Source organism: Balaenoptera acutorostrata, chromosome 13 (assembly GCF_949987535.1).
Source record: "Balaenoptera acutorostrata chromosome 13, mBalAcu1.1, whole genome shotgun sequence".
Classification (NCBI taxonomy): Eukaryota; Metazoa; Chordata; class Mammalia; order Artiodactyla; family Balaenopteridae; genus Balaenoptera; species Balaenoptera acutorostrata.
The window spans coordinates 74165759-74300648 of NC_080076.1; the positions used below are offsets into that span (position 1 = coordinate 74165759).

Consider the following 134890-nt stretch of genomic DNA (forward strand, 5'->3'; position numbering starts at 1 on the left):
GTTTACCAAACATTTACTGAGTGTCTGTGCTCTCCCGGGCCCCGAGCTGGGCCCTGGGAGACTTCGGTGAACAAGGCAGAGCCCACCCTAAAACAAGGCCACAGGGGGAGGCGAGGGAGGGCGGGACGGGGGTCACTCTATCATCAGATGGAAGCTCATTGGTCCACAAAGTCCCAAAGAAGCCTGTAGCCTTGGGCTTTCCAAGCCTGCCCAGCCCTCACATACCCAGCCCTCACCCTGGGCTCCTGGGAGAGATACCCCAAATGGGGAGTGACAGGAAATGAACTCAGGAATGCCGTATTCCCCCCCAAAAGTGCCCCCTTCCTGTGCGGTGACCATGGCCACCAGAAGAAAGTGGCAGTGGGGGTGTGGGCAGGGAACCCTGAGTCCTCCTGGGCACATGGGGATGGGATTCCAGCAGCTGTGGGAGGCGTTAGAGGGGGCCAAGAACACATGGGAGGCAGGGAGGTGGGGGGGCCTCTCCAGCCTCCACTGGAGGTTCCGTTGGCCAGGCCTGCTTTGGTGCCTGGACCTTGGCTGCTCTCAGTCCTGTGTAGGGTGGCCAGGGTTCCCACCCTGAACATTCCCATCCCCAGGGGGCTCCAAGGAAGCCCGGACCCATGGCATAGAGCCTGGGTATGGGTGGTGGCCCAGCAGGCTGTGGAGGCCGCTTGGGGGGCTGGTCCTGCTCAGGCAGCCGGGCCGGGAGCTAAGGGAGGAAGCTGTGCAGGGTGAGGTCATCCCCCTCGCGGTCCTCCCCGGGCCCCGCCTTCAGGCCCTGGCTCTTGGCCTTGGGCAGGCGCCCGTTGGCCATGGCAGCTGGCCCCTCACCCCCCTCGGGCAGCAGGGACGAGATGCAGACCATCTCAGTGGGGGAGTAATTGCGCACGGGGTACAGGTGGTTCTTGCGGGACAGGCGGATGGCCAGCACCACGGTGCACACGAGGAAGACGGTGGCCACCAGGGCCAGGATGAGGATGGCCAGCAGGCACTGCTTCACTGAGCTGGGGTCAAGCAGGCCCTCTGTGGGGCTTGGGGCCACTGAGCTCCGGGGGAAAAGACTCTGACCATTTTTCCATTTGTGGATCAAGTCATCAGATGAATTGCCAACTGCCACAATGGTGCTCTTGGGAGGATCAGAGGGCACAGGAAGGGCTGTGGTTAGGCCCCTTGTGGTAGCAGGTCTTGTGGGCAGGGTCTTCACAGTGGCTGGATCTGTGGGCAGGGCCCCTGTGGTAGTGGGCTCCATGGAAAGAACTGCTGTGGTGGCCAGTTCCGTGGACAGAACCTCTGTGACTGTGGGTTCCATGAACAGGGCCTCTGTGGCAGTGGATTCTGTGGACAGGGCCTCCGTGGCAGTGGGTTCTGTGGACAGGGCCTCCGTGGCAGTGGATTCTGTGAACATGGCCCCTGTGGACAGGGTCTCCATGGCTGTGCGTTCTGTGGCCGGCGCCATTGTGCTTGCTGGCTCCGTGGGCAGGGTCTCTGTGGACAGAGCCTCTGTGGCTGCAGGCTCTGTGGCCAGTGCCATTCTGCCTGCTGGCCCTGTGGACAGGGCCTCCACTGCAGCTGATTCTGTGGATGGATCCTCCGTGATGGGAGGGATTACAGTGACTGGTTCTTTGGTCAGAGTGACCAGTAGGACCAGTTCCATGCTCAGATTCCCAGTGGCTGCCCCTCCTGCATCCAGGACAGCAGGGTCCCTTGTGGCCACCTCCAGAGTGGTTGGCTCAGGTGTTAAAGGCCCTGCAGATGCTCTCTGCTCCAATGTTCCCATCACAGGCAGAAGCTTGGGGGCCTCGGTGCTATAGTTAAGCATTTCTGGAGGGTCCGTCTGTATGTCATAGTCATATATGTCGGAGTCGTCCTCATCCACTTCTCTCCGGCCACGGACACGCAGGGGGCCTGGGGCCTCCTCGGCTCCATCCTCCAAGGTCTCCCACAGCTGGAGGCTGCTGCCAGGGCCCAGCAGGGCCAGGAGCAGTAGGAGTTTCAGAAACATGGCACCTGGAGGGGGATACGGACAGAGGGATGTCAGGATAGCTGTACCCCTGGACCTGCCAAGCACCCTCAACGGCCACAGCTGGGAGCACATCTGGCCTGGGGCATCCTTGTGATCCAGCACATGCCTGGTGCACAGAAGACCCTCAGCAAATAGCAGCTATTATTACTTAATAACATCAATGAATCCATCTCGGGGGTAGCCCTTCAACTCCCTCCACATGGTGCATAGAAATGTATTTGCCTCCTTATTCTTTTTTATTAAAACTTTTTATTTGTGGGCAAGACAATCTACTGGGGTGCGGAAAGATAATATTAGATCTTCTAGTTATATTAACTTTTATGTCACTTCTTAATTTCTATTTTTGTATACATTTATAATATATTATGAGTGCAGTGGTACTTGTATACAATTAATAAATAGATCAATGTTCCTATATCATCCACTGATGGGGTCCATGAGCAAGAGTTTGGTGGCTTCAGGTTTGCAGGATAAAGCTGTTCATTTGGCCCTTTGAGGCCTCTCAGAGTCCGATCCTGACTCCTCTCTCCACATCACTCTGTTCCACTTTCCCTTATCTTGGCTCCCATCCCACACAGCCCTGTCCTGTCCCTCAGATTCTCAGTTTTCTCATCCTTTCTTGGTGTCTTGGCTTGGCCCAGTTCCCTTTGGCCTGGTCCTCACTTACATGATGGGGATGACAGCACCTATCCGGAGACTGTTGTGAGGATAAGATGAGGTGATACCTGCAAAGCCCTTAGCACTTTGCTCCCATCTCCAGCTCCCACAAAGGGCAGCTACTTCAGTTCTTTCAGTAAATCTATCCCATAAGTACTCAAGGGCCCAGAGCCATCAACTGCTCTATCTGGGGCCAGGAGATAAACTCAAATCTTTTCTGAAGAGGCTGTCCTCAGCGAGTTGACATCCATCTCATTTGCCTGTGAGTAGGGAGGGCCACTGTCCATCCTGGTATCACCCCTCAGCCTCCTGAACAGGTAGCCAGAAAGGGCAGTGCCTTTCCCTTTGGACATCTCATTGATCTTTCTACTTGGCCTTGTGAACGCTCATGCCTTCTGGATTTCCCTCTCTCCCCTTACGCTCCCCCTGGCACTGGCTGGTGTCTGTGGGATTCAAAATCTTGCAGCTGAGACTCCTGTGGTGACCAATAGCTGTGTTCTGGGGCAGGATTCATATATCACTCGATTCCCTGACATAGCACCCTTCAGCAATATGCAGTCCCAGGCACAGTGTCTGGGGCAGAGCCTGGATAATTTCCAGTACCTTTCCTTGTTTGTTTTTTTAATTGGAGTATAGTTGATTTAAATGTTGTGTTAATTTCAGGTGTACAGCAAGGTGATTCAGGTATACATATATTGATACATATATCTATTCTTTTTCAAATTCTTTTCCATTTATTCAATACCTTTCCTTGCACTTCATGTAATTCAGGGCAGAGAGCAATTGTTCATCATTCTTTGAGTGACTGTAACTCACTCATGGATCCCTCAGCTTCTAGGCTCAATCCAACCTCTCACATGTTAGTTAGAATTATGATGGTTTCTAAAATGCCAGTCTGATTTTATCTTAAAATAATTTCTTAAACCAAACTTGATGACATTTGCACCAGACACATCTGGCTCTCACAGTTGTCCTCACTTTACTGAGGAGGGATGAGGCTCAGAGAGGTAGAGCAACTTGCCCAAAGCCACACAGCTGCCGAGTGGCAGAGATCAGATTCGAAGCCAGCGAGGACTCAGGAAGGCTTTGTGGAGAGACCTGATCTAGTTGGAGGGGCAGAAGGAGCAAAGGCTTGGAAAACAGCTTAGCTTGATGGGTTTGTGGCTGCTATTGGGGATCCAGCTGGGGAATGGGGGGCAAAGTAAGAATAAGGAGGACCTTGAAGGCCATATCACCCAGAAAGGTCAGCCCCCTCTGTACTGGGTGCTATGAAGGGCACAAGATTGAGGGCACAGATTGTGGGGTCTAACAAAATGATGTTCAAGTCCCAGCTCTGTCCATTACAAGAGGAATGACCTTGACCCAGATCTTTGCCTTTCTGAGCCTCAGTTTTATCTGTAAAATGGGAACAACAAACACTACCCATCTCACAGGGCTGTTGGGAGAATGCAATGAGATGAGGGATTCAAAAGTTCCAGGCTCACAGTAGGTGCTTAATAAGTGTATTATAAACACACGCACACACACACACACACACACACACGCACACACACTCTTTGCCTCTGAACTTGCCTTTGGGAGGCAGACTGTTTTGCACAGGGGGTCGAGTTCCTTCTTGGGGGAAGAGAATATGGCTTAACCTTGGCCCCACCTTCCTGCGGGTGGGGGACTTTAGGAATAAGCCAGCAGCTCTAGGACATATTTCATAACTATGAAGACTCTCACCCACCACCCCCACTTGGGCAGTTCTCAGTTCCTGGAAGGCAGAGCCCTCAGTCACTTCCTGGAAGCAGAGAGGGAGAAACAAAAACAGAAGACCCAACCCACCAGTTCCTGGGTCGGGGAGGCAACTGGGCGAGTCAGGGAGGCTGGGAGGGTATATGGAAGGGACCAGGTTGTGTTCCCCAATGTGGGCTCTCCCCCTGCACCCATCCCCACAGTCCCCTGCGCACAGAGGCAGCCTGGGGTGGAGGAGAGACCACTTAGCCGCTGTGTAACCTGAGCAGATCGCTTCATGGAGTCTGAGCCTCAGTTTCCTCATCTGTAAAATGGGCGATACTGTCTCAAAGATGAGAATGGAATGAGATGCTGCAGGGAAGATTCCCTGATGCTGGCATCCAGCAGGGGGCGCTGTGGACAGAGGAGCAGAGGAGAGGGGGCCCTCCAACTCAGGGAGAGTACAGAGATGGCAACCTCCCTACCTCCCTACATTAGGGAAGCAGTTAGGGAAGCTGCAAAGACCTGTGTGAGAGCAGAGACCTCCCCGCCTGTTTGGGATGCAACCGTGAGCACTAGGAAAACCAGCATCTCCCTGCCTGGGCCTGTCTAAGGCGACCAGCTCATCCCAGACATCCGCAGTGTTAGCACTGAAAATCCCTCGTCCCAGTCAGTCTCAGGCAATCCAGGTGCCTAGTACCTGCCATACTGTGGGCTTCAAGGGGAAGGGACCAGGGACACAGCAGCCTCTAGCCAGGCCGTGGCTGGGCAGGCTTCAGCCCATGTGACTGAAACCCACATGGCTCCCAGAGGCTCTGTGGTTCCAAAGAGCCACGCAGTTAACAAGGAGAGGAGCAGAGCATAAGTGCTGTGTACGGCAGGTAGGATGATAACTTTAATCTTCGCTAAAACACATTTATGATGCATTATAAAACCCCCAGTGCGGATGGATCATTTCATTATCTCATCATCTGGGGGCCTCATTCATCTTCACCTCCAGCACTGGCTGCTATGGTTCCTGTTACACAGATTAGGGAAGCAAGGCTCAGGGCAGTGAAGTCACTTCCTTCAGGCCCCACCTTTCACCTCTTCTCTCCTCTGATGGCAGGAAAACAGTCACTTACCACAGGAGTGGGGTGGGCAGGGCTCAGAGAGAGGGGCAAGGAGATGCCACATCCTATTTTTCTTGTTGCTTGCTTAACGGAGGAGGTCAGACACTGCCCGTTTCCTGTCTTCACCCGAAACTAGGGTGCTTCTTCCCCAAGCCCCACCCAGGCTGTGTGGAGGAGCGAGCTGCCAGGGGCCACACCCCAGCTCTGGAGACTGCGCCACATGGCTGCCCTGGACCACTCAGGAAAGATGCTTGTAGGACTCAAGAAGCTTGGGACCTCCCATTTGGAATCCTGAATCCCAGGAGTCCCGGCGTTCAAGAACTTGAAATCTCAGGATCCAAGACTGAGCATCTCAGGGTGTGGGTTGAGCAGCCTCGAGAGAGGGGATCCAGCGGAGGCCCAGGTGTCCCCCGAGATCGCAGCACAGGTCTGAGTCCTGCTGCACTGGACATGTAACCCAGCAGGACCCTGTGGGGCCTTCCCAGGACAGACCCCTCCCCCATATCCTCTGCTTTAGCTCCTCCCTGAAGTACCTAGATAATAGTATCTGATGCACATTTCCTGAGTTGTTTTACAGATGCTAAAACCCCCACCAGATGGAAGAAATTAACTACTTGATGACCCCAGACCTGGCGTGTGAGGATTGATAATGTTAACCCCTGTGATGCCACCCTGTTACCTCACCATCGACCAATCAGAGAATTGTGCACGAGCTGATCACAGCCCCTGGAACTCCCCTCCCTCACCTGGCGTTTAAAACTGCTTTGCTAAAACTCATCGGGGAGTTTGGGCTTTTTGAGCACTAGCTGTCCTGGACTCCTTGTCTGGCGCCCTGCAATAAACGCCGCACTTTCCTTCACCACAACATGGTGTCAGCAGATTGGCTTTACTGCACACAAGCGAGCAGACCCCAGTTTGGGTTTGGTAACAGAGAGGATCTGGCCCAGCTCAGGATCAAATCCAGTAACAAACCAGATCCAGTCCCAGTTCTGTCGCTTACAAGCTGTGTGATCTTGGGCAACTGAACGCACCTCTCTGAGCCACAGGTTCTTCACTTGGAACACAAGATACCAGTAGCGCCTACACTTTGTGGGGTTGTTATGTGTTGAAGTGAGCTGATCCAGGTTGAGCGTTTAGCACATAGTAAGTGCTCAATAAAGGCCAGCTGTTGTCATTGTCATTCTGCATGTAAGGCCACATCCCTGAAAAATCTACAGCCCTGGGACAGCTTTGACACACTTCTGACCTTGTCAGTCAGAGAGAGCTGGGGCCAGGAGCCCCAGAAACCTGTCTCCACAGCAAGTCCTGGGTGCCATACACAGCCTTGGTCTCCTCTGGTTTGTGTACCAAGTGTAGACAATGTGCTGGACACTGTTCTAAGAGCTATGCATGAACTATTAACTCGCTCGGGCCCCACAACCTCCTCGTATTAACCCCACATGAAACATGGGGAAACTGAGACCCACTTGGTGCTTAAAGTCACATGGCCAGTAAGAGAAGGAGCAGGAACTTAAACCTGGTTGGTCTTGCTCCAGAGCCCACCTCACAGTCACAGCTCTGTACCACTTGTGAACATGACCTGGCCATTCTCCGGAGCCGAAGCAAATGCTCCCTCCTCCAAGAAGCCTTCCCAGATTGCCCAGGCATCATTAGTCCGGTTGTTTAAACCTTTTTAAAAAAAATGTTTGTTTACTTTCAGAACATTCATTCCCATCAGCTCATAAACACTAAGAGGACAGGAACCACAGACATCTTCTGGCTCGCGCTACACGCCCAGGGCTTAGCAGACGGGCAGGTGCTTGGCGGACGCTGTGACATTGGTCCACTGGAGCACAGGCACTGTGGCTGCCCTGCTGCCCCCACCAGACCACAAGTCTCCACAGGATCCCTGGTCCCCACAGGCCTGGCATCCTGGGGGCTCCTTAAAGGCGTGTTGCAGGAGTGGACACAGGAGTGAGGCAGGGCAACAGGCATACAGCTGCACAGGACATGCCATCTGCAGGATTTTGGCCTCACGTTTGTCATCCTGCACTGCCCAGCCTTTTCTAATCAAGTACCCCAGCCCTATCAAGGAGCCTTTCCGACATTACTTTTCCTAATTACCACCCGCGCCCATGAAATTTTAATACTGCAGATATATCTGTTGAATGTTCTGTGACCCTTTACAGGGACACAAACCATAGTGATAGCTAAGATTTTTTTTTGCCTTCCCTCCCACCCTCCAAAAAACCCAACTCTCAACTGTCGTACCCAAATTTGCTGGCCTGGTACAGAGGAAGCGAGGTCCTTTCACAAATGACTTCATTGAGACTTACACCTGGTTTTAGTTTAACAACTGACAATTTTCAGAGGATATCTGTCTGTCTGTAGACAGATGGACCAGCACACAGACACACGCACAGATACACACCAGCCATCTGTAACAGAGAAGAACAAGCCTGACTCCATCTTGTATTTCTGTCTTTAAAAGATGGGGAATGTTTCAACTATCCCTAAAGAAAGTCCTCTGGGGTGCATGTTGGATAAGTGGTCTGATTACAGCTATGAACCCATGAGTAAGAGGAAGATGATATTTTATTTTAACAGTGTGTGGCCACAGTACCTGTTAGGATCTAAGGAATGGTGGCCTTTGAATGGCTCTCTAAATTACAATACAATCCTGAAATTAGAGCTATTCTGTGAAGAAGCAGGGAAGAATGATAAAATCCCCTACATGCAAGCATTTGTGCTATTACATCAGGATGAGAAAAAGTCAGACAGTTGTCGCCTTACGGTATAAAGGCTTGAAAAGAAACCCAAGGCAAGAGCTGTCACACAGGAAGACAAGGAAGGGAACAAGAATGAGGATACATTGCTCCAAACCTTAAACACTCCCCTGGCTGAGCTGGGTCCCAGCCACTCCAGCCACTATGCCAGTACATCTACCTCTTCCACTGCCTCCCATTCTTCTTGCTCCAGCCCCAATTCCCAACACCGGGGCTCAGGTAGTGGCCAGACTGGCTTCCTCTCCTTATAGGGATCAATTATTTTCCTGGGCACAGGGACCTCGTCTGGTATCACCATCTAAGACCCAACAGGGCACCCAATTTGGACTGGGAGCCACTCCCAGAGCAGGGCAATTATCCAGTAGGGTGCATAAATGAAAATGGCCAGCTGGCTGGGTTTCTATGGACGCACAGTCCCTTGTCAACCCTGGACTTGTTTAATTGGACAATCCTCCTTATAGGGAGGATCCTTTCCGAATGACAGAATTGTTTGCTTCCATTTTTGCCACCCATCACCCTTCCTGGACAGACATACACATTCTTCTCAACATGATCCTTACAGGAGATGAAAGGAGAATGGTCACTGATAAGGCCAGGGAAGAAGCGTACCAGCTCCACCTAATGGACCCAAATGGTACACCCAAAGCCCACCTAGCAGCACCCACAGTTGAACCAAATTGGGATCCTCAGTGAGGCAGCAATGCCCTTATTAGAACACTGCCCTAAGTGCATCTTGGCAGGACTTCGAAAAGGGGTCCCAAAACAAAAGAGTTTGAAAATATTCAAGAAATTCAGCACAAATCAAATGAAGACCACTCGGAATTTTTGGAAAGGATTTATCAGACCTACAGACATTATACTGATGCCAATCCCAAGGGCCCTAAAAATACTAGAAAGGTAAACATGAACTTTATCAGGCAAAGTGCCCCAGATATCAGGAGAAAGTTACAAAAATTAGATGGTGCATTTGGAATGAATCTTTCTCAGTTGGTAGACATTGCTTTTAAGGTATTCAACAGCAGAGAACACAAACAGAAAAAGAAGGCACAAGGTGAAATGTACTTTTCTAACTGTTGCATTGGATTCCTGGAAGACAGGAGGCTCTGAGAAAGATAAGCCACCACTAGGTAAAGAACAATGCACTTATTGTAAAGAGAAAGGACATTGAGAAAGAGAATGCCTGAAATTAAAGAACAAGAGGGCTAAAGACATGGAAGCAACGTAAATGTCCAACAACAGATGAATGGATAAAGAAGATGTGGTATATATATACAATGGAATACTACTCAACCATAAAAAAGAACCAAATAATGCCATTTGCAGCAACATGGATGGAACTATAGATTATCATACTAAGTGAAGTAAGCCGGAGAAAGACAAATATCATATATCATTTATTTGTGGAATCTCAAAAAAAAGATACAAAATAACTTACAAAACAGAAATAGACCCACAGACATAGAAAACAAATTTATGGTTACCAAAGGGGAAAGGGGTGGGGAAGGGATAAATTAAGAGTTTGGGATTAACATATACACACTACTATATATAAAATAGATAAACAACAAGAACCTATTGTATAGCACAGGGAACTATACTCACTATTTTGTAATAACATATATAACAATATAAGGGAAAAGAATCTGAAAAAGAATAGATATAAATATATGTATAACTGAATCACTGTGTTGTATACCTGAAACTAACACAACATTGTAAATCAACTATACTTCAATTAAAAAAAAATTTTTTTTTTAAAAGGAGGGCTAAAAGAGGAAAGGAGTGAGGCCTCTCAGATGGTAGAGAGGGAAGAATGTTTAGATGATGAATGAAGAGGCCCAGGGGCTCCTCTGGATTTATGACACTCAATTCAAATATCCCCACAGGAGCCCCGGGTAAAATTGACAGTGGGAAGCAAACTGATTGACTTTCTGGTAGACACAGGGGCAACGTATTCCATGCTAAACACTAAGTTGAGAACATCCCAGTCTACCCCAGTCACTGGGGTATCAGGGGAAGTACAGAGCGATCATTTTCAAACCATTGGAGTGTCAATTAGGAAATCTGATATTAAAATGTAGTTTCTTGTACATGCCTGAACGCCCTATCCCCCTCCTGGGCCAAGATTGTCTCTGTAAACTAAATGCTCAAGTGACTTTTTCACCAGGACACCTTGATATCAGAGTCCCATCAGAACATGCTTTAACACCTACAGAGGGCTCTCCTAGAAAACTCAGAAAAGCAGACAGAACTTGATCCCCCTGAGGTCTACAGAAAGGTAAGATGAGAAGTTTGGGCTGATGGTGCCCCAGGAAAGGCAAATTATTCCTCGATTTGGATTGCCTAACACCAAAGTGACAATGGGTTTGCTTTTGTCTACAAGTATAACCCAACAGGTATCATATTGATTGGAAACTACTCATTTACCTTGGGATAAGGCTTTGCTAGTTGCCCGGCGACAGATTACAGTGGCTCCCAGAAGCAAGCTTAAATTAAGCCCTTTTGAAATATGTGATGGTAGGCCATTACAGGTGTCTGCCCAGGCAGGAGAATCTGTAGCCAATAGGTCTGCAGACTTGGACTTGCAAGCCATCAGAAGATCTTAAGTTGTTGTTAAGAGCCTACCAGCCTCCTATCAGATAAGTAACGATGACTTTACTCTCCCATTTCACTTGTACTTGTTGGAAAGGAAATGCTTTAATAAAGTTATCTGTGTGGCCAACAGGGGAAATATGCAAAGACAGCTCAGGGCAGAGCAGCCTAGGTGCCCTCATCCCAAGTGCTGGAGTTTATATATATGTTCAAGTGCTTGTCTAAGTGTTATGACAGGGCCATGAAAAGGGGGAGCAGTGTCCTCATGATGCAAACTGCTTATACCCAGCCTAGGACTCGGGAATACTTCCAGTTCCAAGATGATAAATTCCATTCCACCATCACCCCCTCCTTGCCCCCGTTCAGCAGGAAGTAGCCAGAGTGGTCATCATCCCTTATCCCGCAAGATTGTGGAATGGACATGGACAGTAGGGAATTGTAACAGAGAAGAACAAGCCTGACTCCATGTTGGATCTATTCCTTTAGCTCTAACCTTTGTGCTCTGTTGCCTCTGCTTAGTCCTACTGGCTCTGCACCTTTGTAAAGGAATGTCACCTACAGCTTGAAATATACATAATATCCTTTCTCAAGGCTCTGCGTCCAGGGCTTGACCTTTAAAGGTATAACACTTTTCCATTCACATAGAGATTAAAAAGTTGCAGAACAGAAAATAACAATTGTCTTGTTGGAGGTTTACAGGAACATTGTGACCAGAACTATGTGGACAGCTGCAAGAAAAAAGGATTCCAGCACCAAGAAGTTTGCAACAACCAGCCACACCCCCTCCCCTTTTAGTACACAAGAAGCCTGAATTCTAACTCAGGTAAGAAGGTTCTTTGGGACACTAGTGGGCCATCTTCTCGGTCTGCTGGCTTTCCAAATAAAGTTGCTATTCCTTGCCCCAACACCTTGTCTCTCGATTTAGTGGCCTGTCCTGCAACAAGAAGTACAACAGGTAACAATCCTACTTCCTTCTAGCCAGAGGCCACCCCCACTGTCTTCCTGCTCCAGCTCAGCAAAGGAGACTGAGAGACAGAGGCCTTGGGTCTTTGTGGGCTCCATGAGGGTCCTGTGGCCAGAGGGGGCCACCACAAGTCCAAGCTCGGCCACCTCCCAGCAATGCTGCCGTGGGCTGCTGCTTCTCCCCTCTGAGCCTTGGTTTTCTCATTTGTAAAAAGGGGGCAGGGTTCTCAGATGATTCCCTGGCCCCTCTGAAGGCCTAGGTTCCCAGGAAGTGCTCAGCCTGGCATCCCAGCCCATTCCATTGAGTTTCAATCCCCCCTGTCTGCCGGCCAAGCCCAGCGAGGGCGGCATCTACCACGTAGGGTGTGGCCTGCCCGGGGCTAGGGTCCAGACCAGAGCCTGCCTGCCCTGATCCTTGTCTATGGGCGTGTGTGTGTGTGTGTGTGTGTGTGTGTGTGTGTAAGGGGATACTGCTTTAGCCACCAGCCCCCCACCATTCTCTTTTATGCTCCTAAAGCACCCCAGATACAAAAGTAATAAGAGTATTCTAATAATTATTATTTTCTCCTTTGCTAGCAGTAGTATCTTAATACTAATATTTTAATAATTTGCTGTGGACAAGCATCACTTTCTCAATCCTATAAGAATGTGAAAAACACAGTTTGGAAACACTATTTTTATGGATCCATAGCCTGAGCAAATCCTTTCACCTCTCTGGGCCTTGGTTTCCCAACCATGAAAGAAGGAGTAGGATGATTTTTAGGGAAATGCTCCTGATTTCTCCAGTTTTTTGAATTCAGAGTAGCCCCCAAGCTGGAAGCTGCTGGCAAACCTGACAGGAAAGGCAGGATGGAAGGGAGCAGGATCCGGAAGAGACAGCAGAATAAGGCTACAAACTCCAGGCAGACCTCAATCCCGAGTGGCCAGGGATTTGGGGTGTCCTTTCCAGGGGCTGCAGCTCAGGCTCTGCCCAGGGCTGCCCCCCAGCCTGCCCTTGGCTGTCAGGCAGGCCCGCTGGTCCCTGGAGACCCTGCCACCCAGCCACTCCCTGTGGTTTTTGCAAGCTGGCACTTACCGTGCTCAGCAGAGCATGAGATGGCTGCGTCGTGGGCCCAGGAGAAGCGGCTTCTCTGCTTGAGCGACAAGGACCCAGCCTGTGCTGCCAAGCACGGCTGCGGCACCTCTGCCGTGGTCTCAGACCGCTCCAACCCCCAACGGCCGTGTGTAAAAGAAGGAAGCAAAAGTGTGGTTACTCAAGGCCACGTGACGGCCCACACCTCCTTGTTTGTTGCAGCTTTGGGGACGTTGATCAAGCTTGGGTGGGTAGTAGGAGACAGGGCCCTGCTGAGCCCGAGGTTACTCTTAGGTTCCTGTAACCACGAAAACACCTAGAACCACATGGAAGCTTGCAGGGGAGGGGTAGTTGGTGGGGGAGGGGGGCGGCCCAAGCTGAGAAATGCCACAGCACTACTCCACGGGGATGGAGTGTGGAGGTGAGAGGGCACCCGTCCTGGAAGGGAGGGAGTGACCAGATGCAAAGGAGGACGGTGGGGAAGACAGCAAGTAAACAAGTAAACAGACCGTTAGGACACAGTGTGGTCATGTCACCCCAGGGTGAGCCAGGGAGGGGCCCCTAACCCACCCTGGGTCCGGGGGGAGTTGTCAGGAGACTCTTCCAAGGAGAAGTGGCCCTTGAGATGACAAGTAGGGGTGGGCTAGGGGTGGGCTGGGCGGGCAGGCCAGGGGGAAAGCAGCAGCCCAAGGAGAGCGCAGAGCAAGAGCCAAGGCTGAGAGGCCTGAGAACGCACAGACTCTCAAGGAAGCCAAGGAGGAAGGGCTGTCTCTCAAGGTCTGGCCAGCGGTTTTGTACGTGGTGGGGCTCAGGACACATGCAGAGAGGTTCACATCCTGCCTTGCACACAGGTTGTTTTAAACTGAAAATCAGAGCCCCAGTGGGTTGTTCACATGACAGAACCTTGATCACTTTAGGAAGCTACAGAGGGAAGGGGCCCCAAACTCAGTCTGTACAGACAGGGAAACTGAAGTCCCCAGAGAGGAAGGGAGACCCTCAGAGCTTCCTGCTCCTCCCCAGAAGGTGGGGGAATAGCCAGCCCTCAGGGGCAGGGGCTGAGAAACTCTGAAAGCCTTACGCAGGAGAGGAAGGCCACTTCCCCGATCATAAGCATTCCAGGTACGTCTCTTCTAGCCTGGGTTCACAAGCACTTTGGGGGCGGGACAGTCTCTCTGCTAGGATCTGCCCTGGATGTCCACCCCGAATCCCAGCGCATCCTGAACCACGGCCCATCACCAGACCCACAGGTGTGAAGCCGGTGGCAAGATCCCTAAGATGCAGCGGTCAAGGAGAGAGAGCGGACCAGGAGTCAGGGACCTGTGTGCCCCTGGGGTGACTTCCCCCCATCCAGGTCCCAGTCCCACCCCACCCCCAGTTCTCTATCTATAAAATAGGAAACCTCCAAAGATGGAAGGTTCTCCAAGAACTGGGGAGGATGCTGATGGCCAAGTCAGAGGGGCACGAGGGTGGCTCTGACAGAAACTTCCAGCGGGCCAATCGCCCACCTGTCAGGGTGGAGAGGGGAACAGCCATGACTTTGCAGCAGGCAAGACCCAGTGAGAGTCCAGCTCTGGGCCAACAGTCTACACCGAGAGTGACTGACCATCCCCGCCTGCCTGGGACTGAGCGGGCTCCTGGGATACGGGACTTGCAGTGCTAAAACTGGGTCAGCTCCAGGCAAACTGGGATGAGTTGGTTGTCCTAGAGCAGGGACCAGCCCCTCCCAGACCATAGGGCCAGGGGACCTGGTCATTTGTTCTATTCTGAATGGGGTATCAGAGGCTGTTAGCTGCACCTGCGGCACTGGGGTGGGGTACTGGCCAGGGGGTCCAGAGCTAGCAGGTGCAGAGCCCCGCATCTCCCAGATGCCTCCTTCCCTCCGTGACCCTCGTGCAGCTACAAGCTGCTTCTCAGATTTGGGCACAGCCTGGGGAAAAGTTAATTCTGCCACTGTCCAGCCCCCCGGTCCCTTATGCCCCTATGAGCTTTGAGAACCATCCAGGGGCAGTGCCCTGGAAGGGACCACTCTCAAGACCAGGGGCCTCGTAACTGGCCTTTCACAAGCTGCGTGACCTAGGCAAGTCACTCCTCTGGAGCCTCAGTTTCCTCACCTGCAAAGCCTCGTAATACAAACGCCTAACGTTTCCTTGGCCTCTGCCTTGTGCCAGACGCTGTGCATCTATCCGCTCGCAGGATCCCAGCAGCCCTTGGAGGTCAGGATGCTGAGGCTCAGAGCGAGGCTGTGCCTTGCTCAAGGTCACACAGAGTCGGCGGCAGAGGCCAGGGAGCCAGAAAAAAGCCCCCAACCTCCACCCCTGGCCTGGGATCATGCTGGCTGAGTATTTGAGTGCTGGTGAATCTTCTCTATACCAGCAAGTGCTCTATGTAAGGGGGAAGGTAATAACTTAGCAGCAGGTAAAGCTATGTCAAGGGAAGACTTGTGCCGCTAAATCTGCCTTGTAGAGGAGGAAATATTGCTAAGAGGATGCTGGTTCTTGGCGCCTGTGCGAAGACCATAAAAGCACAGCACACCTCGTGGCCCATAAACACCTGTAAGATGCAAGCATTCAAAGTGAGCAGGTATCCACTTCCACAAACGGAACCCAGAAAAGTACTCCAGAATGCCTTCAAAGATTGAAGCGATGATATTTCACTTAAGAAATATTGGGAAGAAACATTCAAGTCCCATACAATGGAAACCTGTCCCTTAATGGGATAAGACGCAGAGGTTAAAGTCACATTTATGCTGAATGTTTGTAAAGCACTCACACCTCGCTAGGTGTAAAAGCAGGGTATAAAAATGTATAAACAGCATACTTTCAACGGGGTGTGGGTGCTTAGAGGATGGACTGAAAAAAAAGCTTACAGTGCCCTGTAAGCATGACAGTGGCCCTTTCTATTTTCCTTTTCTATAATTTTAAATAGAAAAATGTATATAATGATGTATATGTCAGCTTTATTATCAGGAAACAGATTTTAAATTGTACGAGGACTTTACAGACACCCTACATTTCAGAATGACTAGACAATCTGCTGCTTTTGTCTGTTTCTATCCTTATGGGGTCTTTGGGGGCAGCTCCTCCCCCCCCACAACCTTGTGTTTTTCGGGGCTGCCAACCATGGTTTCCCAATGCCCCCTGGCCACAGCAATGGGACCAATGATATCACTTCTCCAAATGCTCCTCAGCCTGACTATGGAAGATCTCCATGGAAGATTCTCTGGAGGGGTTTAAGAACCTGCTCATATCATAGACTTAAACTCACAGAGAACAACGCATTCCCTAGAATAGAATCAGGGAGCTTTTTCTATAAAGGGCCAGAGAGCAAATCTTTTCAGCTTTGTGGATCTGTCAGTAACTATTCAACTCTGCAGTTGTAACATGGAAACAGCCATGGTCCATATGTAAATGAATGAGCATGGCTGTGTCCCAACAAAATTTTATTTATAAAAACAGGTGGAATTTATTTACAAAAACAGGTGAATTTGTCCCACAGTCTGCAGTTTGCTGACCCCTGACCTAGAAAAATGGAAGTCACTGGCTATGAGGAGAACCAGACTGGAAAAGGGACCCACCTGGTCCCCATTGATGGGCAGAAAGAAACACTGGTCCCCTTAAGACTACACTGCTGGCTTTCTCAGGGCAGGGCACATTTATTGAGCCCTGACAAGTGCCGGGCACTGGGATGAGCCACAAGCAGGACACACACTGTCCTTGTCCTCTTGGGGCCTTCCGGTTAGTGGTCAGGCCAAAAGCTACCAGGTAGGGCCACTGAATGCAGCCGGGTAGAAAACACAGGCCTAAGAATCAGGAGAATTGGGTCCTTGCTTCACATTTTCTGTGTGGCTTTAGGGAATTCACTTGAGCTCTCTGAGGTTGGATCATCTGGAAAACGGAGATTTGAATGCTTAGTGCAAAACAATGGAACGACTCAGTTAAGGCCTGAGAGTAAATAGGTAGGGCTGCTGATATAGGCAGAGGCCAACTGCCTCACCTCTTTGACTCCCTGAGTCCATTTACCCTAAAACTCAAGAGCAAAACCTGCCATAGGTTTCAGGATGCCATTCCTCAATGAATAAGAGCAGAAGCCCCTTCTTTGCTCCAAGTGCAGGAACTCTCTCCCTATGCAGGATTCAATGGCTCCCCATTGTTTTTAGAATAAAGATTCAAATCACCAGCATGGCTGGCAATGTCTAACCACCCCCCTCACCCCTGGCCTCATGTCATTCACATGCCCCCTTGTTCTCTGCTCCAGCTCCTTTTTTTAAAGCTCCTTTTGTATTTCCCCCTGACACAGGGTCTTTGCATGCACAGTTCCTTCTGCCTGGAGCAGTCTTTACTGGTCATCACCTGGGTAACCCCTCCTCACTCTTCAGACCCAGTTCACGTGCCCCCTCCTCAGGAAAAGCCTGTCCTGCCCACCCTGCCCCATTCTGCGATCTCAGAACCCTGTGCCCCTCTCCAATGTACATGGGATTATCTAATAAATGTGTATTTCCCCGGAAGCCCCAGGAGAAAACCATGTCTGTTTTGTTCACTGTGGCATCTCCTGGGCCAAGCACAGAGCCTGGCACATAGGAATAAAAACGGCTAACATTTGGCAGGTGCTTCTCTGTGCCAGACAGTGTCCTAGGCTCTTGATATATGCTAATTTGTTTCATCGTCACAATTGCCCCATGAGGTAGGTACTATTAGTATTCCCATTTTATAGATGAGAAAAACCAAGGCCCAGAGAGATTAAGTTAACTTGCCTAAGGTCACACAGCTAGTTAGTGGCAGAACCAGGGTTTGAACCCAGGCTGTCTGATTACAGAGCCTGCGTTCAATCAGATAAAAGCCTGTTGAATAAATATGTAAGTAATTCCAGCTTTTCCTGGCTGGCCCTGCCTGCGATGATTGGCCCAAGGGGATGCAATGCTCCCCACCACCCTCTAACCTGAAGTGAGCAGCTGGGGTGTGGAGCAGGAATTACAATCAGCAAAGCCAATGGGTGTTAAGTTCCCTTCTCTATCAGAGTCCAGTGGTGGGCCTTTTGGGAAGGGAACAAAGAGCCATTTATGGGCCTTTTGGGAAAATGTGGTCCTGGGCATGAACTAAAGCCTGTTACTGCTGGAGCAGCCCCTTCTTAAAGGGAACGGCGTGGCTCCTTGGGCCGCCAACTGGACGACTAAGGATTTGATATCCAAACAGTCCACAACCTCCTTATGCTCGTACCCTCCTAGACGATCATTTGTGCGCTAAATGCGGTCGTGCTTCCGTCAGCTGATGGGTGAAAGTGCTGCAGCTGCCACATGGTGACGGTCACAGCCTCACGGTGGGCACCCAGACCCCACGGCCTCACCACTGCCTGTACAGCTCTGCTTGTGCAGAGGCCTATTTGGTTGTTGCTCCTTAGTCGTTTCTGGTTGTGGAGTGCGGTGGGAAACTGTTCTTATGAAACTTAATACCATAGAGACAAAGAGAGGAAGCATTAGGTGGCCAAAGCCAGCAGAGCTTAGCTTCAACGTGGTATTCACCAGACATAAGCTGGTCAGTTATTGAGGAAAACGAGAAAAAACAAACAAAAAAACACTTGTGGACTTCTGGAAATATGTGGATGGGCAAGGACTGTATCTGACAGGCCAGGAGTAGCTGAGATCTGATCATCTTTGTAATTTGCTGGGGACCCACGGGGCCCCTCCCTCACAAGATGTCCACTTCCTGTAGGACCCTATGCCCATTTCCCTGAAAATGGAAAAAAACTGCAGGAAAACGGGGGTGGCATCCCATAGAATCATGCCTGCCTTCCTAAGTGGCCATCATGCCTCCTAGGAAGCTGGGGCTCAGGGAAGGGTCCAGGTGGGCCAGACCGCAAAGCCTGTGGCTTCCTCTCAGACAAACAGGAGTCCAGCTGGCAGCGCAGCAGTTTTCAAATACACCCACAGGACCCTTTGTTCAAGTGAAAGCAAAGGTCTCATGAAACAGAGAACAGAGATATTCTAATAAAAGGCCCAGCCCTGGAGAGGCAGAGGGGAACCAAACCCAAATGCCTGCCCTTCCCTTCCTCCTCCCCACACATCCTCTTTGACCCAAGGGATGGCTCACAGGCTGCCATTGGTTGATTTGAATGTCCGAAGGGGAAACGGCCACTTTGGGGGCCACCACAGCCAGGACGTCATTCTGTTAGGGGAACCAATGAACAAAACCGCCCTCCCTGGCAAGGCTCAATAGTAACCACTTGCATGAGTTACCTGACAACAGGACCTCCTGGTAAGGAATGCAGAACTGACAAGCTACCACCAACCAGAAGAATTCGGGAAAGGTCAGGAGATGCCGGTCCATATGTCCTACCAACCTCCCAGAATCCTTCTCACAGGAATCTATCTTGGCTGAGTGATGCGCGTGCCACCGGGAAGGACCATGAGTCAGAATGATTGGCCAGAGGCAACCCGGAAACTAACCCCATCACCATTAAACCCGAGACTGCGAGCCACGTGGCAGAGCAGTTCTCCTGGGTTCCCTCACCCTCCTGCTGTCTGCCAGGACGCCCCTTCCCAATAAAGTCTCTTGCTTTGTCAGCACGTGTGTCTCCTCAGACAATTCATTTCTGAGTGTTAGACAAGAGTCCACTCTTGGGCCCTGGAAGGTGTCCCTCTTCCTGCAACAATTCCCCTCTCAAATGGGAACAGAACTTTGAGGAGTTCACATTCAGCCCGATTCTGGCTGCCTCTCAGGAGCGGGCTGCTGGGATGGGAGCCTGCAAAGTAAGCCAGTCCTCCAGAGCGAATAGGGACTCTCCAGGGCTCACTGGGTCAGCTTAGCGTGGACAGTGGCCAGCGCAGGGGCTGGTCCCAGACCTAGACGGCCAGATGGCAATCAAATCTAAAAAAGTGCTCCAGACTCCATGATTTCTCCAAGGAGCACAGCAGCTGAAGAAATCAATGCCTCCAAGGAGCCACCCCAAGCACTGGGCCTGGGCTTGGCCCTAAAGGTACAAAGATGAAGAACTCTGGGCCTCGGAACTCAAGGGCCTCTGATGAGGGAGACAGAGCTGCATGAGGCAGGAGTTTTGGTTGCAGACAAACAACTCAAACGAGCTTAGGTGGCAGTAGGATTCCTGGGGTAACTCGTGCAGCAGGATCTCGGGCATGGACTTGGGGAGCACAAGGGACCCAGAGCGTTTTCTCCATCACTGTGTACCTGTCCTGCCTGCCTGCTAGCTCCCTGCACCCCCAAATCCCAGGCCTTTGTAAAGGAGACCTCAGATTTGCCAGCACTGAAGGTGGCGGGCTCGCTGGTCCAGCCTGGGGTGGACTGGGGACGGGGGAGGGTCATAATCTGGAAGCAAAGCACTGTTGCCCAGATAATCCAATACGTACCCCCATCTCAGATAATAATGTCTATACTTTCAATTCACTCATTCAACAGTATTTATTAACACCATATGCCAGAATCTAGGGATACCACAGTCAAGTTCCTGTCCTGTTCTCATTCAATTTGGGAGAGACAGAAACTCAATGAGTTGATAGAGCTGGTGGTGATAGGTGTTATGAGCCCTGCAGACACTGGGGGTGGGGGGAAGGATGGGTGGTCCAGAGAGAACAGCACATGTGAAAGCTCAGAGGTAGGAGGCCTTGTGACAAGGGGACATCAGAAGAGGTCAGGGGGCTTCCCTGGTGGCGTGGTGGTTGAGAGTCTGCCTGCCGGTGCAGGGGACGCGGGTTCGAGCCCTGGTCTGGGAAGATCCCACATGCCGGGGAGCAACCGGGCCCGTGAGCCACAACTACTGAGCCTGCGCGTCTGGAGCCTGTGCTCCGCAACAGGAGAGGCCACGATAGTGAGAGGCCCGCGCACCGCAATGAAGAGTGACCCCCGCTTGCCGCAACTGGAGAAAGCCCTCGCACAGAAATGAAGACCCAACACAGCTAAAATAAATAAATAAATAAATTTATAAAAAAAAAAAAAGAAGAGGTCAGGAAATCGAGGGCCAGCTTCAACTTATTGTGAGGATCTTATAGCTCTTATTCTGAGTGGGATGAAAAGCCAATGGAGGGTTCTGGGCCTAAAAACAAGAGTCAGCCAACTTTTTCCTAAAGGGCCAGATTGTAAATATTTCAGGCTTTGTGACCATTGGGTCTCATTGTAAATACTCAACTCTGAGGGTGTAGAGTGAAAGCAGCCATAGATGCTGCTCAAACAAATGGGTGTGGCTATGTTCCAATAAAATTTATGGACACTAAAACTTGAATTTGACGTAATTTTTACTTGTCACTGGGTTTTTTCCAGCCATTTCAAAATGTAAAAAAGCTCTTCTTAGCTTGTGGGCTGTACAGAAACTTTCAGTGGGCTGGATTTGGCCTGTGGGCCTTTGTTTACCCAACCCTGCCTTCATACCTTAAGAGGTTACTCTGGCTGCTGTGTTGAGAACAGACTAAAGCAGGGGACAACAGGAAGCTTGGTTTGGAAGATGTGATGGTTAACTTTTATGTGTCAGCTTGACTGGGCCACAGGGTACCTAGAAATTTGGTCAAGTATTATTCTGGGTGTGTCTGGGAAGATGTTTCTGGGGGAGATGAACATTTGAATTGGTGGACTGAGGAAAGCAGACTGCCCTGCCCAGTGTGAGTGGGTGGGCCTCATCCAATCAGTTGAAGACCAGACTGGAACAGAAAGCCTCAGTAAGCAGAAACTCCTTGTCTGACTGCCTCTGAGCTTGGTTTTTTGCTGCCTTTGGACTCAAACTGAAACACTGGGTCTCCAGTTGGCTGACTGGAGATATGGGAACTTGGCCTCCATAATCATGTGAGCCCATTCTTATAATGAATCTCTCACTATGTATACGGACACATCTTATTAGTTCCATTTCTCTGGAGAACACAGTACAGAAACTCAGCTCATTTCAGAGATGATGGGGGCATGAACTATCAGGGTTACAGCAGCGGTGGGAGAAGTAGCTGGAACATGGATGTATTTTGAAGCTGGAGCCAACATGAGTAGCTGAGAGGAGACAGGAACCAGGTGGGAGGAAGGCAGGGGCCAAGTCAAGGGGGCTCTCCTAGGGGAAGCTGAAGAGCTGAAGAGGGGAACCACTTATGTCTCTCTCAGAGATCTTGACAGATTCTGTTCTAGAAAACATCACTCTGGAAGCAAAAAAGGGAACAGGCGGGCAGAGGTAGAGGAACCAGTTACAAGGCTGTTCAAACAATGGACTGGTCACTCTACAAGGGGGGGTTTCTGGCAGGTGCCCAGATGCCCATATGGGAATCTCCTCCACCTTGCCGTCTTTTGTGACATTTGAATCCACTGCCCTGGTGGAAACTGGCCAGGGTGGTAAGAACTCGCTTGTCACTTTGGGAGCTGCAGTTGAGAATGGCAGTACGTTAACCAGGAGGTGCTTTGTCTACCTTCTACAATCCAAATAGCATCTTGGCACAGAAATGAACCTGCAACAACGTCCTATTATATATGGGGCAACTTCCCAGTTCTCAGACCTCGTCGCTTAGAGCTCCAAAGCTTGGATTTTGTTGCTGAAACCCTGAAGGTTGATTTCTCTACCTTCAGGGAACTGAGCTTCAGTCCAAACAATGTTTCCTGGCTGGGCCACTTGGTCACTGGCTCCACTCCAATTTTCTGCAGGCCCCTTAAAATCTCGTATTTCCTCAGTGAATGCCAAGATGAATGGAACCATGGTGGGGAGGGGTGGTTTAGAAATGAGTAATGAGAAGAGAGCAGGGCTGTGAAGAAGGTGAAGGCTGCCCTGCCCCCTCAGCTGCTGCAGCACCTCAGGGGCCCCGGGACGCTGTGCGTGACCCGTTCACACTGTGATCGGTCCGCATCACCTGGACTAATGGGCCGTGAACGTGGGGAAGGTACTTACTTTGTGTTCGAAGCCCTCAGGCAGAGCACCCGACATCAGGCCAGCTCCTTGCTCTTCCCCTTTCAGACACTGATGACTGTCCGTTTCTTTCAACCCAAAGCTTTCCCTATACCCACAACTGTCTGCCGGGCCTTTGTCTGAATCATTTTTCTCCAGTGCTGCTCCAAACCCACCACATCATCCTTTCCAAAAACATTCATTGAGTCTTTCAGATCAGCATGAGGAAGCCTCCATTAAAAAAACAACAACAAAAAACTCAGCACCTAGTGATTCTGGTAACAGAAGAGATCCGTCCACTTGCTCTTCAACTGCTTCCCAACCTCCTGAGCTGAGTGCTTCAGTGGATTAACTTCCGGTCTGACCCGGCTCCCCAGGAATCGGGACCAGCACTGCTCTCCCCTCACGGGAGCTGGGTTCCTCCCCCCAACACTCCCTGCCCCCCATTCATGAACTCAGGCTCTGAAAATCAGCTTTCTCACCCAGTTTCATTTCCACGCAGTAACGTGAAACTACACTGAACCTCAAAGAGCCCACCAGCCGCTCTCAGCTCACCTTCCTCAAGGTTGCAACCCGTCTACCAAACTTGGCAGCCACCTGACCCCTGAGGATCTTTGGACCAGGGGTAATTTCTCTCTCTCCACTTTTCCATTCCAGGAACTTGCCCCAAGCACACTATGACTAGCGTCTCCTAGCAAACCCCTTCCACTTCTAAGTTTGTGTTAAACCGGTTGCTGGTGGACTAAATTCCTGGGGGCGGGACGAAGAACACTGCTATCTGCATGTCAAGACCCTCTCAGACTTAAAATTGGACACACGCCACCAGGGAGGTGAAACCATCCCATTCAAACAGAGGCGGCAGCTGGGACTCGGATTAAGCATACTAAAAGATATTATCCCATACTGTATTGGTTGGAAACACATTTCCTGGTTTCCATGGCCTTCCTTCGCTTTTTGGATATATTGAATATGTAATTTGATTTTTCCGCAGCCAACCTATCTTTTCTCTTGTGATTTATTCTATTGCCAGTCTGAAGTCTAGATAAAAAGGGACTTATTTTTACTTCTAAATTTGAAAACAAAACTACTGACCCCATTAAGCACGGACACTGGTGTTGCTGGGAGGTGCTAAGGAGTCCCTGCCCCCAGAGCGACTTCAATGTCCCACCACTTCCTTCCCCACCTCTGACTTATGATGCCTGCTTTAAGGTACTATTAATTCATCACTCATACATTACTTTTAATAACTTCTTTCTGGGAATAAAGACATTTATAGGAAATTTAGAAATTCAGAAAAAATCCAATTAATGAAAAATTACCCACAACTGCTACCCTACATAGCAACATTTGTGGTCTTCACCCTACACAGAAATATTCATTATATCAATATAGGCACATACCCCTAAAATGGTTTGTCAAAAACAATCTGTTCTGGGGTGGTTAATAATCGAGCCACCCTGCTGGACTAATTTTCACTCTTCCAGTTCCCAAACATGCCTCCCGCTAGCGTCCTTGGGACAAAATTCCCAGAGGTGAAAATCCTGGGCTAACAGGTAAGAACGTCGAAAACTCCTATCTACCCTGTCAACCTGCCCTCGGCAACAGTACCAATTTAACACAATCCCTCCAGCAGTGGAGGAAAAAACGTTTTTCATCTGAAAAAGGAACAAAGGGCACTGTGCAGCTGCCCACCTGCAGAAGGAGAGGTGTGTGTCCTTGACCGTCTCGGGTCTGTGACCCAATGATGGCTTTAGGACGTGGGAATGTGTTATCAGCAGAAAGGGAAGGGCCGCTTCGAGTTAAGTGATTCTGAAGAGCCAACCAGAATTCTTCTGGACACAGAACATCGAGTACAGCAAGGGAAGGAAGCTTTAAAAAATGGAAGTTCTCCCTCGACGGGGCCTGGCTGGCTGCTGTCTGGGGCCAACGTGGTAACCCTGGGTCTTCTGGAAAAGGAGCAAGGCGGCCAAGGTGAGAAACCAGTCGGTCGTAAACGTCCCGCACCACGCATCTGCCCCCTGACGGGGGGCACCGAGGGGCTGCAGACGGAAGCAGCCGACTTCCACTTCCTGCAACCGCAGACGGGCTGACCACGACCCTGGCCGCCGTTGCCGCACAGACTACAGCAACTTCAGGAGAGGGTGTTCGAGGACGGGAGGCTTCGTGCCAACTAGTCATCATAGTGGCATTTAGAAAAACCAAATGGAGGGAAGTTCTTTGCTACCATCACTGAGATGTCATGGGTCAATGTTTCAGTACAAATAGGGAAGCGGAGAGAGGGCCAAGAAATTCAAGTGACCTTGAAAACCTTCTGCTGGAATAAAAAGCACAGCTAAGCCAAGAGTACTGGACTCCCTACCGAAGAAAGAGCTGCTTTCCAAGGCCCCGATTCCCAGGGAATCAGCTTGTCGTAGGACCCATGGTGGCCGTGCAGTGGGCTCCTTGGGTGGCCAGACGCGGCTATTCCTCTCACCTGAACTCTACGCAAGTCTCGTCCCGCCTTCACAATTTGGGGCTCATCCAGACTAGGCTATCTGCCCCAGATCCGCCCCTGGAAGAGGCTGGAGGCAGGACAGACCCCACTCCACCTGCGGAACCCGGGGCCCACCCACATGTGCCCCGTACTTACCCCCCGAGAGGGTGGTTCCACCGGGTCAGAGACGCTGGGTCAGGCAGCGAGCTGCGTGCTGCCTCAAAGACAGTGGGCGTGCGAAATAAACACGGACACCGTTTGGTAACCAATGATTTTTTTTTTTTTATCTTTGAAAATGGAAGCAAGTGTTTTGACAGAATACGATGGCCGCTCTATAAGAGCCGATCTAGGAGTAATTCACTGGTTTTCCTCTGGGATAGCACGGATTTAAAAAAAAAGGCAAAACAGGAAAAATAATCCACAGAGCTTGAGGCACCAACTGAGACTGGCGGGGAATCCGTTCATTAAATAAGCCATACACTACACACTAAGATCAGGATAACTCGCCCTTGCCCTCCTCTTCTCTCTGAACCACATTCCCTACGGTGTTTCACCACCATCAACAATTTTGTTCACTTAATTGGGTGTCAGAACCTTAGAACACTTCTGAATCTTAAAAATGAAGGTCCTCAGCAGATTATGTTGATAAAGAAACACATACAGGTTTGAATATAAATCACTGTAATTATTGTTTTCTTAACACCTCATTATCCACTTTAATATTTAAAACACACACGCACGCACACACAAAACCACACCAAACATTCAGATGCCCTGAAACCATGGAGACAGCAATCCCAGGACTGGTAAAGAACACGGTACCTTCTTTTCTACTCAGACACGAGGACAGCTCGACCATGCAGCCCAACCCACCGACGCCACACTCTGCCTCAGCCTGGGTCCCTGCACACAGACGCTTCCAGGCGGTCCCGAACCGTCCCCACGCCAGCAAGAGCACGTGCAAGCGCCCCCACCGTGGTCCTAATGCATGACACGATTCCCGTTCCACCACAGACACTCAGCCCTTCCAAAGCAGAGGCTCCTTAAATCTTGTTTCTCAAGCACACACTCTGAGAAAATGGAAATGGAGAGAAGTCCCAGCTAACCCGGGAGTGGGGCAGGCCATGGGAGCTCAGTGTCTGGCCGGGGGCTGCGTAGTCTCTGTGCTCGGACCCAGCCACGGTGCAGCTGCAGCGGGGCACGGGGGAGTTTGTGAAGAGGGTGCGCAGGGACCAGCTGCACCATCAAAGCTACAGCAGATGTCTGCTTCCTTCTCGACCCTCCTCCCCAGTCTCAATATTCAACAGCACCCTCTGGCCTCAGCTTAGCAGAATGCAGTTAGCACCGAAAGGCAGGAGGAGGGAGGGACGGCCGGGGGAGCCCGGAGGGAGGGACGGCCGGGGGAGCCCTGAGAGAGGGGGCTGCATACAGGAGGGAGAAGAAAGGGCAGGAGCTCCAGGGGTGTAGGGGACCCGTCTAGCACAGCGAGGGGGCAGCACGGGACACGCAGGAAAGCAGAGGATCACGCGGGGCGAACGCTTCCCTCCAGGTCCCCTAGTCTGTCTCACCCCATCCCAGGGTACTCGGGAGCCAGGCAAGCTGCTGAAAGGGACAAGAAGGAACACCCCACAGCACGTGTGGCTCCTCGTCCTGGACACCCTTGTCAAGTACTGACCAAAACTTGGAACATGACGTTAAAGTGATGAAGCTAATAGATTCTATGTGTGTAACAAAACCGCAGAAACACATGCTAGTTTAGGTTCGATTATAATCATCTGAAGCACAGGATAACCAAGAAGCAAAATTCCATTCTGGTACAACCACCCAATTTCTAGAAAAGAGAAAGGAAACGATTTGATATGAGCTTTTTTTTTGATCAGAAGACTCAATGGAAAGGGAGGGGTGGGAATATGAATCCACATGATTTTTCAAGTCTTCCTTTTGTACAGTCATTAAGATGACCAGGTTTGTGCTGCAAAGAAGCCAGCACAGTGCGGCTACTGCTCTGATTGTTCTCAGATGAACGTTTATACAAAATAATATCTTCATTTAGTTTATAAACATACACAGTGCTGTCCCTTTCAAATTAAGGAGAAAAAAAACCCCCCCACACAAATACTGCAAAGTAGCAAAATACAAAGAAAAAAAAGCTACTTTTGGTTTTGGCAACATTAAAAAAAAAAAGAAATATAAAAAGCAATGTGGCATTGGTCCCTGTTTGTAAAAAAAAAAAAAAAACAAAGGTACTTGGGCAGGACACTGAATCAGAATTGGTTGGTTTTCTAAAATTCAGAATATCTGGGATTTTCAAAGTAGCACTTTTGTCTTTTAGAAGTTCACAAGTCACATAACACTTAAAACATCAAAAAAAGCTTTCTGGTAAAAAGCTCAGCTTTTAAATCACATTTTGTTTCTGCAAATTTGGGAGACGAGTTGAGTCCTTACTGGAATGTGGCCTATCGCTGGTCGACAGATCTGAAATGTCTCCAAGTGGCAGTGCCTCCCTTTCGCCCTCCCTGGGACCACACCAACTACCAGCCACGAGCGCGCCTTCTTGCTCCGTCTGCGGGGTGGGGGGTGGACCTTCAGGCTGCTATCTTCGCCATCTGCTGTTCTAACTTGGAAATACGCTCATCTTGATTGCAGATTGTGTCTTTTATAGATTTGATCTCTTTCAAAATCTCATCCAATTTGGCTTCATTTTGCTAAGGAAACAAAAAAAGAGGGGAGGGAAGAGGGTGACTAAAAAGCAGCAATGTTCAGCACAGGTAGGATGTACGGGGTATAACTGTGACCTTCCATTTTGGAAGTGGCAGGCTGCAGCAGCCAGGCCGAGCCTTTTAGGAATGCCAGGAATGCTGGCTGGGCCAACTGGCACCCACAGCAAAGCAACAGTGTTTCACGGCTCCTGGCCCCACCTGTGCGCCGAGCTGGATGGAGACTCCTGGGACACAACTAAACTGCAGGAAGAGACTGATCCCTGCAAGGCTGCCCCGTATCCCAACCACCCCGATCAGCCAACTCCACCAGGAGTATCTTCTATGTGACCAGGGTGACAGGTGACCCTCCAGAGGCTACTGAGCTCCTATCAGCTCCTAGAAAGGTCCTCGGGAACTACATCACTTGCCCTGCCTGCTCCTCTAAAGAGCCTGAGCTTCTCCCTCGTGGAGCTGATTCTTCTGCAGGAAACCCTGCAGTCCCCAGAGCTGTGGTGCCTCGTGTAGCTTGCTCGGTCCCAGCCAAAACACTAGCTCCTGAGGGCACTTTGCCTCTTGTTTCTGCCACCTCCACATCGACAATTCCCGGCCCCTCCTGGCCCCCAGAACTCCATTCTACAGCCTGCCGACGCCAGCCCCCTCTCCTCCCTGGCTCAACCCTGCTCTCCCGTGGCCACAGGGGTCTTCACTGTCAGCCTCTGGTCTCCATCACTCCCCTGAAACAATTCTTGCCAAGATGCCCAAGATCATCTCTGCCTCTAAGTTCCACTCACTCCAGATCCTTCTGTCACTCAGACACTTAGCAACTTCTAAAATCTCTCACCACTCCCTCCTTCCTGGGACCTCATCTTCCCGGCATCGGTAACAGACTGACTTCTATCCTGGTCATCATAAAAAAGAGAGCTAAAGGAGTCAAACTCATAAATGTCACGTGATCAAGGTGGTTCCTACAAACAGTGCCTGTTACCATTACTGAACCCCATCCGTGCAGCGGGGACAGTGCTCGCAGACGCCCAGGCTGGCAGGCGTGTTCGGGAGGGCCAGGCCGAGCCAGCCCAGCACGCCCCAGGCCCTGCGGTCCTTACCACGCCGGCCGCATCTGCGGTCTTCCTGGGGACGCTGATCAGGTCGCACTTCTTGTTTGCCGTGGGCTTGCTGTCCAGAATGTTCTTCTTGACCACCTTGAGGTCCCTGTTTTTGCCGGGAATGTATCCGTGCTTCAGGGAGATGAGGAGCGGATCTGCATTCCTCCCCTCGAACCACTCTTCTGCCTCCAGCGCCGCTTCGGGCCCCGCCGTGTCAGGGTACAAGTCATCCTGGAAAAGGTCTGACTACACGAGACACAGTGGAGAAATCCACAGGTAAGGAAGAGAGCTCTGGGATTTTTAAAATATTTTTAAAACATGGATTGCCTAGACAACTGGGCACTTACCTTCCTGGGGACAGTCATGATAATAGGCTCACACTTTCTCTCGTGAAGTTTGAAGAATCTTCAAAGGAGAAATAAAGGCAAAGTTGCATTAAGTGAAACAGGAGGCCAAGTAACAGGCTTAATAATTCACTCGTACGTTCTGTGTTTGCCCATCACCTCATCTGACGCATCCTGTGGAGCAGGTAGAATTCAGCGTTCCCACGTCACAGAGGAGAAAATAGAAGCTGAGAGTAGCTATGCTAGGGAACGGCGGATAGGAGACACGAACAGAGGCCTATGCATTATGGTGACAGTCAAGTTCCAATTACCTGGGGGCAAATCAACTGTGGGGAAATGATTAACACCACCGACAATGAACCGCTTATGAGAAAATTACCAAGTCAGAAGACAATTACCAAGGCAGAAGACAATGGACACCCATGTCTCAGAGAGTACCTATGACCTGGATGCCACGTCTTCTGCCAACGTGAAGTGGCTGAACATTCGTAAGTGTAAATAGGATTTTTAAAAAGGAAACGAAAATAATCCTAGGAATTAAATGTTGGCATCCGAGCAAACCACATCATGCATAACACTCAGAAAAATCTGGAATTATCCAGGGTGTGGGAAGAGTAGGAAGACCAAGCCCAAAACCTGTGCAGTCAGCTCAGTGGTGGGAAGGCTGGCCTGGGCTGGATGGCCAGCTCCACCCCCCACACCTGGGCATGTGCCCACCTGACCCAGCCTTGAGCTCCTCATCCACATGGTGGGTAAACCAGCACCCGCCTCACAGCATGGGTATGAAGAGAAAGGGGATCCCGGCCGTGTGATTAGCACAGCGCCCAACACGTAACCAACGCCCCAGAAATACTGAGTAAACAGGAGGCGTCCTGAATGACTTCCTTATACAGTCATCCCTCGGTATCTGCGGGGGATGGGTTCCAGGACCTGCCGCGGACACCGAAATCTGCGGCTGCTCAAGTCCCTTACATAACGTGGCACAGCATTTTATACTCTGAGTCACTCTAGAGTACTTACAATACCCAGTACAACGTAAATGCTATGTAAACAGTTGTAAACACAAAGTAAATGCTACGTAAACGGTTTCCCATGCGCCACAAATTCAAGTTTTGCTTTTTGGAACTTTCTGGAACTTTTGTTTCCAAATATGCTCAATCCTTGGATTTGGAACTCGCAAATACAAAGGGCCGACTACGTCTTTTAAACTTTTAGATGACAGTAAAATAAATGTGTTCCCAAATCCTGAATGTAATTTTGAAGTTCAGATTCAATCTGTTTTGAACCACATTTTGATTAGTTTGATTTAAACCACAATTTAGAATTATCTGTGACAGCTTTCCTTCATTATTCTAGCTATAGAGTTGAAGGTATTACAAAAAAAAAAACAACAACTGTGCAATGATTAATATAAAAAAAAGGGCTCATAAAATTTCTTCTAATTTTAAAGACGTAAGTGTCAATTATTTGTGTGACCAGGTCAGCACACTTAGAAAAATGTCCATATAAATGCAGTGTTATAAAAACTCCACAGAGCAGTCCAGAGAGGCAGAAGTTACAACACACAGCTGAGCTTCCTAAGCCAAGCTAACCTAACGCCAGCTGTGGATCTTTGTTTCTCTAGTTTCGGATCTGTGGGCTCCACAACCCGGTTTGGAACCTGGCTGGTCCCTCTGCAGGGCAGGAAAACCATCCCTCATTTCCATCCCAGGGACAGGCTCTTCCTGGTTGCCTCCCAGGGGACGCTGGCCACAGCCGCAGCCTGAAGACAAGCGACGATGGTTTCACTACTTAAATCAGGGTGTGATACGCCCCAGTGAAGCCCCTTAACCGTTGCATTTCAAGTTTATCATCTGAAGGATGGGGAGGGCACAGCTGGATTAAATGATTTTGAAGGGTTTCTTCTTGCTCTCAAACTCCACGTTTCTAAGAACGGGCAGGAAACAAGATACTAATTCTACGATTCTACTGCACACACACAGGTAGAAAGACTCAGGTGTGGACACGAATGGCGTAAGCAGGCTGAACACTTTCCGATACCGATTCTTTACCTGGCAATCTCACATTTGTTGACATCGAGTCCCCTCTTGGGCATGTAACCCATCCCCCTCTGAGGCTCCTTGCTGCTGAATGTGTTGAGGTAGTGGACATACGGGGATTCGTCCGTGATCTCAAAATAGCGGATACTGCTGTCGCCCTATAAGAAATCGGAGACAGGTTTGTGTTTCACGTTAGCCAGAATATCTGGCTTAGGTGGGTGTCTCTCTCCTCTATACCCCCAGCACTGACTGGGACTCCGCTACGCTGGCTGACCTTTGCTCCCCTTCGGAGGCCTGCCTCGAGCACATGATGGCTTCTCTTCCTGTCAGAGCAAGCCCTCGCCTATGCAAGGCTAGCAGCCTCCTCTGCCTCCTCCCAAAGTTTCTGACTTGCCTGCACTGAGTCTGGCACCAAGTCAGAGTTGGAGCGGAAAGGTTAACACCTCCGCCCAACAACTGCACAGCAACAAACAAACAAACAAACAGAAGACCAAGAGGGCCTAGCGGGCAATTACTGATTTTTCAGCATTCCTCCATGGGCACAGACCTGAGGGCACTAACACCAGACAATCGGACAATAAGAAGTAAGAGTTTTCTAATGAAGAGACATTAGTTTTAGTGAGTAACCTTTAACTTCAGACAAGAATGCTATCCCATTACAAGGTGTCAAGTTCTGTGATAATCTGGCTTAGAATGGTCAGATTTTTTTTGAAGACCTGAAGCATGTGCTAGCCTCTCTCAGTGTAAATAACTGTCACACAATTACATGAACCTGAACAATGAAGGCAATCCTGCCTGAGGGGAGAGATGTGTGTGTAAGAAGTGATAAATAGCTAGGCAGTACTCTGCCCTAACAACCCTCTCCTTTCTCATATTTCCATTTGTTTCAATGATGTAACTATCTAAAGCAATGGAAGACAAGCTAATCATACACTATTTGCTTTCTACATACTCACAGTAACTTTCCACCCAGTGTTAGTAACATCTGGGTAACAATGCAGTCTATGGCAGCTGTTAACATCTCAAGTAAAATGACTTTCAAGGAAACAGACAAGATCTCAGTTTCTAAATAACTGGCCTATAAAAATGTCAAGCAGGTCTGCAGCCCACTCCATCAACTGTGAACAGAAGTAAAACACCCCCAGCTTCATCCCCAGCAAGGGACTATCTGACAGGTTTGGGGAAGGGAAACACATCAACAGCTCCATTTGTATTAATTCATTTATTTCAACTACAAAAATTCTAAGGGAAATTGAGGCTACAGAAGAATAAGGAATACTGAGGTCTTTACCTTCTAAAATGAAGTAACAGTAATGATAATAAAGCTACCAACACTTTAGTTAGGCAGAAATCATCAGGCAGCAGGAAGGTGTCCTGAGTTCAGTGTGGGGTCTTCTTGTAACAACTGTCACCTCCTGACACTTGAGTCAGGCCATGTAATTGTTAAGGCCTGGGCCTTAACACTGAACTCCAGGAGCAAGAACCCTCTGGAGAGTCTCTGAGGCCCTCAAAAGCTTGTACCCATGGAGCACTATTCTCTATACAATTGCTCATCTACTAAATCTCTGAAGGATAAACTTTTCTTCTTACAGGATTAAATTTAAGATCAAACAGCAAAATTACTGTTTACCTTTCCACATAAGTAAATGATACTGGTATCAGGGTCATAGAAAGGTAGCAACACCCCATTGCTAGTGTCCATTTCATGAAGAGCAATTGGTTCCTCCATATTTTTCTGGGAAAAAAAAAATACACACACACACATTTTTAAAAGGTGAATTTTTATAAGATGATACATTTTTCATCCCTAATTAAGTTAGCTATTTCCCTAAAATAATGAAAGTTTAAACAATGCACATATGATATTCATACATGTAATTACCAATAGGAATACTAGATGAGATCCAACTCACTGAAAATTGTGTTGATTTGGCAACATAATTAATGCACACATCAGTGTGATCCCATGACAGAGATGAGAGCCTATCTCCTTTGTGCCTGCTTTCTTTTTCAAAAGTATTTTTTTCTTACTACAAAAATAAACTCATGTTCTTTTAAATATTAGAAGGTACAAGGAAAAACATAAAAATCATCCCATATTCTGTAATCCCACGGTCCAGTGGGGGGTAGAAACAATTACCATTTTGGCCTATTTCCTTCCAACACAGAAGCACACACAGATTGGGATCATACCATATATGCAGTTCAGTACGTTTTTCCCACTTGTGCTGTCATGAACATTTTCCCAAGCATGACTATTTTGATTTAGACATTTGATCATGTTCTTTAGGAAATATTTTAACTAAGTTTAGAACTTATTTCCCAAGTCTAAAACACTGGATTCTTCACGCATTCTTTCTAAAATCTACAGTCAACATAGACTCCTTGGGAGTATCAAGAATGCATTTTTAAAATACATTCAGCAGTAAGTCTCCAGTGAGGATGAGAACTTCACATCCAACTTAAGACAAGCAGGAGTTCAGCAAACGACACTGAGAACCCTATCATCTACTGACCAACCCAAAGGCCCGCTCAGAAAAGAGAAAGCTCGAGGCTGGGGAAGGGGTGGCAGGGCTGGGAAGGGGCGTACCGGGTTCCAGAGGGCCAGCTGCCGCTCGCTCATGCGGCTGAAACCAGTGGTAAAGACGTTGCCGTCAGCCAGAAAGATGGCCCTCATGGGTCGGGCTCCTTCATGTGCTTTCTCCTTCTCCTGGGCGAGAGAGCAAAGAGGCAGCTTACACAGTCAGACTGCAGGAAGGAAAAGTGGGGGAGAGCGGGGGCTCAGACAGTGAACCCCGCCACCCCACATGCCACTCACGTCAAAGGTGTGTGTGTGTGCGTGTGCACATACGTGCACGAGCGTGTCAGTACTGGCCACCTCCCCTCCCTGAAGGAGGAGGAAACAAAGCGACACCAAGGGATCTGGCCAAGGCCCCTCGGCTGGTGAGCGAGCAATCGCGCCAGGTCTGGACTGAAAGGCCGCAGTCCTTCCACCAGCCCCTGCCACCAACCCAAGTCCAGGCTCTGCAAAAACAAAACGCACGAAACGGCTCTGCCAAGCCTTTGTTTCTCAAGAGTATGATAATAACCTGAAGGTGGATAGTCACTACAGCATCTAGCAATTTCATAGGACAGAAGTCGAGTCTGGCTAACCCGTTCCTTAGCCTCATCTCTTCAGCGGGAGCCCACCAGCCCCACACCTTGGAAGGTTCTAGTGGAGAAAGCACGGGGTACGGGGCCTTGATAAGCACCAGCCATGCCTGTCACCCGACTCTTGAAAAGTATCACCGGCCAAGAGCCGCCTTCTCAGAGAAGGGCCGTGATGAGGCACAGAGTGGGGTGAAAGTGAGGCACCTCTGGATTCAACACCTGCTGTGTCAACCTGACTAAAGGCCCGAGTGTCCATCTTTTGCCGTGATGTGTGATTCTGTGGAGGCCTAGCTCAGGTGGCAGAAACGGGGACGCTGAGCTGTGCAGAGAACCCATGGCATCTTGTCAGGCCCTTTAAAGACCGACTGGGGAGCAGGCGAGGGAATCAACAGATCCATCTGCAGTCTTAAGCCAGCATGCAGTAAACTCTGTGGGTTAGCTGCTCTAGACTTGCACATTCTTAAGCAAACTGATAAAAAAAACTTTGTTTCTTTGTGAGAAACGGTCGCCAAGTGAGAGGGAAGGCTTGGGTAAAAGCTAGAAATGCACAGCTCTGGAGAGAAGGGCAACTGGGAGACAGAAGCCTGGCCGAGACCTTTCTGATTGAGTTTGGCGTCTGCACACAGCAAGGGTCCACGGACTGGCAGTCCCAGCCCCTGCAGTCTGCCTTAAAACGCAGAAAGTTCTCACTCCCTAAAGCGCTACACATACTAGGGCTTTTGTCCTAAGAATACTTACAGCAACAATCTCCTGTTTCCTAGGATCGATTACTCTCACTTTCTTGTCTTTGGAGGCTGTGCAGATCAGACTGCCGTTCCGGTTCCAGCTCACGTTGTAAATCATGTCCGAATGTATATCATCCAGGTTTAGAAGGGCTTCCCCCGTCCCCACGTTCCAGATGATGATGGTGTTATCACAGCCTGAAAGCAAGCAGAACCACACCCCTCAGGGATGAGAAACGCCTGCACAACAACACATTTGTGAAAACTATCGATACAGATACAGGGAGGATAAACACACCTATGTATTGAAATGGAGATGCTAATTATAAGAATCCTTACTTACTGGCAGTCAAAAACTGATGTGACCAAGAAAAAAAGAAATTTGTGTAAAAGAAACACATTAAAGGAAAAATACAGCTTGTGAAGTTTGGGCTCATGTGAAACAAACAAAAACACCAACCAAACAAACAAAAACAAAGAACAACAGGAAAATAGAACCCTATGCTTTTTTAAAGAGTTAACTGGGCTGGTGGACCCTGAGTGATCTTAAGTTTCCTTTTCTAGTAAAACAAGCATCAGAATGAATACAGCTTCTTTCCTTTCCAGAGGAACTAAAAATAAAGGGTTTAAATGGTGGTTTAGGAGGCTCAAGACAAAGACTGGACAGCAGGTTATTCCCATCAACCATGCTGTTGAGACAGGGTCTTGCACAAAAGCATGTAAATTACAAGTGAAGGGAAATGCCTAGCCATCTGCTCACAGCAGATCTTTATCTTTAAGAGGGGAGAAAAATAGGCCAAGACTGGCCTGATTTGAGAAGCACAAACTGTCGTCAAGTAGGCACGTGAATTCAGAACCTGATCCGCAAAGAGGCCACAGGTCCACTGAGCCACAGCCCCTCAGCTCTTCAGCTCCATCCTCCATTCCCTCCAGGCTCGGCCCCAAGTCCCTGAGGCCCCTTTAAAAAGAGGCACCATTTGCTGCTTCCAGGACATTAGCTCAAGGATGAAGCAAAATAAGGGATGGACATCCTGAAGATGGATTCTTGTCAATAAGCCAATTCTGCAAGCACTTAGAAAAATTAGCCACTAATAACCAGGACACCTAAGTTACCTAGGGTCAGAAATAGGAAATGGGTGAAAAAAACTGTACGACTGACAGTATGAAAAGTTGGAGCTAAACTCTGCGATGGAGATTCGACCCATCCTCTGCCTCGTTCATCATAGGCAAATGAGTAACTTCAGCCACTGTGGATGGATCACATAGTCTTAAACTATCCAAAACTATGCACAACGCTGCAATCAACCATTCTCTGCGTGTAAAAGGGAGACTGGGCTCAGTCTGCAGATGATACCCTAGATTTGACCTCGATGAGGCGGGCAGTAGGGTATTTTCCATGAGGGAATTCCACCTTTGGAATTGTTTTCTCTCCTTATCAGACTGAGGTTCTGAGTAGAACACTGGAAGGCTTCCCAGTTATAGTCAATTGTGATTTTAAAAAAGAGAGTCTTGGGCTTCCCTGGTGGCGCAGTGGTTGAGAATCTGCCTGCTAATGCAGGGGACGCGGGTTCGAGCCCTGGTCTGGGAAGGTCCCACATGCCGCGGAGCAGCTAGGCCCGGGAGCCACAACTACTGAGCCTGCGTGTCTGGAGCCTGTGCTCCGCAACTAGAGAGGCCACGATAGTGAGAGACCCGCGCACTGCGATGAAGAGTGGCCCCCGCTTGCCACAACTAGAGAAAGCCCTCGCACAGAAACGAAGACCCAACACAGCCAAAAATAAAAATTAATTAATTAATTAAAAAAAAAAAAGTCTTACTTTTTTTTTTTTTTAAGTAGTTCTTGGTTTCAATAGGTACCAGGCATTAGATTTTTAACTTAACTCACTATGTCACATATACCTTTCATACCCAGTTAAAAACTGAACTGCTCCTCTCCTTTTTACTGGTGAGGAGAAAGATCTTTAAAATTCTACCACTAACATTAGCACTGCTTTTTTTATAAGCCAATCTTATTAAGGTATAGTTTGCATGCAATACAATGCACCCATTTTAAGTATACATTGGTTAAGTTTTTTTTTTTTTTTTTTTTTTTAAGAAATTCACGTTCTTTTATTTATTTATTTATGACTGTGTTGAGTCTTCGTTTCTGTGCGAGGGCTTTCTCCAGTTGCGGCGAGTGGGGACCACTCTTCATCGTGGTGCGCGGGCCTCTCACTGTCGCGGCCTCTCTTGTTGCGGAGCACAGGCTCCAGACGCGCAGGCTCAGTAATTGTGGCTCACGGGCCCAGCTGCTCCGTGGCATGTGGGATCCTCCCAGACCGGGGCTCGAACCCGTGTCCCCTGCATTGGCAGGCAGATTCTCAACCACTGCGCCACCAGGGAAGCCCTACATTGGTTAAGTTTTGATACATGTACATATGCATGTAGCCATCATCACAGTCAAGATCAACATTTCCATCACCCCACAAAGCTCCTTCCTGTCCTTTGTATTGCTTCTATAAAAGCAGATAACATCTCAGATTTTAGACAAAGAAAAAGATTTCTTTAAGATGAAACTTGGAAACTACACAAGTGGGAAACCAATAGGAACACTAGGACTTGGTCACAAGGGTTCACTGCAGTGCTGTTTGCTTCTTTTTTTTTTTTTTTTTTTAATGAGGATCTTGAATCAGATGCGTATGTTTGATTGATTGATTGATTGATTGATTTTGGCTGTGTTGGGTCTTCGTTTCTGTGCGAGGGCTTTCTCCAGTTGTGGCAAGCGGGGGCCACTCTTCATCGCGATGCGCGGGCCTCTCTCGTTGCGGAGCACAGGCTCCAGACGCGCAGGCTCAGCAGTTGTGGCTCACGGGCCCAGCCGCTCTGCGGCATGTGGGATCTTCCCAGGCCAGGGCTCGAACCCGTGTCCCCTGCATTAGCAGGCAGATTCTCAACCACTGCGCCACCAGGGAAGCCCTGCAGTGCTGTTTAACAGTGAAAAATCGGAAACAACCTCAATGTCCAAAAATAGGGGACTGACTAAATAAACAGAGGTATTCAGACAATGGACTATTAATGGAGTCATTAAAAATATCATACAACATGTAATGGCACCTGAAAAGGACCACAGTGTACCAGCAAGTGCAGAAAGCAGGTCACATGTAAAGTGTCTGAACCCATCTTTGTATGTAAAACTGTTTATGGGCAAAGAAATATCTCTGGAAAGAAACATCAAAAGGGTAATAATGCTGTTTCCTCCGGGTGGTGGGACTGTAAATGAGTTTTCTTTTCTCTCTTTTGTTTATATGTATCTCCATAGTATACACGGACTGCAAGTGCAAGGAGAAAGATGAAAGTATTTTTTAAAACGAAGGAGGGTATTTGACGAACCGGATCACCCCAAAGTTGGCGGCAACACCAAAGCTGGAACCCAGGGCTCCTGGCTCCCACTCGGGCTCCTTCCACTACATCAGAAATAACTACAACTGAGGGCCATGGAGGCATGGAGGCCCCCACAGGAACCACGGCTCTGCCGAAATGTGATTATATAAGTAAGCATGTGTCTGTTCCTAATTTTAGGCAGGAAGTCCACAGCTTCCACTGGCTTTGCCCAAGTGGCCTCGACACACACACATGCACACGGGTGCCGGGGAAGTCCCACATTTAGGCACCCTGTCGTGGGTTCCAATGACCCGCTTCACAACTGCAAGCACAGTCAGCACGCGTCTGCTGCTCCCTCCACACAGAGGCCGCGAGAAGCGAGGGCAAGGGGAAAGCAGAGGCCAGCTCGGCTCCTACCTGCACTGAGAAGCACGTTGCGGGCCGTCGGGTGCCAGGCCACGATGCCGACTCTCTTTGAGTGGCCTTCTAAAATGACCACGGGCTCAGTCAGGGAAAGGGTGAGTCCGTTTTCTGGGATCTGCCATACCTGTTGGCAAAGGAAGAAAGGTCATCCACATGAAAGCGGTCGGCTTCCGTTACCACATTTACTGTGACCATCCAGTGTGAAGCCTTGCTCTGCATAAACAGAACATACAGTGGTCTTTGGATGAAAGGCAGAATGTGGTGAAACACGTACAGCTGTTTTTCAAATGCAGTACGAGAGCAAAGAGCAGAATATCCCTAAGGTCTAAAAATGTTAGACCTCTCTGCTTTTATTTACTGTTAGTAGAGATTTTATTTTAAATTCCCTGTTAAGTTCGAAACTCTCCAGTTAGAAGCATACCAAAAAATTGAAAGAAAAATACAAAATGACTGAAGCACCCATGAAGAGACGCATTGGAGTGAAAACCCCTAGCTAAGTCCATGATTCTTGAGGGGAAAGCAAACTCCATCCACCAAACCTTCTTGGGGGGTGGCGCAGTTTTTCAAACATCATATTTTCTATAATTTTACATTGAGAAAATGAAAAGATACCTAATAGCTTTGTAACATGTACTAAAGAAATCTTCTTACAAAAGAAAAACATTAATTGGACTTCATCAAAATTTAAAACTTTTGTGTTTCAAAGAACACTATCAAGAAAGGGACAAGACAACCCACAGAATGAGAGAAAATAATTTGCAAGTCATGTATCTATCCGAAAAGGGAATTTTATCTAGAATATTTAAAGAACTCTTACAACTCAACAATAAAAGGAAAATAACCAAATTTTTAAAATGAGCAAGGAATCTAGATGTTTCTTCAAAGAAGATACATGAACAGCAAAAAAACACATGAAGAGCTGCCCAACATTATTAGCCGTCAGGGAAGTGTACATCGAAACCACAAGAAAATATCACTTCATATCCACTAGGAGTTTGGAATCAAAAAGACAGATAACAACAAGCATTGGCGAGGGTATAGAGAATTCAGAGCCCTCATACACTGCTGGTGGGAATGAAAAACAGTGCAGCCGCTTTGGGCAACAGTTTGGAAGTTCCTCAAATGACCAAACAGAGTTACCTATGACCCAGCAATTCCACTCCTAGGTACCTACCCAAGAGAAATGAAAATATATGTCCACACTAAAACCTGTACACAAATTTTATAGCAGCATTATTCATAACAGCCAAAAGGTGGAAACAACCCAAATGTCCAGCAACTGATAAATGGATACACAAAATGTGATACGTGAAGGAATATATGACCACAGAAAGGGATTAAGTACTGACACACGCTACAACATGGATGAAGCTTGATAATGTTAGGTTAAGTAAAGAAGCCAGTGAGGACAGTCCACATATTGTAGGATTCATGTATATGAGATGTCCAGAAAGGAAAATCTATAGAGACAGAGAGTAGATTAGTGGTTGCTTAGTGCTGGGGGTGGGGGAGGGGTGCAATAGGTAATGAATATGGGGTTTCTTTCTTTGTGGGGGGTTCTTTTTGAGGTGGTGAAAACATTCTAAAATTGTCTGTGGTGATGGTGGTACATATCTATGAATATACTAAAGACCACTGAATTGTACACTTTAAATGGGTAAGCTGTATGTGAATTATACCTCAATAAAGCTGTTAAAACCAGATATTAAGTAACATTTAAGTTTGTGAACAGGCTAAAGTTTAAAACAATTATCTTCTTCTGTATGAAGATTAAAGTGAGTAAATCTTCTACCAAAAAAGATCTTATGGAACTAGTTCATAACAAATTTAGAACTTGCCAGTGGGAAAAAATCATACTCAACAGTAGAACAAGTGAGAAACAGAATTTTCCTTTGTTGGGGATTTTTAAGGAGGAGACAAACAACTGTCTGTTTTCAGCTGCTTGGTGGAAGGCAGAGTCTGAATTAGGAGTGGTTAAGGTTCAGCTCGGTTCTCTTGTCCTGAAAAAAATCAGAACAAAAATGTTGCCAGTCTGAGGACTGCAGGAAAGTCGTGAATTAAATGATCGTTCATAAACCTGCCTTCTGAGGGCATAAGTTTACGACGTCACCTAATTTCCCCTGCACGCTCATCATTCAGCAGATTTTAAACACGGCAGATATGAACAAGCATGGAAGGCAAAGGGAACCTACCTTGCCTCCCCCAACCCCTCACCCAGACCACTGCCTCTCTCCACCAACATAACAGACTCTGAGTGTGGGCATCTGTTACCCTCCAGAGCTATCTGTTTGCTTTCACCTATTTTTATTCAAGGGTTTATGCACAGTAAAACAGCTTCCACGTTGAACTTGGCTATTTGAATGTAAAGCAGGACTGAAACTGTGAATAGAAGGAACAGAAAACAACTACTGGTTTAATCAAAGCACGAAGTCGGCAGAGAAACAATTATGAAACGAGACTTCAGAGACTCAACAGGAAATGCATTTTGCAAGATGAATTCCGGCTCAGGCTTAGGACGGAAAGCGTGGTAATTCCACCTGCCGTCTCCAGGGGGCACTGTGACCACGGGCTGCTGGGTTTTCCCACAAGGATCGTAAAACCTTCACTGCCTGAATGACGGAGATTAAGCAGTGCGTTTTCTAAATCCCTAATGAGGCGTGGAGTGATGGGAGGCTTTGGATATAAGCAGCATTTCCTGTCTTAAACATGAGAGCTCATAATGGGACTTCATCTTTTCCTTTCTCTAGCTTCTTCATCCATCTTTTCCTTGGATGGCGAGGAGATGCTAATGATGGAACAAAACGTTTATTATATAATTTTAAAAATGAGGAAACTCTCTGTCCCTTTCTTTGTCTCACTTTTGGCAGGTTCCACGGTTCCCTCAACGAGGCTTATGTATTTCATCCAGGCACCTAACCCATCTCACTACCTCGGTTACTCACTTGTGCAGCACTTTTCTTGAGTAGCCACCGTAACGCAGGCCCATCACCAGGCAAGTGGGGAAGGACAACTAAACCCAGGTCCCGCTCTCGAAGGGTTTACAGTCTAACAAAGCAGAGCTGTCTATGAGGCCGAAAGTCAAAAAGACAGCAAAGACAAGCAGATGGATGGAGCATGGGCTCTGGAGCCAAACGGACCCTGGTTCAAATCCTGCCCGGGCCTTTTACTGTGATGGTCCTGGGCAAACAGTTCAACATCACTGCACAGGGAAGCATCAGTATCTGTGCTTCCTAGGGCTGCTGTGAGGACTGAGTTAAGAAAGTCCTGGAATAGTGCCTGGCACACACTCAGTGCCCCCAGTACGGTGCAGGGGTGAAGAATATCCTGATTCTGCTATGTATCAGCTGTATAACCTTGGGGACATTCACCTATCTGGGCCTTGAGTTTCCTCGTCAATAAAATGGGAATAATAATGAACCTGCCTTCACTGGGGTTGTCTGGAGACCAATGTGGTAACATGAATCTAAAGCACTTAGATGGGACTTCCGTGGTGGTGCAGTGATTAAGAATCCGCTTGCCAATGCAGGGGACACGGGTTCGAGTCCGGGAAGATCCCACATGCCGCGGAGCAGCTAAGCCCACGCACCACAACTACTGAGCCTGTGCTCTAGAGCCCGCGAGCCACAACTACTGAAGCCTGCGTGCCTAGAGCCCGTGCTCTGCAACAAGAGAAGCCACCGTAATGAGAAGTCCGCGAACCACAACGAAGAGTAGCCCCCAATCGCCGCAACTAGAGAAAGCCTGCATGCAGGAACGAAGACCCAAAACAGCCATAAATAAATAAATAAATAAATTTATAAAGAAAAAAAAGAGATGGAAGGGGAGAAGGAAGGAAGGAAATCAAGGATCCAGTTTCAAAATAAAAAACAGACGCAGAGAACAATTTTCTAAAGAGCTGATGCTCCAAAGAGGCTGGCTGAGGGGCTGACAGGGAAAAGTCACCAGAGTAAGAAAGATAACAACAGCATGAGGATTCCCAGAGGCAGGGGAGAGTGACCAGAAAAGCCTGTACGATGAAACGCAAAGACAGTGGCACTCCGGCCTCTGTGGGGAGAAAGGCGGCCTGCGGGGAAGGGCCGGCACATCTTTAAGTCCTTCCACACGAAGCAGACACAGCCCTGCTTCGGGCCTGCTGGCCCTGCTCGCAGGCCTGTCGGTACGCGCCTCTCTGCCCTCTGTAGGGCTCTCTGCTGCAGCCGGCAACGGCCTTCCAGTTTGGACTGGAGAGGCTGCAGAAGTCCCATTCAGTCCCTGTTTAGTTTTCTTGTGCATAACCTGGGATGCAGCCTGGTGTGGTGGAAAGGATGCTGGCCTGGAGCATCAGAAGACACGGTCTCCACCAGAGCTGGGACACTCACTGGATGTGTCAGCACTAAGAAGGGGCCTCACTTCCGGGAGCCTCGATTTCCTCGTTCCATACGGGGGACAGCAGCGGCTCTGCTCCTCAGGGGTAAATGCAAAGGTCAAATGAGCTGATACATTCTGCACCCCCAAGCACTACCCGAATGTGAACTACTGCAAACGGGGTGACCTTTGACAAAACTGTCACCCCCTGGGCCTGTGTTTCCTCAGTGGTAAAATGGGACACACTCCTGCCTCACTGTGCTGTTAACAATGGTTAAATATAATCACCACATAAAGGCTTAAAACAGTGCTTGGCAAAAAAAGGATCTACTATATGTTCATGATTATTTTTCTTGCTGGAACTGTGACCCCTATGACCCCAACATGTAATTTTAAGTCTGGACAGCAGGATTCTATGGAATGAAATTAATTTGTCTTCAAATTAATTCAGCCCTGTACCCAACTGCAGGGCTGTTTATATCCAAGATATCATATGTGTGAAAGCTCCAGTTCATGCCCGGGCCAATTAGCACAAATGAGATCGGCTCTGATTTCCAGGCTGGTCCGTCAGCTTCTCTCTGTTCCATGGCTGCGGCTAGGACTCTCATACCACTTGGCTCTTCCAAAAACATATGCGGTGAGTAGAGAGGAAAAGTGGCATCAAACACCCTCTGCTGTGCCCTGAGTGGGCATCTCAGCACGGCAGCACTACAAGCTATCCCCTCTCCTCCTGATTTTTTCTTTTCTTTTCTTTTTTTAAAAATAACACTGTGTATTCCTGGAATTTTCTATGTGGACAACACATTACTATGGCAATGTTTTGTCTTGTTTTGCTTTGAAAGAAAGGAAAAAAACCATAATTAGTCTCTAGGGCTTCCAGATGAAAAAGTGAATCAATCGGTGAAAACCCAACATGGTTCTGGAAAAAACAACTTTAAGCATCCATTCAGGAATGACTATATCACTGGCATCCTTTTCCCATGTGAATTTCTAAATATGGAAAAAGGACAGCTCAAGAGAACAGTTCTAACAAGAAAAAAAGCAAGGAAAGTTAAGAAATGTGGGTTTCTCTCAAGTAATGATTTTAAAGTACATTTATTTGATAGTTTTATTTCTCAAACACAGCGCAAATTTAAAGCAAACACTAAGTGTTTCCAGACACTGCCTCCCTGTTTTAATCACCCATCGTGAACTTGCTACCAGGTTAGGCACTAGAGTTACAGCAATAAAAAGGGCTATTCCCCCAAAAAGCCGCATTTTTAAAATGTAGAGAAAACCAATTCCAAAGGCAGAATGAAGGAAAGAGCTGATCTAAAGAGACAGGGAGAGTCTGAGATTCTGCAGCAGCTGCAGAGCAGCAAACCCCCTGCAGAAGCCACTGATCCAACACCCCAAGGGGCAGGATGCAGAGAGTCAGGACATTCCTAAATGAACCATGACACTGAGAACAACATTGGTTTTGAGAAAATCAAGAAGTGAGAGTTGGGTTCCGACGTGCCAAGGTTATAATATCCACTTGGCCAATGGCCCAGATGCAATCTGTACAGAATGGAAATAACAAGAAGTCCTGCTGAACGACTGAGTAGGACCAGAGTCCTGGGGAATGCGCTCCCATCACCAGCCACATCACTTCTACCTTTATTTCAAGGCAAAAAGTGCAATAGGAAAATTTATAACAGAAGCAAAAATGGGTAAAATAGGGAGTTTATCTTTGTTGATTTCCACAGGAGTTTAAGACTGATTTGAGAAAAGGGAAAAGTGTCCATTTAAACTTCATCATTTGGGACCAATCAGAACATCTAGGTAAAGGCAAATAAGACGCTCCTCCTGCAAGATCTTTCCCTCTCCTAGACTCTGGAAGAACCAGTCAGGCAGCGCCACTGTCTGAATTCACCAGTTTTTGCATCTGTGTTTGCAGATAAGGGACAGTGTTGAATCAACATCATTCCCTAAACTTACCTTGCCTGCTCTTTTATTTCATTTTATTTATTTATTTATTTTTGGCCGCACCACTCAGCTTGTGGGATCTTAGTTCCCTCACCAGGGATTGAACCCAGGCCCTCAGCAGTGAAAGCGCAGAGTCCTAACCACTGGTCCGCCGGGGAATTCCCTTTGGCTGCCCTTTGTATTATTTAAACACTGTTATTTTCTGAGAGCTAAAATTTTCCCAAGTAAAATACTTAACAGCTACAATCTTTGAAACTCTCTGTGAGGAGAGATAGAGAAAAGAACTCACAGTACCAAAAGTCTGGAAAACCTAGGAGCAGAGTACAGTTTCTGGGAAGAGGGTTTATATCATTACTATCTGCTCATACAAAACACCACTTCAAAAGTAGTACACCAGGACTTCCCTGGCGGTCCAGTGGTTAAGACTCCGTGCATCCACCGCAGGGGGCACAGGTTCCGATCCCTGGTTGGGGAACTAAGATCCCACACCACATGCCAAGCAACGCGGCCAAACAACAGAAAAAAAAAAAAAAAAGGTAGTACACCAAAGGCAAACCATGCCAATATAATTTACTTTTCGGCTGCTTAAAGAAGCCATCTCTAAAAGATGGATGAATGTACCATAAGGCTGGCATTCCCTCTCTAAAACTGCAATCAATGTAACATGACTGCCACAGAATCAATTCTCACACAGTGAATAAATCACTGCTTAAATGCAGAGGACATAATGGAATTATACTATAAATTCAAAAAGTGTTTTTTTTAAAATTAAGATAATCATTTTACAGTTCATTTGATAAATTGGTTCTACTGTGTTTTTTTCTACTAAATTATTTGCTAAAGATATTCTTACTACCATGAATCCACTATAAGTATATATCAAAACTCACTGTAAAAAACAGTAACTCATTACACTTCCTTGATCCTCTCAATTGGCTTGTTTATTTCATTTAGTTTTTTAAGCATGTAAGGCAACGGAGGCTGAGAGCATTTAAGTGACCTGGGCTTATCTCAGCATCCTTTCTCTACTGGAGCTGGGCCTTGATATCCATCTACACTTGCAGGTCCTGGGCTATTATTACCAGGAGGCTACACTTGGGAAACTACAGAGAACTTTTCTGCCTTTTTTTTTTTTTTTTAATTAATAATGTTGCTGTTTGAAATCATTTGATTTGTTGTACACTGGTCTTTCATCTTCAGGAGAACAAAGGGGAAAATGAGGTATTAAGAAGCAGGTGGGGAGAGGGCATACAGCAGAAGCAGTAAGAACTACAATTCTGCAGCCTGTGGAAGGAAAAACCACATTCACAGAAAGACAGACAAAATGAAAAGGCAGAGGACTTCGTACCAGATGAGGGAACAAGATAAAACCCCAGAAAAACAACTAAATGAAGTGGAGATAGGCAACCTTCCAGAAAAAGAATTCAGAATAATGATAGTGAACATGATCCAGGACCTTGGAAAAAGAATGCAGGCAAAGATCAAGAAGATACAAGAAATGTTTAACAAAGACCTAGAAGAATTAAAGAACAAACATCTAGAAGAATTAAAGAACAAACACACAGATATGAACAATATAATAACTGAAATGGAAAATACACTAGAAGGAATCAATAGCAGAACAACTGAGGCAGAAGAACAGATAAGTGATCTGGAAGACAGAATGGTGGAATTCACTGCCATGGAACAGAATAAAGAAAAAAGAATGAAAAGAAATGAAGACAGCCTACGAGACCTCTGGGACAACATTAAATGCAACAACATTCGCATTATAGGGGTCCCAGAAGGAGAAGAGAGAGAGAAAGGACCAGAGAAAATATCTGAAGAGATTGTAGTCGAAAACTTCCCTAACGTGGGAAAGGAAATAGCCACCCAAGTCCAGGAAGCACAGAGTCCCAGGCAGGAGAAACCCAAGGAAAAACACGCCGAGACACATAATAATCAAATTGACAAAAATTAAAGACAAAAATTATTGAAAACAACAAGGGAAAAATGACAAATAACACACAAGGGAACTCTCATAAGGTTAACAGGTGATTTCTCAGCAGAAACTCTACAAGCCAGAAGGGGGTGGCATGATATATTTAAAGTGATGAAAGGGAAGAACCTACAACCAAGATTACTCTACCTGGCAAGGATCTCATTCAGATTTGACGGAGAAATCAAAAGCTTTACAGACAAGCAAAAGCTAAGAGAATTCAGCACCACCAAACCAGCTCTACAACAAATGCTAAAGGAACTTCTCTAAGTGGGAAACACGAGAGAAGAAAAGGATCTACAAAAACAAACCCATAACAATTAAGAAAATGGTAATAGGAACATACATATCGATAATTACCTTAAACGTGAATGGATTAAATGCTTCAACCAAAAGATGTAGGCTCGCTGAATGGATACAAATACAAGACTCATATATATGTTGTCTACAACAGACCTACTTCAGACCTAGGGACACATACAGACTGAAAGTAAGGGAATGGAAAAAGATATTCCATGCAAATGGAAATCAAAAGAAAGCTGGAGTAGCAATACTCATTATCAGATAAAACAGACTTTAAAATAAAGAATGTTACAAGAAACAAGGAAGGACACTACGTAATGCTCAAAGGATCAATCCAAGAAGAAGATATAACAATTATAAATATATATGCACCCAACATAGGAGCACCTCAAGACATAAGGCAACTGCTAACAAATATAAAAGAGGAAATTGACAGTAACACAATAAGTGGGGGACTTTAACACTTCACTTACACCAATGGACAGATCATCCAGACAGAAAATTAATAAGGAAACACAAGTTTTAAATGACACAAAAGACCAGATAGATTTAATTGATATTTATAGGACATTCTATCCAAAAACAGCAGATTACACTTTCTTCTCAAGTGCACACGGAACATTCTCCAGGATAGATTAGATCACATCTTGGGTCACAAATCAAGCCTCAGTAAATTTAAGAAAACTGAAATCATATCAAGCATCTTTTCCAACCACAACACTATGAGATTAGAAATCAATTACAGGGGGCTTCCCTAGTGGCACAGTGGTTGAGAATCTGCCTGCCAATGCAGGAGACACAGGTTCGAGCCCTGGTCTGGGAAGATCCCACATGCCGCGGAGCAACTGGGCCCGTGAGCCACAACGACTGAGCCTGCGTGTCTGGAGCCTGTGCTCTGCAACAAGGGAGGCCGCGATAGTGAGAGGTCTGCACACCACGATGAAGAGTGGCCCCCGCTTGCCGCAACTAGAGAAAGCCCTCGCACAGCAACGAAGACCCAACACAGCCATAAATAAATAAATAAATAAATAAATAAATTTAAAAAACATCTTAAAAAAAATCGATTACAGGGAAAAAAATGTAAAAAACACAAACACGTGGAAGCTAAACAATACGTTACTAAATAACCAAGAGATCACTGAAGAAATCAAAGAGGAAATCAAAAAATATCTAGAGACAAATGACAACGAAAACACGATGATCCAAAACCTATGGGATGCAGCAAAAGCAGTTCTAAGAGGGAAGTTTACAGCAATACAATCCTACCTCAAGAAACAAGAAAAATCTCAAATAAACAATCTAACCTTACACCTAAAGGAGCTAGAGAAAGAAGAACAAACAAAACCCAAAGTTAGCAGAAGGAAAGAAATCATAAAGATCACAGCAGAAATAAATGAAATAGAAACAAACAATAGCAAAGATCAATAAAACTAAAAGCTGGTTCTTTGAGAAGATAAACAAAACTGATAAACCATTAGCCAGACTCATCAAGAAAAAGAGGGAGAGGACTCCTATCAAAAAAATTAGAAATGAAAAAGGAGAAGTTACAACAGACACCACAGAAATACAAAGCATCCTAAGAGACTACTACAAGCAACTCTATGCCAATAAAATGGACAACCTGGAAGAAATGCACAAATTCTTAGAAAGGTATAACCTTCCAAGACTGAACCAGGAAGAAGTAGGAAATATGAACAGACCAATCACAAGGAACGAAATTGAAACTGTGATTAAAAATCTTCCAACAAACAAAAGTCCAGGACCAGATGGCTTCACAGGTGAATTCTATCAAATATTTAGAGAAGAGCTAACACCCATCCTTCTCAAACTCTTCCAAAAAATTGCAGAGGAAGGTACACTCCCAAACTCATTCTGTGAGGCCACCATCACCTTGATACCAAAACCAGACAAAGATACTACAAACAACGAAAATTACAGACCAATATCACTGATGAATATAGATGCAAAAATCCTCAACAAAATACTAGCAAACAGAATCCAACAACACATTAAAAGGATCATACACCATGATCAAGTGGGGTTTATCCCAGGAATGCAAGGATTCTTCAATATACGCAAATCAATCAATGTGATATACCATATTAACAAATTGAAGGAGAAAAACCGTATGATCATCTCAACAGATGTAGAAAAAGCTTTTGACAAAATTCAACACCCATTTATGATAAAAACTCTCCAGAGAAAAGGGAACCCTCTTGCACTGTTGGTGGGGATGTAAATTGATACAGCCACTATGAAGAACAGTATGGAGCTTCCTTAAAAAACTAAAAATAGAACTACCATACGACCCAGCAATCCCACTACAGGGAATATACCCTGGGAAAACCATAATTCAAAAAGTCACATACCACAATGTTCACTGCAGCTCCATTTACAATAGTCAGGACATGGAAGCAACCTAAGTGTCCATCAACAGATGAATGGATAAAGATGTGGCACATATATACAATGGAATATTACTCAGCCATAAAAAGAAACGAAATTGAGTTATTTGTAGTGAGGTGGGCTGTCATACAGAGTGAAGTTAAGTCAGAAAGAGAAAAACAAATACCATATGCTAACACATATATATGGAATCTTAAAAAAAAAAAAAGTTGCTGAAGAACCTAGGGGCAGGACAGGAATAAAGACACAGACATAGAGAATGGACTTGAGGACACAGGGAGTGGGAAGGGTAAGCTGGGATGAAGTGAGAGAGTGGCATGGTCATATATACACTACCAGATGTAAAACAGATAGCTAGTGGGAAGCAGCCGCATAGCACAGGGAGATCAGCTCGGTGCTCTGTGACCACCTACAGGGGTGGGATAGGGAGAGTGGGAGGGAGACGTAAAAGAGGGAGGAGATATGGTGATATATGTATACATATAGCTGATTCACTTTGTTATAAAGCAGAAACTAACACACCATTGTAAAGCAATTATACTCTAATAACGATGTTAAAAAAATAATAATAATAATAAAAAAAACTCTCCAGAAAGTGGGCAGAGAGGGAACCTACCTCAACATAATAAAGGCCATATATGACAAACCCACAGCAAACATCATTCTCAATGGTGAAAAACTGAAAGCATTTCCTCTAAGATCAGGAACGAGACAAGAATGTCCACTCTCGCCACTATTATTCAACATAGTTTTGGAAGTCCTAGCCACGGCAATCAGAGAAGAAAAAGAAATAAAAGGAATAAAAATTGGAAAAGAAGAATTAAAACTGTCACTGTTTGCAAATGACATGATACTACACATAGAGAATCCTAAAGCTGCCACCAGAGAACTACTAGAGCTAATCAATGAATCTGGTAAAGTTGCAGGATACAGAATTAATGCACAGAAATCTCCTGCATTCCTATACACTAACAACGAAAGATCAGGAAGAGAAATGAAGGAAACAATCCATTCACCATTGCAACAAAAAGAATAAAAACCTAGGAATAAACCTACGTAAGGAGGTAAAAGACCTATACTCAGAAAACTATAAGACACTGATGAAAGAAATCAAAGATGACACAAACAGATGGAGAGATATACCATGTTCTTGGATTCCAAGAATCAATATTGTGAAAATGACTATACTACCCAAAGCAATCTACAGAGTCAATGCAATCCCTATCAAATTACCAGTGGCATTTTTTTACAGAACTAGAACAAAATATCTTAAAATTTGTATGGAGACACAAAAGACCCTGAATAGCCAAAGCAGTCTTGAGGGAAAAAAACGGAGCTGGAGGAATCAGACTCCCTGACTTCAGACTATACTACAAAGCTACAGTAATCAAGACAATATGGTACGGGCACAAAAACAGAAATATAGATCAATGGAACAGGATAGAAAGCCCAGAGATAAGCCCATGCACCTATGGTCAACTAATCTATGACAAAGGAGGCAAGGATATACCATGGAGAAAAAGACAGTCTCTTCAATAAGTGGTGCTGTGAAAACTGGACAGTTACATGTAAAAGAATGAAATTAGAACACTCCCTAACACCATACACAAATATAAACTCAAAATGGATTAGAGACCTAAATGTAAGACTGGACACTATAAAACTCTTAGAGGAAAACATAGGAAGAACACTCTTTAACATAAATCACAGAAAGATCTTTTTTGATCCACCTCCTAGAGTAATGGAAATAAAAACAAAAATAAACAAATGGGACCTAATGAAACTTCAAAGTTTTTGCAAAGCAAAGTAAACTACAAACAAGACAAAAAGACAACCCTCAGAATGGGTGAAAATATTTGCAAACGAATCAACGGACAAAGAATTAATCTCCAAAATATATAAACAGCTCATGCAGCTCAATATTAAAAAAAACAAACAACCCAATCAGAAAATGGGCAGAAGACCTAAATAGACATTTCTCCAAAGAAGACATACAGATGGCCAAGAAGCACATGAAAAGCTGCTCAACATCACTAATTATTAGAGAAATGCAAATCAAAACTACAATGAGGTATCACCTCACACCAGTTAGAATGGGCATCATCAGAAAATCTATAAACAACAAATGCTGGAGAGGGTGTGGAGAAAAGGAAACCCTCTTGCACTGTTGGTGGGAATGTAAATTGATATAGCCACTATGGAGAACAGTATGGAGGTTCCTTAAAAAGCTAAAAATAGAACTACCATATGACCCAGCAATCCCACTCCTGGGCATATACCCAGAGAAAACCATAATTCAAAAATACACATGCACCCCAATGTTCATTGCAGCACTATTTACAATAGCCAGGACATGGAATCAACCTAAATGCCCACCGACAGATGAATGGATAAAGAAGATGTGGTACGTATATACAATAGAATATTACTCAGCCATAAAAAGGAAGAAAATTGGGTCATTTGTAGAGACGTGGATGGACCTAGAGACTGTCATACAGAGTGAAGTAAGTCAGAAAGAGAAAAACAAATATCGTATATTAACGCATGTATGTGGAACCTAGAAAAATGGTACAGACGAACTGGTTTGCAGGGCAGAAATAGAGACACAGATGTAGAGAACAAATGTAGGGACACCAAGCGGGGAAAGTGGCAGGGATGGGGGTGGTGGTGGGATGAATTGGGAGATTGGGGTTGACATATATACACTAATATGTATAAAATAGATAACTAATAAGAACCTGCTGTATAAAAAATAAGTAAAATAAAATTCAAAAATTAAAAAAAAAAAGAAGCACGTGGGGTAGAAGATCAAATACTTCTTTAAATTTTTTTTTCAACTGCTGAGTTGTTAAAGCATTTTGTAATTACCCCAATAATAACAACAAATGATTTGGGGGACATTAAGTGATTAAAACATCAGCACCATAGTTAAGGGAGTGAAAAAAAAACTAGGAGGAAGATTTATCCCAAAGCATTATTTAATTTACAAAATGTTCACTCTGGTAATACCAATAAAAGGGCAACATCAGAGGATTCTGGGACGATGGTGGTGTCAGTGGCAGCACAGTTTTGGGATCTTCCCAAGTCCCTCAAGAAAAACACAGAGGAGGCAGATAACAAAACAAAAACACAGGGACAATATATACACAAAACTAGGTGATAACCCAAATGCAAGTGTATGGAGGAAAACCACCAACAGCCACACAACCCGTGTGTTGTCGGCCTCTGTGCAAAAAAAAATCATGGGGCAGCAATGCAGTGCCCCACAGATCTGAGAAGAGCAGGCCGATATGAGGTCACAACGGAAACGGGAAGGGGCTTTGCCTTCTCCAACAGCAGGTGAGAACAGGGACCTGAAACGAAAAAGGTATGAAGGGGCTGGAGAAATCTAAACCTCAATACCCTAGAAACCAACCAGAGAGGACTCCCTTCTGAGACAGGCCCACACTGAGTGGAAATTCCAAGAAATGGAATCAAATCTGAGCACGCCAGAAATAAGATGGACAAAGTAATCAGAAAGACCAAAAAAAAGCAGGTCAGGAAATCTGACAGCAAGCCACCATGTTTCTGAACACTACCTGAAAAGGACAGAAGAGGGAGCTCTGTGAAGTTAGAACAGCTTTATGAACCAAGCCAGCTTCTGAAAGCTCAGGAAAACTAAATTCACATAAAAATAAGAGAGGGAGGAAAAAAAAAAAATCCAGGCTCCAAAATTACTATGAGAAAAAAAGAGAATACATCCCTGCAGACAGTACAAGAATGCTAACAAGACCAGCTCCAAAGAAAGATAAAAACTATCACACACATTTCGAAAGACATTATTAAGAAAACAATACAAGACAGGAAACATAATAAATCAGAACTTGAAAAACTCAAAAGTAAGGTGGCGGAAATCAAGAAAAAAATTAGAAATAAAAGGAAAAGTACTTTAGAAACGAAGACTAACAAAGAAACTAAGAGCAAATAAACATAAATAATGTCCCCAAAGAAATAAAAGGTAAAAAGCAGAAAAATTTTAGCCTAAAAGAAATGAGTGAGAAAAAAGGTTTGGAGAGAAACTGACAAATATCGAAGATAGGTAAATAAGATAAAGCATTTGGATAACAGGAGTCCCTGAAGGGAAAAACCAAAGCAAAGGAACAGAACAAATACTGAAGACTCTAAGTCAAGAAAACTTAGGGGCGGGGTGGGGGTGGGGTGGTGGTGGAGGATCGGGGGTGCGAAACACCTGAAACCATATATTGAAAGAGCACATCACACACAGAAATACCAACTCAGAATAACCAACAATAGTCTAGCAAAATTACTACATTTTAAGAAAAAAAAATCTTATGAACATCTAGGCAAAAAGAACATATACTCTATAAGGAAAAGAAAATCAGATTTTTTCTGATCATCTGATTTTTTACAGCAACACTTTATGCCAAAAGAAAATGAAATATTTAGATACTCAAGGAAATACTGCAAGCCAAGAATTTTATATCCAGAAAAATTCACCTTTAAGTATAAAGGTCACAACAAGCTATTGTCAGTATAGAAGAACTTAGAGAATACAGTTCCCACGAGCCTTTCCTATTTGATTCCATCCCTTGGAACTGCTCCTCAGGGTGGGGCCCTGTCCCGGAAGGGCGCCCTCTCTGGTTGGTTTCCAGAGTACTGGGGTCTAGAATCTACCAGAGAAGGAGCTTCAGATGATCCAAGTGCCTTTTTTTTTAAAAACTGCTTTCAGTAATCATAATGGTGGTGATACTCTTAGTATTTTTAGTGTGAGACTATTGTATGTATACTGTGAAAAAGCAAATGAGATAGATTAGGATATTCTAATTCATCCCGAACCCCTGAGAACCAGGATTCTTGGTGTGAAAGAAAGGAGACAGAGATGTATTATTAAAGAAGTTAGGTAAAAACTATACAGTCCTGAATTTGAACTGGAAAGATTAAGACGAAGTCACAAGGTATTATATCTTTAAATATATATGTATATTCTAGCCAAATTTACTGTAAAGTCTTAAAAACAATGATCGCTACGGTAACAATGAGCATCCCTAAGCACTCAGAGAGTGATCTAGAAACTCCATTTTCCATTAAAACAAACCAGAGCTTCTGAGAGAAGTGGCAGATTTGAGGTGTGGGGTCAGGGATGGGCTTGGGACACCTGGACATACCGGAGAGCAAGGAAGCAACAGAAACAAGTAGGGTCACTTCAGAAGGACTCAGGAACTCTGAAGAGGTTCCCATTAACATAGACTGAATCCCCTGAGCTTTGAGAAAAGAATTGTAATAGATCGAAATCCATTCAGTTCAAAATGAAATGAAAGGGAGAAAAAAACCTCCAAACAAAAAACTAATTGGTCACCTTCTGAGGAAGATAAAGAACCAATTCATTATTTTGAAAACTGGGTAAATAAAAGGAAAGAATCAAGCATTTACCCTGCTCTCCTATATGAACTATACTCCTGGGTAACTAAATAGTAGATAAGAGAGAGCATCACCTTAAACATCTTACCAGCTGAAAACTGAAAACAAAATCATAGCATTTCATATCACCATTTTGAGACGCCCTAATGAGTTGCTGGACCTAGGTGCTGGGCATCAATAACTGCACAAATCAAAAAAGAGCAAAAAAACAGGCATCTTGACACCTTGTGCCTCCTGAGGGGAGACCAGAGCACGAGCTCTAGGCTTGTCAAAGGGATGGGATCTGAATCTAATCATGCTCTAGGATCCAGCTGCCAACTCACAGGGAATCTGAAAGACAGAGTAGCAGGTTGAACTGGACCACGAGGGTGCAATCAGCAAACTCTGGACTTCTGGAAGCAACAGGTCAAAGATCAGGCTTCTTCAACAAGAAAAGGATGGAGGAGGAACCTGTAGATTAGGAAAGACTTAAAAGGCATATCAAGTTTTTAAAACTTGGAAGACTAAGCTCTAGCATCTAGAGATGCACACTTGAGTGATTAAAACCACAAAGAAAGGCAAGGAAGTGAGTTTTACTGGTTACTTGGAGAGGGAGGGGTGGATGGGGACTGGGATGGGGCACAGGGAAGAGACTGAGAAGCCTGGGAAAGTTCCATTTCTTGACCTGGGTGGCAGTCACAGGGTGTTCACTCAGTAATAAATCTCCTAACTCAGTTCACTTTTTTTTTTATGAATTTATTTATTTTTAATTTATTTAATTTTGGCTGCGTTGGGTCTTTGTTGCTGTGTGTGGGCTTTCTCTAGTTGTGGCGAGCGGGGGCTACTCTTCGTTGTGGTGTGCGGGCTTCTCATTGCAGTGACTTCTCTTGTTGCGGAGCACGGGCTCCAGGCGCGTGGGCTTCAGTAGTTGTGGCGCACGGGCTTAGTTGCTCCGCGGCATGTGGGATCTTCCTTGGACCAGGGATCAAACCTGTGTCCCCTGCATTGGCAGGCAGATTCCCAACCACTGTGCCACCAGGGAAGTCCCTCAATTCACTTTTTCACTTAATTGAACTCACTTAACTGTTTGTTTAGTGTTTTATAATACAAAGGTTTTTTTTTTAAAGGGCAATGTGACCAATAATGCTGGAGATGGGGAGGGATGGATCAAACCCGCTTTTCCAAGAAAGGTTAAGACTCTTAGTTTAAGATTTGGGCATCAGGTCTAAATACTGTTCCTTTCCCTTAGCAAAATGTGTCTGTAGCCATTCAAATGATCAATTTAGCAAGGCATGTTAAATGGAACAATTCCTTTTAATAGCAGCATATTTCTTTAATACACTTTGGCTGCCAAAATCATGAGATCACAGGAGGAGTTATCCTCAGCCAAAAGTCCATGAGGAAAAATGGGTAAACGTTTAAATGGCACAGTTCAGGAATTAATTTCTGTTTATGTAAAATAACTGTAATTAACAAAGCCTTCCAAACAATGTTTCTAAGTCTGGTTCAGTGCACAGAAAACCAAGAGGGGGATAACCAAAGTGCAGTTCTCGCAGCTCTCCACCTGCCAGGTGTGAGGCTGCCTGAGGGACGACCTGCCGCCACTCCAGGCATGACTTCAGGGCTCCCTGTCTGCTCTCTTGCCCAGTCTTTGCAGCAGATGTTGGGCTAGGATTAAAAATGGATCCAAACTCATAATTACATTTGAAGGCTAAGAAGAACATAATCAAGAACAAGAAGCTTCACATTCACAAGTACTCCAAAGCCTGGTTTCATACATAACCTACGTTTGGAATCCAAACTGGGGAACATACAGAACTTACTTTAACAATCTTTCAGGTTGGTTATTTGTACATCTGCATAAAAAGGACTTCGTTAACCAGGGTCCACTAGACATTAGCTTGGAAATAAGTAGCTACAAAAACTCTTTACTATCTTTCAATATCTGTTTCATATCCCGTCTATCTATCTAACCTTTGGCATCGTATTTCACTGTAATATGCAATTCATGCTAGCAATTTTTTCTCTCCTTTTTTAGAGGGGAGGGAGGTCATGTGGTGCAATGACATTCACAGAATTATTTGAAAGTCCTTTTACTTTCCCTAAAATCTTCCCATCAAGCAGATGTGTCAGCTGTTAACAAGGATGCACGCACACACAAGCAAAAGAAGAAAAAAGACAATAGAGTACAACTCCTTGATATAAACTTGTAAAATGGCTTATCTGCAGTTAAACTTCAGTGTCGTTAAATTCTTGTATAGTCCAATGGACAATCAAAACTCTATGATTTTCTGCATTTCAAGCCTCCACACACACATTCTTTGAAGGCAGCAGGTGAGTCTCGCTGGCCTGTGTGCCCACCACACCGAGGGAACTTACCATAACCGTGCAGTCCTCTGAGCCGCTGGCAATGACCTGATCATTATGTGGGCACCAGTCTATGTCCAGCACCGGTCCTGTGTGACCACACACTGTGGGGTAGGATTTGTCAATTCGACCAGTCTGAAAGGAGAGAGAGACAGACCTATTATGTAACATCAATGCCACAGAGTTTGTATGTTTTGTCAGACCCACTTCTCCTTTATTACTTCTACCCCAAACTCTCAAGAATCTACAAATTATGACGTTCACATCAGCCAACGTCAACTGTTAAGAAATGTCAACTTGCATTTCTAGAAACAGTTACTACCAAGGATACTCCATCAAATTAAGGATCTACATTTCCAGAACCACAGAGATTTTATTTAATCAACGGCATTAATAGACACAGCAAAAGAGAATACAAGAGTCTTTTTACCACAGTACAATTCTAACAATAGCCTATTGTAAATTATAGGTGTGTTTTTACTGTTTAAAAAAAAACCAAACCTGGTATTATTCAAAATGTAAAATATAACCTTTAATATGATAAGCTAATGCCCTTGAATATACAAATTAACAGTTCTGGAAGTGGATGGCACTTCCAGTGAGCAAGCAAAGTGAAGGTAATAAAAAGAAAAGCTTTAACCACTGCTCAGGGGCCGAAGGACATAGCACGTTTCAATGTCTAGGTCTATTCCATCAACAGAAACGCCAGCCGGGCCTTCTAAGTAACCACCTTAGCTCTCAGCCATTACCCAGATCCACATCTCATTAAGAACACAACTTCTAATTGTTGGTCATAGCAACCGTCACAACGTGCTCATGTTACACACTTGAACCTAACAAGCCAATCTGGCTTATCGGACCAATTTTGTCTGGTGTTAACCAAGACAAATGCTATTACAACAACAGCTGTACAAAAGCTGCTTCCTTTTAAAAAGGTTAATGCCAGTCCTTGCTGACGTTCTTCTACATATGCTAAACGCAGGTGAACAGAAAGTAATCACCACAATGCAAAAGTGAACCTATTTTTTGGTTGATGCTACTCTCCTGTTATGGCCAGCTGTCACAACACGGGGGCAGGCTTCTTGGAAAATTTTCAAGATCAGTAAATTTGGATTTCTCCACTTTGACTTGACTGTGGAAATCTCCAGAGAAGCAGTGTGCTAAAGCACAAAGACCACAGGCTCCAGAGTCAGACAGATATGGATTCAAGTCCAGGCTCTCTTGGTTAAACAGTGTGTGATCTCAGACAGGTAATCTCTCTAAGCTTCAGCTCGTCATCTGTAAAATGAGTAACAGTAATACTTACCTCCCAGGATTACCGTGAAGAGTAAATGAGAAATGAGGTAAATCATAACCTAGCATTACAACGATCTGTATAAGGTGTGTAAAAAATTAATTAGAGTACCCAGAATACAGTAAATACTCAATAAAAAGCTAGCACTTATTATTAGTTCTTCCTGTATAACATGTTAACTTACTCAGTCATTAAGAGTTACAAGCGTGTGTTATCCGTGAACCCTGGGCCAGACACTGAGCTGAGTGTTGGAGACACAGAGGCGAGCAGGGCGCCCTGTCCTGGCCGAGCGTGGAGTCCATCTAAAGCTCCAGCTAGAGCGCAGCACAAGACGTGCGGCACCAGGACAGGCCCAAGGCGGCAGGAACACAGAAGAGGACATTCAAGCAGCTGTGCGGGGACTCCAGCCTTTGGGAAGGTTTTCTGCGCAGAAAGGTGAGTTCTGAGTTGAAGTGTGAAGGTGCACCAGCCTACGGACCTGAGGCCTGGGTTTTTTCACATGCTCCCCCTTTCTCTTGGAAAACTAATTCAACCCAGAGTTTTGGTCTCCTGAATTGCATCACCCAAAACAGGAATTCATAAAAGAAAATGCCAAGGAAGAAACACAGTATTACAGAGAACCTGGGTCTTGTATGAGAAGCCACATGGGTCACTGACAGGCCAAGAAGCAGTGAGGGTCAGGGACCAGGCTGCCAGGGCTGGGGTGTGGCGCTGCCATTTTCTCCCCTGAGGCTCTGGCCAAATTACTGCATCTGGCGACCTCAGTTTCTCACCTGTAAAACGAGAACGCTAGAATTCTTTCTTCAAGAGCTGATGTGAGAATTAACTGAGACAATCAAAGTAAAGCACTTGGTACTGTCCCAGCACCTCTAGTGCTCAAAAAATGTTACCCAAAATTTAACAACTGCCGGAATCCATTCTACCAACATCCCTGACCGTATCCTTTCTTAAAGAAGGAACTGCTACTAAGCACCCAAGCCAGGTAGTTTTACCTAATTCCCCCTGTGAGTGCTCCTCCCCTGGAGTTCCTACCCCATGTAATGTTCTACTACTCAAGGTGCTGGCGGTGAACTCACAGGTGTTTTGTTTTTTAATATTATTATTGTTTTATTATGTATTATTATTATTTAAACTATAGATATAGTTACTATCTTGAATGTGTGATATTTAGTAATTTAAAACATTCTGAGACACAAAGGCCAGGTTGAGGCCTGACACACATTGCAACAGACATTCCAGAAGAAGAGAATGCAAGAGAAACAAAAAACTGAAGAGGTGAGGGCTGAGGATTTTCCAAGTTTAACTGAGGGCATAAGTCTTCAGATTGAAGAGGCACAGGTCCCAAGTAGAATATCCTAGTGCAATTCAGAACACCTAAAACAAAGATAAAATCTCAAACAAAAGCAGCCATAGAGAAAAGACAGATTACCTACAGAGAGAATAACTAGACTAACTGTGAGCAGACTTCTCAAAAGCAAGTACAGAAACAAAGACATCAGAAACTATCTCAGAAATGGGAAGAAAAACAACCACCTGTGCATTCTATACCCAGATAAACTATCATTCAAAAGTGATGACCAAAAAAACAAACAAAAACCCCAACATTTTTAAACAAAAAGATACAGAAAATTTACCATTTAAAGACTCTTATTCAAAGAATTAAGTTCTTGGACTTATCTCTAAGAATTTCAAAATTAATTTCAAAGAACTAAGTTCAAGGACTTATTTCAGGAAAAGAAAGTGAACCAGAAGAAAGAACTGGGATACCAAAACAAGCAGTGAGCAAAAAAATTGGTAAATGTGGTCAATGTAAATAGGCATTGACTGTATACAACAGTAGTAATTATGACTAACTGGAGTACAGGTAAGACAAGGCAGAACTAAAACACTAAACAACAATAACATGTAAGATAGAAAGATATGGGGCTTCCCTGGTGGTGCAGTGGTTGAGAATCTGCCTGCCAATGCAGGGGACACGGGTTCGAGCCCCGGTCTGGGAAGATCCCGCATGCTGCGGAGCAACTGGGCCCGTGAGCCACAACTACTGAGCCTGCGCGTCTGGAGCCTGTGCTCCGCAACAAGAGAGGCCGCGATAGTGAGAGGCCTGCGCACCACAATGAAGAGTGGCCCCCGCTCGCCGCAACTAGAGAAAGCCCTCACACAGAAACGAAGACCCAACACAGCCATAAATAAATAAATAAATAAATTTATTTTTTAAAAAAAAGAAAGATATGATCAGAATTCAAAGGTTTCAGGGCCCTTCCCTAGAAAAAGGCAGAAAATTTGACTAGTTTTAGACTTTAAGTCATGTAAGTATGTTAAAATTAAGGGTAAACACTAAAAGAGAATATATAACTTCCAAAAAGTGTATGGAGTGGGAGGAAGATTAGTGGAATTTTAAAAACTCATTGAATATAAGAGAAAGAGGAAATAAAAAGAAAAAAAGGCAAGAAAAAGCATGAAAACTAGAAAGCACAAAATAAGATGGTGGAAATAAAACCAACCATAAATCACAAACCGCAGTAAATATGAATGACTTAAACTCACCCGCTAAAAGACGAGGTGTTTCAGATCAGATTAAAACCAGCTATAAGACACATTTACAAAATAATAATACAAAAAGGCAACTAAAGGAGGGGAAGGGATATAAAAATATGTACCAGGTGCTTATACTAGAACAAATAGATTTTAAGGTGAAATGCATTATTTAAGATTACATTTTAACATTTAAAGAAACAATTCAGAGAAAAGCTACAGTCACTATGGACTTTAACTCATCTAACTACATAAGCTTCAAAATAATTAAAGCAGAAATTGACAGAAGTACAAGGAAAAAATGACAAAACCATAATCTTAAGAGATTCTAATAAAGATTTAAGAGATCAAACAGACAAAAATCAGTATGAATATAAACGGCTTTAACAAAAGTAACAAGCTTGATCTAATGGATATTTACAACTTGTAGCCAACATTTTAAAACACACATTTTTTTTGTTTCCAAGCACACTAATAAACTTTTTTTTAAAAAATCACCAATTAGGATACCACAAAGCAAATCTCAGAAACTACCAAGGAATCAATACTGTACAGAGCATGTTCTGAGTAGAATGCAATACAATTAAAAATTAACAGAAAAATATAAGCCAAAAATCTCCAATGCATCTGAAAAGTTTGTTTTTTTAAAAAATGTTTGCCAACCTATCCAAGTCCTCGACATCACTCCTACCCTGCCTACTGTACCAGGAACATAAACGGTATCAGGCTTCTTCTTCTCCTTTCTTTTTTTTTTAAAAATAAGTTTATTTATTTATTTTTGGCTGCGTTGGGTCTTCATTGCTGAGCGCAGGCTTTCTCTAGTTGCAGCGAGCAGGGTCTTCTTCGTTGCGGTGGCTTTTCTTGTTGCAGAGCACGGGCTCTCGGTGCACAGGCTTCAGCAGTTGTGGCATGCGGGCTCAGTAGTTGCGGCTCGCAGGCTCTACAGCACAGGCTCAGTAGCTGTGGCTCACGGGCTTAGTTGCTCCACGGCATGTAGGATCTTCCTGGACCAGGGCTCGAACCCGTGTCCCCTGCATTGGCAGGCGGATTCTTAACCACTGCACCACCAGGGAAGTCCCCGAAAAAATTTTAATTTACTAAATAATTCACATAGAAAATCATAATAGCCAATAGAAAAAGGTTAAAATTGGTCAGTAAATACATGCCATGTCAAAACTTGTGGGATATAGCTAAAACAAATCTTAAAATTCCAGATGAAATAAGCAAGCTCCTAGAAAATGTGTGATGTATCAAAACTTCTTCAATATAACAGAAAACCTAAAGAAACCCAGAACCATAAAAGAACCAGTACCGTGGGCTTCCCTGGTGGTGCAGTGGTTAAGAATCCGCCTGCCAATGCAGGGGACACGGGTTCAAGCCCTGGTCCGGGAAGGTCCCACATGCCACGGAGCAACTAAGCCCATGTGCCACAACTACTGAGCCTGCACTCTAGAGCCCGCAAGCCACAACTACTGAAGCCCACATGCTGCAACTACTAAAGCCCGCACACCTAGAGTCCATGCTCTGCAACAAGAGAAGCCACCGCAATGAGAAGCCTGCGCACCACAACGAAGAGTAGCCCCCGCTCGCCACAACTAGAGAAAGCCCGCGTGCAGCAATGAAGACCCAACGCAGCCAAAGGTAAAAATAATAATAATAAAAAAAGAACCAGTACTGTAACTCCACACATCACTGCCCACCCAAAATCAATCAGTAAATACCAAAAATAATAGGCCCAGATGGTTTTACAGATGAGTTTTCCCAAACATTCAAGGAAGAAATCATCTCAAACCAGTGTTCCCAGAGAATAAAAAATAAAGGTGCACTGCTGAACTCACTACATAAGGAATGTACCACCTTGATATGAAGGACAGTGTAAGGAAGAGAAACTTAGGCCTATGTGACTTATAAATATTGATGCAAACTCCCCTCAAAAAAGGAGGGGGGAAAAAAGCAATACAAATTCAGCAGTGTGGGTTGTTCTCAAAAAACACAAGTAAAGTGAAAAAACAAGTTGCAGATTGGGAGAATATTTTATATCTATGTGTGTGTGTGTGTATATACATATATATATGTATGTATGTATATATACGTAAAATATATACCTGACAAAATCAACAAACAACTTAATAGAATAAGGGGCAAATGATATGAACAGGGATCTACAGGGAAGGAAGCCTGAAAAGCCAACAGATGTATGTAAAGTACTCCATCTCACTGGTAATCAGGGAACTGCAAATTAAAACGATAAGGTAATATTTGACACCTATTAAAACTGCCAAGAATTTAGAAGTCTAAATACAAGTGCTGGCAAACATGTTTGGAAAGAGGAACTCATAAAAACTACGCACAGGAGAGTATCCTGTTACGATTCCTTTTGAGAGCAATTTGGAAACAACTGGAGCTGAAGTTGCCCACCCCTCAGCAATACCACTTCTCGATGGTCTGTGGAGAGAAACGCTCCCATATTTTGCACAAGGGTATTCATGGCAGCACTGTTGGAAACAGTGAAAAACGCAGAAGCAATGTAACTGTCCTTTGGTATAAGAATAAATATCATTTATATAAAAGTTTAAAACATACAAAATAATAGTCTATGTTATAGGTACATACACATGTAATAAAGTACAAACATATGATACATACCAACTTTGAGGAGACGATTACCTCTGGGGAAGGAGAAAAGATGGAAAGGAGAATGGTATTGTAGCTACATCTGTTATGCTTTACTGTTTTCAAAAATGGGAGATACGAAACAAACCTGGCAAAATATTAACATCTGTTTAATCTTGTAGGTGAGTACATGAGTGTCCTATTATTTTGTTTGGTTCCTATTTAAAAAAAATAATTAAAATATAATAAAGTTGAGAAACACACCAATGTATTGTTATTCATTTACATTAAAAAAAAAAATCTATGGGACTTCCCTGGTGGCCCAGTGGTAAAGAATCCGCCTTGCAATGCAGGGGACGTGGGTTCGATCTCTGGTCAGGGAACTAAGATCCCACATGCCGTGGGGCAACTAAGCCCGCATGCCACAACTACTGAGCTCACGCACCTCAACTAGAGCCCGTGAGCCGCAAACTACAGAGCCCACGTGCTCTGGAACCGACGTGCCGCAACTACAGAGCCCACGCACCCTGGAGCCTGTGTGCCACAACTAGAGAAGAGAAAACCCACAAGCCACAACTAGAGAGAAGCCCGTGCACCACAGTGAAGATCCTGCATGCCTCAACAAAGATCCCACGTGCCACAACTAAGACCCAACTCAGCCATAAATAAATAAATAAATAAATAAATTATTTTAAAAATCTAAAAAAAAAACACAAACCTTTAATCCCAAGGAAAAAAGCTTTTCTACCTGCAATGTTTTATTGTATCTCAGGGTGTTTGCATTCTGAGGCTCACCCCAGCACACCCCATCTGGCATCCTTGATGGCAGAGTATAGTCACTAAACTCTAAACATCCAAGGACACCAAATAATTTTTTTCAATCTGGGCTAAGAAGAGCTTTTGCTCAGATATACAGCAATTTTGAGGGGAATCTGGAAGTACATTAATATTAGTTGTTCTTAATTATACTCAGAAGCTTACTAAATGACTTTTCTTTTTAAGGCTAAAATTATACAACCCTGGCAAAAAGTAAATAGCTACTCACCAGTATTCTTCAATCAAGTAAGATATCTGAGAATAGTAAGAAGCATTTCTGCCATTCTCAACTCAGCCCCGACAAGTCTATAGCATAAAAGTAATAAAGAGCCCAACATTTTCACAGGAACTTGAATGTAATTTAAAAGACAATTGCCACTTATTTCCTCCCTTTCTATCAAAAACAAATAATTAGTAATAAAAATCGCTAGCGCTTTCAGAGTGCTTATGTTACGTGCTAAGAACTGTATGACAATCTTTTATGTGCATTATCACAACTACCTTCATGAAACAGCAACTCTATTATTCCCACTTTCTAAATAAAGAAATAGGAACAGAGAAAACCAAGAAGCAGAGATCTAAAATATCACTGACAATCCTACTAGGTTTCTACAGAGAAAGAAAATTTCCACTATGCCATGGGGTTGTGAAAAAGGCACAAGAGTAATGTTGAAATTAGTGGCAGCTGGTCATCAGAAACACAAGTTAATAAAAAATGATACCCTGCAAACAGCTGCTTCCTCTGGTTATAACATCATCACAAATCCTTACAACAAATAAAACAGGGAAAGTAGCATCATCCTGCAGCACAACAGAAACGGAATCGACTAAATGTCTGACAGTGATAGAGGAACAAAAAGAAGTATGAGAAAAAAATGCTGTTTTAAATGTGCAATGATGGTTTTACACACAGGGTGTGCTCCACACACAGTCAAGTTATCAGCTGCTGTGATTCCAAGGGCTTGCACCTCCAAATAGCTTCTTACCCATAACAAAATCAAACCCAAAGCACAACAACATATTTCACCCATAAGTATGTATCTTTAAAAGGGCGGCGCTGGGCAATTATATATAAACTGCTGAGAGCTCAAGTCCATGGAAACTGAGGGAAGCCACACAATAACGGCCTGACATGGTAAAGATGAGGCACATCACTTCTGAAAGTCATTTTGCCCTAGGATCTAGTGAGAATGCATTTCTCATTCATAATCATGACACATCCTCATTTATCATCCAGTGAATAAACCAAGGAATCCATGTCTAATTCTAGATTGTGAAGGACCATTCAGAAAGACATCGCTGCAAGTCATGGTGACAACACGGCTTACCTGCACGTCTAAGCAGCAAATTTAAATGAATGCCGAGGCTGGGAGAAAGACCGACAAGAACTTAATAACAGCTTTTAAAGTATCTTTTTTGGCTGAACAGTGATTTAAGAACTACTCATCAATTTCCCAAGGGTTATATATAGAATAATTTCATTTACTAACAAATCAGTCCACTGTTTCATTAAGGATGCATCACCTCAGTTACATCATCTAGAATATTACTACTTTGCTAGCATGGAATTGAAAGTTTAGCTGAGACTAGCCAATTGGATGTTCAGATTTCTTGCTTTAAATAATTATTCAAATGTACTGATTACTTACTAGTTATCCCGATCACATGCCATAGAGCTTTTATTGTACCTCTCTAGCTAAAACTCCAAGTGATGAGAATTACCAGCAAGTCAACTCAAGTGGCGAAAATGACCAACACCAAGATTCCCAAAGGCTCTGGCCCAGACCCCAGTTCATACACTTATGGGACACTGGTGAAACAGGTCAGGGCACTGGCTTAAGGACTATTATTATCTAAAAGATCCGGTGGCCTGCAGGAGGCCCAGCAATATGAGCCCCAGGGAAAATGCAGCCTCCAAAGTGTGTGTACAGCTGGCACGAGGCAGAGGTGTGACAGCACAATTTCCATGTGGCGGCCCAAGCTGAGGTTGATGGCTTTGACATGTTCTGGCTAGCAACCCTTACGGTGGCAGAAAACCACCTAGACACCAGCACTATCATTCACTTTGGGTATGGGGAAGGTCCTCAAAAATTTCAAAGCAGCCAAAAGCCTCAGCAGAGCTCCTGGAGACTGATGCTTCAACTAAGCCCACAGAGTTAGGCAATACTCTCCTCCTACAGGCTTTCTTTTTTTTGGGGGGGGGGGGGCGGTGAGGGGTGAAAAATCAAAATTTAAGCATCAGTAAATACATAACTTTGTAAAACTGCTCTATGAAGGAATGTTTATAATTTTAAATAAGTTGGCAAAAACATTTCCTCCTTAGGCATACAAAATTCAATGTAACTCTTATGAAATGATATTTCTAGTTGTAAAGGTATTTCCCATTAGTTTGAATAGGAAACCACAACTGCTTCCATTTACATCAAATAGTGTATCTTATTATTATTATTTTTTTTTTAGTAATTTTATTTTACTCATTTATTTATTTTTGGCTGTGTTGGGTCTTCACTCCTGCACGCAGGCTTTCTCTAGTTGCAGCGAGCGGGGGCTACTCTTCGTTGCGGTGCGCAGGCTTCTCATTGCAGTGGCTTCTCTTGTTGCCGAGCACAGGCTCTACGCACGCAGGCTCCAGTAGTTGTGGCGTGTGGGCTCAGTAGTTGTGGCCTGCGGGTTCTAGAGTGCAGGCTCAGTAGTTGTGGCACATGGGCTTAGTTGCTCCGCAGCATGTGAGATCTTCCCAGACCAGGGCTCGAACCTGTTTCCCCTGCATTGGCAGGCGGATTCTTAACCACCACACCACCAGGGAAGTCCTATCTTACTTATTTGTCATATCTCTTTTCAAAAAGGAATCCAGGGCTTCCCTGGTGGCGCAGTGGTTGAGAGTCTGCCTGCCGGTGCAGGGGACACAGGTTCAAGCCCTGGTCTGGGAGGATCCCACAGGCCGCGGAGCAGGTGGGCCCGTGAGCCACAGCTGCTGAGCCTGCGCGTCTGGAGCCTGTGCTCTGCAACAAGAGAGGCCGCGACAGTGAGAGGCCTGCGCACCGCGATGAAGAGTGGCCCCCGCTTGCCGCAGCTGGAGAAAGCCCTCGCACAGAGACGAAGACCCAACACAGCCAAATAAATAAATAAATAAATAAATAATAAATAAATAAAATAAATTAAAAAAAAAAAAAGGAATCCATATTTAGGAAGTGCACTCATCCCACACGCCGAAGACGCTACTGTGCAATCAAAAGAATTCTAATGTATACAAACAGACATGTACAGAAATCTTCTCATAGATGTTTCTATAAAGGAGTTCCACCTGGGATGTATTTTCAAGGAAGCTAATGGCGTATTTTACAGGTGCAGACATTTTCACCCTCCCAAAGTCTCAAAATACAACATTGGGATGCTTCCAATATGACCTTTGCATTAATCATTCAGAATGACTGTTTCTCAGTGTAAGACGGTCCCCTCACATGGTAATTGTTTTCGATCCACACATTAGCTCACTCAATATTAGATTGAAGATACTACCAAACTGGTGCCAGTGAGGCTCAATCTAATAATTACTGGTTTCTTCCAAAAGTAACATTTGGTTAAAGCCACATAACACTTTACCCAGCAGGCTTATTCTTTCTCACAACTAACATACGTTTCCACAAAGTTAAAAAAAAAAACTCGTATGGTGCCAAAAAGTGACCCCCGTTACTTTTATCGCTCAAATCAAATATTCCCCTTTAAGATGCTCAGGGTATTCCACATACAATGTCCTTCTAGTTTACACTCTGGATTCAGTCATAGAAACGCAAGCTGTTGTGGGGCGGCGGGCTGTGACCGCTTCCTAGGCCATCTCCCTCAGCTAGTCCACAGCAGGAAGCTCCCAGGACCTCCCTCCAAACTTCTCATCTGCATTCTTCTTATAATCCAGCCACTTCATAATCCATTACTATAATCTGAGCTTATTATCCAAACTGGTTACACCACCCTCAGATGTAAGGCCCAAACAGCCTCCACTCCACCCCCCATCCCGACTCAAGGAACAAAGATTTTCAAACTGTTCATTCCCTACTTTATATTCATACAGGTTTTCATTTTAGGAAAAAATGCTGATCAAAATCACTTGATGTGTCCAAAGTTCAGTAACTTTATCATATTGTCCATACATTAAAAGATCTTTTCAAAGGCACAGATAATACCTCATTACTGGCCTTGGAGTAATACCCTGAGAATTCTTGAACCCTCCGCAAGGAGAACGGTTAAGTCAAACATGTGCTCGGAAGCAAAGGAAAAGTTTGCAGCCTGGGCATAAGGCCTCCATTCATATTGTGCAGAGTTCAAAGGAGTCAAAAAAGGATATCTATTGAAGTGGGTTTTCCTTTTTTTTCAACTTCCTTTTTCTTGGAACAGTATTATTTATGTGGATACATGTTCCACTGCAATCTCTTCAGGCCCTGCTCCCTCACAGGGAGGAGCTACAGTGACAGTGGTCATGGCACAGGGGAGAGACTGGCCAGAAGAGCAAGACAAGGACCCCTGTAGCTTACCAGGAAGACGGATGCACACAATACAGGGCCTGCTGACAGGCTGGTCACCAAGAGTGACAGCTCGTGGCCCAGGAATAAAACATTCTGGGGAGGTTTTACTTTAAGGGAACCAGAAACGCCAACCCTGAGGGTGAGAGGAGGTGCTCTGGAATAGCACATAGAGATTGGGTTACCGGGTCCTGGAAAGTGAGCCAGCCGCCACAGCTGCCAGGGAGAGGCAGCACGGTGCTGAGAGCCGTTCCCTGCCTGTGAGTGAAAAGGAACAGCCTTTACCAGCACAAGTGAAAATGCCAAGCAAACCATTTTGGCATCACAGGTCCTCTTTAAAGACTGAGTTGAACAGTGAACAGACCATTTTAAAAGTCCATTAAGAACTTGAGGGCAGTTACTATAAAACTATGGATATTTTATTATCAGAAAGCAAAAAGGTGGAAGAGTTGGCATTTCCTTACTCAACCACACCTAAACACACAACAGCAAATGGAGCAGCTCTATTTCCTAACTTCCTGACTCAGCAGAAAATTTATAAAGCAAAGACCTCCTCAATGCAGACAAGTAATTCCATGTGATCCCTCCAGTCTGAGAACAAAGAAAAACTAGGAGCCCAAGATGAGGCAGAACCTAGTCAAAATACAATTCAGCTCGAAAGGAAAAACTGGAAAGCGAAAGAACTATCGAACTAAGTGCAAATATAGGAAATTAAAACAAAGCATTTAATATCCAAGCAGAAAGGAGAGTAACTTGTTGCCTAACCCCTGGTACTAAGTGTCACCTCCAATGACATTGGAGATTCCTCCCATGGGACCCTTGGTGAATGAGGAAAAGCCCCAGAGCTACCCCTTCCAATCCCAGCTCTGCACTGGTTTACCCACAAGCCTCAGAACAAAAACCCACCCTTCTTGAAGTGGGGATGAAAAACAGAAAAATATCACAGCTCTCTCTTTTTTCTTTTTCTTTAGGCAAATGCCTTACGCTGCATGGCCGAGGCAGCTCACATCTTGCAGTGGTTGTAAACAGCAGGAGGACTGGAGCAGAGACCCAATTCAGTAGCCTGTATCATTTACTCCCGACTTAAAGCTCAGCCAGAAAGGAAACCCAAGTCCCCGTTCCTCTGAGAAAGCCAACACGTGCTGTGCTCATCACTTGCCCTCCAGGCTCAGCCCTCCCTGGACTCAGCTCAGGTCCCACCCCCAACTAGCATGGAATTCAACTTGGTGAGAGCAGAACGTTTACTACATATGGTTATAAAGAGGCTTCTGGACAAACGGGGACAGCAGAAATCTGTCCATTGCACCTGGAGTCTATTTTAGTAGAGTAATCAGTATTCAGAAACCTGCTCTTCGCTGCTTCCCTGACTTGGGTCATCATCACGTTTATACAAGGCGGCTTCTGGCAGCAGCACTTGCCCATGTGCTCAGCCCAGACTCACTCTCCAGAAAACAAGGAAAGAGTTAAATGTTCTTTGCACTTGACTCAGTGGCTTCCCCTCACCACACACTCTCAGATCTCACCATTCTCGGAGTCACGCAGCCAATCAAAGCAAAGGAAGGAAATGATCCTGGCCAGCTGACAGCCCCAGCGCTCTGATGGCCATATATGGTAAAAACCACTGTCAGAGCCCTGTCAGGCCTGCAGGCCGGCTGCTGTGGCCATATCAGTGAACTGCAGCAGCGTGAGAGGCTGGCCAAGGAAACGCACAAAGGACAGGCTGCCTGCTCATCTCCAGGGAAGGGGGTAGGAGGAGGGCAGGGGAGGGGAGGGGAGGGGGGAGCCGTCATCTGCCAGGGCACACTCTGAGTCACAGCCACTCACTGTAATCAAAAATAGCCCCAGGGTACATGGTGAGATTCCTTCTGCCAGGACTTTGTGCTCCATTGTTAACTGGGGGTGAGTAGGGTGTCCCCCTCCCATCCCCCCCACAAGACTGTGGAAAACAGTCACTGGGAGCAAATGAAAAGGTCCTTCTGTGGCGCTTCATGTGGTAATGAGGCCGTGCAGTGCTCGTGGGGCTGGCAGCTCGGGAAGTAATTTGGAAGTCATTGTTCTGCACCTGGCGCCCCTCACCCCGCGTCCTCCGCTGCCGCCCCTGCCCCGCCTCCCAGCCTTTCACAGCCCACACAACTGACACTTCAGGTGCTCAGGGTAGCAGACAGCATGTACTTCAGGAGGCAGTGAATGGGCATCCCAGGACACATCAGGACACTGGCACTGAATAAAAGCCCCTGCCCATCACACCAAAGCTACCCTGTGCCAGATGTCCACATCTGTACAAAGGGCTACTGGCATCGCCACCCTTGTCCAAAACGGGGCACCGCTATTTGTGGGAATGGAAATTGCCTGTCAGCAGCATACAGTAAGGGGGAGGCGCAGCCAATGCAAATCCAGCAGGTGCTGGCAGTAACTGGGGGTCACAGAGAAAAGAACCATCGGGAGACTGCCACTTCTTTTGAACTAGTCCATGAAAGAAGGCACTTAGCAGCGCGGCGCCTGGCACTTAAAGGAAGCCCTCAGTGATGCGAGCTGCTGCGACTCCATCACTGCCACTGTCTGCTCGCAAGGCACGGTGAGCCCAAGCACCTTCCAAACCTTGAGACAATTCTCCGAGCTGCCAGAATCAGAGCCCTGACCGGCTAGTGTTTTTGTTATTAAGCCTTCTCATCCCAGAGAAAGAATGCAAAGGATTAAGTGTCAATTAGACCACGGTTTCTATTAAAAAATCTTTCACACTCAGTGGGAAAAAAAATGTTAATCAAAAATATGCATGTACAAATCAAATAAAGACTCAGAGACCTAGGTTCTAATCCACGGAAGACCCCACAGCTCCGGGCAGTCACTCAGCCTGAGTTTCAATTTCTGCAACTGTAGAACAGAGGTATGACAGCAACCCCACCGTGTGCAAAAACTAAGACATCATACATGAAGGGGACCCTCCAAGCACATTCTGATGTCACTTTGGAGCCTTATGTTTAAGAATATAACATGAAGTCACCGCCTTTCCCTGAAGCTGAAACAGTGGAAAGATGCCATGTAGATCCAGTTTTAACAAAAATCCTAAAATGCAGAGCAGTGCTTATCCTGGTTCTTCTCCATGTAACGGTGAAGGAAAACACCAGTTTTGCACTATTTACACTGGAAGTGAAGGAAAAAAAGGGCCAAGAAGTGTGTAATTTTTCTACCAGAAAGCTGTCGTACAGCTCCTCCTAATCCCCCTCCAATCAAGCATTCCATTTCTCCAATACGAGAAAAGGCCATCCCAACGCAGAAAGAAGGATGTGGCCCCCCTCGTTCTTCGCCCTCCTGGGAACAGAGGCCCTCTTCTAACTCATCAGTTTAGTGAGTTGGTTGGGCTCCTCTTCTGTTTCATCCCTGGCTCCTACACTCAGGAGAAACCCAACTTCCAACAGAACCTTCTCTGTAACATCTTCCTTGAGCCTCATTTAGAACTCATCTCCCATCGCTGTGTCAGAGCCCTTTAGACACAGACAAACCTCCCCATTGGAGAGATCGAGGCCAACTGTTAGCAAAGCTTTTTTAAGAGCAAGATTCGAAACAGGTCCTGGCACAGAGCAGGTGCTCAAATGTCTGAGAAATAAGTATGTGAATGAATTAATGTAACTTTTTTAGAGTACTGTTTTAGATTTCACTTAAGCTTAAACAACAATTAGCTCTTCATAGCTTTGGTAATATTTCTGATAATACTTTTTAAAAATAATCTTTACATGTAATAAGTTCATTGTAAAACATTTTGAAAAAAGTACAGGTAATTATAAAGAAGAAAATAAAAATCACCTTTAGTCCCACCATCTACGTTAACATTTCAGACATTCCCCCCCCAAAATAATAACATAATTTGAAATTACACTTAAGACAGACTATAACCTTATAGCACATTTTGAGGTTATGTGACAGTATCACAGAACATAGGATAACCAGATCTTGCCATCTAACATAACTTTCTCTTGCTACTGTACAGAATCCCTCAATTATTCATTTAAGATTTATTAAAGAATGCTGTATATCTATATGTATGTATCTATCTATACAGAGTTTTTTTAAAAGGAGAGGTGGAAAAAGTGTTTAAAATTACCCAAAGGCCTTTCAGGCCGCTTTGAATTACTCATTTATTTGTGCATTGTGTGACCTAACATTATTGAGTCAAGTGCCACATCCTGAGAATACAGCTGACCCTTGAACAACACGGGTTTGAACTATGCAGGTCCACTTATATGCACATTTTTTCCAAAAAATATGTACTACAAGATCCACAGTTGATCGAACCCGCACATGCAGAACCATGGATACAGAGGGCCAACTGTAAACTTATACATGGATTTTCAACTGCCAAGGGGTCTGCACCCCTAACCCCTGGTTTTTCAAGGGTCAACTGTACATGTTTTAGTTATCACTGCTGCTTAATGAGTTACGCTAAGATTTAGCTACTTAAAACAGTAAGTATTTCTCATCTCACACAGTTTCTGTGGGTCAGGAGTTCAAAAGCAGCTTATCCGGGTGGTTCTGGCTGAGGGTTCTCCTCAGTCAAGGTGTCAGCTAGGTCTGCAGGATCCACCTTCAAGATGACACACTCACGTGGTTGGTAAGTCAGTGCTGGCTATTGGCGGGCGGCCCTATGGACCTCTCCACAGAGCTGCTTGAGCATCCTTACAGCATGAAAGCTCCAAAAGAAATAAAGTAGAAGCTAATATGCTTTTATGACCAAGTCTCAGAAGTCACACTCCATCAATTCCTCCATATCCTAGTGGCTACACAGGTCAGCCCTATTTAATGTGGGAGGGAACCACACAATGGCAAGACACAAGGAGGCGAGAACCATTGGAGCCCATCTTGGAGGCTGCTACCACAAGAGAGTAAGGTGAGATGCTGGAGAACCCTACCATACACCCATCCATTTTGTATCTTCCATCCAAGCGAAGGTCAAGAGATCAAGAGCATATAATTCCAACCACCCTCCTGTTATCTGTCATGTGGCTAAGAAAATAATCACATTACAATGTGATAATGCAGCCTGTGGTACCAGTGGCATGAGACAAGCAGCTAAGGAATCCCAAAGGATGATTTCCACTGTCTCAGCAAATTGGAGATAAAATTTGAGTTGGATACTAAACATTAAGAAGGAGCACTTAGAATACTGACTGAAATGAATCAAAATTTCTTCCTCAATAAATTTCTTCTTCAATAAGTATGACAGAAAAATACTCTAAAGCAGTCCTTGTCAACCTGGGTTCTGTGAAGGAATTAAGTCCTAATGCCCTAAGGCAGCTACTTTATGTAATGGATTAATTTCTCTCCTATCCATCTATAAGGCTTAGCTATGTCCCTTTCTTGAGAAAACTAAGAAAATATTCACTGAAATGATTTTCTGTAGGGGCTGAATTCTTTCACAAAACTCTAGTTGAGAAAGACTACAAAATGAGCTGAAAAGATAGTTCACAGACATAAATAAAGCAAGATCCCAAATATTCCCACACACAGTTCTTAAAATATACGGGGGAAACATAACTGTGTATAAGAAGGCACCTCACAGCTACACCAGAGGAGCAAGAAGAGAGAGGAGACAGTGACCCAAAAGGTTGACAAAGACTTGGCCACACCCATCCCATCATGGCCCAGAGCAGAGCTGCTCTCCTAGGCAATTACTGGGAAGATGAAATTAGCCATCACTCCAATCCTCCAAAGTAAGAACAGTCAAGGGAGGAAGGGAGAAAGCGATTAGGGAAGACAGGAGCCCTCCAATTTGCATCCTCCGTCCAAGCGGATGTTAAGACATCAAGAGCATAGAATTCTAACCAACTCCCTCAACCCTTGCTCCAGGTTCACTGTGATCTGAAGTTTTAGTGCGTATGCGCACGCCTGTGCCCACACACACCCAACACTGCTGTTTGTAGGAGCCACCGTGGCTCACAACAGGGATGGGAATGCCTTGGTCTCACATCACGAGCGTGGCTCCTGCACAAGGAGAGGCTCGTTCGTGACCTTCGTGCCCACGTGGTAGCGCACAGGGGGCTGGAACCTGTGTGCTCCTGACAAGGCAGCTTGTGTAGTTGTGGGGAGAACCCCACGGCCAAAACCACAAAGCCAACTTCTGTTCAACAAGACTGATATTATTCATCCTCTGAAAGACCAAAGAATAAGAAAATGTACTAAGCCACACCTTGAGAAGTCATAACTGAACAGCATGCCACAGCTTGAGGGAAGCATTACAAAAGAAACCCTGAATCATGTGTGCTAATCTAAATCGCCCCACCTCAGGGCTGAGTACTTTCCGTATTCCCCCAGCAGTGACCTCTTTAAATCCTACTTTCTCTAATAAAACTTTCTGAACAAAAACCTCATAAACCATACACTTAAATAAACATATATTCATTCCTAAGCTTACCTCTTGCGTGTATGTGTCAATGTATTTGTCTCTACCACTCTTTCCATTTTTAATTTTAAGTCCTGGAAGACAGAGACCATGATTCTCCTGGAATCTAATCATAAGCCTCATGAGATTGCAATAATAAGTCCTATTTACTGCTGACGCTAACTAACTTTGAAGAAGAATTCATGGAAGGCCATGTTTTAAAATGGGAGCCTTTCAGAAAGTCACAATACATCTTAAGATCAGTACACACATATTCAATATTAACATGGACAGAAAGCCCCAAAAGCATCACTAAAACCAACCTGGCTGACTATAACCAGGAAAAAAAAAACAGCGGGGGGACACAGACAGACAGACGGACACACACACACACACACACACACACACATACACATACACACTGCCAGAAGTCTCTTGAGATAGTGATTAAAACCCATACCCACCTCCTTAAGTTCATGTTTAGAGAAATCCTAGACTGCCATCAACACGTACAGGAGCCCAATACACACCCAGAGCATCATTTCCCACAATCTTCATTTCAAGCATCACTTATTATATGTGGGAATTTGGTTTTTCTTTGCCTTTAAACAAAAGCAGCACCTCACTGTAAAACTATTTCAAAGTTGCCAAGACACTGAAGTTGTAGGATCTCTTTTCCAGGGCAGAGTCCTGTATTAGGATCAATGGGTTCACCATGTATTCAGGTCCCCAATGTTTTTCTCCTTCAAGGCTGCACTTCTAAAGGTGAGACAAAAACACCGCAGTACCAGCAATCTCCTGGGGGACGTGGGGTGGTCAGGAAACTGACCACAATGAAAAGTAGACGCAGTGCTCCTGGAGAGCAAAGATGCAACCCAGCAGACACTCAGTCTATAGACAATCAAACCACATGTGCATAGTCAAAGAACAGTGAAGACCTCGTACTATATGAACAACGAAATATCTGTAAAAATGTAAAACTTACGATCCTTATTCAAATATTCATTATTATATCAAAATTATAAGGAAATAGATATCCAGAGGGCAATCAGCCCTTTAAAGCAGGCAGAAATGTAGGTTTTCTGACAATGTGGGACATAGTTCTATTTTCTAAAAACCTAGATAGTAAGTAGTCAAGGGACAGGGTCTTAGGAAGAAAAGAAAGGTGGGTGTCACCTGACACTTCGGGGCTCTGGGCTAGGCCCTGCCATCACAGAGGATCCTTCTAAGAGCTCCCAAGACACAGAACTGTCTACAGGAGCCACAGACCACTTTTCGTTGCTGGGCTCAGCCTTGCCCTTGGCGGAAAAGCAGCCACGAGTAAAAAGGCATCTACTTCCCAAAGTTACGTGTTAGCACTAAGGAGGGAAAAAAAAGGAACAACAGTGTTTCCTCTGCTGAATTTTGGGTAGCAAACCACTTTTTTTTTTTTTTTTTACATCTTTATTGGAGTATAAGTGCTTTACAATGGTGTGTTAGTTTCTGCTGTATAACAAAGTGAATCAGCAATACATATACATATATCCCCATATCCCCTCCCTCTTGCGTCTCCCTCCCACCCTCCCTATCCCACCACTCTAGATGGACACAAAGCACCGAGCTGATCTCCCTGTGCTATGCGGCTGCTTCCCACTAGCTATCTATTTTACATTTGGTAGTGTGTGTATGTCCATGCCACTCTCTCACTTCGTCCCAGCTTACCCTTCCCCCTCCCCGTGTCCTCAAGTCCATTCTCTACGTCTGCATCTTTATCCTGCCCCTAGGTTCTTCAGAACCATTTAGAAAATCACTTTTATATATAGCCCCTCACGTTACAGATAGAGATATGGGAGAGCATAAGGACAGAATGACATATCCACGTCTCACCACAAGTCGGTGACCAAGACAGGGTTGAACCCCTGGCTCCAGACCCATGTTCCTTCCTCGACGCCACACTGACCCTAAGGGCTCAATACACATTTTAATACACAAAAATCCCAGAGTACGTGTGAACCCGTCGATTATAAAAGTCGATAACCCCAAGTACTGACCTTATTTCCAATGGGTGTCACTGGGCTTAGTTTATGCCAATGTCACCTCCTCCAACACAAATTAATATTTAAGGAGTAGAGCCACACAGAATGTATTATAAGCCTGGGAAAAAGACAGACCCTCGAGGCTCCTCCAAAAGCCAACGTTTTGTTCAAACATGATAATTTCTGAAGCAACTTATTCTGTCCCAATTCCTATACAGCTGGTTGAAGAACAAAATAATAAAACCTATTTATTTAGGTATTGGTCACTTAATGCAACTGAAAACCAAAGCATAAGATCCAGTTAGCTTAGGACCTGCACACAGGGCTCCCTTAAACAGTATAAATGTAACTCTAAGTTTCCCATGGTTTGTGAAAGCAAAGGTGGACTCACAGAGCCTTTTGTGAATGTGGGACTTGAAGAGAACTGTCTGAACGTGGAGGAAGATTAGCCGTTCAAAAGTTTATTTGGAGCTTCTTAATTGGCTTATTCTCCTTCTTTGAAGCAAAAAGTCTTAAATTTATCCCTCTTGAACTCAAAAGAGATCATGGTACTTCAGTGCCTGATCTTGGTTGACAAGCTGAGGTGTCTTCTCAGCTGGCTGCCATAAGACCCACCACTGAAAAGTCAAGTTTCCAAATGCTCCTTGCTCTTGGTGAACAAATTGACTAGAAAGTCATGGAGATCAAACGCGACTGGCATTAAACTCCAACCCCCACTCCCAAATCAGGTAAGTACAGCTACAATAGTGTAATGTATTGTTCACCACTGAAACAACAATCTCCTCCACAAAAGCAAAAGTATCTGAGTAGAAAATTTAATTTCAATTTAATGAAAAGATTCTCCTTTATAACATGATTAACAACCTCGCCAATAAGAAAGTACGTTTGGAAACATACGTCAGATTTGTTCCCCAAAGGCATCCATCTCCTCTGTAGTGAGATGGTTCTATTGTGTAATATCACATCAATCCAGCCACTGAGATACAAATCAGATGTTAAAATAAAACAAGTTAGTCATGAGCATCTGAGAGAATGAGAAGTACAAGAGAATTGGAAGTTTTCCCAGCAAGAGTTTTCCTAAGGAAAAAACACCAAAATACAATACTCTGACAGAAATTCATGTTACTGTAACCACTTTCAGAATCACATGGTCCATTATGATGAGACATGCCTCTACTAGGCATGGCTCAGACTCAGGGAGACCCACTGTTCCCAGCAGAGTGGAAACAGCTGTTAACATGACCCAACATCTGCATCTTTATCATTAGGGCTCAGGACTCACCAAACTTATTCTCCTCCTAAAAGCTAATCAGAAAATGACTCTTTCCAAGCTCTCTCTTCACGGTGTTTCCCACCCCCCATTATTTGCAATTCTGGGATTTCCTGTTAAAGCCAGTACAGACTTTCATCTACAATTTTCAAGAACAGGCAGAAAATTACAAATCTCCTATCTTCTCCCCCATACTGGAGAGGGCTCTCTGGAAGGATAAAGTCAGGAGAAGGGAGAACTAGGAAGCCCAGCGGGTTCAAAGTCACACAGAACCACTTTCAATAAAGAGCCTTTATTTCCACCGCTTGTTAACGCTGTTTAGATCCTATGCTGAAACCTACTACTGTCCAGACTTGAAATCTGCATTGTTTGGGGACATTTTCTTGAGCCCTCATCCCATTTACCATTCAAAACCAAAAACAAAGCAAAACCAAAAAGTCTCAGTCCTCATGACCTCACACACCAAAAAGATTCTCTTACCATCTTATCAATTTCTGCCCATTTGAAAACATAACTGTTTCTAAAATTGCACTTTTGGGAAAAACTTTTATGAAAGGTGGATGATTATGAACCAAATCATAAAATTCCTGTGCCTGTCCATGCTCACAGCATCATTATAAGAATCTTTTTCATCCGTAGAGGGCACACCCAGAACAGAATTTGCCATTCTGTTCAATGATTCTCTGTCAGAGAAAAACTGATGTGGTTAGTAAAGCGTGTGGAACTTAAGCTCAATTACATCCAAGTCTAATGGTCCTAGAAATCACACAATGCTTAGTGACTATCAATCTCCAAAATCAATCTATTACAGACTAAACAGAGATTACCGGAGGGTGTCTCACAGGATGGAAAGTCAGATGACTTACCTTGTGCAAAGGGAGTACAAGGAACGCTCCTCCCCCACTCGCTTCTATGATTATGGCAACGAATCTGGGATTGACAGCACAAAAGGAACTATCCCAGGTCACTCGAGAAACCCGGATATCATCGTAACACTGGTCATTTTTCACCGCTTGTCCAAATACATGGCGAAACTTGCTCTGTCGTACCACTCGCCTCATCGTGTCTGTGGGAGAACAAAAAGTATATTAAAATCATGCCCCTGAGTGAAAGCTTTACTTCTACAAATGAAAAGATGGGAAAAAACCAGAATAGTATGGCATTTTGTCTGCTCTCCTAAAATGTAGCCAAATGGCAAATCCAAATTTCCTTCAGCAGCACGTACCCAGAGAAAAATGCAAAATGTGTCAGGGCAAGAATGACAAAGAAATGAAAACTTCCTAACTCAAGATCCAGAAGCAACTCATCAGTTTTAATTTCAAGAGAAAGATCAAGGTAAAGAATGAAGAGAAATTAGCCTTTCAGAGCTGGGTGGGAATGGAAAGACAATCCACTCTAACCCGCCCTCCCCTTTTACAGATAAGAAAACTCCAAAGTGAAGTTATCTGATAGACCTGAAACTGAGGAATCCCTCCTCCCACAAATTATGATACTGTGGCTTTTTCCTCAGTCTGTCAAGGTAATTTTTCCATCTTTCAGCTTTTCCCCAGACATCAGCACTCTGGTCTGAGAGCGGAGCCTGCTCATGAGTGTTTCCACAAGACCAACTACATGCAGTGGAGAATTCAACACAAGCAAACCACCCCTGCCTTCAAGAGGTTTCCAACACAGGCAGGACAATCAGAGCAACTCGGAACCAAACTCCTGGTGCTGACTGCTACCATGGGGCAGAAGCCAGGTCCTGGAAAAGAGTAGCAAAACTTTTAATGGAAAGTAGAGACGAGGATGACAAGAGGCCTGACGCTAGCACACTGGACCTCCTAGACAGCAAGAAGCGAAAAGCAAGGGCTTGGGCTAAGAGGCTGTGATGGTGAACCGGGCCTGAGAAAGGCCTGGAGTTTTCCCGGCAGCGGCAGTGAGACAGAGGAACAGAAAAACTCAGGGAGGGTAACGGAAACCAGGATGTCAGAGCTGATCACTCACCACAGCCACTTCCCAAGTAAACCAGAGGGCCTAGGGGACAGGAAGTGACACCAAGCTGGTGTTCCCAGGCTTCCTCATGGGTCATTTCAGACCCCAACTTCCACTGGGTTGTCCAACTGACATGTGCACTGACAGTGTTCAGGCTTTAGGATCAGCGGCCCCACCTGCCTGAGATCTCCTGGGCTGCACCGCAGGGTCCTTTTCCTGTCTGCTAATGCCAGGACATTCCGTTCACGCTGGCTAGGGAGGAGGGAGCCACGGGAAAACACAAGTGGAGATGGAACACAGTCAAACCTTCACAGCTCAGCTGAAAACCAGTCGCCCTGATCCCCAAGGCCAGGAGGGCTAACTAACACCTGTCCACTTGTGCCAAATGGGACACATGCAGGGCTGCTGCTGATTCCTCCCCTTGAATTCCCTTCCGCGTGGCTCTGGGCCCACTGCTAAGCACAAAAGGAGAGAAGTTAGTTTTGCCAGTCTCCTTCTACCCTTTCAAGGCATGTGCAGAAGCGGCCTCTCTCCAAGCCTAGGACGTGTGGCTGGGCTGAGGCGACAAAGCCTTGGCAGGCTGGTGAGCAGGTGTGCTCCTCAGCCCAGCTGCTGCCAGACCTTCCCAGCTGACCACCAGGACCAGAGGCTGAGAGCACCTGGTGGAGAAGACGGCAAATGACTTGCTTCCACTTGGCCGGGGTCCTCCATCTGTGAAACAGTATGAATACTTCTCAAACTGGAGGAGATAAGACAGCTTCCACGAGGTGGTGAAAACCAAAAGAAAAGCACATCCATACAAAAGCCAATGTACAGCCAGCTGGTCTCAGGATCCATTTCCCTACCCGACCATCAGCACAAGTCAGCAGAAGCTGGAATCCCTGCCATTACCTTCCAGCAAGTGTTTCAAAAGTAAAGTTAACAAAGAAGAGGGAGAATTGCACCATATGCCAAAGAGTTGATATCCTTCATATATAAAGTTTTTATAGATTCCAAACATGAAAATCCCAGTAGGAAATTACACAAAGGACATGAAGAGGTAATTTACAAAAGAAACACAAATGGCATTTACCTCCACTCCTTCCTGAAATCCTAACAAAATGACAGGGAAGGAACAAAAGCTGGTATAAACACCAAAGGACAAGCGAAAGGACACTGGAAAGGAGCCTACAAGAGAGCAAATGTGACCACAAAACTGTGCAAGAGGAAAGCTGTCAGGCAAGTGTAACTGGCAGAAGTGAGTGTTCTCCACTCAGCTGAGGTCTCAGGAGGAGCGGCTCACAGAAGGACCCCAGGCCCACTGTGAAACCGCCGAGCGCTCAGAAGGGAAACAGATGTGGGAGAGGGGCTGCAGGGAAAACTGACCAAAAGCCTAATTAGGAGCGGCTAGACACCCAGCTCTGCTCCTCCAGTGCTGCACAGTCAGGGGCCACCCCTCACCTGCCCCAGAAGCCACAGGGCAGGCCCTGGCCAGGACAACACCAGCACAGGTGAGCACGCGTACGCAGGTACCACACAGACGACCTGGTCCTGTGCAGCAGAGCCTCCAGCCCTGTGTTCTGGGAGCTGCCAGAAGGCTGGCTGCCTGCTGAGAGAGCACCCACCCTGCCCCACAGGAAGTCAGCCCTCACCGCCCTCTGTGAGGTCCACCACCCACCCAGCCCCCCTACCCACACAGGCATTGGGTCAGCTTTTTGGGGCCCACGATTCAATGTTAACGGACATTTGAGGAAGCCCTTCAACCTGAAAAATTGAGACAATCTTTCCTCTTCACTCAAATAGGCCAAGATACCATCTAATCTCACCAACAATATGAATATTAACATAAATATGGAAAGTGCTTTGAATGTCTTCACTGAAAGACATCACACAAATCTGCCAGCTGGCTGACACACCTTTAAAAGTCATTTCTGTATTACACAGAGTGACATATGTTACACAAATTTTCACCTAACTACACGAAGTCAGAATGATAGGTTCTTTTGCTACAACCATGGAGGACAGTGTTAGCTACAGAGCAGAGAGAGTGAGAAAAGCTGGGGCTCCTGGAGTGCTGTGCTGTCTGGGCCAGGCCACTCACATCCAAGGTCGAATCTGATCTGGGCTCAGCTGCCCACATGTGGCACAGCTGCTTTTGCTGCACACAATAGAGAAAGGCAATTAAGAGGGCAGGCTCCAGAGTCAGGCAACCTTGTGAGTGAGAAGCACAGCTGTACCATTTACTTCCTGGCCGTGGTTCAGTAGGGCAAAGTCATAATCTGCTTAAGTGTCAGATTCTCTGTCTGGAAATGGGTACATTACATATAAAGTTGAAGTGATCATTAAATGAGCATTTGCTAATGGGACTATAGCAGGAGATGATTTCGTTAAAGTACCCTGTCTGGTTAAAAACACGTAACTAAATACGCAATAAATGTCGGCTATTGTTATCATCTTAGTACTTAACATACGGTAATCCAGATTCAAATCCCAGCTCAGCCACTAACCTTTACGAGCCTCAGTTTCCTCATCTATAAAATGAAGGGGATGATACCCATCATAAGAATTAAAAACAACATCTGACATCCCAGGTTCAGATGGCTTCACTGCTGAAGTCTATCAAATATTTAAAGAATTAATACCAGTTCTTCACAGATTTTTACAAAGAATAGACGGGAACAAATTTCCAAACAAATTTTATGAGACCAGTATTACTGATACCAAAATCAGACAAAGACATCACAAGAAAACTAGACTAATATCTTTTATAAATATAGACACAAAAATCCTCAACAAAATACTAGCAGACCAAATCTAGCAACATATGAAAAGGATTATACACCATGACCAAGTGGGACTTATCCCACAATGCAAGGTTGGTGTGACATCTGAAAATCAATTAATGTAACATCTATCCATCAGATAAAAACCAAAAATCACATGATCATCTCACAAAAATCTGACAAAATCAGAACAAGGACAGACATATAGGTCAACGGAATAGAACTGAAAGTGCAGAAATAAATTCGTACATCTTCGGTCAAGCGATTTCGACAAGGGTACCAAAACCATTCAATGGGGGGGAAGATAAGTCTTTTCAACAAATGGTGCTGGGACCATTGAATAGCCACATACAGAAGAAGCTGGACCCTGACCTCACATCATTTAAAATAATTAACTCAAAACTGATCAAAGATATAACTATAAGGGCTCAAAACTTTAAAACTCTTGGGAGAAAACATAGGAATAAATCTTCATGACCTTGGATCTGGCAAAGGATTCTTAGATATGACACCAAAAGCACAAGCAACAAAATAAAAAGAGTACAAAATGGACCTCATCAAAATTAAAAACCTCTGTGCTTCAAAGTCACCATCAAGAAAGTGAAAAGACAACCCACAGAATGGGAGAAAATTTTTGGAAATCATATATCTGACAAGGCACTTGTATCTAGAATATATAAAAAATTCCTACAACTCGATAATAAAAAGACAAATAATCCAATTTAAAAATGAGCAAAGTACTTGAATAGATATCTTTCCAAAAAAGATACACAAACATCCAATAAGCACATGAAAAGGTGCTGGACATCTTTAGCCATTGGGGAAATGTAAATCAAAACCACAATGAAATACCACTTCACACCCACTAGGATGGCTAATATCAGGCCAGAGAATAACAAGTATGGATGAGGATGTAGAGAAATCAGAACCCTCATACACTGGTAGCGGGAATGTAAAATGGTGCAGCTGCTTTGGAAAGCAGTCTGGCAGTTCTGAAATGATTAAACAGAGTTATGATGTGACCCTGAAATTCCACAACTAAGAATATACCCAAAAGAACTGAAAACAGGTATTCACACAAATACTTGTACAGGAATTTTCATAGCAGCGTATTCACAACAGCCAAAGGGTGAAAACAACCCATATATTGGATAGCCACTGGGTGAACGGAAAAACAAAATGTGATATATCCACACAATGGGATGTTATTTGGCAATTAAAAATAAAAAAAAAAAGTAGGGGACTTCCCTGGTGGTCCAGTGGCTAAGACTCTGAGCTCCCAGTGCAGGGGGCCCAGGTTCGATCCCTGGTCAGGGAACTAGATCCCACATGCATGCTGCAACTAGGAGTTCGCACACCACAACTAAAGATTCTGTATGCCGCAACTAAAGAACCTGCATGACGCAACTAAGACCCAGCGCAGCCTAAATAAATAAGTAAATATTTAAAAAATAAAATAAAATAAAGTACTTACTAATACATGCTACAACTTGGATAAACCTTGAAAATATTACGCTAAGAAGCCAATTACAAAAGTCTACATATTATGATTTCTATTCACACGAAAGCCCAGAATAGGCAAACCTAGAGACACAGAAAGTAAATTAGCGGTTGCTTGGAGGGGAGGAAGGGGTACTGCGGAATAGGAGGTTACAGCTAAAGAGCACAGGGTTTCTTTCCGAAGTGATGGAAATATTCTGTAATTTGTGGTGATGGTTGCACATATTTGTGAACATATTAAAAAGCACTGAACTGTACACTTCAAGTAGGGTGAGTTGTATGATATGTGAATTATACCTCAATAAAGCTGTTCTTTAAAAATCTACAAAGTACCTAGCACAGAATCTGAAGCATAGTAATAAGCACTGTCCAATAAATGTCAACAATTATTATTTAAGAGACTGCTAATAGGTTTCCCTACCCAAAGGGAGAAAACCCAAATCAATTTCCTACTGATTGTGAGCCAAAAGTATGATTTTCACGTTAATGAACTAGTATCAGTTATCAAGAAACCTTTACAAAATTTTATGTTCTCCCACCTCAGCATGCTGTTTACTACAGAAAAAAAAAAACCCTCTTCTCAAGAAAGAGGCCTGCATTATCAAATGGTATTAGTGTTTCACCAATTTTTTAAACGTTTGGCTATAAATTTCCAAACGGTCATATCATCAAACTTAGGCGTTCTTTTATTAAATATCTTGTTCCAAATTATACAACTAGAGTGTCCCCAAAACTAAAGCATTTTATAAAGAAATCTAATTTTCAGTTATATTAAAAGGAGTAAATGAAAGAATCCTGAACTAATACATAGACACAAAGTCCAAGGATAGAGTACATTCAATGTGGGGGGGGGGCCCACACCCCAAGGCATGCATAACTTCCCCCACCAGGGATAGAACCCACACCCCCTGCAGTGGAAACCCGGAGTCTTAACCACTGGACCACCAGGGAAGTCCTCAATTTTAAATGTCTTGTCAGAGTTCAACCTTGGAGAGGTTGCCTGCTCATTAGGTCTTTCAAGTACAAATTCTTCAAACTGCATAGGGCCTTTTCTTAGCGATTATCACAGTAATAAAGGATCCTCATAGTAATAAAGAGGGAGACAATGTAGCAATAAGTCATTCATTAAGCAAATGAAAGAAATGTTTACAAATTTCAAAAAAAACTGATTTTAGAAAAAATGCAACGTGGTTTTTAATTTCCACAAAATGTTGGGAATTACAAACCTTACCCAAGGCCTTATAATATGCAATTGATCATTCTGACCAAATTTCCAATAAGACTGGGACTATTCTAGAATGGTTTTCATTATAATAAAAACTGATGTGTCTTTGAAAGACAATGTGAAAGCAGGTTGAGAGCACAGGCCCAACTATGAAATGCTCTCTCTGGGATGTGGTTGAAACCTCAGTTTTAGAAACAAAGACACATGTCTCCTCTGCCCAAGTTTCTAGATGATACTGAAGGCCAAGCAAGAGTTAAGTCTTGATTGTCCAGCAGCCATCGTAGTAAACCTCTTTTTAATTTATCTATCTTTTTTATAGTCACCATGCTGTACATTACATCCCCAGGACTTATCTTATAACTGAAAGTTTGTACCTTTAGACCCCTTCACCCATTTCATCCACCCCCCTAATCCACCACCTCTGGCAACCACCAAAATGTGCTGTTTCCATGAGTTTGAGTTTTGTTTTGTTTTTGTTTTCATTTTTAAGATTCAACATCTAAGTGATATACAGCAGCAGTCCCCAGCCTTTTTTGGCACCAGGAACCGGTTTCGTGGAAGACAATTTTTCCATGGACCGAGGCGAGGTGGCGTGGCGGGGATGGTTCAAGCGGTAATGCGAGCGATGAGGAGCAGCAGATGAAGCTTCACTCCCTTGCCTGCCACTCACCTCCTGCTGTGTGGCCTGATTCCTAACAGGCTGTGGACCCCTGATATACTGAAAAGATATTTGTCTTTCTCTATCTGACTTACTTCACTTAGGATAATGCCCTCAATATCCATCCATGTTGTCACAAATGGTGGGATTTCCCTCTTTTTAATGGCTGAATAATATTCCATCATACCACATTTTCCCATCCATTTATCTGTTAATGGACACTTAGGTTGTTTCCACTATCTTGACTATTGTAAATAATACTGCAGTGAACACGGGGGTGCAGATATCTTTTCAAGACAGTGATTTAGTTTCCTTTGGATAAATACCCCAAAGTGGAATTGCTGGATCATATGGTAGCTCTATTTTTAATTTTTTGAGGAACCTCCATACCATTTTCCATAGTGGCTGCACCGATTTTACATTCCCACATAAATTTCTAATGAGTAGATAATATATTCTTGTTTTCAGCTTCAAATAAAGAAAATCTAAAAGCTGACTACCAATATCCACAATACTTAACAGCTCATCTAAGGAAACAAAACTGATTAAAATTTTCTTTACATGTTGGGTAAACATCTTAACCAAGAACAAGCTGTAAAAATAAGGTCCATGGTTTAAGGACTTATTTTACAAGCATCAGAGTAAAGTTTGCTAAAAATCATTCTCAGAAGAAAATTTCCATCTTACATCAGTTGATCATCCTCAACCTCTAGGAGAGTGTGAAGGCGTGCTTCTTATGGTACTGCCTAGTCAAGTCACACAGAGAAAATTTATTTCACAGGCCAAACAAGAAATGTGTTGGGTATTGGGAGGGAAAAATGTAGACAAGACAGGGTGTTTACAATACTGTAATGGCACCAAATAAAATATACTCAAAACACCTGAATAAATGTTACTACCTGTTCTCTATTCTCTCTACTTCCATCAATCTCGTAAAAAATGACGACAATTTTGACATTTTCCTGTTTAAAGATTCCAGCAGATGCACTTCTATGGTTTGTATGAAAGGAAACACATCCTGCTAGGAACACATACAGGAAAACCCCTACTAGCAGCAAAATCCTGCTCGGCACATTAGCTGAGACGATTCCAGAGCGTCAATTACTCAAGGACTCAGGAGGCTGAGCACGTCCCCTAGCCAGCAGCAACCACAGGAGACTCCAGAATGTCCCAATAGGGAAAGAACACATTCCCTCTAAGTTGATGCTTTTCTGGCCCTTTTTAATGTGGGAGAGATCGGACACGTTATTTAATAGAAAGTGGCAAGCAGGACAGCAGAGGAAGAAACAAATGTCCCGAAATCAGCTATTTAAATGTCAACGCCAACAGTAAAAAATTCTTTTTAAGAAGTTGGGAAGGTAATATGTAAGCCTACGTAGAAGACACATTCACCAGAAAGCAGACACCGAAAGCAAATACGGGAGGTGCTCTGATTAAATACAAAAATTCAACGTTCATCATTTCTGGATATGAGACGGCTGTGCTTTTTTTTTGAATGTCCTTAAACAAAATTCATCAGTGACACTTGAAGAGTTCACCTAACAGATCATTTGTACTGCATCCAATTCCTTAATTAACAGATTCATATACGAGATACTCAAGAAAAATATGCCTAATTTACCTACTTTAATAGAAGTTGTTTTACGAAGGAAGAAAAAAGACCACATGCAACAATTTGCTTTATATAAAGCACAGCAGAAAGTCAGACAGATACACAACATTCCTCATACACAGCAGCTAAGGCTGAAAGGTTTGCACTCCACTTAAGACAACGGACTGCAAGTATGGAACAGCCCTTATGTTGGTTCAATTTATCATGACACCAAGAATGGCGAAAGTAAAGGGCGAAAATTCACGCTCATTATAGCCTTCCAAACGCTTTCAGCCCATTATCCACCCAGGTACTAGGTTAAAATGCCAAGAAGGAGGCATACCGACTCTAAGTGCACTTTGTTTCGACTCAAGAACCCATTATCATTTTGGTTTTTAAACGTTTCTTGGAATGAAAAGACAAAGAAATGCAAGTCGGATTTACCAAGAAACATCCAGGCTGGGTCCTCACAGAAGCCTGGAATAAAAAGGGTCACCAGCTCCGGCCTTTCATTTTCAGCCCAGAGACACTGTGTGACTCGCCCAAAGATAAAAGGACTTTGGAGAGAGACATGATGACCTCGAACCACAAAGTACGGGGCAATTCAACTTTTCACCCCCTGAACTTTCATACTTTTTCAGTGATAAACTCCACACACACATACAGGTTGGCTTTCCCACGTCAGCCAGTGACACCTCTCAGAACCGCTCCATGGGGTGCTGCCTCCACGGCTCACAGCTCCACCTGGCCTGCTGATGCCATTTTTAAATAGGAAACTGCGCTTGGCTCACACTTTATACAATACACAAACTGGCTGTTCGCATTCAAATATGCTGAGACCAACGAGAGAGCGCATTAGCTGTGCCAAAGGAAACCAATCTTTGCTTCTAACTGAAAACCCTCAGGCTTAGGCCAGAGGGCTCTGTGCTCAACTGTCCAAGAGCCTGAACCGACATGCCTAAAAGGCTGGAATCTACACATCAAGGACAAGTTCTAAAAGGTGAGGTGCAACGGACAGGCTTTTACTCTTTTTAAAGCTTTCTGAGAAAAGAACTCCTACTTTCACACTTTACAATTTTGTACTCATTTTAGGAACTGGTTACAAAAAGAAGTGGGGGCTGCCTGCCATCAACACAGGCGCTCCCCATTCCCCGATGACAGAGTGAGACGTGCAGCTCTGAGAGTGACTGCTGAAAACGCAGTCTGACAAGAGACCAAACGAGCTACGTACGTACATCAAATCACCACGAGGCCCACTTCAAATATCTTACAATTCAGTGTGTCAACTACACTCAGTAAGGCTGAAATTTAAAAAAAAAGAAATGAGCATGACATGGACAGCAAAATAGCAACAGATAAAGATCCTAAGTACAGAAACCCCAAATCCTCAAATCGACTCTCACACTTTAATTAAAGAGAGACCCTTTACAACTAAAAGATGCCCGAAAAGGGCCTGGAACTCCCTTAAAATAAAGAAGAATGACACGACATGAATTTTACAGTTACTAACACATGAGATTACAAGGTTGTAGGGGTCATCTCTAGCTCTTCAATGACAGAATTTTTTTTTTATTACATTATCAAAGGAAGAGCAGATTTTTCAGAAGATAATGTGTCAGGATGACATGTTTACAATCCCTCTATCTCCCAGTTTTCTGCTTATCACCAGCATCTTTATAAACAGACCCACTATACCCCTCCCTGGAGCTTTGAGAAAGGATTGCTGAAGAAACCCTCATCAGAGACAGCAGCAGGCGTTGCCTGCCCAGACAACACGGTGGAACTGAGTAGAATCCTCTGAGCTGCCAGCATCTCGCTAAAGTGCCCCACAGGAGATCAGGCTCGGAATTTCGACTCTGCCTCTCTCTTCAAAGAGCCAAATTAATCCCAAGAGCTCTCATCCCAACTGCAGAACTTTTACCGCCATGACTGGCCCAGCACTCTCACTTAAAAATTAATGACCAATGTGTTTCAAAATACTCTTTCTATACTGATGACCTACTTTTCTTATCAACAACTGGGGGAAAGCACACTGTGTACGACTGTTCAAACTTGCTAAGTCTGTTTCCACTACTTAGTCAGATGGAGTTTCTCTTGGAATAAAATTTTCATAATTCTTTGGCAATATACTTATACCAGGAAATGAAATTACTGGACTCCAAGATCTTTTTGTGGTTTTTTTTTTTAAGGCATTTTTATGAAGACCCTCATAAGGCTAGCCATAGCAAAAGTAGCAATGTCAAAAAAACAGAGTAATCTCCTTCAACTGAAGAATTTCTGTCTTCCCTTTATAATACCCTATACCCTGGGTAAGCAGTGATTAAATAAACATACTCTTGACCATATTTCAAGGGGAGGTAAGAGTAGGAATAACTCCGGCCTGGATTCAAGACTAGCTTATCCCACAGTCACCTAACCACTAAATCATTTTAGTCCTATGGTTGGTTGTTTCTTCATCTATAAAATAGGAGAACTAAAATAAATTATTTCTAGGATCCTATTATTAATATAATTATTATAATCTAAAGCCTACAAATCTATAGAGAACGCTTCTTTCACTGGGATCCAGTCCACATCCCCTAATAAAACACACACAATTCAAGGAGAACGGAGTTAGCACCACCCATGGGGTAATACACATAACACACACACTCGACTGTGAATGCTGAAGAGGTCTTTAATCCCAGTCACTCATCATACAACTATTTACTGAACTCTGACCGTGCGCCTGGCGTGATGCTAGACGCTGCAGATGCAATGGTGAGCAAGGAGACGGGCCCGGCTCTCACAAAGCTGACAGTCTCCAGAAGGAGACACCACAATCAATTATTCACACCAACGTCACTGTGCTGCTGCGACAAACACTGGGACACAGAAGTTCACGGGGGCAGGGAGTCAATACAGGACGAAGAACCACTTCTTAGGAGCAGCTCCCAAGAGCTTTCTCTTTACAAGTAGGGTGTCTGAAAAGAGCAAAAACATAGGGAAAATATTTAAATTACTTATTGTGCCTTTTCAGATTAATAACTGGATCCGTGGCTTCAAAATTAAGGTAGTTTGCCCACAGAGGTGCCCAGAGCTCGAAGGTACACATATTTAACAGGGGCTTCCCTAGTGGCACAGTGGTTAGGAATCCGCCTGCCAGTGCAGGGGACACGGGTTCGAGCCCTGGTCTGGGAAGATCCCACATGCCGCGGAACAACTAAGCCCGTGTGCCACAACTACTGAGCCTGCGCTCTAGAGCCCGTGCGCCACAACTACTGAGCCTGCGCTCTAGAGCCCGTGAGCCACAACTACTGAAGCCCACGCGCCTAGAGTCCGTGCTCCGCAACAAGAGAAGCCACCGCAATCAGAAGCCCGCGCACCGCAACCAAGAGTAGCCCCCGCTCACCGCAACTAGAAAAAGCCCGCACGCAGCAATGAAGACCCAACACAGCCAAAAAAAACCCAAAAAACAAAAAACATATTGAACAGGCTATTTGAAAATGAAATTAACACTGTTTAAAATAAAAATGAATTTTCAGCCATCCTATAGAAAAAGCAGCAGTATATAGGCATACACAGCTCAACGATATTGAAGGTTTGGTTCCAGACCACCGCAATAAAGCAAATCTCAAAATAAAGCGGGTCACAAGAATTTTTTGGTTTCCCAGTGCATATAAAAGTTATGTTTACACTATACTGTAGCTATACACTATTAAGCGTACAATAGCAGTATGCCTAAAAAAAATGTACACACCTTAATTTAAAAATACTTCATTGTTAGAAGCCAACTATCTAATCTGAGCCTTCAGAGAGTTATAATCTTTTTTCTGGTTGGGGGTCCTGCCTCTGTGTTGATGGCTGCTGACTGACCACGGTGGTGGTTACTGAAGGTTGGGTAGCTGTGGCAATTTCCTTTTTTTCTTCTTTTCTTTTCTTTTTTTAGTTTTTTGCCACGCTGCGCGGCTTGCCAGACCTTAGTTCCCCGACCAGGGATTGAACCCGCACCCTCGGCAGTGAAAGCACAGGGTCCTAACCACTGGACCACCAGTAAATTCCCGGCAATTTCTTAAAATAAGACACCAATGACGTATGCCACATCAATTGATTCTTCCTTTCACGGAAGACTTCTCTGTAGCATGAAAAGCTGTTTGATAGCATGTTACTCACACTAGAAGTTTTTTTCAAAATTGGGGTCGGTCCTCTGCTGCTGCTTTATCAACTAAGTTTATGTCACATTCTAAAGCCTTTGTTATCAATTCAACAATCTTCACGGCATTTTCACCAGGAGTAGAGTCCACCTCAAAAACCACTTTCCCTGCTCATCCATGAGAAGCAACTCCTCATCTGTTCAAGTTTTATCATGAGATGGCAGCAATCCAGTCCCATCTTTAGGCCCCACTTCTAATTCTACTTCTCTTGCTATTTCCATCCCATCTGCAGTTACTTCCTCCACTGAAGTCATCCATGACAACTGGAATTAACTTCTTCCAAATTCCTATTAATGTTGGTATTTTGACCTCTTCCCAAGAATCATGAATGATCTTAATGACATCTAGAAAGGTGAATCCTTTCCAGTAGGTTTTCAATTGACTTTGCTAAGATCCATCAGAGGAATCACCATCTATGTCAGCTACAGCCTTACAAAATGTATTTCTTAAATAGTAAGACTTGAAAGTCGAAACTCCTTCTTGATCCGTGGACTGCAGAGTGGACACTGTGTTAGCAGGCATGAAAACAACATTCATCTCGTGGCACCTCTCCACCGGAGCTCGGGAGTGACCAGGTGAGTTGTTAACAAGCAGCGATATTTTGAAAGGAATCTTTTTCTGAGCAGTCGGTCTCAATAGTAGGCTTAAAATATTCAGGAAACCATGTTGTAAACAGATGTGCTGTCATTCAGGCTTTGTTGTTCCATTTATAGAGCACAGGCAGAGTAGATTTAGCATAATTCTTAAGGGCCCTAGGATTTTCAGAATAGTAAATGAGCCCTGGCTTTAACTTAAGTCACCAGCTGCATGAGCCCCTAACAAGAGAGTCAGCCTGTCCTTTGAAGCTTTGAAGCCAGGCATTGACTTTTCCTCTCTAGCTATGAAAGTGCTAGGTGGCATCTTCTTCCAGTAGAAGATTGTTTCATCTATGTTGAAAATCTGTTATTTAGTGCGCACCTTCGTTAATGATCTGAGCTGGATCTTCTGAAGAACTTGCTCCAGGTTCTATGTCAGCACTTGCTGCCTCACCTTGCACTTTGATGTTATGGAGACAGCTTCTTTCCTTAAACCTCATGAACTAACCTCTGCTAGCTCCAAACTTTTCTTCTGGAGCTTCTTCACTTCTCTCAGCCTTCACAGAATTGAAAAGAGTTAGGACCTTGCTCTGGATTAGGCTTTGGCTTAAGGGAATGTTGTGGCTGGTTTGATCTTCTCTCCAGACCACTAAAACTTTCTCCATATCAGCAATAAGGCTGCTTTGCTTCTTATCATTCCAGGTTCACTGGAGACCTTCAAGAACTTTTCGTCTGCATTCACAACTTGGTTAACTAGTCCAAGAAGCTTAACTGTAAGCCTATCTCGGCTTTCAACATGCCTCGCTCACTAAGCTTAATAATTTCTAGCTTTATGATTTAAAGTGAGAGACATAAGACTCTTTCTTTCACTTTGACACTTAGAAGCCAGTGTAGGGTTATTAACCAGCCTAATTTCAACATTGTTGTGTCTCAGGGAATAGGGAGGCCTGAGGAGAGGGAGAGAGACAGGGGAATGGCCAGATAGCGGAGCAGTTAGAAAACACATTTATTGAGTTCACCATCTTATTATGGGCGTGGTTTGTGATGCCCCAAAACCATTACAATGGTAACATCAACGATCACTGATCACAGAGCACCATACCAAGTATAATAATGAAAAAGTTTGAAATATTGCGAGAATTACCAAAATGTGACACAAAGACATGAGGTGAGCAAATGCCATTGGAAAAAATGGCACTGATAGACTTGCTGGATGCAGGGTTGCTACAAACCTTCCATTTGTAAAAAACACAGTATCTGTGAAGTGCAACAAAATGAGGTGTGCCTGTACCTCTTGAAATCTTACTGCACCTTCAGACAAATTGTTTTGTCTGATCCTTTTTGGTAAAATTACAAACTATTTCCTTATCAGCACACCTCTCTTCTAAAGAGGGGAAAAACAAAAAACTCAATATCAGTGTCAACAACAGAGTGCAAGAAACTGGGGAAAATGTAGTTACTACCAAATAAATACTTGACCACCACCCAACACCTTCCGAAGGTCTCAGTTCTTTAGTGGGAAAACGCCACACATCTCCTTTTACCAATAAAATGAAAATACCTCCGGGGAAGTGGAGACAAACAAAACTCAACTTTCAGGAGGAAACATTTGGGCTAAGTATTTTGGGAGTGAATTCTCTATTACTAGAAGCTTTTACCAGCCTTAGCTGGTACAACTGTAACCTTAACCATCCCAAATCCAATTTCCCTCCAAACTGGATAAAGATTTGAAAAGAAAATCATAGTCCTTAATCCTTTATGTTAAATTAATTGGACTGCATAATAGTAACTAAAAGAGAAATTCCATACGCCTCAAATGAAAGCAGGAAGAATCCTTTTTTAAGCATTTTGAGTAGAAGGTTAGCAGAAAGATCAGGGGCTTCCCACCCCTAACAGTACTCTTCTAAAAAACTACATTTACAACAAACAAACTACATGTATGGTTTGTAGTGACCTCTAAAAATGGCCAGAAATAACACACACAAAAATGCAGCTACAAAATGATTCTTTTTTTGTGATCACATGTTACTAATACGATATAAACCAGAGCCTACAGGTTTTCAAATTTTAATATTGCACAAATGAACTCCTAAATGATTCAACAGCTGAAAGGGTGCCCAATTCACCCTTTCTTAATGTACTTGGTTCTTGTCAATTTCTCAAGTTAAATGAATCCTTGGAGATCCAGGAGCCACTGAAATGAGCTGAGACCTGCCCTGTGATTCCCCTGGAGCTGGGCCTAGGGGCCCCTCAGCGTCCAATGCAGACACTTTACAGGCAGTCGATTAAAAGATAAGAAACTGGAGGAAAGGAGAAAGACAAGAAAGGGAAACTCAGTTTTTTCGAGGGCTACCTTAACTTTAAATCCTCATCTTGATACAAATTAGGTTTCTTCCCGTATCTGTTTTGACAAAAACTCTCCAGCTGAAGGCACACTTCCACTAGGACGTTCCTTCATGGATTCTTTCTGAAGTTGAAGTTGCTAACCAAACCACAAATCAAAGCCCTAAGAACTCCATGCCACCAGTACTTTCAATTTGTTCAAGAAGTTAGTTAGGTAAATTTGCAATAAAGTACCAATATGTGATGCCACCCTATTTTTCATCAGAATTCACGCTTTAAATAATCAGAACTCCAAAATTTGCTTTACAGATAAAACGTTTCAGTAAATAAATGTGTGTATACGCTAACACATTTATTTAAATGAAAATGATGACTAGCTTATCATAACATAATTTACTAGGCAAATGTTTACAATCAGTAGTCCTTCTACACCACACAAAATTTCCTCTTTTCCTTTCATCTTCTAGGAAAATGGGAAGACTAACAATCACTATTACAAGTGTACCATGTAAAACTGAAATTCAATTATTCGACTAACATTTACTGAGCACCTACCATGTGTCACGCAGCCCGCTTGGAAACGGAGGCACAAAAACATTGTGACATTCTCTGCCTTCACGGAACGTGGCATAGAGTGGGTACTAGTGTTCACTTTCACAAAGTGGAAAATAATAATTCCACACTTATGTTTACTTAAAATTTCTACTCATTTAACCCAAAATGTAATTAGGAATAGCACAGAAATCAATAATGTTAGGGATACCCACAAATTACACTTCCAGCTACCTTTACAGCTCCATATCTAAACTATGCTTACCTTTTACGCAAACACACCGTATAAATGTGTATTCTGTTCTCATGACCCTGGACAATCTGGGCCATCTCCCTTATCCATTTGACACTACTCTTCCCCAATTACACCTCCTCTGAGTCAGCCCAGTGCTATTTCCCAAACCCTTGGGCAGGGGCAGGGCCTCGACCCAGTGTCCCAGAGACACTGACTCCCCACCACCCTGTCCTCTCAACCCCCGCAGAGCTCAGGCTTCACACAGAGAATTCAGCGTCAAGAATTACATACTTGGGGGCTAGAAAAAGCTTGTAATGTATTTTTAAAACTATTATACCTTTTAAAAGTAAATCAAAATATTAAGCCTGCCATTAACACTTCGTGAACAAGACTTCTTCTAACTGCACCAGAAAAATCAAGTCCCTAATCCTTATCACACTTAGCATCATAAAATGCTCCAATAAGACATTCTTGGGGCTTCCCTGGTGGCGCAGTGGTTGAGAATCTGCCTGCTAATGCAGGGGACACGGGTTCGAGCCCTGGTCTGGGAAGATCCCACATGCCGCGGAGCGGCTGGGCCCGTGAGCCACAACTACTGAGCCTGCGCGTCTGGAGCCTGTGCCCCGCAACGGGAGGGGCCGCGATAGTGAAAGGCCCGCGCACCGCGATGAAGAGCGGTCCCTGCACCGCGATGAGGAGTGGCCCCCACTTGCCGTAACTGGAGAAAGCCCTCGCACGAACCGAAGACCCAACACAGCCAAAAATAAAGAAATAAATAAATAAAGTAGCTATAAAAAAAAAAAAAAAAAAAGACATTCTTAAAAACCAGACAATCCGGGCTTCCCTGGTGGCGCAGTGGTTGAGAATCTGCCTGCTAATGCAGGGGACGCGGGTTCGAGCCCTGGGCTGGGAAGATCCCACATGCCGCGGAGCAACTGGGCCCGTGAGCCACAACTGCTGAGCCTGCGCGTCTGGAGCCTGTGCCCCCACAACGGGAGGGGCCGCGATAGTGAGAGGCCCGCGCACCGCGATGAAGAGTAGCCCCCGCTTGCCGCAACTAGAGAAAGCCCTCGCACGAAACGAAGACCCAACACAGCTAAAAATAAATAAATAAATAAAGTAGCTATTAATTTAAAAAAAAAAAAAAAAAAAAAAAAACCAGACAATCCAAACCCTTCAAAGAGGCAATAACAAAAAGGAAAGATCAATTATTTCCCTGTGAGGAAAGAAGGGGCTTTGTGGTAAGAGTTTATAAAGGGACAGAGATATAGACGGGGACCAGCACAAGTTGCCCCAACTCACAACCATTACCCTGCCCTGATCTACTTCTCAAAGGTCCTGGAAACTAAGTCACTGCTAAAACATAAGACCCTTTCAAGCTGTGTTTCCCAAATGAAAAGAGAAAAAAAAAAAGGATCCTGTGTATTTTGAAAAAAGCTGAGCAGATTCTCTGTTTTCGAGGTTACAGGAGGAACCTTTCTAAAGCAGGCAAGGCTTCTTCCCGATTCCAGGAACCAGGGCTAGCCTTCTATATGGGCTCTGTCTGACCCCACTCGCTTTCCTTCAACTTTCCCCTTGAAACATTGTTATACTGACTACATGCCAACATTTCAGCGAGATGATGTTCATCAATAAGGAGCTTCCTTTGTAAAAATATTAACACTGTAGCTCTAAAAGGGTTGAGACATGAGTGAAATAAGACAAAGCCCTAGTCCTTCTAGCACTGAATAACGGTGGTAGTCTAGTAGGAACTGTAGCCGTCCAGGAGCACAATAGCAGAAATGAATTTGAACCATCTGCTTTGCGACTACTATTTAAAGGAGGTCAGCTTAACCAGTGGAGTGGAAGCTTCAAGTTAAGAGAGAAGGAAGATGAACTTGGAGGGCTGCTGTGGCATGAGGCTGCTGGATGCCACACAGCCTACACAGACAGGCATCTGGGGTGGAGCAGGGTTCCTTACTTCTTTGTCACATGACTCCCAGCTTCCAAGATCCAGAATTCAGCTATCATCATTAACAGTTTAAAAAGCTGTGCTGTGAATTAAACAGATTTCTTCAGTCTAGGCTGGGAACCTACCCACCACTATAACACTGAATCTGTACCCAAAAATGCCTTCTCAGTTCCAAATAACTGAGTTAGACTTTGGAACACGACCCAGTCCTGGGTTGGGGACTGAATGTACACGTTGCCTCCAAAACAGAAGCTGCCTCTGGGCTCTCAACCTTTCATGGTTAGAGAACCACATGACTCACAACTATCCTTTGCAGGTAAGATGTATCATTTGTTCCACTTGACAATGTATAATAATTCAGCCCAGTGCATGAATGATATCTCTATACTGCATAAGAAGACCAGGGACGTTTCAGGGTATGTATGTATGTATGTATGTATGAATGAATGAATGAATAAATAAATAAATACTTCCAATTTCCCTTTTCCTATGTAACACTGTAAAGCAACAGTGGTTCCCATAAGAGAAAGAGCCTAAGGGATGGTTACTCTATTTCTAAAACAGACAACATGCATCTTATTAAATAACACCCCAAAGAGCTGTGGCCAGCACTTGTTGGCTCTGGCCTTTCTCTTGCTTGCCAAGAAAAACTCGGATGACATTGTTAAGCTAAAGACACTACTAACCGCAAAATTAATTCACCATCTAGCTTGTAAAGTGACTAGTCAGTCTCCTAATAAATCCTTCTGCTTAACGGAGATGATAGCTCAAGTTTATGTGTGTTTCTCAGTCACCGCTCAGGCAGCATTTGAGTTCTTACATTAATAAACCAGCCTCAATTCAAGTTCCTAAGAATGAAAGGAATTAGAGTCTTTAACTAGAAAAGAATGCTTGACCATTATGAAAAGGAATTTAAGTATCTTTCATGTGAAGTAAGCAAATAATGGTGAGTAAACATTCATCCTACAGAGGGGGAGCTTGTGAATTTTGTCAAGAACCCTGACAATGTCAAGAGTGGAAATACACCCCCAAAGGCCTCACACTCCCAACACTTCCCTTCCCGTGTGTGTTTATGGCCGTTCACGAAACTGAAACACTACAGCTTTGTTCATCCAGAATGAAGGCCTCAGCAACTGTCAGAACGTGGGGACACACATGAGTCCGCAATGGGGCAAAAAAGGCTCTTACACCAAACTGCCACGTGCCCAGATTACCAGGCTGCCTTGGTTCCCCGGAGATGGAATGACCACTCTGTGAAGTAATGATCTTCTGCCAATGCCACGGGGTTTTCATTATGCCTGTCTGTAGTTCCAGTACTGGCTGGATGTTGTTCCTGTTAAAATCAGCCTTTTCATATATGGATGGCTTAATGGGGCTGACCTTTGCGATATTAATTGGTCTTTGAAACACCCAAGATAAATCCTTACCATGACTGCATACTAATGGTCAGATTACATGATTGAGGACACAAAAAGGGATCAATAAAATACTGTCAAGGAACTTTACATGAAAACTAGGAAATCAAGTCTACCAATGGCTTTTCCAAGAGATTCCACGTATTTTCAAGTTTCCCCAAACTGCATCTAAAAAGAAACCCTGAAAATATGGACCAAGCTTCATAGTTTAATACATGTACAATCTGAAGATGTGAGGTGGGGGGGGAAACCCATTGGTACTAACTACCAATTGTGATGATGAACTGAAGTGATAAACAGTGACAGTGATAAACAGTAGGTTCAGTTTGTAAATACGGCAAAAGACTGTGGCAGAAGCTGAAGAGGGAATTGTTGCATTGGGTCAAGGACTAAAACTCAAGGTAAGCACACTGGGTTCACACTGTTAAAAAAAAAAAAAATTCACATTATAGTATAAATCTACACCACCTACTACAAAAATGAATTCACACTACCCATGGAAGGAGGTGGGGGCAGAAGGGAAGGACAGTCAAGTTCCTGATCTTGGGCAAGTCTTTCAAGCACCTGTGACCACAGTCCCCTCGTCCATCAGATGAGGAACAAGGCAGCAAGGTACTTTCCGCTCTGGCTGTGATTCAGAGTCACCAGGGAGCTGGAGCCCAGGCAGCTGGACGGACCAAGGTCTAGAGCTGATCCTCACGGGCATCAAGTTGAGGACCTCTGGGCTTGAGAAATAACCTCCCAAACCCCCAATACGATATATTTTTCAAAAGGTGGTGAGATACTGGGGCTAAAAGTATGATCCATTATTCATAATTTTTTAAATGTAGATAACTGCATGACCAAAGGGGGAAAAATATGTACAGTGAAATTCCTACCTTCAGTCATACAAAATACAAGCCTTCCTACTCCCATTTATAGTAGTTTCTCTCACTCCGATCTTTGCATTAATTTGATTTTTCTTGACTATGGCAAACAGGAGGAACAATTTTTGTCATTAATGTAAGATTCAAATGACAGGCCTAATTTAACATCCCATGAGACTATGGAGGCTTTTCCCACACAGAATGTTACACTGTAGCACAATGCTGCCCTTCACATCATACTCAATCCCATGAGCATCTCACACCCTGCAGCGCAATCTCCCCCCAAACCCTAAAAAGATCAATCTTTTGCCAGGAACTAAACCTTTTTCCTTAAAATAGACAGACAGACAGACTGAATAGAAGCATAAGGCCTGAATAAGAGTAGTCTGAATAGACATTTCCAATTCAGATAGATGGCCAAAAACTGCCTCATTTTTAACACTACCTTCCTATCCTAAAATTAGACACTTTTTTCCTCTCCAATGATTCAAGTTTGATTTGAAGTCTAAAATGCTAAGGCAGGAGTGGGAATCCACACAACAATAGCTTAATATCAGAAATAAAATATATTAAACTTACCCTATTTGATTCTCCCCAGTTCCATTCATTAACAGACATTTAAGGACTTCCCTGGTGGTGCAATGGTTAAGAATCTGCCTGCCAATGCAGAGGACACGGGTTCGAGCCCTGGTCTGGGAAGATCCCACACACAACTAGGTCCGTGTGCCACAACTACTGAGCCTGCACTCTAGCACCTGTGAGCCACAACTACTGAGCCTGCATGCCACAACTACTGAAGCCCGCGGGCCTAGAGCCCGTGCTCCACAAGAGAAGCCACCGCAATGAGAAGCCTATGCACTGCAACGAAGAGTAGCCCCCGTTCACTGCAACTAGAGAAAAGCCCACGTGCAGCAACGAACACCCAACACAGCCAAAAATAAATTAATTAATTAAGAAAAAAAACCAAAACAGACATTTAAGAGTGAAGACAGAGGGAACACAAATTTATTGGGTGTCTACTCAAAACCCAGCAAGGTACCGTTAGCATCTCCATATTACAGAAGAGGCTCAGGGAGGTAGGTTAATTGACAAAATCATAGCAGAGAGTGAAACCCAGCTCAGTCTGGCTCTGAAGGTCTGCACCCCTCCTTGCCTCAATTTCTCTAGACAGAACTCTTACAGCAAGAAACTATATAAGTACAGATAGCTCACTGAGCCTAAGGAGACAAAGAACAAATTTGAAATTTATTTTTCTTTTCTTTACTACCTTGCCACAATCCAATCACTTCAGTGAACACACAGAAAACATATCCCAAATGGCCAACTGGTTTCTCCTAATTCTCAAGAAGATACTAAGTGCAGTATTTTTAATTAAAGTATTAATCAGATGCTCTGACAGAAGCAAGAGCATGAACAAAAGAATGAAAAGGAAGGAAGTATGCACCTTTAAAACCTGATTTACACCCACCATCAGGCGTGCACTGGGGTAGTTCCAGCACTGACTGCCTCAACACCACCAGGCTAGGCCTGCTGCATTTGGTCTTGGTAAATCATCCCAAACCAAATGTGTTCCCTGGCCATCTGCCCTGCTGAGAAGGCTGTGCGCCAGTCATCACTGTTTATTAGGGGGAAAGAACCTGGACAAGAATAACTGCCCTCAGGAAAATGTTTCAAATACTCGGTTTACATCTGAGCAATTTTTTGGTAAGAGCTGGACTTGGGTGCCAGAAAGGCAGAGAGGAATTACCCCTGTACTTCACGTTATTTTAACATAGGCAACAAAGGTGTAAATAATAACCAGAGAAACCCACTGACCTCAGGATCTTTCCAGTTAACTTCAATAAAAATAATCTTTCATTCAGCAAATATCCAGTAGGCACTAGAGACCACGCTGTGAGCAACAGAATCTCAGTCTGCTTTCCATGTGAACTTCTCTCTCACATTCTGCCTTCTATGGGAAGGCGCCTTTCAGACGGTGGGCTCAAGTTCAAATCCAGTTCCTCGTAGCAGACAGGAGTGACGAATGTCTGATGCATGAGGGCAGGGACAATGTCTGCCTGTGAGGACTAAGGAAGGTTTCCTGGAGAATCCCAAAGGACAAGAGGGATTCACCAGGTGGAAAGGGAGCCGAGTAGTAAGTGTATCACAAGATCTTAAGGCTGGACAGTTCAGGGAGTGGCAATGGAGATGAAACACAGGAAGGGGAGCAGTGAGAGATGAGACAGGCTGAAATCAGAGCTGTGCTCATCCACAACCACATTAAGTCTGAACTTTAACCACAGACAATGGGGTGGGAGACCACGAGAGGATTTAAACAGGTAATGATATGTTCCCTGATGAACCCTTTTTGATGTAGAACTAACTCAAATCTTTCCCTAATCCTTTCACATTTGGATTTTAATTTATATAACCAAACTACCAGTGAGGATGTGATTTAAGGTCTAAATAATTTCTAACTCATTATCAGTTTGGACTCCATTATGCATAAATTAAACTTCACCAAAATTAAAAACTTTTCTACTTCAAAGGACACCACCAAGAAAGTGAAAGGAGGGACTTCCCTGGTGGTACAGTGGTTAAGTGTCCGCCTGCCAATGCAGGGGACACGAGTTTGATCCCTGATCCAGGAAGATCCCACATGCTGCGGAGCAACTAAGCCCGTGCGCCACAATTACTGAGCCTGCGCTCTAGACCCTGCAAGCCACAACTACTGAGCCCATGTGCCACAACTACTGAAGCCCACGCGCCTAGAGCCCGTGCTCTGCAACAAAGACAAGCCACCGCAATGAGAAGCCCGCACACCGCAACGAGGAGTGGCCCCTGCTCGCCACAACTAGAGAAAGCCCATGCACAGCAGCAAAGACCCAGCGCAGCCAAAAACAAACAAATAAATTTATTTAAAAAAAAAAGATAACTCATAAACTGGAGAAAATGTTCGCAAGTCATATATCTGATAAGGCACTTGTATCTAGAATATATAAATAATTCATAACAACAAAAAGATAACCCAATTTTAAAAAGAGCAAAGCATCTAAAGAGAGGTTTCTCCAAAGAAAATACACAATTGTCCACTAATGACTTGAGAAGATGCTGGACATCATTAGCCATTAGGGAAATGCAAATCAAAACCACAATGAGATACCACTTCACACCCACTAGGATGGCTAGCATCAAACAGTCAGGGAATAACAAGTGTTGGCAAGGATGTAGAGAAACGGAAACCTTTATACACTGCTAGTGGGATTGTAAAATGGTGCAACTGCTTTGGAAAAGTCTGGCAGTGCCTCTAACAGTTAAACGCAGAGTAACCAATATGACCCAGTAAGTCCCAAGAGAAAGGAAAACATATATCCACACATAAACCTGGACACAAATGTTCACAGCAGCATTATTCATAATAGCCAAAATGGAGAAACACCCAAACGTCCACCAACTGATGAATGGAAAAACAAAATGTGGTATATATCCATACAATGGAATATTTTTCAACCATTAGAAAAAGAATGAAGTACTTATACATGCTACAACATAGATAAACCTTGAATACACTATGCTTAATAAAAGACACAAAAGACTGCATATTGCATGATTCCATTTTTATGAAATGTCCAAAACAAGGGAAATCCATAGAGACAAAAAATAGATAAGTGGTTGCCTAGGGCAAGTGAGGGAGAAGAATTGGGGGGGGGGCAGGGGACCGTTAATGGGTAGGGGGTTTCTTTTGGAGGCAATGAAAATGTTCTAAAATTGTGGTCAGGGACATCCCTTAGGGCACAGTGGTTAAGAATCTGCCTGCCAATACAGGGGACATGGGTTCGAGGCCTGGTCTGGGAAGATCCCACATGCCACGTAGCAACTAAGCCCGTGTGCCGCAAGTATTGAACCTGCGCTCTAGAGCCTGTGAGCCACAACTACTGAAGCCCGCGCACCTAGAGCCCGTGCTCCGCAGCAAGAGAAGCCACCACAATGAGAAGCCCGTGCACTACAAGGAAGAGTAGCCCCCGCTCGCCGCAACTAGAGAAAGCCTACACACAGCAATGAAGACCCAACGTGGCCAAAAATAAATAAATAAATAAATAAATTTTAAAAATTAAAAAATAAAAAAAAATAAAGTTGTGGTGATGACTGCACAACTCTGTGAATATACTAAAAACCACTGAACTGTACACTTTAAATGGGTGAACGGTATGGTATGTAAATTATATCTCAATAAAGTGGTTATAAAACAAAAAAGATTCCATTATGTGCCACTGAAATACAAAATAAGCTCTCAAAAGCAGTGTAGAATCTTGTTCACTCATTTTAAAGCATCTGAACTAGGGCAATGAAAACCCAGAGAGATTCTATTACTTAACATTCTAGGTACTAGGTCATACTGAAATATTCATGAGTATTTCCATGTTTTAATAAAGAAAAGGCATCTTAAGTTTAAAAAGACATACAAGTGTCAGAAAAGAGTTCTGACAGGAATAAGGTGACACTGGGAAGTCATCAAAAGGAAAACAAACAGGATTTGTACCCTGAATCTGAAAGTGGCACTCAAATTTATTATTGTTCCACCTCTGAAAAAAGAAGTCAAAGGTAAAACAACCTGGTTAATATAATGTTTCTAAAGCACCGTTGGTGACAAATCAAAGTATTAAGAAATAATTTGCCATCATACAGAACTGAATTTCCACACCTCCCAGTGACATAACTAAGAACTGATCACTTATCCTTTTGAACGTTCCGTTTCATAGGCATCTGAGTGACTCTCCTCATGGTTGGAGTGAATCTCAAAAGTGATAGCTGCGTTAAGCATAAAACTTACATCAAAAAAATCCAAGTATTTAAAAAGTGCTGTATGTCATGGGTGAAGGAAGTCAAGAAGTACAAACTTCCAGTTATAAAATGAATTAAGTCATGGGATGTAATGGACAACACGGTGACTATAGTCAATAATAATGCAGTGCGTATTTGAAAGTTGCCAAGAGAATAAATCTTAAAAGTTCTCGTCACACACACACACAAAAATTGTAACTTTGTATGGTGATGCACTGTAACTAGACTTATTGTGACCATTTCAGTGTATACAAATATCAGATCATTATGTTGTACACCTGAAACTAACATAATGTTACATGTCAATTATACTTCAATTTTTAAAAAAATAATGAAGTAGCACACACACCGTAAGTCCTATCTGTCAACCCTGGATCTAATCCCAAATTATATATAAAGTAATAGACATAACTTCTGATTAGCACAATCTGCAGGCAAAGTAACAAATGATCATGAAAAATTCAATATTTTGTGCAGTGATCTCTCATTGGTATGCGTCTATTAGAATCCATCAAGCTTTAATGTACCTTCCATAAATAATGAAAAACAAACACGGACAAGGCACATTCCAGATTTGTCAAAAAGGTGTGTACCCAACCTTTATACCCAGTACACACGACAAACATTTACCACAAAACATGGCACCTCAAGGCCTAATATACAATTCCCACTTTTATTTCACTTTCCCCCCCTATTTATTTATGCAACCTCTCAGACCCAAGAGTTACTATTAGGCTTCATACCTAAACATTGTGACTCTGAAATGTACCTCCAAGCCAAAAAAAAAAAAATTAGTTTCCTTAAATTAGTTTTCTGAAATATACAGAATCAAGTCCAAAATAGATTTTTCCCATTTCTTCAGTTTTATAGGGAATGAAGAAAGTGCAGTCATATAAACAGATATCTATTTGCCTTCACAACTGAACAGACGGTGCAAAGCAACCGCTTATACTTAATCATGTTTCTGTCTATTCTAGCAGGCCCTGGTGTCAGGAGAGCTCTGCCAGATAAGGACAATGAAATGCATTATTACATAGAGTGACTACGAGCCCTACAAGTACTGTTTGAGGATGTAATCCCGGGCAGGAAGGCTGCAGTGAGAGGGCCTAATATTATATTTTGTGATAACTATTTGCAAAAGTAAACACATTCGCCACCCAGTACCAGTTTACAAACGCGCACTATATTCAATTTTGTTTTAATGTATTATAGGAAAGAAAGGCCTCTTGCTCTCCTGGGGGAGATGAGCGACTTGCAATTTGCTTCTCACACTGAATCCCACGTTTGCAACATGTAGAGCAAGGACTTCAGACACCACAAAACAAGGACAGCCTACATTAAGGCCAAATATAGGATGTGATTCTAAACCGCGATGCAGTAAAGCGTACGTTTCCTTTTCCAGCGATCAAAAACCCTTTGAACACTCCCAAAAAAGGACGGCAGGGCCAGCGCCTCCCTGCAAGAGGAAGCCCCTTTCTTCTCGGCTCTCCCCGCAGCCTGCCACTTCCCCCCAACACATTCTAGTCATTTGAGAGACACAGAGCTGTGTGCGCGCGCCTGTGTGGACAGGCGGGAGAGGGCTCGGTCCCTGCATTTCCAACCTCTACGTCTGAGTTCATCCTCAGTCATTTAGGCGCAGCGGAGCCCCACCTGCACCTCGCTCCTTCTTACTGCGTCCCTCGCCAGCTGCTCCGCTCTTAGGCGAGCGTATCTCTGAATCACCCAGTTCACGCGGACGCTCCAGGCCCCCGACCCTGCAGCCTTCCTGCCCCATTCTTCCTCTCCCAACCCGCCCCCCCGCCCCTCCCCCGCCAGTCCCAGCCCTCCGTTCCCAAAGCCCGGCTCATCCTCCCGAGTCGCCCCCACCCACATCACCCCAGCTTCAGCCCTGCCCCGCCCTTCCCGACTCCCAACCCAGCTCTTCAGTGCCCAGAGCCGGCCTCGTACCCCAAAGCTGGCAACCCCCAGGCCGGACCACCGCCCTCGTCCCTCCCATGCAGGGACCAGCTCCCCCCGGCGCCACGTGAGCCCGGCCCCTAGCCACCCCCCACCCACTCGCTCCCCAGGGCGGCTCAAGTCCCGCCTCCCAGGCCTGGCGCCCCCCGGGCTCTGCGCCCTAGCCTCTAGCAGCCCCTCCCCACCCAAGACCCCACCCAACCTGGCGGAGCCCTGACCCCTAAAACCCTTCCCGAGGCAGCCTCGTCCCCTCTCAGCTCCTCGCCCGGCCAGGAGGGTTCCGGACCCCTAAAAGTCTCCCCAGGGCAGCCTCCTCCCCACAGGAACCTGGGTTCACTCTCCCCAGGCCGAGCGGTTCGTTCCCCAACTCCCTTCCCCACCGGATCCCAAGTCTCCCGCAGCAGCCCCTACCCCTGACCCCTGCACACGGGCCAGGGCGGACCCCCGGCCCAAGGATCCGCGCCGCGCGCGCCCACCCAGCCCTGTCCGCTCCACCGGGCCCTATCCCACGCCCCGCCCGCTCCTGTCAGCCGGCGCCGGCACACGCTGAAAGGACAGGTCCGTCCGCCCGTCCGGCTCGCTCCCAAGCCGCCCCGCCGGGCGCGCGCAGCTCACCAGGGCTGAGGTGCCTGAGGCTCCGCTGCCAAAGTCCCCGCTGCAAAGCCCGGAGAAGCCTCCAACCGCTACCGCCTCCCGCCTGGCACTGAGCGCCGCGCGGGGGAGGGGCGCGGACAGCCGCCCCCGCCCCCGCCGCTCCACGCAGGCCCCGCCCCCGCGCCGCACCGCGCCCAACCAGGGCCACCGGCTTGCGGAGCACCACGCCCACTTCCGGGAGGGGAAGCCCGCTTCCCACCCTGCGTTCCACGCCTCACTCTTTCTAGCGCCCCCTCTGGTCGCGCCGAGGGATGCAGGAGTGCCGCGGAGGAAGGCGGTGCCCAAGCGCAAGCACCGCCCACTAGTCCTCTGAGTGGCCGGAGGACCACGCCCACTGACCCCAAAGAACCGGGAGCGGTTACCTTAGAGCCCCGCCCACTGACCTGTTTGGCTCGGCACGGCCACATCCCCCGGCTCCTCAAAAATTCCCCCAGAGTCCCTTAAAACCGTAACATCAGCTCCTCTGAACCCCGCCCATTGCCCCATCCAAACCCCTCGCCAGCCTCCCGGCTCCCTAAGCCCAGCTCCCCTCTCATTCCTTCAGAACTGGCCTTTCTGCGTCACAAACCCCGCCCCAACTTCTAGAAGCCCCGCCCACGGGCTGGTAACCCTATTCGCAGCATCGCAAGTCCCGCCCACTGCCCATCTAACAGCGTTGTCTCCAAGCCCCGCCCAGAATTCTCGAATCCCCGCCTCTGGCTCCCGAAGTTCCGCCTCTGCTGCCCTCACACCCTCCCACCACCACTTCTGGGGATTCCCGACGCTAGGATCCTCTTTCCACTACACCATGTCACTTTGCTAGCATGAGGTGTTGGCCCCTAGGCTGGACCACACCCACATATCCCCCCCCACTACACAGAAGGGCCTATCTTGACCCAATTTCGCAGGTGAGGAAACGAAGGATACAGGGTCCCTCCCTTCCTTTTCCTGGCCAAAGACCCGCTCTTAATAACTGAGTGGCCCAGGCCTGAAAGTCAGAGCACCGGGATTCCAGTCCATCTCTGCTGCTGTCAGACTGCGTGTCCTGGGGCAGTTCCCTTCATCTCTGTGGGCCTGAATCTCCTGATCTGTAGCGTGAAGTTGTCCTCTTTATAGCCAGAGTTCCTTTCTCAAATACCAAGCTCTGAAATGCCAAGGTTTGGGGAAACTGGGACTGATGAACTGAATTAACAAAGCAGACCTGCGGATGGGTAGGCTATTTACTTCCCAAAGCAAGGCATTTTTGCAATTCACAGCGGAGGAATTTTTCATGTTAAGCATCAGCCACAGAAATGTGTGTTATGTAAATCAGGGTCCACCTGAACCAAAACAGCTATCACAGCAAATTATTTCTCCTCTCTAAGCCTCAGTTTCTTTCTCAGTAAAATAGGGATAATAGCAGACGCACCTTGGGAAGGATTCCATGAGCTCCTGGTTAGTAATACACTTAGCAGGGTGCCTGACTTGGCATAAGCCGTCAGTTAGTCATTACACTAAAGATGCCTCTCTGGCAGCATGACAGAAGAGAAAAACATGGACTGTAGATTCTGACAGACTCGGCTTTAAATCTAGGCTCCACTTCTTACCAGTTGTGTGACCTCAGGCAAATCACTTCCCCTCTCCGCGCCCTACTCGCCTCGTCTATATAGTGGGATTCGTCTAAATGCTTACTTCAGAGAGTGGTTTTGAAGATTCAGGAGTTTAGATTCAATGAATTAAATCATGGAAAAGTATCCAGCATAGTGCCTGGCATACAGTAGGTATTTAAAACATGTGGATTCCCATCTCCCAGTTCTATAAATGATAAAATTAGAAGTAAAACTTCCCAGGACATCAATTCCCCCAGGATGACACCACCATACTGCAACCATAGAATACGCTGAGAAAGATCCCAAGGCCTTTGCCTTCCAGTTTTATCCTTAAGGTGGGGGAGGTGATTCTTGCACAGAAAGCATCTAAAGCCAGAAGCAATGCCACCTCACCACACCTGACCCAAATGTGGTCAGTGGAGAGCTGCTACTCCCAGAAGCAACTGGAAAATTGCATAACTCTTTGCAAACCCCTCCTCCCCCATCATCCCATTGTTCTTGAATTCCTTTCCTTCGTGGACCTGAAAGGAAACCTTGGTTCTGTCCAAACTGGCCCTAACTGGAGAGATTCAGGTCCAGGTAAGATGCTGGATTTGAGAGTCTTTTCCTGCTCTCAAAACCTGATTTCTGAAGTAGCCTTAAAAGATCGATGCCAGATGAAGACGAATTTAATGATCAGGAAAAAGAAGAATGATTCCATACCCCACATGATACACATGCCAGGTCTTGTATGAAGAAGAAAGAACTGTGGGACCTGCATTTGGAAGCTCCTAAGCAAATCATTTTTCTAGCTTCTCTTAGTAGCAAATGGAGACCTTAGCCTTAGGTTGCCAGGGCAACATGGAAGCTGAGTGGATTAGCCCTGTGGAAGCATTAACAAATAATAATACTATTAATTAAATGAGTGACTGGAAGTAATCTCAGATTACTAGAGTAATCTCAGTAAGCAAGACCCCTGCTTGAGTGACAGAAGAGGACAAAGCTTGGGGAATATTAAAATTCACCCTCAATTGATCAATCTCGATTCTCACTGCTTTGACTGCTTCTTTCTGAGAAATTGGAACTAGAAATGATTGACTGGCTATGGACAGGATGCCTTTCTTTTCTTTTTTTAAAAATTTATTTATTTATTTTTGGCTGTGTTGGGTCTTCGTTTCTGTGCGAGGGCTTTCTCTAGTTGCGGCGAGCGGGGGCCACTCTTCATTGCGGTGCGCGGGCCTCTCACTGTCGTGGCCTCTCGTTGCGGAGCACAGGCTCCAGACGCGCAGGCTCAGTCGTTGTGGCTCACGGGCCCAGTTGCTCCGCGGCATGTGGGATCTTCCCAGACCAGGGCTCGAACCCGTGTTCCCTGAATTAGCAGGCAGATTCTCAAGCACTGCGCCACCAGGGAAGCCCCGGGATGCCTTTTTAAAAAAATTTATTTTATTGAAGTATAGTTGATTTACAATATTGTGTTAATTTCCTATTGGGCATATACCCAGAGGAAACCATAATTCAAAAAGACCCATGCAGGGCTTCCCTGGTGCTGCAGTGGTTAAGAATCCACCTGCCAATGCAGGTGACATGGGTTTGAGCCCTGGTCCAGGAAGATCCCACATGCCGCAGAGCAACTAAGCCCGTGCACCACAACTACTGAGCCCGCGCGCCTAGAGCCCATGCTCCGCGACAGAAGAAGCCACCGCGATGAGAAGCCTGCGCACCACAACAAAGAGCAGCCACAGCTCGCTGCAACTAGAGAAAGCCCGTGTGCAGCAACGAAGACCCAACGCAGCCAAAAATAAAATTAATTATTTTTAAAAAAAAAAAGACACATGCACCCCAATGTCCATTGCAGCACTATTTACAATAGCCAGGACATGGAAGCAACCTAAATGCCCATCGGCAGACGAATGGATTAAGAAGATGTGGTACGTATATACAGTGGAATATTACTCAGCCATAAAAAGGAACGAAATTGGGTCATTTGTAGAGATGTGGATGGATCTAGAGACTGTCATATAGAGTGAAGTAAGTCAGAAAGAGAAAAACAAATATCTTATATTAATGCATATATGTGGAACCTAGAAAAATGGTACAGATGAACAGGTTTTCAGGGCAGAGATTGAGACACAGATGTAGAGAACAAACATATGGACATCAAGGGGGGAAAGTGGCGGGGGGTGGTGGTGTGATGAATTGGGAGATTGGGATTGACATGTATACACTGATGTGTATAAAATGGATAACTAATAAGAACCTGCTGTATAAAAAAATAAAATTCAAAAATTCAAAAAATATATTGTGTTAATTTCTACTGTACAGCAAAGTGATTCAGTTATACATATATACACATACTTTTTCATATTCTTTTCCATTAGGGTTTATCACAGGATATTGAATATAGTTCCTTGTGCTATACAGTAGGACCCTGTTGTTTATCCATTCTGTATATAATAGTATGGGATGCCTTTTTTTTTCTTTTTGGCCACGCCACAAGGTGAAGCATGTGGGATCTTAGTTCCCTGACCAGGGATTGAACCTGGGCCCCCTGTGGTGGAAGTGCAGAGCCCTAACCATTGGACCACCAGGGAATTCCCTGGGATGCCTTTTTTAAAGTAAATGTTAGATTTTGAGATAATTGTAGGTTCACATGCAAGTATAAGAAATAATACAAAGAGATCACATGTACCCTTTACAAGTTTCCCCCAGTGGTTAACATCTTGCAAAACTATAGTATAGGGAGACGCAAGAGGGAGGAGATATGGGGATATATGTATACATATAGCTGATTTACTTTGTTATACAGCAGAAACTAACACACCATTGTAAAGCAATTATACTCCAATAAAGATGTTAAAAAAAAAACTATAGTATAATATCACACTCTGGATATTGGTATCTTGATACAATATACAGAACATTTCCATCAACAGGAGGACCTCTCACACCCGCACCCATAGCCACACCCACTTCCTTCCTGCCCCCATCCCCTCCTAAGCCTCTGGCAACTGCTCATCTGTTCCCAGTTTCTATAATTTTGTCATTTCAAGAATGACAAATGAAGTCATATAGTGTGCAACGTTTGGGGACTGGCTTTTCTCAGTGTAAACCTCTGGAGATGCATCAAGATTGTTACACGTTTGTTCCTTATTATTTTTTGTTGCTGTCATCTTTTCATTTTTCTTTTGTTTTTTTTTAAAAATAAATTTATTTATTTATCTATTTATTTTTGGCTGCGTTGGGTCTTCGTTGCTGCTTTCTCTAGTTGCTGCGAGCAGGGGCTACTCTTTGTTGTGGTGCGTGGGCTTCTCATTGCAGTGGCTTCTCTTGTTGTGGAGCACGGGCTCTAGGCGCGCGTGCTTCAGTAGTTGTGGCTCACGGGCTCTAGAGCGCAGGCTCAGTAGTTGTGGCACATGGGCTTAGTTGCTCTGCGGCATGTGGGATCTTCCTGGACCCGGGATCCCCCCGGCATTGGCAGGCAGATTCTTAACCACTGAGCCACCGGGGAAGTCCCTTTTGTTCCTTATTATTGCTGAGAAGTATTCCACAGATAGAGCAGAGTTTGTTTAACCCTTCACCCATTGAAGGACATCTGGGTCGTTTCCAGTTTGGGGCAGTTTATTATGAACAAAGCTGCTATGAACATTATACACATTCATGTACAGGTTTTTGTGTGAACATTAAGTCTTCATTTCTTTGTGAAAAATGTCCAGTAGTACTATTGCTGGGTCATATGGTACAGGCAGACCTCAGAGATATTGCAGGTTTGGTTCCAGACCACCACAATGAAGAAAATAGCACAATAAAGCCAGTCACACAAACTTTTTGGTTTCCCAGCACATATAAAAGTTATGTTTACACTATACTATAGTCTATTAAGTGTACAATAGCATTATGTCTAAAAAAGAATGTACATACCTTAATTTAAAAACATTTTATTGCTAAAATATGCTAACCATCATCTGAGCCTTCAGCAAGTTATAATCTTTTTGCAATAGTCACATCAAAGATCACTGACCACAGATCACCGTAACAAATATAGTAATAATAATGAAAAAGTTTGAAATATTGCAAGAATTACCAAAATGTGACACAGAGACATGAAGTGAACAAATGCTATTGGAAAAATGGCACCCATAGACTTGCTCAATGCAGGGTTGCCACGCACCTTCAATTTGTAAAAAAATGCAATAAAGTGAAGCACAATAAAATGAGGCATGGGTGTAACTGTATGTTTAGTATTTTAAGAAACTGCCAAACTCTTCTCCAGAGTGACCATATCATATTACAGTCCCACCCACCTGCAATCTATGAGGGATCCAGTTTCTCCACATCTTCACCAGCCTTTGGTGTTGTCTCTATTTTTTATTTTAGCCTTTCTGATAGGTATATAGTGATACCTCGTTGTGGCTTTAATTTGCATTTCCCTAATGGCTAATGCTGTTGAAAATCTTTTCATGTACTTATTGCCATCTGTATATCTCTTCATAGCTTCTGCCATTTTTACTTTTTATTTTTTTTAAATAAATTTATTTATTTATTTTATTTTATTTATTTTTGGCTGCACTGCATCTTTGTTGCCGCACGTGGGCTTTTCTCTATTTGCGGCGAGCGGGGGCTACTCTTCGTTGTGGTGCGCGGGCTTCTCATTGCAGTAGCTTCTCTTGTTGCAGAGCACAGGCTCCAGGTGCGCAGGCTTCAGTAGTTGTGGCATGCGGGCTCAGTAGTTGTGGCTCGTGGGCTCTAGAGCACTGGTTCAGTAGTTGCGGCACACGGACTTAGTTGCTCCGCAGCAGGTGGGGTCTTCCTGGGCCAGGGCTCGAACCCATGTCTCCTGCATTGGCTCGTGGATTCTTAACCACTGTGACACCAGGGAAGCCCTCTTCTGCCATTTTTAAATGGGACTGTTTGGTTTTTTACTGTTGAGTTTTTTTTTTTTTTTTTTTTTTTAATGAGGATCTTGAATCAGATGCGTATGTTTTTGATTGATTGATTGATTGATTGATTGATTTTGGCTGTGTTGCGTCTTCGTTTCTGTGCGAGGGCTTTCTCCAGTTGTGGCAAGCGGGGGCCACTCTTCATCGCGATGCGCGGGCCTCTTTCGTTGCGGAGCACAGGCTCCAAACGCGCAGGCTCAGCAGTTGTGGCTCACGGGCCCAGCCGCTCCGCGGCATGTGGGATCCTCCCAGGCCAGGGCTCGAACCCGTGTCCCCTGCATTAGCAGGCAGACTCTCAACCACTGCGCCACCAGGGAAGCCCTACTGTTGAGTTTTGAGCGTTATATATATGTATATATTCTACACGCTAGTCCTTTGCTGGATATGTGGTTTGCGAGTATTTTCTCCCAGTCTGTAGTTTGCTTTATGTTTTTTCATCCTCTTAATGGAGTCTTTCACAGAAAAAAATGTTTTCAATTTTGATGAAGACCAATTTATGAATTTTTCCTTTTAGGAATCATGCTTCGGTGTTAGATCTAATAATGCTTTGCATGTATCCCAAAGATTTTCTCCAAGGCATTTTTCTTTTTTTTGGCCGCACCACACGGCATGTGGGATCTTACCTCCCTGACCAGGGACTGAGTCCGTGCTCCCTGCAGTGGAAGCGTGGAGTCTTAACCACTGGACCACCAGGGATGTCCCTCTCCTATGCTTTCACTAAAAGTTTTATAATTTTACATTTCACATCTAAGTCTGTGATCTATGTTGGATTAATTTTTGTCCTACTGGTGTTGTGGGAGCATCCATGAGAAAATGTATCTATGAAGAAAATGCAACTTGCATGCTTGGCTTAGGGCCTGGCATGTGCTGGAGGCTGAGTCCATGCACAATAGCCCTGCTGAATTGAGTTGATGGTAGAAGCCCTGATGTAATGACTGGCCCTGCCACTTCCTGGCTCGGACATCTTGGACAAGTTATGTTACATACCTGGGCTTCAGTTTCCTCATCTCTTTAATGGGATGAAATAATACTAACCTGTGATTGTCTTTGTGAGAGTACCTGCCACAGATCTTTAATACAAATAAACACTATGATGGAGCTTGTACTTATTAAGCACTTAGTCCTCACCAGGCCCAGTGTTACTAACTTGCTAGGCACTATCTCTTTGAATCCTCATACTAAGCTGATGGCAAATAATATGGCTTTTAAAATTTTTTTATTTATTTTATTTATTTTCAGTTGTGTTGGGTCTTCGTTGTTATGCGCGGGCTTTCTCTAGTTGCAGTGAGTGGGCGCTACTCTTCTTTGCAGTGCGTGGGCTTCTCATTGTGGTAGCTTCTCTTGTTGCGGAGCACGGGCTCTAGGCGCACAGGCTTCAGTAGTTGTGCCTTGCAGGCTCTAGAACGCAGGCTCAGTAGTTGTGGTGCACGGGCTTAGTTGCTCCGTGGCACATAGGATATTCCCGGACCAGGGCTCGAACCCATGTCCCCTGCATTGGCAGGCAGATTCTTAACCACTGCACCACCAGGGAAGCCCTAATATGGCTTTTTTAAATCAGCATTTTACAGAGGTGGAAACAGAGGTTTGTTACACAGCAAGAACTAACTGATACAAACTTGACCTCAGAAGAGGTATTCTACTTGGGCTCAGTAATTCCACTGTCAGAAATTTATCCTAAGGCAATAATCATGGTGACATGCAAAGATACAATCACTTCTCATTATTCTATGTAGTTATATTCTATAAAGTCAACAGAAACACTGAGCAAGTGAATATTGAATCATTGCTCCTAGGGGAAATAAAAGGTTAGGTTCCTACAGGCTTCTGGCCACATTTTTGCCAACCAATCAATATATAACCTGGTTTTATGTGTGCTTTGGTTTAAAGACACCTTATTTAATATGTACTGTACATTGCTGAATTTTATACGTATATGTATTTGATTTGTTAACACTGAACTCACAGCCAATAGCACCATAACTCATGTCTGAATGAAGCTAATCTAACACATGTATTTCCCCCATGAGGCACATCACAGCCTTCTTGTCCTTAGGAACCCTAGACAGCGCTTTATCACTACGCTTAGGGGCCATTTTAAGTAGCAAAATCATGCCAAAACACACAAAGGCTAAAAATGTGGCACTAAATATACCGGGAAAGGATACTTGTGTACGGTACAAGTTGAAACAAGAAGACAGAGCTTTGCCTCATTCAACCTCAGCTGGCAATGTGTGCACTGGGTGACAAATTTTTCTCCACTCTGTGCATGCACATGCCCACAAATGACTACAAAAGGACCGCGAGTATGGCTTTTGGGGTCAGAAATTTTAACGAGGAGTTGCTGAGTTTGCAAATAATGAGGATCAACTGTATATGTGGAAGAATGTTTATCACACCACTGTCTGCTAGGGAAACAGCCCTCGACACAAACAACCAGAGGAGATGCATTCCAGGGCAAGAACTGGACAGAATGCTATAAATGAAGGATACGATCAAAGACAGATGGGGCTAGGCACAGGAGAGAACGCACAGCAGCCAGAAACATCAGTACCTCTCCCTGGAGGCAAAAATGACTTCCCAGGACCCAAGCACTGCCCTCTCCTTTCACGGGATCTGTGGTCTCTGCCTCCATGTCTCCACATAACTCCTGTACAGCATGAATCAGGGAGTGTGGCCTCATCCTTTTCCCCCTCTGAATCCTGACTATTTCCAGGCCTCCAGGAGTCACAGGAAGTTTTTAAGCAGGAAAAATAAAAGACTTTCATGGAAGAATATTTGTTGCTTAATGATATGTAAAAATGTTCCAGATGCTATTAGATGAAAAAGGCAGGCCAGAAAACAGTATGTCCCATTTTTATAAAACACACACACACACACACACACACACATACATACACACACAGACATATTGTAATAGTATTTTGGGGGACTTCCCTGGTGGCACAGTGGTTAAGAATCCGCCTGACAATGCAGGGGACACGGGTTCGAGCCCTGGTCCGGGAAGATCTCACATGCCGCGGAGCAACTGAGCCCGTGCGCCACAACTACTGAGCCTGCGCTCTAGAGCCCGCGAGCCACAACTACTGAAGCCCGTGTACCACAACTACTGAAGCCCGCGTGCCTAGAGCCCGTGCTCCGCAACAATGAAGCCACCACAATGAGAAGCCCGCGCACCACAACGAAGAGTAGCTCCCACTCTCTGCAACTAGAGAAAGCCCGCACGCAGCAACGAAGACCCAACGCAGCCAAAAATAAATAAATAAATTTAATTTAAAGAAATAGTATTTTTGCGTCTGTTCATCAATGATATTGGCCTGTAATTTTCTTTACACAGATTGTAACAGAAATTATCTCTGAGTGACAGGATTCCAGTTATGGGTGAGTTTCCTTTTTCCATTTCCTGTCCTGTGTTTTCCTCTTCTTTTGCAAAGTGCATTCAACAGTATAAAATTGGAAAAAAATTCTCTTTTTTGAAGGGGGAGGAGAAATTCTATCAATTCAAGGTGTTCTATCAAGACCCCAAGCCCAATGTCACCTTTTGACAACCTCAGCAGAACCTAGCTGGAAGAATTTCCAGACAATGCTCCTGTGAAGATTTTTCAAAATTTAAACATGAATCTTGACACAAAAAGTGCTCACTCATCTGCGTAAATCTCATTATTGAGGTAGTAAACCTTGCAACTGTCTGCAGCGGCATTAGCTGCAGCTTCCAAAGCTCAACCTGGCTGCCCGTCCCAAATCAGATGCCTCAGACTCACACAAAAAGGGAATTAGTGTTCATTAGTAACAACAATAAAGGCTTAGACCAGAGGTTCTCAACCGGGGGTAGTTTTGCTCCCTACCTCCCCCTCCAAATGTCCCTCCACAGGGACATTTGGCAATGTCTGGAGACATTTTGGGTTGTCACAACTAGGAGGGTGCTACTGGCGTCTAGTGTGTATAGGCCAGGGAGAGTGCTTGATATCCTGCAATGCACAGCACAGCCTCTATCCCAGCCCACAACAAAGAAATCTTAGGTCCCAGGAGTTGGTAGTGGTGAGATTGAGAAACCCAGGGCTCAGATATATGGAGCCTTACTAAGTCTAACTGGGTTAGGGGCTTTATAGGAAAGATCTCGTGTAATCCTCACAGCAATCCTAGGAGATTGGGCCTATTACATGCCAATCTTACAGAAGAGGAAACCGAGGCTCCAGGAAAGGAGGGAACTTGAGATTATGACTCCATCTTGCAGAATCGAGATCCTAAGATCCCGCAAGCTGCACAGCGTAGTCAAAAATAAAAAATAAAAAAAAGAATCAAGTTGAGCTTCTGACTTGATGGAAACAAAAGAAACCAATCGCAGGAGGCCCCATGCTCCCACTCTCCAGCATCAGGGCTGCACTTGGAATTTCAAGGACACCGTGCTCTCCTACGGAATCAGGAATCCCTGAACACGCAGAGAGAAATCACATCAGACTGGGGTCCTCAGGGCCACGGGACCCCCTCTGTCAAGTGGTTTGGATTTTGTTCCCTTTCCATTTACAGGTTTTGATCGTAGCCCCCATCAGCTGCTGCCTTTCCCAGCAGAAGAGTTGGGTGTAACATCATCTCTCTCCCCAAGGAAATGCACCTCCTTTTCTGAGAGGCGAGAATAAATGGCTTTTCCCAAAGGGAGGCTGAGATGGGGGAACGAACGCTCTGAAACACAGACACTCTTGCCACCAAAATCGCGAGTAGCAGGAAGGAACGGTGTGACGTGGGAGTCTAGGCAGCTCTCCCTCCGCATCTGCATGATGCTGAAATGCTTAAGGGAACGGGTGGCAATAGCTTTTATTCAAGCAAATGCTTTCTGGTTTCTACTTTGTGCCAGGCTCCACTGGGTTCAGTCTAGGACTTCAGATGACAAGCGCTTCTTTGAAAGGAGGCCAGACCTTCAAGGTGGGACAGGAGAAATGGGGTTTGTAACCCACATAGAGGCTTCTATGAGTCCCTATTCATGTCTGTACTGAACTACATTTTCTTCTGCCTTGAGAAAAGCAGCAGAAGGGAAAGCTATGAACGTGAGCTTTGTAATCAGCCCTGGGCTCAGAGTCCAGCTCTTTCACTCTAATTAGCTGTGTGGCTCTAGGTAAGTTATCAACCTCTCTGAACCCCAGTTCCCTCATCTGGAAAGTGAGAATTGTTCATTCAACATGCTTTGAGCCCAGATGTGCCAATAACTGATTTCTATGATCTTAATTACTGTTCAAAATCCCATCATTTTTCATTTGTTCTTCCCAATATCTCTGCCAGGGCCACTGTGGTAGATTGTAAAAATGCAAATTATTCTCCTCCGTCTAGCCATGCCCTGTGGAGCTAGCTGCTCTCCACTCTGGCTCTGGCCTTGACCATGTGAGTGGCCTTGGCCAATGGGACATGAGCAAACACAACACATGGAAATGTTTGAAAACTGTGTGGAGCTTGCCTTGTCTTGTTGTCCTTGGATCCCAGCCACCCAGGAAGAAGCAGCTAGCCTGCTTGATGGTGAGAGTCCCAAGGCCCAGACATCCCAGCCAGAAGCTGCCAAACACCAGACATATGAGTGAGGACATCCTAGACCATCTAGCCATGAGCCAACCTTCCAGCTGACCACAGATGCAAGCACAAACCTACAGCCATCCAGCCCCCATCATGGTCACCTAAGTAATATATATTGTTTTAAGCCACTAACATTTTGGGGTGGTTTGTTATACAGCAGTAGGTAACTGATACATAGCCCTCATCCTCCCACTTTCCAGACAAAGAAATTGAGGCTCAGAGAGGCTTGCCTGAGGTCACGGAGCCAACACACACTCTCTTTCCCCTACACCATGCAGTGAGGCACCTTCTGACATCCCTGGCCCCCTGATGCAGGGCCAACTTTTTTTTTTCTTTGGCCACGCCATGTGGCTTATGGGATTTTAGTTCCCTGACCAGGGATGGAACCCAGGCCCTCAGCAGCGAAAGCTCGAAATCCTAACCTCTGGACTGCCAGGGAATTCCCATAGGGCCAATTATTGATAAGACAGCTGGCAGGGTGACAGCTGTGTTCACTGGGTCAGCTCAGTGGTCTGCTGGGAGAGCTGGGCCATGCCCTTGGCCTCATTAGCGTGGAAGACCTATAATCAGCTGCTCAGAAGCTCTGGAGAGATATGTCCAGCCTGGTGCATGGGGTGGACACCCACACAACAAGCTAGAGGATGTAAACTCTTCGAGACCCTACCATTCACCGGGGGACCCTCAAATGTTCACCAGTCCCCTCTGTGTCCTAGCCACCTCTTCTGTGTATCTGGTGGCAGCATTAGGGGGATGTATGACCTTTCTAAAATATGTATGAATGAAAAAATACTTTGCTTGTACAAGATGGAATAAAATAGCAAAAAAAGTACCCAGCAACTCCCTTTACAGGGCATAACCTATGTTACAGACCCTGGGTACAGCTCTCTTTATGCGTTGCCTAATTTTATCCTTCCCTAAACCCCATCATGTGGATCTAAAGCTACAGAGTTAAAAGAGCACTGGCTGAGGACTCAGATTGCCTGGGTTTAAATCCTGGCCGGGCCTTTTACTAGCGAGAGATCTAACTTCCCTGTGCCACACCTTCCCCATCTGTAAAATGGGGGTGTGATAACAGCAGCTGATTCATGGGGCTGGTATGCAGACTAAGCGCATTAATGAATATAAAGTACTGAAAACAAGGTCCAGCACGTAGCTGGCACTCAGTGCATGCCAGCTGTTGTCATTAACACTACTTTACAGATGAAGTAGTGATGAGGCTCAAAGGGGTGACTGCACTGATTAATTTCACTTAGCTAAGTTGATGGTGAGCCGAATCGTGGACCCCAGCCTGACGGACTCTGATGAGAACTCCATCATTCCTGGAAGTTCCAGGACCATCTGCCCACCACCCAGGGTCTTGCCTCTGCAGCCAGAGTTCCTGCCCCAAAGTCAAATGAGGACTCGCTTTTTAAGTTCCTAGCTACACAAATGGATTGCAGGATGGTTCCTCAGAAATCCACACCCAGCCTTCAAAACCCAAGGGAAAGACCTTGTTACATTTATTACACTGCGTTGCAATAATTTGCTTTTCTGATCATCTTCCCTCACAGAGATAGTACCATATACTAGGGTCTCCTGTGTGCTGAGTGTCCATATGCAGACATTGCCTTATTTAATCTGCACCACCACCCAGCAAGGTACAATGATTAGCCTAGTCTACAGGTCAAGAACTGAGGCTCTGAGTGGTACAGGCATTTGATCCACAGCACACAGTTGGGATTCAAATAGGAGTCTGTCTTATCTTGTGATGTGGGCTCATTCGAGGCACTGCAGGACCTTTTACTACCAACAGTAATAAACTCAGTACTTGTTAGAAACAGACTCACAGACATAGAGTACAGACTTGTGGTTGCCAAAGAGGGGGGTGGGGGAAGGATGGATTGGGAGTTTGGGACTAGCAGATGCAAACTATTATAAACAACAAGGTCCTGCTGCATAGCACAGGGAACTATATTAAATATCCTGTGATAAACCATAATGGAAAAGAATATGAAAAAGAATGTATATATATGCATAACTGAATCACTTTGCTGTACAGAAGAAATTAACACAACATTGTAAATCAACTATACTTCAATAAAATTAAATATACATACATATATATATATATGTATATGAGTCTGTCGTATTTTGTGATGTGGGCTCATTCGAGGCATTGTGGGACCTTTTACTACCAACAGTAATAAACTCAGTACTTGTTAATTCATGCCAGGATCCAGGTCCAGTACTGTTTCATAGGCATATCACATTTAATCCTCAAACCATTGCAAATAAATACTATTATCTTTTCCTTTTAGAAGAGGAAATTGAGGCTCAGAAAGGTGCAGAAACCTGTCCTGGGTCACAAAGCTTGTAGACAGGCTAGCTGGGATTTGAACCCAGCACAAACTATAACAACTGTGGACTTTTTACTCCATTTGCTGCCTCTGTGAATAACTTCAAGCACAAAAACTGTAACTTACACTCCTTTGAATTGTCTCAACAGTGTCTGAAATGCTAAATAAATATTTACTGAGCATACCAACGACTGAATGAATGGAGCGCTTGGTATTTCTCCAAGCGCTCAGGCAGGTTCCTCGGGTCTGTGCATCACGTGGGGAATCTTTTGAGCACATGTGCCAGAGAATTGGAAGCCGCCTTGCTCATGATAACCCATATCCTGGTTGCATGGCCTCTGATGAAATATTCCTTTGCGAGCCAGATGTTTTTGCTTCCACTCCTTAAAAAGCTTTTGAGAATCCAGAGAAAGCAAGGAGCAATTCACTGACAACAGACTGGGCTTTCTCTGCTGCCCGGCTCAGGTTATTAGATGGTTTAGCTGGCCACAGAAGCAAGCTGTGGACATCTCTCCCTGGAAGGGCTCACGGCCACAAATCAAAAACCAATCTTCACATGGGAACAGTTTGGAAAGGGCTGTTGGTCACATACGGGGCTTTCCAAATATACTCCACATGCCCAGAGCTGATAGGATCTCCTATCAAGAGGTCACTTTAGACCACCAGGTCAATTACACGTCAAAGTAAGTGCTGACAATCTGGCAACATAAAAAGGAAAGATGGGGACTTCCCTGGTGGTCCAGTGGTTAAGACTCCCCGCTCCCTATGCAGGGGACCCAGGTTCGATCCCTGGTTGGGGAACTAAGATCCTACATACCGCAACTAAGCACGCGCACCACAACTACTGAGCCCATGCACTCTACAGCCCACACGCAGCAACTAGAGAAGCCCGTGCACCGCAATGAAGACCCAGCGCAGCCTAAGTAAATACATTAAATTAAAAAAAATAAAGTATATGGTAGCTATACCCCCATAAAAAATTTTAAAAATAATAAAAAGGAGAGAAAAAAATGGCATTCTGCATCATGAGTCTAAAGAATGCTCTAGTCTTTGGTTTAGTATATTAGTTATCTACAGCTGTGAAACAAATCAACCATAACATATTGGCTTAAAACAGCAAAATCATTTATCATCTCTTGTGGGCTGGGGATTTGGAAGCAGCCTCGCTGCGTGGCTCTGGCTCAGGGCTTCCCATGAGGTTGCAGTCAGATGAAAGCCGGGGCTGCAGTCAGCAGAAGGCTTGTCTGAGACCCACTCCCATTTCCAAGTTGGTCCACCTGCATGGTTGACAAGCAGGTGGGGCTGTTGGTGGGAGGCCTCAGTTCCTTCTCAGGTCTGATTGAGTGTCCTCAGACATGGCGGTTGGCTTCCCCAGATTGAGAGATTCAAGAGACCAAGACAGAAGCTGCAATGCCTTTTATAACATAGCCTTGAAAGTCACACACTGTTATTTCTGTCCACTCAGGCCAGCAAAATTCAGTATAGAAGGCGACATGAAGGGTGTGAACATTAGGAGGTGTGGATCGCTGGGCCCCCCCCTTGGAGGTAGGCTGCCATTTCTGAGAACCATGTCTGAGGAAAGATGGCACGTGCTACAAATGCTTTAGGCACGAAGATGTTCATCACAGCATTGTTTACAATAGTAAGACATTGTAAACAACCTATGTGTCCTTCTACGCGAGATTGGCTGAGTCGACTTCAGCACAGCCACACAACGGAATAATGATTACATATGTGCAGATGCCCAGAGGAAAACTGGGAAGACATCATCCCACTTTAAGCAATGGTTATTTCTGTGGGCGGGCATGGGATTGAGTCATAGGGGAAGAAAACTGAGGTTCAGGGTGTGCCAATGTGGGATTGAGTGAAGTAGGAAGGAAGCTAGCTCTTCATTTATAAATCCATCCTGCTGGGTTCTTTCTCCTCAATCCCCCCAGAAAATTGAAGCTGAGCACCTTGGTTTCTGAGTACCTGTGTAGCTGAAACACCCTCTTAACCGGGCTATCATTCCAAACAGAGGTTTAGCAGCCAGCTATAGGGTTTAATCCCAAGTAGCAGACTGCCCAGCTAGATGTCATGGGTCAGCTCTCATTCACTTCTCTAATCCTCTCTGTCACCTACACCAATTAAGACACTGAGTGTCCTCTCCAGCATCCAGGGCAGGAAGGGCCATAGGAGACTCCTTCTCCTGTTAATTACGAACAGAACAGACGTTCATCCCCTGCTCCCTCCCCCTCCACCGGTTCAGTGGAAAATGATCAGCCATTTTCTCGATCCCCCGACACATTAATTATCCAGGGATAGCAAAGAAAATGAGACCATTTCTGGAAGAAATCTATGGCCCCATGTGTCCCTATTTCCCTACCGCTCCTGGATCTCAAAAAGCTTTTAGTGGATGCAAATACAGGTTTCTTCCAGCCAGATCACTGCAGTCTCCCTGCAGATCAAATTGAGTCCTATCCCAGAGCCTGGGACAATTTTATCCCTAAAGGAGAAGAGGCTGATAGGGTGAGAGAATTGGATGCCAACTCTTCCTCTGCCTCAGTCAGCAAACCAGAGGTGACAGAGAAAACGAAGAGGCCTTCCTGCTATAATCTGGACACAGATGAAGCAGTTTGGCAAATAAGCACAGGTTTTGGCAACAGACAGACCCCGTTTTGATCTCCGTCTCTGCCAAAGACGCGCTGTGTGGCCTCGGGCAGGTCACTTTGTCCCTCTGTGCCTCCCTTGCAGCACTTTAAAAAGGGTAGAGTAATAAGGCTTACCTCTCATGGTTGCTGTGAGGTGCAACGAGATCACATTTAAACGCCTTGCAAAGTGGCACACGATGAGAGCACAGTGAATGGTCGTCAGGATTATACTGTGGGATTATAGAGCCACAGGACACCATATTCGGGAATGCGGTGACGACAGGATATATGTGTTGTAAGTTTGGAAATACCAGCACTAAATGAGTGGCATCCCTTGCTCCTTCTCTCTGGCTAAACTATTCCCACTTGGGAATCGTGGTGCTTGTTCATCACTTTGTGGTTTGTTTAGCCCCAAAGGAGGAAGAGTGGGGGACGCACCCCGGAGTCAGAGCCAGAGGGGCTGGACTCAAGACCAGGCCCTGCCGGCCTAGACGGACCCACTGTGGAATTAGGAGAAGGTGCCCAAAGTGACGGGGGCAGATTGCTGAACCCCCCTGACCTCAGTTTCTTCACCTCTGAAATGGGGATAAATAAGACACAGCCACCTTGCTGGGACGTTCAGATCAACTGTTGGATCTGGTGTAGAAGGTCAAGCAGGTTTCAAACCCCAATTATTGGACCTCACTGAATTAACTGCACCTGCTCTTTCCCCCAGTCTTTAGCACCCCACCCCCCATTTCCCCTTAACCTGTGACCAGGCTAGGGTTTTTCCCATCTCGAGGAAAACATTCCCTTCCTCCAACCAGCATCGCCTTCAGTAACAACCTTAACTCTTTCACCAACAAGCTTCTCAAGAATTGTAGCAACTTCTTTACTTCTGGTCGGCCAGGCCAGCTGTCGCTGTCCTCTTCTCTCTCTCCCTCCCATTCTCCCGAATCTTCTCTTTCCAAGGTCACCAGCAACCTGGCTGCATCCAGGGCCTGCTGGTCCTGGTCGACAGGTGCCCGGCGATCCCGGCCCTTTCGGCACTGCTCACCCCTGGCTTCGCTGCTGCTCCTCTGGCTTCCTCTCCGATGTCAGCATCTCCAGGGCCCTCCTCCGGCCCCTTCTTCTTGTATCTGCATCCTCTCTCAGGTGTGCCCATCTATTCCCAAACCTCCGCCTAGCCCACACCTCACTGCCAGCCTCCGGGTCCAAATATCCAATGGCCTCCCGGACACAAGCTCGTCCTCGTCCCCCACACCCACCTGCCTCCCTCCCAGGTTCCCATCTTAGGCAACAGCCCCGCCATCCACTCAGCTGCCCAAGCCAGAACCGAGGTACCATCCTTGGCTCTTGAACCAGTCACCACAATCTATCAATTCAGCCTCCTGCCGGGCTCCTGAGATCATCCTCTCATCTCCATCCCCATCACCTCACTCTCATCCAGCCCATTCATCCATTCAGTGGGCTTTTATTGAGCACCTGCTGTGTTTCCGACACCATGTCAGGCGCTGGCCACTGGCATCTCTCACTGGATTCCCAGCACCCCGTCTTCACTGGTCTCCTCCTCCAAAAACATTTTCTACCCAGAACCCCGAGTGATCTCTCCAGCACAGTGCTGTCCATAGAACTTTCTGGTGATGGTGAAAATGTTCTATATCTGTACTGTCCAATATGGTAGCCACATGTAGGCACTGAACACTTGAAATGTGGCTAGTGCAACTGAGGAACTGAATTTTTAATTTAATGAGCCATGTGTGTATTAGCTTGGGCTGCCATTAAAAAAATCATACTAGGTGGCTTAAACAAAAGAAATTTATTGTCTCACAGTTCCAAAAGTTGGGGAGTCCAAATTTAAGGTGCCAGCCAATTCAGTTCCTGGTGAGACCTCTCTTCCTGGCCTGTAAACAGTGTCCTCACATGACACAGAGAGACAGAGAGAGAGAGAGAGAGAGAGAGAGAGAGAGATCTGTGTCTCTTCCTGTTCTTATAAGGGCACCAGCCCTATAGACTTAGGGCCCCACCCTTACGACCTCATTTAACCTTTATCTCCCCTCACAGGCCCCATCTCCAAATACAGTCACATAGTGACTTAGAGCTTCAACGTGACTTTGGGGGAGGGCGGCACAAATATTCAGCCTATAACAATGTGGCTAGTGGCTACCATAGTAGACAGTGTGGCTCAGGAGGGAAAACCAACCATGTCCTTCCACAGTCTGCAACCTCCTTGGCTCCCCAGCTCCCTTGGGATGGAGTCCAGACCCCTGACAATGGCCCACAAGGCCCTGCAGGGTCTGCACCTGGCCCATCGCTGTAGGCTCTACCTGTTATACTGACTGCTTAGAGTCTGTAGAAGCCAGAGCGCTGGCCTCCACCTCTGGGCCTCTGTACCAGCACCTCCCTCTGCCCAGAACACTTGTCACCTCCAGCTGCCCACACAACCCCCACTTCTTCACCTCACTCTGATTCCCAAATCGGGGGTCCCCGTTTAGACTTGTGTGAGGGGCCCTCCTCCATCGTGCATGGAACATTTGGGTCACGGACAGGCTGGGCCAGTGATGCAATGTCCACATCAGTTGTCCCTCCTCCCCAGGATGTTCCCCGGGAATAATGCTGAAAGGTGGTCTCAGCAACCTGAAGGTGGTGACCAGAAACAGGAGCAAGGACCCCCTGGCCATTCCTCTGAGAATCCAGACCTTGCAGGGTTCAAGGAGATGATCTGAGGAGGCAGTGTTTCAGTGGAAAGAGCAAGGGGCTTTGAACTCAGGCCTGCGTAGGTGGGGGGGGGGGGGAGGGGCTGGGCCCTATTTCTGCAACTCTCATCCACCCACTCACTACCCTCTTTTCTTTGGGCGGAGGAGGGGGGGCGCGTGTGGCAAGCGGGATTTTAGTTCCCCGACCAGGGATCGAACCCACGCCCCCCGGCACTGGAAGCACGGAGTCTTAACCACTGGACCGCCAGGGAAGTCCCAGGACCCTCATTTTCACATCAATAAAATGGGGTAACAGCACCTCCCCGGGAGGGTTACTGTGAGAATTCAATAAGGGAAAGGAGGTTTGTATGGACCAGACAATGTTATTATAATCCCGCAGATAGAACCTTTCACAAAATGAAGTCTTGTCTTTGAGTTTTATGGGTGAAAGGTCAAAGTCCAAGCCATGGTGACAGAGATAAGGAAACCGAGGGTCAGAGAGGGCCAGGAGTTTGCCTAAGTCGCTAGCAAATGGGCAGCAGTAGTCAGAATGCAGATGTGAGGATGCCCACCGAGGGATAACTGTCCAGTCTGCAGGTCCGATGGAGCGGAGGGACACCCCCAAAGGTGCTCACCTTTTCGAGTGGGGAGGGGTTCTGCCTTCTTCCTTTCGGACCTTGGAACTAGCGGGTCCTTCCGTGGGGAAACGGAGGCTGAGAGGGCTCACGAGGTCCCCTGCAGGGCGCACTGGAGATGGTGCACCTGGAGGCCGGCAGGCACGCTGGAGGCCGGGGGCTCCGGGAGGCCCACGCAGCGCGCACTCTCCTGAAGACCTTACACCACAGCCCAGCCGGTGCGGGTTCCGGTGGGCGTCTGCGTGGGGTCGGACGGCGAGGCTCCAGCCACACCCTGTGGGCAGGGCCGCGGGAGGCAACGCCCCGCCTCCACCTCCCCCAGCACCGCCTCGCCCCGCCCCTCCCCCGGGAGCTGCAGAAGGCTCCTCGGTGGTCATTCGCCACCACTGGGAGGCTTCTGGACCCGGGGGTAGGTGGGTAAGGGTGACAGGGCTCCTCCTCCCCATACTTTGTGAACTTCTAATAACAGCCCAACCCTAGATGCTACTGACATTGTGTCTTTCCCCCACCGCTCCTCCCAGGGTGGGGGAGGCGACTGAACTCCCCAAACCACGTAACTCAGTGTCCCTCGATTGTCCACCGTCTCTTCCTGCATTCAACAAACAGATCTGAGGCTGAAGTCAAGACCCTTCTTCCCACCACTGTGTGCTTTGAGCAAGTGACTTCACCTCTCTGAGCCTCAGTTTACTCATCTGTAAAATGGGGATGACAGTAATACCGCTTTCATCGTTTTTTCAGGATTTGATGAGAAAACAAGTAAGGCCCTCAGCAAGGGGGTCTGTTACTGTTGTGCTCTCCTCCACTCCCCCCACCCCCTCAACCCAAGAGACCCCTGCCTGGTCTACCCAGAGGCCCAGCCCTGCTGGTTATTTGGGTTTGCGCAGGGAGAATGGCTAAGGCCAAAGTTGGAATCAGCAAGATATAGGCTCTGCGACGTTGGACAAGACACTGGCCCTCTGTGGGCCTCAGTTTCCCCATCTGTGCAAGACAGGAGCTGTAAAAACTGAGAGACAGCGGTGCTTGGTACATTTATGGAGTGCCGATGGTATGCTCCACACTTCACCTGCATCCCAACAACCCTAGGGGGCTGCCAGTGTCAGCAACAGCCCCATCGTACAGGAAAGGAGGCTCAGAGAGGTGAGGTGACATGCCCACAGTCACACAGCCAGGAGTAGGGGTGCTGGGCTTGAAGCCTCACTCTCCTGTCTGAGGACCTTGGGCCCCTGGGAAAGCAGGGCTAACTCTGGAGGGACTTCCTCTCCCCCTCCCTCCTCCCTCCTTGCCAGCCTCCACTGGGAGGTGTGCCCTGGAGGAGCAGCTGCCACCCCACCTCCACCAGGCTCAGCACAGAGGCAGGGGCGGGGCTGGTGCTCTGTCTCCACCTCATGGGAAATGGGATGGAAAAACACAGGAGAGTTGGCCTGGGAGGGGAGGGCGCTCAGGAGCTGGCGCTGGCTCTCTGGGGCTGCAGCACAAAGAACTGAAACAAGATTCAGTTCCTTCAGGCATCTGAGCACCTACTGTGTGCCTGGCACTGAGCGGGGCCCGAGGGGCAGGTGGGAAAGTAGGAGCCACCCCTGCTCCCAAAGAGCTCATTCTCCATCACACAAGCTGTCCGCTACTTCACTTACTATAGGGGACTCACTGTGTCCCTTCATTCACCACCACCAAGCTATGGGTGCTGTTATCCCCAAGGGTTGTATCTGGAAAATGAAGCCCAGAGAAGGAAAGTGATTTGTTTGAGGTCACATAGATAGTCCATTTCAAAGCTGAGAGTTGAATCCTTGCAGCCTGACTTCGGGCCTCAATTGTTTCTCTGCAGTGCTGTTTACTGAGCATCTACTATGTGCAATCATCGTAGGTCATCTCCAGCCCTCCCCACGGTGGGAAACCTCAGAGTGGTTAGGTAACCGGTCCAAGATCACACAGCCAGGAAGTGGCAGAGGAATGATGCAAACTCAGGCTTGATTCTCCCAAACTTCTCCTGGCCTGAGAGGGGGAAAAGAGATCAGCTCCACCATTCATTCATTTGTTTATTCATTCAACAAATATTTGTTGAGCATCTACTCTGTCAGGTACAGGCGCAGGGTGGATGACGATAAACCTGCCCCAGCCACTGCCCTCAGGGGGTTCATGGTCTTGAGCATGCCCATGGGGTACTCGGACAGAAGAGCCACCTCTTCCAGAATTGGGGCGGGAGGAGGTGCTGCCAGGGATGGCTTCCTGGAGTTGGCTGTGGAATTCTGTCTGCCTTCTGGCTGGGCAACCTAGCCCCAAAGTCATTTACCTTCTGAGTGGCTTCATCTGAAAAATGGTGATAACAAAGTCCACCTTGTCCAGTGTGGCTCAAGAAATGTCACCTGTTATTACTCACATTATGGTCCCAACTGAGCCCTCGCGGCAGGGCAGAGAAAGTGGGCAGGGAAGGAAGGGGTGTGACACCATCGAGGTCTAGGCCCTGGTTGGGGACAGGCAGAGAGCGCCGAGACCCTGGGAGCCTAAGAACACAGGGCAAACCAGTGAAAAGAAACCCCAAAGGCCTCAGACAGGGAGTGGCTGCAGGGAGTCTAGGGCCAGCTCTGTGACCTCGGCTAGACCACTGGGACCTCCAGCAGGAATGAGGTCAGGGCTGGGGCTCTGTGATTAGATGGGAGGAAGGGACCCCCCCCCCACCAAGATGTTCAGGAAGCAGCAGAGGGTAGGGGTTTGGGAGGGTGGAAGATTCTGGGCTTAGAGCTCTAGTGTTGGTATAACCTGGGCTCAGATCCCATTGGGCACTCATTATGGGACCTTAGGCAGGGGATGGCATCTCTCAGCCTCAGCTTCCTCCTCTAGAAAATGTGTTTCTGATACCTGCATGGCCAGATGGAATCAGATCATGTGAACAATTGTTTTATTTAACAGACGTGTGTACAGCGCGTACTGTGAGTCAGATGCTGCTCCCCGCACTTTCTGCCTGTGTGTCTTTAGCGAGAGGTACGCGCTCCTACCACCACGAGGGCAGCTATTGTCACTCCTCCACATCATGTGACTGTGTTACAATGACTGCGTTTGACTTCCGAATCAGGAAAAATGACAATAACAACCAGGAAAGCAAATTCCATCTGGGGAGCAGGCCAGGGCCTGGGGCAGCTCTGGGAGCCTGGCTGTGGGCTGGACCAGGATAAGAATTCAGGACGGCCCGGTCCTGCCAGGGCTGTTCTCCAGGACCTCCAGGAAGAAAACCAAGAATTGGGAACTCTTCTCTATGGGAAATCTGTCTGTCCTGGAAGGCCAACTTGCGTGTGTGCGAGTGTGTGTGCCTGCGTGTGGATGCGAGTCTGTGCATACGTGTGAGTGGCGGGGCGGGGTGGGGCGACGTCTGGGCCCTCACCCGTCCGCAGCCCCGCTGCCAGCCGCCAGCCTCAGCCGTCTGTTGTGGCAGATGTTTGGCTGTGCCATGGCAACGCCAGAACAGGATGTACCTCTGGATTGCAACAGGGACAAGCCCACACTCACAGGCCGCCCACACCGTTCCCCTCCCCAAAGGCCTGTTGCAGAGAACCATTTGGGTCCAGGTCGGGGACAAATAGTGTTTGTATCAGGAGACAGGCAGAGCTGGCATCCTCCGAGGGGTCAGTGGCAGGGGAGGAGGAGGAGGACGCATGTGCACAGCCCAGCTGAGTCCCTCCTCCAGTGAGCTCGTGTCGGTTTCCCTCTGCCCTTCAGAGGAAGCTAAGGAAGCAGCGTGGGAAGAGGAGCTGCCGTCAACAGGGCTGGTCTGTGGGCAATGGATCACTGTCTTTCCCACGATTATAGCAACTACTCACGGAGGGAGTGCTTTGTGCCGGGACCTGTGCTCAGTACTCCATCTAGCAAATAATATCTGCATTCACGGGTCTTCACTGTGTGCTGATGACACAGCGCTAATCTTTATAGCAGCACTATGAGGTCATTCCTGTTTTTCAAATGAGGAAAAGGGGGCACAGAGAGGTTAAGCCAGTGCTCTGGGTCACAGAGTGGGTGAGTTAGGGAGCAAGACCCTGGGCTGTCTTTCTCCAAAGCCCTTGATCAGCATGGTGACGCTGCCAGGACCGGCGACATAATTTGCAGGGCCCAGTGGGAAATGAGAAGGCCTGGCCCTCATTAAAGAATTAAAGACAGTGACAGCAGAGCATCAACCAATCACAGGGCCCCTGTAAGTTCAGAGTCCTGTGCAGCTGCCCAGGAAGCCAGGCCCCAAGTGCTCAGGGGGTGGGCACAGTGGCCTGGAGAAGCTAACACACCAGGACAGTGAGCCCCTGCCTGTCACCCCGGAGCGTCAGTGATCTGAGCGCAATTTCTGTTCCAGGGGGGCCCACGTTACCCCACCAGAGTGGAGAAGAGACCCTCCCCGCAAAATGCTGTGCTGAATTCCCTAGAACCATGAGCCTGGGAGCTTGGAGGGCAAATTTTAGCTCGATGCCAAAGCATCCTTTTATTAAATCTTTTTTTTTTTTTTTTAGCATTTTTTTTTTAATTATTATTTATTTATTTATTTATTTATTTGGTGTGTTGGGTCTTCGTTTCTGTGCGAGGGCTTCCTCTAGTTGCGGCAAGCGGGGGCCATTCCTCATCGCGGTGCGCGGGCCTCTCACTATCGCGGCCTCTCTTGTTGCGGAGCACAGGCTCCAGACGCGCATGCTCAGTAGTTGTGGCTCACGGGCCCAGCCGCTCCGCGGCATGTGGGATCTTCCCAAACCAGGGCTCGAACCCGTGTCCCCTGCATTAGCAGGCAGATTCTCAACCACTGCGCCACCAGGGAAGCCCCTTTTTATTAAATCTTTACATTTTCCTTTTTAAGTATGAAAGTAACGTAATCCTGTTGCAGAGATTTTGGAATAGATAAAAGCGAAAAACCTCAACCTCGAATCCTCCCCATCTAACCCCATTGCTGTTGGCAGGTGGTGTATTTCCTTCCTAGCTTTTACAGATGGGCTTTCCATCAGGACTGCCAGGGGTGAAAGAGACGGGCTCCTCTTTGTCTCGGGCATCTGGCACATGGCAGGAGCACATGAATGGGAGAGGATGACGGAATGGATGGATGTTACAAAGGGGCCTGGTCTGGATGACCTTTCAGATTCTTCTGGTCTCTAAAAACTCAGGATTCTTTGATTCCTGCATAGTAAATGCCTGGTGTTGACCTAGGGCTCAGTCCAGTGTGCCAAGCCCAGTGTGCTAGGGCCCCAGAGGTGTCTGATTCATGTCCCTGTCCTGGGAGAACGTGGCTTAGGCGGTCATGGGTGTCCCCAAGCTTTCCCAGCCTTGGTGAATGAAACTTGGGACCCATTTTCACAGCATATTTCGTTCATTTACTCTCATCCGATATTTACTGAGTGCTTACTACGCACTAAGTACATTAAGGGCTGTCTTCTTTGGAGAGAAGATGGTGGGGTAGAAAGTGTATGAGTTTGGAGTCAGGCACCCCAAGCTTCTGTCCCTTCCTGGCTGTGTGGCCCTTATCCAGGTGACCTAACCTCTCTGAGCTTCCACCTCTTCGTTTGTAAAACAGTCACATCTGCTGTGAGGATCAACTCAGCAACACACATGAAACACCTGTGAGTAGTAGATGCTCAGTGCAGTTTACTTCCTTTTCCCCTCCCTCCCCTCCATCCCTCCTGCCAGTACCAACAGTAAGAGCTGCCACTGACTTAGCAAGCAGTGTGCCAGGCAGGAGAGGTTTGCATACATTATCAGCTAATTCTCAAATTATTGCCCCCTTGAGGTAGGTAGCACTGTCCTTCACCCGTTGTGACATCCAATTTCAAAACCAGAGGGAGCTCGGCACCTCCAACCGCTTGTGGGAGAATTTGTCTCTTAGGGTCAGATTCCCGTGCATCCTTTTCTGTGCTAGGGTTTCTGCTCACGCAAATGCTGACATTTTACTTGCTGAAACAGTTTACAAAAAAAGGAATTTGGGGCTGAAACGGGACCCTTTGCAAGTATACTTCAGGGTGCATGAGCAGCTTCCCTATAAAGGCAAAATACGATGAATCCAATTTTGGGGAGGGAAACACACCTTGTGCCGCCCAGATAGCCTTCGGAGCA

General features: G+C 45.5%; 2 protein-coding genes across 5 annotated transcripts in view; both read right to left on the reverse strand.

Annotated features, from left to right (window-relative positions):
- Nucleotides 1-13146, reverse strand: part of SELPLG (selectin P ligand) — a 13745-nt gene extending 599 nt beyond the window's left edge. The window contains exons 1-2 of one of the 2 annotated variants that reach the window (XM_007180073.2): nt 12904-13146; nt 1-2007 (exon numbers count right to left, since the gene is read on the reverse strand). The exon at nt 1-2007 is cut by the window's left edge and continues 599 nt beyond it. In XM_007180073.2, coding sequence (XP_007180135.2) covers nt 710-2002 — 1293 coding nt within the window. In that variant the 5' untranslated portion in view covers nt 2003-2007; nt 12904-13146 and the 3' untranslated portion in view covers nt 1-709. Of the gene's footprint in view, nt 2008-5520; nt 5624-12903 lie in introns of those variants that run through there. The other variant, XM_057526776.1, reaches the window with a different exon arrangement.
- A 12336-nt stretch (nt 13147-25482) lies between these two features.
- CORO1C (coronin 1C) lies at nt 25483-108979 on the reverse strand. 3 transcript variants are annotated; one of them, XM_057526796.1, is made up of 12 exons: nt 108470-108579; nt 91669-91910; nt 80107-80306; nt 57820-57942; nt 39060-39189; nt 35299-35480; nt 34001-34120; nt 33041-33145; nt 31423-31568; nt 29375-29432; nt 29028-29273; nt 25483-27930 (listed from the first exon to the last, which is right to left on the reverse strand). In XM_057526796.1, exons 3-12 carry the CDS (start codon nt 80299-80301, stop codon nt 27811-27813), a joined length of 1425 nt encoding a protein of 474 aa, XP_057382779.1. In that variant the 5' UTR covers nt 80302-80306; nt 91669-91910; nt 108470-108579; the 3' UTR covers nt 25483-27810. The 3 variants fall into 3 exon arrangements, with proteins under 3 accessions (XP_057382779.1, XP_007180140.2, XP_057382780.1); XM_007180078.3 differs by lacking the exons at nt 91669-91910; nt 108470-108579 and adding an exon at nt 108892-108979; XM_057526797.1 differs by lacking the exon at nt 91669-91910 and having other exon boundaries at nt 108470-108602.
- Nucleotides 108980-134890: the final 25911 nt, after the last annotated feature.

Bases quoted from the DNA above. Each gene is read 5' to 3' on its own strand.
- CORO1C (XM_007180078.3), bottom strand. From the start codon at position 80,301: ATGAGGCGAGTGGTACGACAGAGCAAGTTTCGCCATGTATTTGGACAA. The intron at 39,190-57,819 runs GTAAGTTCCCTC...CTTTGCCAACAG, and splicing joins CAGAGGACTGCACGGTTATG to GTATGGCAGATCCCAGAAAA. The intron at 34,121-35,298 runs GTAAGTATTCTT...TCTCTCGCCCAG, and splicing joins GGAAACAGGAGATTGTTGCT to GAGAAGGAGAAAGCACATGA.